Source organism: Drosophila navojoa, chromosome 5 (assembly GCF_054131105.1).
Source record: "Drosophila navojoa isolate 15081-1374.11 chromosome 5, UAZ_NAV_1.0, whole genome shotgun sequence".
In the NCBI taxonomy this organism is placed as follows: Eukaryota; Metazoa; Arthropoda; class Insecta; order Diptera; family Drosophilidae; genus Drosophila; species Drosophila navojoa.
This window is the reverse complement of record NC_142893.1, coordinates 24492727-24624515: the sequence shown is the minus strand read 5'-3', so window position 1 is coordinate 24624515 and position 131789 is coordinate 24492727. Positions and strand designations below refer to the sequence as shown.

At 40.0% G+C, this 131789-nt stretch overlaps 8 protein-coding genes and 1 long non-coding RNA gene across 9 annotated transcripts; 7 read left to right on the top strand and 2 right to left on the bottom strand.

Moving 5' to 3' along the window:
- The first annotated feature begins 18856 nt into the window (after positions 1-18856).
- On the top strand, positions 18857-20419 carry LOC149091226 (uncharacterized). Its single transcript, XR_016196984.1, has 2 exons — positions 18857-19290; positions 19346-20419. It is a non-coding gene; the product is annotated as an uncharacterized LOC149091226 (long non-coding RNA).
- Positions 20420-66554: 46135 nt separating this feature from the next.
- pyr (pyramus) lies at positions 66555-84808 on the bottom strand. Its single transcript, XM_089261977.1, has 6 exons — positions 84358-84808; positions 73286-73334; positions 70708-70840; positions 68761-68876; positions 67181-68519; positions 66555-67126 (listed from the first exon to the last, which is right to left on the bottom strand). Coding segments are annotated over exons 1-6 (2211 nt in total). The 5' UTR covers positions 84360-84808.
- Positions 84809-102672: 17864 nt separating this feature from the next.
- On the top strand, positions 102673-104580 carry LOC149091225 (uncharacterized). Its single transcript, XM_089262018.1, has one exon. It carries the CDS (start codon positions 102685-102687, stop codon positions 104416-104418), a length of 1734 nt encoding a protein of 577 aa, XP_089118144.1. The 5' UTR covers positions 102673-102684; the 3' UTR covers positions 104419-104580.
- Positions 104581-105012: 432 nt separating this feature from the next.
- LOC115564337 (Ionotropic receptor 48b) lies at positions 105013-106819 on the top strand. Its single transcript, XM_030388542.2, has one exon. The coding sequence runs from the start codon at positions 105027-105029 to the stop codon at positions 106806-106808; it is 1782 nt and encodes a 593-aa protein (XP_030244402.2). The 5' UTR covers positions 105013-105026; the 3' UTR covers positions 106809-106819.
- Positions 106820-112692: 5873 nt separating this feature from the next.
- LOC108652914 (endoplasmic reticulum metallopeptidase 1) lies at positions 112693-116062 on the top strand. The gene is made up of 10 exons (XM_018103110.3): positions 112693-112848; positions 112913-113592; positions 113653-113737; positions 113797-113917; positions 113975-114129; positions 114185-114568; positions 114625-114990; positions 115045-115191; positions 115248-115745; positions 115800-116062. The coding sequence occupies exons 1-10, from the start codon at positions 112828-112830 to the stop codon at positions 115959-115961; spliced, it is 2619 nt and encodes an 872-aa protein (XP_017958599.2). The 5' UTR covers positions 112693-112827; the 3' UTR covers positions 115962-116062.
- Positions 116063-116834: 772 nt separating this feature from the next.
- LOC108652912 (endoplasmic reticulum metallopeptidase 1) lies at positions 116835-120041 on the top strand (the record flags this gene model as incomplete). The annotated part of the gene is made up of 9 exons (XM_030388541.2): positions 116835-117541; positions 117602-117686; positions 117745-117865; positions 117931-118085; positions 118140-118523; positions 118581-118946; positions 119011-119157; positions 119215-119715; positions 119771-120041. Coding segments are annotated over 9 exons (2628 nt in total), but the record flags the coding sequence as incomplete, so codon positions are not given.
- Positions 120042-120763: 722 nt separating this feature from the next.
- On the bottom strand, positions 120764-124496 carry LOC108654813 (uncharacterized). The gene is made up of 7 exons (XM_018106363.3): positions 124329-124496; positions 124179-124254; positions 123663-123785; positions 123532-123611; positions 123431-123477; positions 121643-121750; positions 120764-121570 (listed from the first exon to the last, which is right to left on the bottom strand). Exons 1-7 carry the CDS (start codon positions 124349-124351, stop codon positions 120882-120884), a joined length of 1146 nt encoding a protein of 381 aa, XP_017961852.3. The 5' UTR covers positions 124352-124496; the 3' UTR covers positions 120764-120881.
- A 57-nt stretch (positions 124497-124553) lies between these two features.
- wal (electron transfer flavoprotein subunit alpha wal) lies at positions 124554-125909 on the top strand. Its single transcript, XM_018106364.3, has 4 exons — positions 124554-124632; positions 124690-124755; positions 124846-124986; positions 125058-125909. Exons 2-4 carry the CDS (start codon positions 124714-124716, stop codon positions 125865-125867), a joined length of 993 nt encoding a protein of 330 aa, XP_017961853.1. The 5' UTR covers positions 124554-124632; positions 124690-124713; the 3' UTR covers positions 125868-125909.
- Positions 125910-128250: 2341 nt separating this feature from the next.
- Fmo-2 (Flavin-containing monooxygenase 2) lies at positions 128251-131563 on the top strand. Its single transcript, XM_089261886.1, has 6 exons — positions 128251-128426; positions 128498-128660; positions 128728-128917; positions 129014-129185; positions 130714-131252; positions 131324-131563. The coding sequence occupies exons 1-6, from the start codon at positions 128378-128380 to the stop codon at positions 131492-131494; spliced, it is 1284 nt and encodes a 427-aa protein (XP_089118012.1). The 5' UTR covers positions 128251-128377; the 3' UTR covers positions 131495-131563.
- Positions 131564-131789: the final 226 nt, after the last annotated feature.

The following is a 131789-nucleotide window of genomic DNA, read 5'->3' as shown; positions in this document are numbered from 1 at the left end:
CATGAACAAAAGGCTAGCTAGCTGGCCCGCTCGGGAGGGCAATTTAGTTGCCTGTTAGGTGGATGGTAAAAGAAGGGGGCAGAAAGCACGTGAAAAAATGCCGGAAACAGAAATCGATTTGCACCAAATGAACATATGTATGTGTGTGTGTGTGTTTCAATAAAAGAAAAATGAGGCAGAGACAGCCACAGAGGACAGGCTATGGACAGACTCAACTAAACTAGTTTGTTTATAACGATTGACCAAGCTAGGCTCTGTTTAATATCTAGTGAACTTTACACACACACACACATACACATACACACACACACGTACACACACACACAAACACAAACACCGAAATTATGTCACACACATGCTGGACACGAAAGTAGGCAACGATTACGTTTTGTAGCTCGAAAAACATGCGACAAACTCTCCTCTTTTTTTGTATCCCTCACTTGAGCATCGACAATATTTTTATACGACTAAGTTACGGCAACAATAAAAAAATTGTAGAATTTATCAAGTTAATTTGTTGTTAAAATTCTTTTCAGTTGTTCAGCGTTTTTACCCGTCGCTGCTGCTGCTGCTGCACGACGCGCTGAAAATTCACGTAACAATTGATTTGTGTGTCAAAAATGTCACAAGTGTCAAAAATTGTATGGAAAGACTGCGTTGCTCTTAAGAGAGAAATAGAGAGAGAGAGAGGGAGAGAGAGTGAAAATAATAGAGACAGAGAGCAGCACATGTAATCGCACGTGTAATTGCACAGCCCAAAGAGAACGACTACGACAGAGAGTGGCTGTAAGAGTGAGAGTCAGAATGAGAGAGAGCATTGCTGCTGCGCGTCAGTTTGGGCCTCAAAAGAGATGCATATCCTTGTGTAAAGAGCACTGCATAGAGAGCTTTAAAGCTCTGCTTGCTTGTGCTTACATTTCAAATGTAACTGTTAGTTTCGGCCAGAGCCTAAGCTGATCTCAGCCATCAAATGGTTAAGCTTATTAAGAGAGATGGCTAATTATTAATTTGAGTTTTATATAATCTGAACTGAAACGAGTTCCAGAGCTGATGAATTTCTACCAAATGAAAGAGTATTTCCACATGTCTTTTGCGATAGTTCGACAAATTGATGCAGAAGTTCTAGTTATGTTTTTTAATTAATTTCATTAATAGCATTAACACATATATGACAGACTTTGCTTATTATTATGAGCTATGTGGCATAAAAGTGGTTTTTATAAATTCCATAAGCAAGTGGCTGTCAATAGTCAATCATTCCAGGAAATTCAGCTGGTGTCAATTTTTACTACCATCAGTATAATGTACATTTTATTATTGTACATTCCTATATCTCCCAATTAGAAACCTTAGAGTAAGGCGTATATACCCATAATGTCATTTATATGCGGTATCTGATACATCCACTGAAATGTTTCGAACAAAGCAAAGTAAACAACGCTGATTATAAAATAAATAAATTGTTCAATGCACTGATAGCATGTGATATTATTTCTGGAAACGTCGACACAAGTTTTCGAAGTAAATAATCGCCAATGATGCAGTAACTGCAAGTCCATCCATTTTTTAGCTTCATACAAAAAGCTAGAGTACTTCATTTTGACCACCATTTGCTTTAATCTACAGCAGATTACAGCCCTTCCTTGCTAGTCTTGACTGTGTTCACAAACACGGTATGATTCACTGCCTCAACGATCCGGCCAAATCACAGGCAACTAAAGACTCTAGTTGGCGAAAAGGTTTCGCTTTCAACTGTTCCTTGTGTAACCGCTTGTCTAAATGGCTTAAAGGGTTTAAGAGGCTCAAGTATGCTCCTGTGGGACATGAATGCCTCGCACGAGAAAGGGAAGTAGTTAGCAACGTCCCCATGCAGCAACCCCTTCCACCCTACCCCTAGCTACAGTACCTCAAAGTAATTGTTTACAGCTAGTCTATTCATTACCGAGAAGTCTGTTCAGCAAGGTGTTCACACATACACACTCTCACTCTCACACGTAGGTAAACACACACAATTCCAGAGGATTGTCTATTAGTTAGTCATAATTTTTGATTTGATTGCTTAAGTGAATTTGCATTGGACTTTGATGAGCCGTGACTAATTGAATTGGACTGACACTGCTCTCTTTGAATGCGCACAGAAAGTTATTAATTAGTTAAACTCGGGGTGACCGTGGAAATAGTTAGACTGTTAAGTGATACGAATATGCACGCGAGACGGCGAGGCATTCACATATTCGCATTCGATTCTCGACTCGACTTTGACTCGCGGCTGCGGTTTTTGTAGTGAACCCCACTAAATGCGATGCCAAACTGGCCGACCAGGCAGAGCCGGGCGCTGACGTTGGTTTCTTATAGGAAGAGACCCACACTAAGCGAGAGAGAGTGACAGAGCAAGAGAGAGACAGAGAGAGGGAGAGACACAGCGAGAGCGCGTACAGTGGGGCAGCAGGAGACCGCAGCAGAAGCACGCGCAGCAGGAGAGGGCGACGCAATCGGAGACGGACACAGAGACCGGCCAGCGTCAGCTGCGTCGCCTGCTCTGGCTATGGGCAGGACGGTCGGGGCAGGGATTGGGTGGCTACTGGAGCAACGATATTGCGCCGACATGTGTGTGTTTGCATACATGTGCATGTGTATGCGTGTGTGTGTGTATATATGCGTGTGTCTGGGTGTGTGCGTGTGCACGCCACTTGAGGCTAATAACAACAAGAAACGAAGAGCCGAAACCAGAGCAGCGGGCGAGCGAGTCGATTGCAATTCAGCTGCTGGCCAGGAGCCCGAGCCCCAGCCAAGAGAAATTGCCGCTATCAACGCCGCACAGTTGCAACAAAAAGAGCCAAAGAGCGGGAGAGAGAAGGAAAGAGTTGTTTTGCCTCTCTTAGGCATTATGCGGAAGTGTGCAAGAAGAGCGATTAAGTGAGGGTAAAACTGAGAGAGAGATGTAGAGAGCGGGCTGGTGGGTAAGAGTGACAGTAATAGAGGTAAGCAAGGGGGAGGAGGGACGACTGCGGCGCATAACGGTCAATCCGGCTTAGCATGAGAATCGCATGCAATAATATTGGGCTTACGCCATGCTCTTGCTCAGGCCCAACATAAGGGTGAGAGGGTGGGGGGGTCGACCGCTAGGGGTTGCTTTCCATTCGAAAAGCCATAGGAGTAGCACGTAATGTCGCAATACTAATGGGGTGACCGTTTGAATAATTACAGTGAACACACAAGAAGCGAAATAATTGAGCTTTGAAGCTTAGCGAAAATTATAGAACATGAATGCTCGAATACAATAGTAAAATGCCAATAAAAGTTAACAGTCGTTCCTCCTTTTCTTAAAGGAAATAAACGATTTATATTAAATTATAATAATTTTTTCAGATGCTAAATTAATATTATTAGTAAGCAAATAATATTTTGGAAATGATTAAAACCCTTTTAAATTTATGGATGTATTGTATTCGATAAGTTGGGAGTTGATAATTAGGTGTAATATTATTCCTTTTTTCTTTTATAGCCAATAACTATTGTAATTTTCAAAAGATTTTACACGTTAGGAATTCCGAGTGCCAGCTGGTCACCTTTGTGAAGCGGAGAGTAGTCCCATCTCTTTCAGACTATCTTTCTCTCTTACTGTTTCTCTTTTGCTTGGTGCTCTGTCTTTCCCTCTATCTCTCACTTTAATGCCTGGGGGTTGCTGCTTACCCTTTGAGCCGAATGTTCCATTGTCTGTCGAGCACGCTCTCGCATGCGATACAGCCGCCATGTGGGCTATGGACACAGTACAACAGGTTTGAGGTTGGCTGCAACAGCAACGCAGCAGCAACATGTTGTAGCACTATGTAAATAACATTGCCAGCAGCAGCGTGACAGTTGGCATTGGCATTGGACGGGGCAGGACCATCAATGCAGCCACAATGCGCTGATTGCTCACGCGATGCCCGCACAACGGCATTGGGAGGCGAGAGGAAAGTGGGATTCCGAGTACAATCGGTTATGCGCATTGGTGTTTTGTGATATATTGACAGCATTACGAGTGCGATAGCTGCGTGTCATTAATCATAGATCTTTAGCCCGAACATGCGCTATTAATTTGAGCAGCACAAACAAAAGTCGGCCGGCTTAATGGTGTGAACACGTAGCGGAGAGTAACAAATTGGCGAAACAAAACCACAAGTAAAGCCACTAGCCACCAGCCCAACCACTGTTGACCACTGGTCAAGGGGCAGGCACAGTGGGGCGCCGCACCACCCGCGCCACAACAAAAGGAGCGTATCCGCCGAAGGACACCGAGAGTCTTGCATCATAAAAACCCGAAGAATAAGAGGAAAACAAAATATCAGAAAAAAAAGTTACACGCATGCGCAGCGGGTGGTGTGCAGTCTTGTAATAAAAAAATGCGAGCCGCACAGAAAAGAGCGCGCGGGCTGTGGTGCGTGGAGCTCTCACATATCGAAGCTTTCGATCAAATTGCCTATCAGATAGGCCCAGCCGCAGTCGCAGCTGTTGGACAGTTGGAGAGGGCGGGTAGCAGCCGCTGTCTGGGAGGGGTGTTGAAAAATTCATTTTAATAAGCGCCCGTAAAATCCAGCACGCAGTATCTGAGCAATAAATAAATGACAATTATGAATTGCCCGCAGGGATCGAGAGCCGTAGCCCAGTCCCCGTCCCGGTTCCAGCCCCAGTTCCAGTCCCAGTCCTAGTCCTAGTCCTAGTCCTAGTCCCAGTCTCAGTCTCAGTCCCACTTCCAAATGCCACAGCCTTTTGGCTCCGGCGCCCACTGCTGGTGCTCTATGAGACAAAAGCCACCAACGATAGCGAGTGCAAGAGCGAGAGCTCATCCAGTGGTGGCTGTCGTCGTGCCAGGCCATTAATTTGTTGTTTATCGCACCTTGTTAAAATCGCATTGGCTATAAGCTTTGCAGGAGAGTGACTGAGTGTGTGTATGTGTGCAAGAGCTCTGACTAGATTGAAATTCCATAAATGCCTTCAGCGCATCTCAACTCACAATAACATCAAATATAGAAGCAAATATGAATATATTTGGATAATTAGCGGCAAGCAACATCTGTTAGAGAAAATCAATAATAATATTCATAATATACTAATAAGCTATGAAAATTTCTATTCAAAGTACAAGGGCCAAGATCTTAGTAGAAGTAGTAGTAGTAATAAATGTATAAATAGAGAAGTAAACGTAACGGTTGTAGTAGTATAAAAAGTATAAAAAGTATTCGTAATAAAATAATAGAAGCCTTAAGATAATAGTAGTAGTAGTTAAAGAAACTGTAGCAGTAGTAAAATTCATAGTAGCAATAGTTTAATAAATAGTAGTAGTAGTATTAAAACTAATAGTAGTAATAGTATAATTCATAGTAGTAGTAGTATTAAAAGTAATAGTAGTAATAGTATATAAGAAAATTTTAAAATAATTTTTTTTTTTTTTAAATTCATAATTGCAGTTGAAGTAGTATAATAATTAAAATTAGTAGTATTTAGTAGTAATAGTAGTAGTTAAAGTATCCAGTAGCAGTAAAGTTGTAGTAGTACCTGTCAAAATAACTGCTACAGAAATAAATAATATAGCAGTGTTATTTACAAATATCTTATAATAGTATTAGTTATTTACTACTATTATTCTTATCGGGATCTTTCATATTTCTATACAACGTTCGTAGCTTTCACTTGAGACGCCACAATTAAATCGCAGATTATCTCTAGCGACCACTTTAGGTGCAGGAAATATTGGAATATAAAAAATCAATAATACAACTTCCTGAGATTACTTATTGATTCATCAAATCTGATAGGTTTACTTCAGAAGTCGGTTCGCTTATCTTTTTTCTACAAATACACAAAAGTCGTGATTGAGATCGCTGGACTAGTATCTCACAATTCATTCATAGCTTTTACAGTAATCTCAAGGTAATGAAAAAAAAACAAGTTAGAAAGCTCTAATCGAGACTGCTCGACTACGAGATCCCCTGAACCCTACAAGCAACTGATATTTCAATAATAGTTAGCACATTCACACGCACACGCACACACACACACGCATACAAACAAATACACGCACACACATACACATACAAATAAACACACGCATACCCACACCCACACACGCATATACAGGCGATTGCGCTTTGGTTGCGCTGCAGTGTTTGCAATATTATGGGAACTTATTTGTTGAATAATTTAATTTCTAGACGTACGATCGTAATGAAACTTTCAGAATGTAATTATAATGTTTAAATGTATGTATGTATACTGAAGCACAAGTCTCTAGTAACTGATATACGACTTTTACAAAGATGAGGGTGAGGGGGTGGATTTAGGGGTGGGGGGTAAATTTTAACAAAAACCGAAATTGTATAAAATTCATTTTAATATACATTTCAAATTTGGAGACTCTAGCTTGAAAGATGTAGGAGATATAATTATTTAAGTGATCTTCGATAAGGTTTTTTATCGATAAAAAAGTATCGGAATGAGTTATCATTTTTTAGTGATAAATTCGATATGCGCGTGATATATACTGACATTTTAAAAAAAAGTTGAAGTCTCTAGCTCTTATATCTTCTGAAATCGACGCGTTCAAACATACGGACAGACGGACGGACGGACGGACGGACAGACAGACGGACAGGGCTAAAACGACTCAGCTCGTCGCCCTGATCAAGAATATATATACTTTGTGGGGTCTGCCACGCCTCCTTCTGCCTGTTACATACATTTCAACAAAACCATTATACCCTGATTTACCATTTTCAATGGGTTTAGGGTATAAAAAAAAGTTTATTTAACTTTTAAGGGCAACGAAACGGATTTTTATTTGATTTTTTTTACTTGCGCCTGGAATTCCCAAGCGAATGCCAAAAATAAATCCAACTCAATTTAGCACATTCGTTTGCTTTAGCAACTACGCATATCATAAATGTCACAGACTACAGACTACATATTACTTATACCCTAACACTGGATAGCTCCAATCCCAAACAGAGAATTTATGGAGGCCCAATCATTAGTAAATTCATGAATCCGGTGGATGGGATCTAAGACAGAAAGCTAGATTAATTTCTCTATCTATCCCTCTATCTATCTTTCTACTTCTCCCTCTCTCTCCGTAGCCCTCAATTTCCGTCTACTTTGTTATTTGTACACTCAAAAATGTACACTCCTTGAGTCTGATCATTTTTATCTGTTTCATATAAGTTTAATATCAGATTATATTGTTTATGAGTCTTTATGTCAATGCAAGTATTTTAATTGTTGTATGTATTTATGTTTGACTTACTTGTCGGAAAGCCTATCAACGGCCAACGAATACTAGATGACAGTTAATTTTAGCTTTTCAAATCTGTGTTGGATTTTGAACAATTTGTGTGTGTGTTTTTTTTTATTTAATTTTTTTGTATTGTTTGTTAAATTCCGCGCATATTATTTTGTACGGTCTCTCATGCTTACAGCATTGGCTGTTGATTTATGTAAATTAATAAACGTTTTCTAATAACTCATTATGCCGCGTCAACAACTAGCCGCTTGACTGTCGGTTAGAGATGAGATCCGAGAAACCCCAGACTCTATGCTCGAGACCCGAGACTCGAGATCCCGTGCCACTGGAGATGTTATGTGCCGCGCGTCTCGATATACGATACTCGACACTTGGATCCGGCACCTGAGCACGCAGTCTTCAGACATACGTTAGTACAGCCTCATTTTCATTACACGTTCAATTTACAGCAGCCCCTTAAGAGGCGGAGAGCCGGCAACTACTGTTGCCTCTTTCTGGCTAAAAGTCAACGTTTTGTTTTCTAACACTTAGTTTTGCCTATTTCCATAACTCTTTATTGTATTTGTTGTATTTCTATAGTTGCCTGTCAGTTTTCGCATCTGCTGCGTCTACTGCATCGGAGTTTCGTAGCGGCCAGCTATCTGTTAACGTTTGAGCGTGTCAATATTTTCGAATTGGTAATTGATCAAATATTTTGCCTCGACCATGATTTGCATTTTAGCTTGTTTTCTTGACCTGCGTCCAATGAGTTTTTCGTAGTGGTCCAGCGGCTGTTGTGCAAGCTTTTACTTTCAGTGTGTGTGTACTCAATTACTTAGAATAGGGTTTCCGGAATCGCTGTGCTTAAGCGCGAAACAATGATCAGCAGATCAGTTAAAGATGATCTCAACACTTCAATTAGGCCTATTGTTTACCCTAAATATCTTACAATTAGATGTTGACCCATTGAGACTCTGTCTAAAACGCAATTTAGTGAAGAATTTTCGCCGTCAGATGTAATACACTGTACAAATATAGGGCCATATACATATAGTATTGCAAATGTAGTTAAAGTAAATTTAGTGATGATATATTGCTAAAATACGCAAAGTCATTAATTACCGATTGTTTTTATTGCTTGTTTATCCATAAACTGGGATACTCTATTGTACTAAAAAATTTAAAATTTTAATATAAATTTAAATATACAATTACTCCTATTTTGCCCATGGCAACAAATAATATATAGTTATTTGAAACAATTTTCTGGGCTGATTGTATTTATATAGAAGAAAATAATAGTAGCTCAGATTCTTAAAAGTTGTATCAAATTTATTTCAAGCCCACTATTCTCGCAGTGCATCGAAAGGCAACTGCATTGACCAGGCTTGCAACAGTTGTTAATGCACTTGCAGAGTTGCAGTTGCATTTGCAGATGGTGTCCATGGCTGGACTTTGGCTATTTGCATTTGCATTTTAGCACCTCAACAACTGTGAAGAGGCTCGGAGAGGGGTACGGTGTAGCTGACGGCGGGGTCTGTTATGCGGCGGGGTGTGGCCGCTCGGAGCCGGCACTGTGCTGATTGCGCATGCAAAGTCACAGACGCAGTTTGCTGCACTCGCCGTTGCAAATGAAAGTGGGCAACTCTACGTTCTACGTTCTAGCATTCTTGGCGTTTGTGTATAACTTAATTCTGTGCGCCTATGACAGCCACGCCCACAAAAATAAAGCGAACAAGATTGCAAAGCAGCGTTTCACCTGCTCAGATGGTTGTTGTTGTGGGGGGATGTGTGGGTTGTCGCTGCGAAGCGCGTATCTAATTACAAAAAAAACGAGACAGACGCTGATTTCAAAGATAAATTGCCGACGCAGAGGCCCAAGATGTAGCTTAAGCTGGAGTTGGAGCTGATGCACTGCAGCATTTACTTCTGCCAGGGCTTGATGGATGTATTTATGCGCTGCTGCGACGCCGACGCCAACGAAAATAAACAACAGTTTATTGGCTTTGCCTGACGACTGCCTCGAACTGGGATTCGCCTCCACACAGGCACAGGCATAGGCATGGGCATAGGCACAGGCCCTTGGGTTGCCTTAACGTATGCCCGAGGTCTGTTCCAAAAGTACTGCCAATTTTAATTTTTCTTTCGTTAACTGTTTATTCATCCATTTCAATTTTATCCATTTCAATGAAATAGCCATTTAAAATTTTACACTTGTTTTAATCTTTCCTTTAATCGTCGAAACACTTCAAGCTCCTCGACCTGATTGTCCTTTCATGGGCCTTTCAAAGGCCAGATTCCAGTTTTAGAATGAAAATCTCTAACAAGTATCGCTCATTGGAATACATCAGGGAATCGAATATACCAAGCCTGAAAGAATCTAAAATGTCCGATACGGTATAAGCAGCCCTCTCACATACATACATAAGTCTATGAATATATATTTAAGGTATTTTAATTGTTTAACAACATTTGCGCGACTCTCGATGTATGGAAGGTGTCGCTTTAAGGTCCAGAACTTTGGCTAGCTCTACAATAATTCACTATAGCCATTTCTATATATTTTTATGGCTAAGCGTTTTTTATGGGTCTAGCCTTTGACTGACAGCGGCGCTTTTCCTCTGCACTTGATTTATGTTCGAGTTTGACTTACGTATTCGCAATTTCTATGAGTTTTTCGTGGTAAAATGTGACCTGAGAAGCAGGAACTTACAGCATAAATCTGTATGTTTAAGCTCTATAACTTTATTATAATACATTTTATTACATTTGTTCCAAGAGTCCCTTGTATGCTCTTTTCCACTGACCTGATTATTACTAGGATTAAACTATTTTTTTTTTCATACTCTGAACCCATTGAAAATAAGAAATGAGGGTATAATGGTTTTCTTGAAATGTATGTAACAGGCACAGAAGGGTGTGGTAGAGCCCACAGGGAGACAAGCTGAGTCGATTTAGCTCTGTCCGTTTATCTGTCTGTCTGTCGGTCCGTCCGTTTTAGCGCGCCGATTTCAGAAGACATAAGAGCTAGAGACTTGAATTTTTATACTCATTCACGAAAGTGAAATGAGTATATTGGTTTTGTGCCAGAAATCATGTTAGGTGAATAGCTAGAAAGCTGAAATTTGGTATGTAGATCCGAATCGACCACCCAAGATCACCAGCTATGGCGGATATATCTCCGCCCATTGGCGGCGTGGCAAATCGGGTAAAACTGTATCTCCGAAAGTTGTAAATCTAGAATGCTGAAATTCTGCACGTGAGCTAATGTTTCGATTTTTTAGAGGTGGGTGCAAAAATTATATATCTACGCCTACTAGGGGCGTGGCAAATCGGAGATATAGTGATTTTTCAAATTCTGCTATACTTTAGGCACTATTGATGCTAGAGACCTGAAATTTGGTATATATACGCAGGTTGACCTCCCAAGTCCAACGAGCTATGATGGATATATTGATTCCCCAATAATATTGTTACGTCTTTTTGTGGGCGTGGCATATCAAAAAATACCCTGTCATTTTTTCATTTTTGGAACGTAAGCATTCAAAGATTACGGTGAGCGGTAGGGACGTGGCAAATCGAGGAAAACTGAGCTTTTTACAATATTAGAGCTAAACCTGGCTACTGAATTGCTTATGGGGTGTCAATGAGTATTCCGCACTCGGTAACAACCGACTGCAACGTTCTTACTTGTTTTAAATGACCATATAATCAAGTGGCATTATAGATAATTTTGAATGATTTGTCATTTTTTAAATTTGTCAAATACCAATAGAATATGTAGATTATATGCTGAAAGTTAAATTGAATTCCGCTAAGTCAATCTACGTAAAAAAATAATAAAATGGTTGGCTTATTAACAATCACACGTGCAACATACATATACAACAAATATACATAGATTCAAGCATATTCCAGCATTTTGTATACCCTGAGCCCATTGAAAATGGGAAATCAGGGTATAATGGTTTTGTTAAAAGTATGTAACAGGCAGAAGGAGGCGTGGCAGACCCCACAAAGTATATATATTCTTGATCAGGGCGACGAGCTGAGTCGATTTGGCCCTGTCCGTCTGTCTGTCCGTCCGTCCGTCCGTCCGTATGTATGAACGCGTCGTTCTCAGAAGATATAAGAGCTAGAGACTTGAAATTTTTTTCCCTAGGTCCGTGTATATCACGCGCATATCAAGTTTATCACTAAAAACTACTCTCGATATTTTATTATCGATTAAAAACCTTATCGAAAGCTATTTATTTAAATTAAGCGCCTACACCTTTTGAGCTAGAGCTTCCAAATTTTATATGTAGATTTATGTGTATTTTATATAATTTCGGCTTTTGTTAAAATTTACCCCCCAACCCTAAATTCGACCCCTCACCCTCACCTTTGTAAAAGGCGTATTTCAAGTAGTAGAGACTTGTGCTTTGGAATATACATACATTTGAACAATATGATCATGTTCTGAAAGTTTCATTAAGATTGTTCGTCTAAAAAATAAATTATTCAACAAATAAATTCGTTTAATATTGCCCGCACTGCAGCGCAGCTCAGGCACATTCGCTGCTTGCTGCGCAGTTAGCAGAGCGCATTCTAATACGTGCGTGTGTATGTTTGTGTGCCTAAATAAGGTGCAGAGTGATTGGAATATCAGACTGGAGGGTACAGGGTATCTCCTAGTCGAGCAGTCTCGACTAGGTCTTCTTACTTGTTATTATTAGAATCACATTGCGAATGTTGTGCTAGAGTACTTAACAGTTAGTTTAGTTTTGTTAGATGCCGCTACAGCAGTGAATCTACATACATATGTATGTATTTCAGTTTTGCCATCAGACTTCTGGAGACTGAGATGGCGTTGTGACTAGCAACGCGGCGATTGATCGATTGACTCCAGAGCACGCAATTTATATTTATTGGATGAGTTATGAGTTATCGGATGAGTTATCGAAAAAATATTATTGTTAACTTCTACTGCGCATAATACACACGTGTATGCATGCCAAATTTCAGCTCTCTAGCTCTTATAACTTCTGAGATCTATACGTTCACAAAACCACAGACGACATACGTTCACAAAACCATTAAATCCTGATTTCCCAGTTTCAATGGGTTCAGGGTATAAAAATTAGAATACAAGAATAGCACTAAACTCTTAAATATTTATTGAAAATTGATAGAGAAATATAGTATATATATACTATACATATATGCATGCCTTTATTGATATTGATTTAACAATGTTAGCCATATTTTTGTGCCATTACGAACGATCCATAATTGTATTGAAAATATTTTGGGTTATGAATCTGTAAAAAAGGCTCGCCACAGTCATGAATGACAGATCTTGCATAAAAGCTGTTTAAATACATAGAGGTGTCGAGAGCCGAAGCTTTAGGCGAATTCTTCTGTTTGCAGCAGCACTTGGCGGTCGGGGATCACCCTCTATTGCGATGACAACAGCTTCCACTCACATAATTCAATATTCAAACACAACAGTCTGCGAGAGTGAAACAGAAGGTGGAAGCAGCAACTGAAAATATTAAAAAACTGCTCTTGACCTCCGTGGCAACCCCATCCACTGGTCAGTGCCGTGGCCAGCGTTCAAGTGGCTCATACGTGGCTTATACTAAAGAGAGAAGGAGAGAGAGAGAGGTGTGCAAGAGAAAGGAGCAGAGAGAGACGAGTGGCGGCAGTTGGCTCAGGGCGCATTCGTTAAGTAAACATGCTACGGTACGACGCCTTCCTAAAAACTTGGAAACCATTCCTAGTGGCAGTTCGCATTCTCATTCCGTGGCGTCAGTGAGCTCCGACCAGGCGAACAACAACAAACAAAGACAGAAACAACAAGAACAACAACATTATCGTCATCATCAGCCAAGTATGCAAACAGAGAGTCCACATACATATATATTTTAAAGTATATATGTCTATATATATCTATATCTGTACAATAATATATTGAGCAGTGACGATCGTGTCGGCTTCGCTTTACATCTTTTGTTCGTTTTAGTTTAAATATTGATTGCTCTTTCTATTTCTCTCTTTTCCCTATATTAATCTCAGTCTCTCTCTCTCTTTTATTTGCTCTATCTCTTTCTTTTCGATCTGTCCAGCTGCCAGTAGTGCAGAGTATTTCATCCACTTTTCATCTTTTTCAATCAATTGAACATTTGAATGTTCCCTTGGAAGCTGAAAGAGTTAAAGACATGAATGAAACCGAATGTAAGCATGACTAAAAAATACCCTGTTTTGAACTGAAACATAACAAGAGTTCACTTTAAGAAAACGTGTTTTTCTCTAAAATACATACATATTTATATATAGTATTTGATCTAGCCCTCCTTTATCTCCGGTCAGAACAAACAGTCAGCCTACCTTCTTTAATTATATATTGGAAATCTCATAGATTCAATCAGTTACAGGTTTATTGCCCTGCACAATGCTCTCTAAAAACAAGTAAGAAAGCTCTAGTAGGATTGCGCGACTACGAAATCCCCTGAACCCTTCGAGGTACCGAAATTTCAATAATAATTCGCACATATACAGGCGATTGCGCTTAGGCTGCGCTGCAGTGTTATCAATATTTTGAGAATTTATTTGTTGAATAATTTAATTTCTAGATGAAACTTTCAGAACGTAATCATATTGTTCAAATGTGTGTATATTCCGAAGTCTCTAGTATTTGTACATTTTAACAAAAATTCAAATTGTAGAAAATGCATTTTAATACACATTTTAAATTTGGAGGCTCTAGCTCTAACGATGTGGGAGATATAATTTTATAACAGATCATCGATAAGGTTTTTTATCGATAAGAACATATCGGAATGAATTATCGTTTTTTAGTGATAAAGTCGATATGCGCGCTCTTATATCTTCTGAGAATCATACATATGGACAGACGGACGGACAGACAGACCGACATGGCTAAATCGACTCAGCTCGTCACCCTGATCAAGCATATATATATACTTTGTGGGGTCTGCCACGCCTCCTTCTGCCTGTTACATACATTTCAACAAAACCATTATACCCTGATTTCCCATTTTCAATGGGTTCAGGGTATAAAAAGCAATATCTTTCGCCTTCTGAGGGCGCTAGTTTCAGATCTGTCTTGGGCACCCAGTTGACCAACTTCTGTCGTTTATTTGTGTTTTTTAATATTTCTGTTAAATGTTTCAAGAGCGCGTAAATTAATCTCGAGCTAAATTGCTTTCCGTTTTCCCTCTCTCTCTTTCTGTCTCTCTGTCTCTCTCTCTCTCTCTCTCTCTCTGCCTCTTTGATGGGCTTTATTCTTTGCATGCCGCTTCTTCATTTTAGCAGAGTGCTGCTGCTTGGCCTCGTGGACGTTCCTCGGACGCCCTTCGCTTCAGTCCCAAGTGGTTATAAATATGTTTTGTCTATTTTTAGAGCTACCTCTTTTGGCGCTACGTCCACTGTCATCGGTGATTGCTTCAACTGTGGCTCAGCCTTTGCTGACTGACTATTTAGATTATGGAATTGCCCATTTCATTTAGCTTTCATTTCAAGTTGGTCAACAGTCATCTCTAGAACACGCTAAAGCTTTAAATGAAGATTTCAGATTTATTGTCTTCTTTGTCAAATGCTAACTAAAAGTTTCTATGAAACATTCAATAAAATAACATTATATAAAAGAATCAGAGTTTCATATAATAAATAATTTTGAAATACTGGGCGAAAACATATTCTGAATTTTATAGGTACTATTGACACGAGACACATAACACAAAACTATCACTATACTTCAAAACTATCCAAATACTACATCAATAATTTAGCTTACATGCAGATCCTTGCTTATTAAGAAAACTAAAATTAACTCTACATTGCATGTTAACTCGTTTCATTGGTATTCAATTTGCAGCATCATGAAGGCCTTGAAACTAAAATATGTCATCAACGCAATTCTTGGACTTTGCTATTAAACTCTCACCTCATCTGATGAAACTTGCACTATCACTTGCTTTTGGGAATATTCATCCGTCAGAGGGGCCTAACTTGAACACTTGCCTGACCGCATTCTTGCGGAATTCCCACGCTAGTCCATAGTTCATTGTGCATAGTCTCATGTCATATTTAGTCCTCCATCATGCTCTTATCAGTCTACACTCACATCTTTTGTGACATAGTTCACACACCTTTTAATATTATTGTAAATATCTAGTTCTCTTAAAGTTTGAAAGTTTCATTAAACATAAAGTCGTTTGAAGAACAATAAAAATAAACATTAAAATGCTCAATAATATTTGTGAGGTCCAATGTTTAGTTTATAATTGATTTATTTATAAAATTATATTTTCTCTGCTCAGTATTGCTGTAATCTAGAAGCATGAGGGCTTTGCTCGATGGACCACTTGAGTTCAGTTGGAGCTCTAGCGCATTCTCACCCACCTGTGTCCAGTGGAGCTCTGAGGCCGCAGTTGCATTAAGCACAGTCGAAAATCCTGCTATAACATTTTCCAGCTCAGCTGTCCACTTATGCCAATTTATGCACTAGTTTCTTCCACTTGATCGCTTGCGGGCGGCTGCGGCGGAGGCGAACGAAAATACCATGGCCATAGCCAAAATGTGGACGCCTTCAGCTTCAGTTTTAGCTTCAGCTCTAGCTGCAGCTCAAGCTCCAGCTGGGCAGCCGACTTGGCACTGCTCAATGACCAACTGCGAAGCGGGCAAGCTAAGTAGAAAAGCGATACAAAGGCCGCCACGAGCCTCCGACTTGTACGTGGTGGTGGACCTGCACCGAAGGAGACTGGCAATTTGTGTTGGGGCGCATGCGCACGATAACAAGATTAGAAAATAAGATTTATCTTATAGATTGATAGATTCGATTACACGCAGTATAAAGCGGGGCCAGCGGCAGAGACTGAGACTCAGAAGGAGACTGAGAAACTGCGACTGGGGCGGGCATACGGCGGCGTGTAATTACAACAAAAGCAACAACGTCGAACAAGAACAAAACGAGCCAAACAACGAGCAGGAGATTCAAGAATGGGCGGTCTCTGACTAAAACGTTGTAGCACATCATAGGATTCGACTATCGAGACACCCTGTAAGTCAGAGAAGACAATCATATTAAAGGACAAGAGTTGAAGATATACGGAAATCGAATGTTCCTTGCATCTGCAGCCAATTCAACGTTTATCTGTGCAAATGAATCCTGATGAATCTCTTTGAATCTACTCCCTACAGGGTATCCATGGCCTCTCACTCGCGTTTACGTCACTCTAGAGCTAGCTCTCTCTGGCGTTTTAATGGACTTTTAACTGGTTTTTCTTTCTTTCTGTCTGTTATTCGTGGCTGCGTCTGCGCAGCAGCTGCACCTGCAACAACTGCACAGATCGCAGACAGAGTCCCGATTGAAGTTGGATCTAGCCGGGCGTTGCATATTTACTAATTTAATAATTCAAAAGCATTTAAATTCCTAATCATATCTGTGCAAAGCGGCCGACCGACTGGCTGTTAGTTCGCTGGATAAGCCTCGACTCTGGCCTAAGCGCAATTTGTGAAAATTTCTCACCATTTCATGCCGCTAGCTAAAGCCGAATGCCGAAAGCCCCCTCGACCACAGCGACTCTGCCTAGTCCCTCAGGCCATGGTCGACTGTGTGTTAGATTTCCACTTTACTGCCTATGCAATTTGTTGGCTAACTAGATGGCTATCTGAAGTCCGTTGTTGTTGTTGCCGTTGTTGCTGTTTTGCCTGATGCTGCTGCTGGTTGTTCCTCGTGGCTCGCTGCGCTTTCATGTTCTTTTCATCTTCTGAGGAGGCTGCCTTCGCATATTCTCCTGTCTTCTGTCTGCTGTCCTCCGTCTTCTGTCTGCTGCTCGGCATCTTTTTGGACGATTACTACTGCATTTTATGCATCGCCTGGCGTTAGTGTTTTACTTCTTATTAGACTCTAATTGTATTGCCAGTTATGGCCGCCTGGTCAACAGGGCATGCACCAATTGGAATAAACAGGCTGCATTTCGCTTAGATCTTTCGCATTGAGGCGCGTTTTCAAAAAGGGTTCGCAAATTGACTTTCAACTCGTATCAGCATATTTAACCGCTATTTGGCCTACTTGCATAGCAAATGAGCTATGTTGGGAGTTTATAAATACTAGATGGCCAGGCAAACGTTGCATTGCCCTATCCAGGCTATGTTGTTCAGGTTGGGATACACTCTGATTAATTTATTAATCGGATTTTCAATCAAGCAACTTGTGGTGAACGACATTCTTTGTTTTTTGGTCAGGTGCAAGAACAAATAATGCGGATGGTTTTCCAACACGTGAGCATGCCACGTACAATTGACCATGAGAAAAACACGCATTTTCTAGATTGAGGCCACAAATAGTCAAACATTGGCCCTGTGATTTGTTGATCGTCATTGCGAAGGCAAGACGAATCGGCAATTGTTGGGATCTGTTGGGATCATCGGAATCCTAGGAATAACAACTTCCTCATCTTTAAATTTTCCTTTGAGTATCGACGCGTGAATCACATTGCTCATTAGTTTTCTTGTCACCAAACACGTTCCATTGCACAGATTTGGTTGGTTTAAATTTCTAAGCAAGATAACTATCGAGCCAACCTTCAGTTGTAAATTGTGCGGTGGTAAACCAGGCACGTCCAAGGAGTTCAAAAATTCAGTTGGATAATTAGTGGCTTCTTCTACGCTTGTTATACAGTCGATCGATTTGAATGAATACAGAGTACCAACGATTTTATTTTGAATTATAAAATTAAGGTCATTCACATCTTTATTTTTAGCCGAAAAAATTGCTCGCTCACTTAACCATTTAGTATTTTTGTGGAAAACAATGATATTCGGAAATACTTTGTTGATAAGCTCATCTTTTAATGAGACGAAATTGCAAAAATTTTGAGGAAATGAAATCAAGCCACTCGATTCGTCAACAGGAATACGGCCCTTACCGATATTCAGAAATTGCTTCGAGATATCATCAGCAAATAGATCGTTCAACAATGCAACTCTCATATTTACAGACAGTTGAAGTTTGATTACATATCGCCACAGATTTGATGTTTTGAGGCAAGCGTTTATTTCGTCGGCAGCAGTAGATCTTGGAATTACTGGTAGTTATCGCCAGATAATAAAATCCTTTAACCATTTCTTATTGCATTTCACGGGCTGCCTCTCTTTGAGAAGCACGAACTAAGGCCCTTCTTTGCTGGGACTAACGCGGCGTCTTTCTCGGGCGATTTCTCATTCTTCGCCAGATAATTGACTCGCGATATTCCGTTGCCTAATTGCATCATGGGTCCGCCGGGAAAGATAAGATCTTCTAGGACGCTGCATTTTTATTAATAGTAATACTGAATATGCGCTCGCACAAAACCACATAAAGCCATCGAGAAATATAAATATAAATATAATTTAACAGTGGTTATCAAGCTTACTGAGTATTAATGGAAATTTGAATCTTTAGGGAAAAAATCGCGTTTTTCAAGTATTCGTCAAATTTTTCCAGTATTTTTAAGATCTACTATCCTACTCGTAGCGGATACAAATCCAACAAATCAAAAACCATGAAAATTGGTCCAGCAGATCTCGAGTTATAAGTGTAGAAACTCTTTTAACAACTCTCTTTTATATATATAGATATAAATTGAGGAATAATTCAATTATATAATTAATTTCACAATTTATACAGATTATTACAAGCTCCAAGGGATTTGGCCTTGAAATTAAGATATATATGTAAGCTTTGTGTACATTTACATTTCTCTAATCATATGTTTGTGAGTTTTACATGCATATGTGGGCCACATATCGATAAACACAAATAAATTATCGGGGAGATCAGCTGATAAATAAGAAGATGAAAAAGAGAGATTTGTGATACAAGTGAAGTTAATGAGCTTAATAATCAATTAATCAATATTAAACTACTTTAAAAATAATTAGATTAATCTTAAGTTAAAAAAAATAATTATAATAATTAATAATTGAAGTTCAATGGAATGCATAGGAGCATAAACATTTAATTGTTGATTCGCTTATTTTAGGTTAGTAACCATGTGCTATTATCTTTTCGTTGTAATAAAAGAACGCTTATTTTAGATGAATCAAATTGTGTCGTTGCTCCAAGGGAGTACCAACGTATTATAAATCAACAATTAGTACGTTTATGGGAGAATAATACAAACAAAAAAAGCACACTATGGCAAAGCTACAATTTGGGTTTGAATTGGCTGCTGACGAAGATCAAAAATCAAACACTATTCTAATAAAATCTATAACAGACGAAGATGGGAAGAAATACAGCATTCCACAAAATTACCAATCATGCAAAGTTCACCCTGAACTTATGAAGTTACCAGAATTCCGGAACGTTGCAAAATCATTGCAAAAACGGGGACAATTCAGGAATGTGTGGATGAAACTAAGTGACGAGATTTTACAGCTATACAGAGATGGAAGTGGTAATATGGTAATCAATAACTATCTGCTACAAGATATTTCGGGCATGGAACAAAGCAAAGCAAACACCTCTGCAGATCAAATAGATACAACTTTATTGAAGCTTCTTGAAAAATTATGTGAAAAAGAAAGTGACTCTATGAAAGATTGTAAAAGCACAAATTTGAATAGATTATGTGACAAATTTGTGCTTGATAGATTTGAAGGTAAAAAAATGAATTCAAACCAATGGTTACAGACATATGAAAGTGAGTGTAATAGGTTAGGTATTATCAAAGATGTAGAGAAAATTGAAGCTTTAAGACTATTCTTAGATGAGTCAGCGGAGGAGTGGTTTAACTCTATGTTAATTAAACATACAATAAGCTCTGAGTGGGCAACATGGAAAGAAAATTTTTTACAAACTTTTGCAGATAGAGGTTGGACTTCTGTCACCTATGCGCTGAATTACAAATATATCTCTGGCTCACTTCTGGATTATGCATTAAAAAAAGAACGTTTATTACTGGAAACTGATAAAAATATGAATAATATAACTTTAGTAAATCTAATTGTCCACGGACTTCCAAAATTGATAAGAAATAAAATTGACAGACAAGATGTCACAGTTCCAGTTGCTTTATTTAGTGAACTGAGAAAATTTGAGGACATTCTCGAAACAAAATATGTCAAAGCATATGAAGATAAATCTAAAATATTTAAGACAGAAGTGAAGCCCAAGTTTAAACAACCTTGTAAGATTTGTGAAAGCAGAGGGAATAAAAATAGATATCACCCTGTAGATTTGTGTTGGTTCAACATCAGAGAAAACAAAAGCACCGAATCAAATAAAAGAATAAACTCAGTATTGGAAATTGACACTACTGCAGATCCAAAAAACTAAATATTCCCCCACTAATTGAAGTTAAAGTAGTACTAAATGGGAAAACTGAATGCAGGGGTATTTATGATCCTGGCTCAAATGTCACACTTATAAACTCTAGTTTAGTGAAGATTAAACATTTGTCAAAAGATAACCATAAAAGTACAATAAAAACAATTAGTGGGAGGGGTAAGACTGACGGTTTGATAGCATTAAATGCAAGAATACTCGGTACGGAAGATAGAATCAATGCGTTTGTATACAACAATATCGATTTCAATTATGATATGATACTGGGATTAGACACTATAAAAAGATTTGGATTGACCCACGACTCAGATTTAAACATCTATTCACTTAAAGAAGAAAAATCGAATGTAGATAATAAAAATAAGTTGAAAGATATCAAAATGACTAAAAATAATAATAATAACAAGAGTCAAAATAAAAAAGAAAATAAGATTGAAAATGCATTTGCTAAAATTCAAGTAAATTTCAATGAAGGCATTAATGTAAATGATTTCAATATTAATATTAATCATTTAAATAGTGACCAAAGAAGTAAAATAAATTCCTTGTTAAATAATTATAAACATATTTTTGCCAAAGATAAGTATGATGTCGGCAAAGTAAGGAACTACGAAGCGTTTATAGACCTACAGGTGGAAAAATACTGTTACAAAAGACCTTACAGATGTTCGTTAGAAGATAAAGCTGAAATCGAAAAGCAAGTGGCTCAATTATTGAAACATAACCTAATTGAGGAATCCTATAGTCCATTTGCAGCACCAGTCACATTGGCTTATAAAAGAGATGAAGGGAAGAAGAGTAGACTATGTATTGATTTGAGAGATTTAAATAAACTGATAGTACCTCAATCACAACCATTCCCTTTAATTGAAGATTTAATGGTTAAGACAGTTGATTGTAAATTTTTCACAACACTGGACATAAACTCAGCCTTCTGGTCCATACCATTGAGAATTCAAGATAGGCCAAGGACTGGATTTGTGACACAAGAAGGTCATTATCAATGGACATGCCTCCCTTTTGGATTAAAAACATCTCCTGCAACATTTCAAAGAATTCTGGTGAATATAATTAGAAAGTACAACTTATCAAATTTTGTTGTAAACTATATAGATGATATTATGATATTCTCAAAGACGTTCGATGAACACCTAATTCACTTGAGACAACTGTTAGATGCTATAGTAAAGGAAGGATTCCGGTTAAAGTTAACAAAATGCAATTTTGCGGCAAGTTCAGTCAGATATTTGGGTCATTTTATCGCAGAGAATTTGGTGACTCCTCTAAAAGATAATTTAAAATCTATAATAGACTTTACGACAGTTCTTAGGTAAAGTGAATTTTTATAGGAAATACATCCCTAACGTCTCAATTATGCTCGATCCCCTACACAACTTGCTCAGAAAAGATGTAAGGTTTGTCTGGTCAACTGATTGTGAAATAGCCTTTAGTAAAGTAAAACAATACTTGTGCTCAAAACCAATTCTGGCCATCTACAATCCAAAAGCTCAAACTTTTATATACACAGACGCAAGCATAAAAGGTATTGGAGCGATCTTAAAACAAACACAAAACGATGGTACCCAAAAACCAATAGCTTATTTTTCAAAAAAATTGAATGATTCGCAAAAAAAGAAGAAGGCAATTTTTTTAGAATGCTTGGCAATTAAAGAATGCTTAAAATTCTGGCAACATTTGCTGATTGGAATCAAATTCATTGTTTACACAGACCACAAACCACTAGAGCACTTAAACATAAAAAACAGAACAGACGATGAGTTGGGTGATATGACACACTACCTTTCTCAATACAATTTCAAAATAATATATAATCCCGGAAAGGATAATAAGGAAGCTGACTGCCTTAGCAGAAATCCTGTCTACGAATGCGATGAAAATAATGATGATCAATTACAAACGGTAAATATTATAAGCATAAATGATATAAAAAATGATCAAAAACAAAACGCAGATTTAAAAGACAAGAAACATATTATTATCGAAAATGATATCTATTACAAGCAGAATGGAAATAATAAGAAAAAGATAATTCTGAGTGAAGAATATAGTAAAATACTTATAAAGAGAATACATAATGAGTTCTGCCACATTGGAGTAGGTCAAATAGAAGCGAAAATGAAACCGTTTTATACAGCACCACATTTATCAGACAATATAAAAATGATCTGCAAAATATGTGAAACTTGTATAAAAAACAAAACAAGACTAAACAAGAAGTTTGGATGTTTGTCATATTTAGGTCCTGCAGAGAGACCATTACAAATAATGTCTTTAGATACAATTGGAGGCTTTGGTGGACAACGATCGACAAAAAGATATTTACATTTATTAGTAGATCATTTTACTAGATTCGCATATATATCATGTTCGAAAACCCAACTCGCTTGCGACTTCGTAAAACTAATTGAAAAAGTACCGAAGCATCATAATTCGATTGAAATCTTGCTTGCAGATCAGTATCCGGCCATAAATTCAAATGAATTCAAAAGATACCTTAAGGAGAAAAATATAGAATTAATTCTAACCGCAGTAGATGCTCCCTTTTCTAACGGTCTGAACGAAAGATTAAACCAAACCTTGGTAAATAAGATAAGATGTATGCTCAATGATAATGGTGCAACAAAAAAGGCATGGTCGAAAATCGCAGAAGAATGCGTAAAAAAATATAATAGAACATTGCATACAGTAACAGGATTTTCTCCTATCTATCTGATGAACGGAGAGCTCACTGACTTACTACCTCCGGAACTAAAAAATATGAACAACTATTCAAGAAATTTGGAACAAGATCGGAATTTAGCACTGCTCAGATCAAAAAAATCCCATGAATATAATAAAACACTATTTGATAAAAATAGGAAAAAACATGATTTTCAAAAAGGCGATATGGTCTATATAACCAACGGCAATAAGCTAAACAGGAGAAAAATGGATGAAATAAGAATTGGTCCTTTTGAAATAGAAGAAAAAATCTCTGATTCGATTTGTAAAATAAACACGGGTCGTGGAAAAAAATCTATATCTCTTTACCATGTCACAAAGCTCATTCCGATGGCTGCTTAATTCATAAGTTCTAGGCTTAATTCATATTTCATAGAAATTAAGCGACTAGGGGGTGGAGATGTAAGCTTTGTGTACATTTACATTTCTCTAATCATATGTTTGTGAGTTTTACATGCATATGTGGGCCACATATCGATAAACACAAATAAATTATCGGGGAGATCAGCTGATAAATAAGAAGATGAAAAAGAGAGATTTGTGATACAAGTGAAGTTAATGAGCTTAATAATCAATTAATCAATATTAAACTACTTTAAAAATAATTAGATTAATCTTAAGTTAAAAAAAATAATTATAATAATTAATAATTGAAGTTCAATGGAATGCATAGGAGCATAAACATTTAATTGTTGATTCGCTTATTTTAGGTTAGTAACCATGTGCTATTATCTTTTCGTTGTAATAAAAGAACGCTTATTTTAGATGAATCAAATTGTGTCGTTGCTCCAAGGGAGTACCAACGTATTATATATACATATATGAGTTCATCTTGAGAACTTCAATAGCAATCCTTGTCCCTGGTAATCTAAGCTGACACACAGCCTCCACGATCGGCCCCACTGGATAGCGATTGGGCAGCCGACCTATCGTGAACTAATGTGTGCAGCGACCTTAGAAGAAATAGAAAGATGGAACTTACTAATGTGAAATCTTCGACCGACCCTTGACCCTTGGAAATGTTCACTCCTGGGCTGACAGGTGCTGCATTCTAGGACCTCAGTAAGCAGGAGTGACATCCTGCGGAAATGGCTCCTGGGTCAATGCTGCAGCTGCCCCCGTCCCGTTAAAGCCCTGGCAGGCCTCCAAGTACGTTCGAAGATCGTCACCAACTGAATTTTCATTGGTGGTACAGCTCTCAGTTGATATACATCCTTAATTTGTACAAGATCCTGGCTCTGAACATTAACACCCATAAGGACCAACGTCAACCCTCACATGGCCTCCCTGCTACGCACAGACAACCATGAGGATCGCTTGAGTGACTGTACATCCGATCTAAGATAGCGGCTTGGAGTCGGGACCCTTAAACATGGAATCTAGAAAGACCCCTATAACAAAAAAAAAATATCAGTGGAACTCCACAAGAAGACAGTGAGGCTCGTTTCACGGACCCAAGATTGGGCTTTGGCAAAAGCTCAAAAATGCAAAGGATCCCTAAGCACTACTGCAGAGTCGGTAATCTCTCCAAGGCACATTTTGAAGCTCCGGGCCGAGGAAGAAGATGCCATTTTAAAATGTCGCCAGGCGCTGCGGCGTATAAAAGCCGCTGTCGCTAAGCAAAAAAACATCAGTCTGGATGTTAAAAGCGGGGTATCTGACTTAGACGAACTGCTCGATATTCTAGGACACTGCATGAAGTCCTGGAAGAAGCTGGAAGCTGAAGCAACTAAGCAGAAGCAATTAGAACCAGCAGTAGAGAGAGAGGCACAGATCTTGGAAACGGTGGAAACACCTACCATTCAAAAGAGACAGGCCCCTAGCCCCTTGGAGTCTGAGTCCGGCAAAAAACTTTTCAAGGGACAACAGAATCTGTGGCAAAAAGTCACCAGAAAAGAGCCTTCGAAACAAAGAGCGGAAAAGACTACTTCGGCACCTGCAGTGAAGCCGAAAGCAGTAGCACAACCAACAAGAGAGAAGAAAAAACCTCCCGGCACAGAAGCAGTCCTCATAAAACCAGAAAGTGGACAAAGCTACGTAGATGCTTTAAACATACGCAGCACAATCCAACAGGACGAAAAGGCAAATATTAGAGGCATAAGGAAAGCCCGATCCGGGCACTCCTTGTAGAGCTGAGCAAAGGGGAAAAGTTACAACCGGAGCTGGTTGAAAAACTAATAACTACCGTTAAGAAAACACCTACGGTAGCCGAGTTAAAGCCTACAGCGACAGTGGAGATCCGAGATCTTGACTCACTAACTGTAGAGTCTAAGGCAGTGCGAAAAGTCCTTGATAATCCATCACCGGACTTGCGCATAAAAGTCACTGCACCAAACAGTCGAGAGCAAGTAAGGGCTTTTGTAACTTTAGAAAGCCAATTAGCGGAGACGTTGCTGAGCTCAGACATTAAAATTGGATTTGTCAGGGCTAGGCCCAGTATGTGTAAGCCCATCCGCAGATGCTACAGATGCTTCGGGGTCGGTCATCTGCAGACCAACTGTACAGGACCGGACCGAAGTGGTGGTGGCATCTGCATTAAATGTGGTGAATCAGGTCACAAGATGAAAGACTGCACAAAACCACCAAAATACTGCATTTGCACGGATGCAGGGCGCACTTCTGTTGATCACATGCCGGGATCGCAGAAATGCCCAAGCACTCGACAAACTACAGCAAAATGTTGAAAATTCTCCAAGGTAATCTACACCGGAGCAAAATGGCGGATGCACTTTTGACACAGATTGTAGCAGAACATGCTATTGATGTAGTGATCATCAGCGAGCAATACAAGCGAAAAGAAATCGGTGTCTGGTTAAAGGATGACACTAAGATTGCTGCCATATGGATTCCCAGTAGTAGTGGACAACGGCCACTAGAAAGCAGGATGGGAAACTGCTACGTCTACGCACGCTTCAGAGAAGTCGTAGTAGTCAGTTGTTACCTAACTCCTAGCGATGACATAAACAGCTTCCAGAAAAAACTGGATGCAGTCGAGGATCTGCTCGTGGATCGACGGCAGCCCTTCATTATGGCAGGCGATCTGAATGCACGAGCAGTAGACTGGGGAATGTCCTCTACTAACTCTAGAGGACGGAAAATCATGGATATGGCCGCTAGGTGCGGTTTAGTGGTAGCAAACCGCGGAAGCAGAGCTACCTTTCATAGGCCGGGATGTGAAGGCACAATACCGGACGTAACCTTTGGATCCGAACACATCGTAGATCGGATAAAGGACTGGAAGATACTCGATGACTTCACGGGCAGCGATCACTAGCTGAACTAGATATACGTGAACGACACTTCGACGGCACATTGACTCGAAGCAAGTGGTCGAAAGAAGCCTAACAGCTATGGAAAGAGCGTGTAACGTTTCGATGCCAAAAACGCACAGCAAACACGGAGGTAGACGACATGCTTACTGGTGGAACCACGATACTGCGGAAAAAAGGAAAGTATTCATACAATGTAGAAGAAGGCTAACACGGGCACGACGCTCTGGAAATTTTATGACGGAAGCGTTAGCAGCTAAGATTGCGAGTAAAGAACTGTCGATTGCTATCACACGCAGTAAGCATGATAAGTGGAAAGAGCTCTGCAAAGATATAAATAAAGATCCTTGGGGACTTGGCTACAAGATAGTCATGAAGAAGCTGAGAAGCTACGGAGCAGTGCCAAGCGTGGATGATGAAACGATGGATCACATAGTGGAAACACTATTTCCAACACACATCCACGAGACGCATGTGCGGACACCCGTAGAGTTCGATGGTTCAGTCCCTAATTTCACCGTGGAAGAACTCAAGATTGCGGCTCTCTCCCTAAAGAATAAGAAAGCGCCGGGACCAGATAATATACCGGCAGAGATAATGAAGGTGATAGCATCAGGACGGCCTGCTTTTCTCCTTAGGATGTATAACGCATGTCTAAAAGAAAGAATATTCCCAGAAGCGTGGAAAGAACAGAGACTGGTGCTCATTAGCAAAGGCAAAGGCGATCCCAACTCACCTTCTTCTTATCGCCCATTGTGTATGCTGAACACAGCGGGGAAGCTGTTAAAAAAGCTCATAAGACCCAGTCCACTCGCCGCAGTAGAGGCCGCTGGAGGACCCCAGGCAACACGGGTTCAGAGCTCGAAAATCCACAATGGGAGCTATCGATGAAGTGGTTCAGGCAGCCAGAGCTACGCAAAGAGGAAATGCATACTCGCGCTCAGTGGTCCTGCGAGCAATGCTGGACGTTAAAAACGCCTTTAATAGTGTAAGGTGGACCGATATGCTTACTTCCTTGGAGCATCGTTTCCATATACCGGAGTACCTGATGAATATGATCAGGAGCTATCTGCAGGATCGAATACTCCTGTACTCCACACAGACTGGTACGAAACGGTATAGAGTGACTGGAGGAGCTGCACAGGGGTCAATCCTGGGACCAGACCTGTGGAATATCAGCTACGACATCCTAAAACTGGATATGCCTGAAGACACTTTCTTAATTGGTTATGCCGACGATATCGCAGCTATTATTACTGCCAGAAACACCGTAGAGGCCCAAAAGAGACTTACCCAAGTCATGATCCGCACGCAGACATGGCTCAGCTCTCGAGGATTGGACCTTGCCACCCATAAAACAGAGTTACTTCTGTTCACGGGGAAGCAGATCCCAACCGAAATAGAGATGCGAGTAAGCGGAAACCTTATGAGGACTCAGAGAACAGTGAACTATCTAGGCGTTAGACTAGACAGTAAACTTACCTTCTGGGAACAGCTGAAGCATGCCACGCGGAAAACAGCGACAGCAACGGGGTCTTTGACTAGACTGATGGCAAACATCGACGGCGCGACGGCAGGAAAACGAAGACTCATGAAAGCGACAAATGCGATATTGCTATATGGAAGTGAAAGCCGATGTTATCAGTGCAACGAAGAGCAGCCTTAAGGATAACATCGGCGTACCGCACAGTCTCCGGGGCTGCCGTGACTGTGATAGCAGCAGTCATACCGGTTGACTTGCTTGCCCAAGAGCGCAAAAATATATGGAATCTTCGGCAAAGAGGAGAATTCTCAGAACAGGCAGCAAAGAGTATACGACAGCAAACCATAGTCTCGTGGAAGCCGAGATGGTCATGCGAAAGGTATGGAAGATGGACCTCTAGAACAATCCCCGATCTAGAGAAGTGGATAAATAGAAAACACGGTGAAACGTCGTTCTATTTGACACAACTACTCTCCGGACATGGATATTTTCGAAAGTATCTAAATAAGATGGGAAAAACTGCTGAATCCAGCTGTATAAATATATATATATATATATATATATATATATATATAATTTTAGGCCTGCCTAAATAATACCAGCAGATCAACCAAATGTTACAAGCCATTTCAACCAAGGATTAAATGAACTTGGATGATAAGCCAGAAATGACTAGGATAAGAGATAAATGGATAAAAGTCCTGCTAAGCTTTACGTATTGACATTAAAAGTTAAGATGAAAGAGATAGCTCCTAGTAATCTGGCATCCTTATCGATTAGTGATTACTAATTCTGCTAATTCAAAATTTGGCAAATACTTACCTTGACTCCTTCAGATGTATCGACGGGAAGGAGTGGAGGTCCTCTCTGCGCAGTCCTGTCACAGTTGCAGTTTTGTCCGTGTGCACTCTGTCGTTTTTATACCCTGAACCCATTGAAAATGGGAAATGGGCGTGGCAGACCCCACAAAGTATATATATTCTTGATCAGGGCGACGAGTTGAGTCGATTTGGCCCTGTCCGTCTATCTGTCTGTCTGTCCGTCCATCCATCCGTCCGTCTGTCCGTATGTATGAACGCGTCGATCTCAGAAGATATAAGAGCTGGAAGCTTTTTTTAAAAATGTCCGTATATATCGCGCGCATATCGAGTTTATCACTAAAAAACGATAACTCATTCCGATATTATTTTATCGATGAAAAACCTTATCGAATATCAGTTATTAAATTGTAACTCCTACATCTTTAAAGCTAGAGTGTCTAAATTAAATATACATATATTAAAACGCATTTAATACAATCTCGATTTTTGTTTAAATTTACCCCCCGCCCCTATATCCACCCCCTCATCCTTATCTTTGTAAAACTCGTATATCAAATACTAGAGACTTGTGCTTTGTGCTGATTACATTCTGAAAGTTTCATTACGATCGTACGTCTAGAAATTAAATTATTCAACAAATAAGTTGTCATTATATTGCCAACACTGCAGCGCAACCCAAGAGCAATCGCCTGTATATGTGCGTGTGTGTGTGTGTGTGTGTGCTTGCGTTTGTTTGTATGCGTATGTGTGCGGCGTGCTTATGTGCGAATTATTATTGAAATATCAATTGCTCGAAGGGTTCAGGGGATCTCGTAGTCGAGCAGTCTCGACTAGAGCTTTCTTACTTGTTAGTAAACGTCTTTCACAGAGATTTCTCTCGTAAGAGGCACTTCGGCTGCTGACGCTGCGGAGTCTGCAAACAAAGATAAATATGCCGACCAATTGAAAATTCCTTAGTAGGTGCAGCATTTTGTTTTGTTAGTTTGATTGGCGCAAACTTTTACGGTTTGCGTCATCGAAGTGCCGGAATTTATACACATGAAGTATATATAATCTTTTTTGACAGTGCCCGTCTCCTAATCGTTATTGAAGGTCACGCTGAACACGCGAACTCTGGCGTCATTAACGGTGCCTGGACGCACTTTTGTCGACGTCAGCGGTGCAAAGCACGGCCCAAACGACTCCAGCCTATTTGACTGTTACTATTTTTAGATGCATGAAAACCAAAATAATTTGGTTTGAGCTCGAAAGTGAGGCAACTGTTTGTGATAGGCGGCTTGGATATCAACTCATTTGAGACGGGCTGGAATGTATGAGTTATAGTTTAGCTGACTAAAATAGATTTTTGTAATTATTTCTACTCCAACTCACTGTGACAGTAATTACTCGAACTTCTCCTTTTTGAGTGTCGCAGCCTAAAAAGAAATATATCGAATAAAGAATTAAATCTGAAATATTGATTTGTACAATTAATTAAAAAAGAGTACGAATGAAATATTCTAGCTTAAAGTAAAATCTTTAAGGAATACTTTGCGTGTTATTTCAGTAATTTACCTAAGTTGTTTTGGATTGGCTATTTATGTGTATGACAAATAGGGTAATACTATATCTCTGGAGAGATAAAAGTAAATATTTAAGGCACTATGTTCTGGAATTATAATTTTGGAATCTAGTATATATACATATATATATATAGTAGACCATATAGTCGGCCCTAATTTCTGTAGATATTCAAGGGCTATTAATTAACGTCTTCCAATACGAATCAATACGAAAGCACATAAAATTCAATGCTATAAATACATAACGAAAAACAATAATCTGAGGGCAATCCGCACAGTGGCCCAGCCAAATACGTCCTCCCAATCCCAAATGTAGTTACGTATTCATTCATTCATGGAATCTCTTCCTTTTTTATGGGTGTTTGTGTGCGCTTGTGCGTGTATTTGTGCGGCGACTTTTGTTGCAGGAGACGCGGCGTCTGCCAGACGCAGACAGAAGCCCAGATTGAGGTCGTCCTGGCTAGCGGCATGTTGCCAAGTGGCTGACTTTTTGGATACAGGAAATCAGAGTGAGACTCGGAGTTCGTATTTGGGTCGAGCTCGCTGGAATGTATCAATGAAGTTTGATTGCTTGGCAATTATCTGCTGCTGCTGGTTGGCCGGATTGGCTGGGCAACCATGTCAATTCGTCCCTTATCCCTTGGCATTATTTATAAGCTCGCTGCAGGAGTTCAGCCAGGATTTTCCCCAACTGCAGCTTCTACTCAGATTATGACGACTACCCGCAGCAATTTGCCACAAAAGTTTCGCACATAAAGTAAAAGTTTTTCTTTCTTTGAGTGCTTGACGAAAGAGACTAATTGAAAGATTGAGATAAGAGATTCTTATATTTGTATTCGTCCATTCAAAGCGATTGCAAATTTATCGCCTGTTAAATGTTTGATGTTCTCTTGAATTGGTACTTAAGCTACTGGCCATTATGATCCATATCTGTATAAAGGGGTGCTGCGTATGAACTTCAGACTATATTAAAGGAGGATATATAAATAATTATTCGCAAATAACAATACCTAATGAAAACTTATTTTATAATGAGGGCAATGCTCTCAATTGCTTTAAATAATGCCCTTTTCAAGACAATCAAAATGTATTTCGCTATTCTACTTTATGCTAACAGCAACCTCTGCTTGATTGCGTCCTTCAAGTTTTCATTATGATCTGGGAGTTTGCAGTTATAATTACTAATCTACAATCCTCACACATAAGTAAATCTTATCGACAATGGCCAATGACAGGAAGAACCCTCGTCTGTAACATGTCATATGCAGCTAGTCAGGTCGAAGCACTCGATGTGTGGGAATACCCCAACCGCATGAAAATTAATTACAGAAAATGAAAAATTTAAATCAAAATGCCATCGAGTTTATGGCAATAAAAACCGAAGAGTATTTTATGGCTGAGTAAAATTTATGCAGGCTGCTTAAATTCACACACTTTAGTGGAAATTGAGAAAGTGGAAAATGAAAAAGCCGAAAAGTTAAATTCTCCGTTTGCATTGTAAGCCGAAAGTCCTGTGAATCCCTGCTGTTGTTAAATTCTTGAGAATGTAGGAATGTAAGAATAGAAAATGGCTTTTGGCGGCGGCAACAGCAACAGCAACAATGAATTGCAATTCCCTTTTCTTTCACTCAGCTCCTCTTTGCAGACGGTGCAGGACAATAGCGTGAAAATAGCATAAGCACTTCTCGCCGCCTGCAGACTCTACCCTCCTCCCCTGAGTGCAACATTTAACGTAGTTTGCACAACTACTGATGGTGCTGCTGTTGCCGCCCTGAGAGTTGTTGCCACACGAAATTGTTGCTGCATATTTATGGTCGAAATTGTTGGCACTTTTGGTTTCTTATTTATTTTTATTATGCTAAATGCGTCGCCATGAAATTTTAATCAAGTTTTTGCTTCCGTTGTTGTTGCTGCTGATCCTAGCTATTGCTCCTGCTGCTGCTGTTTATTCGGTTGCTGTTGTTGTTGTTGTTATACTCATTCACGAAGTGAATTAGTATATTGGTTTTGTGCAATGTCCGTCTTGCTGTCCGTCCGTCTGTCCGTATGAACGCAGTTCATTTCGCCGCTATTGAAGCTAGAGACTTGAAATTTGGAACACATACTCGTGTATAACTACGATTTATAAAGTGTTAAAATTTTCCCGATCCGCCCACTAGGGGCGTGGCAAATCGGAAAATGCATTTTCCGATATACCAGAAATCATGTTAGTTGAAGAGCTAGAAAGTTGAAATTTGGTATGTAGATCCGCGTTGACCCCCCAAGTCCAAAAAGCTATGGTGGATATATCTACGCCTATTGGGGGCGTGGCAAATCAGATAAATCTGTATCTCCTAAAGTTCTAAAGCTAGAACGTTGAAATTTCGCACGTGAGCTAATGCTATAATTCTATAATGACTGATGAAAAAATATGTCTACGCCTACTAGGGACGTGGCAAATCGGACCTGAAGATATAGTGATTTTTCAAATTTGGCTATATTTTAGGCACTATTTATGCTAGAGACTTGAAATTTGGTATATATACGCGAGTTGACCTCCCAAGTCGAACAAGCTATAGTGGATATGTGACCGCCCAAGGGGGGCGTGGCAAACCGCAAAACTTTATATCTCCTACAGTTTAAGAGCTAGAAGCGTCATATTTGGATAGTTGAGTTACTGGTAACCTCCTCTATCGATGCCCCAAAAATAATTGTCACGCCTCTTTGGGGGCGTGGCATATCGAAAAATACCCTGTAATTTTCACATTTTTAAGCGTAAGCATTCAAATTTTGCATTTACGTAACCGTTAGCTCTTTCTAAGAACTGGCCAAAAATGAGGTGTCTACGGCCACTAGGGGCGTGGCAATCGGCATTTGTAGTATCAAATTGCGACATTTATATGCTTGAGCTATCTATGTATTTACATGTATATACAAATAAGCTTAATAGGCATTGATAACACGGAAGGAAAAATTTTTATAAAATTTAAAAATGAAATTTAGATATTTAAAAAATATAAAAGAAGCTAAAATAACAAAATTTGCAATTTACAAACAAGAGTTTTCCGCGGGATTTGAACTCGCATCCAGCCATGTTTGTCAAAATACAAAACAAATTTGACCCGGCGCCTTTGCGAACAGCGCCACCACCTACTAATTAAAATGAAATCCTAAAATAAGATTCTTGTTATGAGAGTAGCGGATGGTAAATTCAAGAACAAAGCAAAAACAAATCAGTCTCATTTCAACGCTAGAGTATGCATTTATGTGTACATACATAAACACATACAAATGAGCGCGTGCATAAGAAAGGCTGGAATGCTTGATGCTACATATGCGTGCAGACTTATGTGCATACATATACATGCATATATGCGTACATACAATGTATATGAGGGCTAGAAACAAATTTAAACTTATAAAATTTTTCAATTAGAAAAAAAAAATACAAAAATATCTATTTTATAAAAAACGAAATATGTATGAAAAAAATACACAACATTGAAGGGGCTTTGAACCTCCGCCGCTGTAACATAATAGCTAAAATACAATAAGCTAATAACAGAGCGTCATCTGACAAAACTACTATAACAGCTAGAAAATCCAGAAATCAATCGCAATTCTTAGAATGCTAGCGCGCTTTTGTAATGTAAGCAAAGGCTTAAGAATCTGCAATAGGTGTGACCGAAAGCTATTAACAAAAATTACCATACATTTGTACTCAAAAAGTGCACGATCAATATAATAATTATCGATTACTCGATAAAAATTACCAAAAGCTACAATATAATCAAAAAGCATAATTGTTTTGTACTAAATTTTTTTAAAGCCAAATTAAATTTGAAATAAGAATAAATGCCCCTTTGTAAACATAGCATCATGTATACGGACTGTGAATGAGTATTCCGCAGTCGATAGCGCCCGACTGCAACGTTCTTACTTGTTGTTCTTATTGCTGTCGTATGCAAATGGCAGACATGTCTTCCGCCTGGCACTTCCGCAACGTCAACCTTTTTGGAGCCTTGGGAGATGGCCAGAGCAGTTGGGGTCTGGCTATGATTACATCCACGGGTTGGTATCTCACGTCGTGTCCGCAGGTGTTTATTGAGTTTAACGAACTTTGTTCGGAATAGGTTGGCGATGCGTACTGAAACAGCATTTTATAAAGGATAATAAATAAATAAACAAGAGTATAAACCCGGCAAATATACCAAAGGTAAAGTTTACTACAACGACAATGCTCTACATATTTATCTAAGCAGCAAAAATCAATATATCATATAAATATATTTGCTATTTAAAATTTAGTGATGCCATTTGCAAGTTCCGTTTTGTTTTGTCATGTCATGCCACGCCTCTGCATGGCCCTCCGTGTGACACCTTTTTAATTTGAGCCCAACTGACACAAATTTCATATGAATTATGACACTTGTGAATACACAAATCTCAACTATAATCCATTATGCTATTCAGAATACACACATACGGGGAGTACAATATTTGGAGAATATCTTTTGTGCGTCCTCTTTGTGACACATGTCCCTGATAAGCCAAAGCCAAATGCGGCACGTGATGCCGTAGCCCACATTGTGACTCTGACTGTCACTGTAAATGTGACTATGAGACATTATATTAACGTTGATTCTTCTTATGACAGCTCTATAAATATTGCTAATATTATTTTGTACGGCATTCCCGACGGGTTTCTTCGTGTGCGGGTGAGGGTGCTAGTACTGTCCGCTTGCCCTTCTCTGTGCTTCTCACGCCGCCTTTTTCGCCGCGCGAACTGCGCCAAAGTCACGTGCGGCTGACAGTCGAAATTGACAATGTCATTAGGTTCAGCACAACAGAAATTGCGAAGAGTTGTCAGGAATTGTCCTCTAATTGCCAGTCATTTCTTTTCTCAAATAAGACGCACACTTATCAGCGGCCAGAACGTGTCCATTAGCAAGTTCTACTTGAGCAAACGGCACTATGGAAGTTCTCGAATCAAAAGTGGAAAGCGTAGGTCAATTTTATGAAATGTACATATACATAAATACAGCTCCTTAGAAGAGAAGATACTTATACTCATTCACGAAAGTGAATTAGTATATTGGTTTTGTGCAATTTCCGTCTTGTCCGTCCGTCTGTCCGTCTGTCTGTATGAGTGCAATCTTTTTCGACGCTATTGAAGCTAGAGACTTAAAATTTGGAACAGATACTTCTGTATATCTCCGGCTTATAAAGTGTTCAACTTTTCTCTATCGGCCCACTAGGGGCGTGGAAAATCGGAAAATGCATTTTCCAATATACCAGAAATTATATTTGTTGAAGAGCTTAAATTTAGTATGTAGATCCGCATCGACCACTTAAGATCACGAGCTATGGCCGATATATGTATGTATCTGCACCCATTGGGAGCTACTGTTATGATTCTATAAAGATAAATAAAAACAAGCAAGAAAGCTCTAGTCGAGACTGCTTGACATGATTCTATAAAAATAAATGAAAACAAGCAAGAAAGCTCTAGTCGAGACTGCTTGATTACAAGATCCTTTGAACCCTTCAAGCAACTGATACTTCAATAATAATTCGCACACACACACACACACACACACAACCGCAAATACACAGGCGACTGCGCTTGGGCTGCGCTGCACGGTTGGCAATATTATGAGATATACATTCATTTGAACAAAAGCATTATACCCTGATTTCCCATTCTCAATGGGTCAGCAAAATCAGCTTTTCCTTTGAGCCATTAAATCAAATTTTTTCTGCTTGGCTAGGCTGCCTGAAAGTATACATCTGCAGTCGCTTTCGCCTGCCAAATGGCAAATGTTTGCGAAAAGTGAAAATAATTGCATATTTTACCGCAATAAACGCATACGCCCACACTCACATTCAGACACTCTCGTATAGTCGGATAATTTATAGCCTGACCGCAAAATGTAGCGCCTAATGCAACTTTAAATCAATTTAAACTAGCTGCAAAATGGGGCGTGCCGAATGCTCACATGGCCCATATGCCACATGCCACATGCCGCATGCCGCATGGCCAAATAGCTCGTAATTCAGCATTTAAAATGCATAAAATTTCATTTTTGCTCATAATTTATTGTCAACTGAGAGAAAGGTGTGTCCCAGCTCGAGCCCGAGTCCATGTCCTTGCCCAGCAGTCGCCTACCTGGCCAACACACTCATTGTGCAGGGTACGGAATGTGAAAGGTTTCGTTGCGCTTGGCTGGTTGCCGCTCCGAGCCACACTTTCACCTTTTCCCTGCAGCCGCCGCCTCGCATTTGCACTTTTTGGCCCATTGTGGGGCATCCTTTGTTGATTCGCGCAGCAGCAACGGCCGCAATGGCAGCAGCAGCTGACACAGCTTACACGTGGCCTTGGCACGGGTCCCCGGGCCAATTGATTTGCTAGTGGCGCGAGGCGTGTATGTGCCCCACTCTGATTTCAACAGCCAGTTGTAGTGAATCACCCCCAGCGGCCAGCGCATGAGTCACATGCAGCGACTCGAGCATCTGCGGGTCGACTTCAATATTAATTCACAACGAAACGAGAATCATCAATGAACCGAATTTACATATCGAATTGAGTCTAAAATACATCCGTATGTACATATGCACACGCACCTATATATGCATATGCATATGTATTTCTATACATATACGTTTATATCTGTCGGAACTGGCGGTGGCCTTATCTGGGCCGCCGTTTGAAGTTCATTTTAGACGCATTACCTGGCAATCGACTGAGAAAATTGAAAATTCTAAATTGAAAATGCGAGCATCATGACTGTTTCATGTGCTCCTGCTCTGGCTGTGCCTCCTGCCGCACGCTCATCGTGTTGCTGTTGCTGTTGCACTAACGGACGCCAAAAACATTTAGTGGCAAGTCTCGCAGTCTTATCAGGAAAATTGTGTAAGCCACTTGAGACGACTCGACTCGAGACGAACAGAGGGTAGAATTGGGTGTCTGTTTGTTCTCTTTTTGTTGCCTTTTTTTATACCCTGAATCCATTGAAAATGGGAAATCAGGGTATAATGGGTTTGTTGAAATGTATGCAACAGGTAGAAGGAGGCGTGGCAGACCCCACAAAGTATATATATTCTTGATCAGGGCGACGATCTGAGTCGATTTAGCCCTGTCCGTCCGTCCGTCCGTATGCTTGAACGCGTCGATTTCAGAAGATATAAGAGCTAGCGACTTCAACTTTTTTAAAAATGTACGTATATACGGCGCGCATATCGAGTTTATCACTAAAAGACGATCACTCAATCCGATATTTTTTATCGATAAAAAACCTCCAAATTTAAAATGTATATTAAGATGCAATTTATACAATTTCGGTTTTTGTTAAAATTTACCCCCCACCCCTAAATCCGTCCCTCACCCTTATCTTTGTAAAAGTCGTATATCAATTACTAGTGACTTGTGCTTCGGTATACACATACATTTAAACATTATGATTACGTTCTGAAAGTTTCATTACGACGGACGGACAGACAGACGGACAGGGCTAAATCGACTCAGTTTGTCGCCCTGATCAAGAATATTTATACTTTGTGGGGTCTGCCACGCCTCCTTCTGCCTGTTACATACTTTTAACAAAACCATTATACCCTGATTTCCCATTTTCAATGGGTTCAGGGTATAATAATAATAAAACAAATCTTTTTCTTTCGAGAATTTCTTCCCCCGATTGCTATTTGTCATTACTCTAGTACTAGTTAAGCGGTATATATTTATATTATAATTAATTTCTACATTTTTGAATAAATTTCATTAATCTTTTCCCTAGTCACTCATGTGACCTTTGTGTTTAGTTTGCTTTCACATTAAGCCTACCCACAACTTTTTGTTTTCACTCACTTTCGGTGGCCACAGGCACCTGGTGCACACACACTCACACACCGTCACCTGCAAGGTCTCATTAGTGTGCTCACACACAAAAGAGATGAAAGAAATACAGAAAACAATTTCGTATAATGGCTGGAATATGATTCTCTCTGGGTTTACCCACGCTCAACAATTGGAATTATGATTTACGTTTGTTTTGATAGAGGGCGAATTCAATGAGCCACAAATAAAAAATAAAGCATTGACCGATTTATGAGCTAATGCTTGATTAATGTATGTATTTCCATGCTCTAGTATATCTTTGCGTGTCCTTCACAAAGGCTGCGCTGGTCGAAAAGGACAAATGCCAAACGCTTCACGGGGACTATTCATTGATTAGACGCGGGACCCCACGCAATGTTTGGACACAATTTGATTTATCGCCAGCCTAGCGAGGAAATTAGCTAAGGAATTTTGGGAATTTCGATATTGGAATTTCGTCTATGTGGATATTAGAGCTGGCCACACAGCAAGTAGCTGCTGCTAATTGGCCAAAGACTGAGACATAATGAAAATAAAACACAAAGAGAAGAGAAATGAGAAAAGAGAAACCTGCTGCCAAATAAAGTGCTCAAAAGGATCTGTGCCTTGGGCAGCTACTTAATATATGCAGGCATTCCCTACTGCTGCTCTTCCTACTCCACCTCCTCCGTGGTCTTCTTCTGCCTTTTTTAATTAAGTACAACAACGCAGCAAAATTGATTTCACATGACTCGAACTGGGCACTGGCTCAGCTGCCTGCGCCGGCTGCTCTCCGCGATAGAGATCTCTGAGAGATGCGCTCGCCAGATAAGGCCAAACGCTAGAATTTAGCCCCTGCCTGGGATCATATTTAATATAGTTTGTAAAATATTTATAATCGCTTATCGCTGGTAAAATATCAGTCGCAGGATTGGTATCGTCGGCGTAGTCAGTAGTTGCCAAGTCATTAGGCCACGATGGAAACTTGTTGGCCGGTTTTATTTGGCGTGCGCGTTTCGCTAGCGTTTTTCGCGCGATTTCCACGCCATTCCTATTATTTCATATGGCCGACTCATAAAGCACACGTGGGCCGCGTGGAAAATGCGTATTTCAAACTAAAAGCCCATTTGAGACGCTATGCATAAATTATTTGGAAATTATTTCGAAACCTGGCTCCCAGATTCCTATCGCCATAAAAGCCAAAGCCAGCAAACGGAGAGCCACGAGAAATAGGGAACTGAAAGACATTGATCACAGCAACGATAATATAAATTCCAATTAAGTTATCGGCCATAGTTCGAGTGAGACATTCAACGGTAAACGGCAACTGGCAATTACAAAAGAATAAATTTCCCATATCCAGCTTTATCGGCGAGAAACTATCTAGTCTGATGTCGACTGCTTCTCAATGTCTCTATAAAGTGCATTCAAATTATGGCATATCTGCTGACCAGACTCCCATCTAGCAAGCCCCAGGCCAACAACTTGGCCATTGCCCAGCGGCTACTTCGCTGTGGCCTAATGAAATTATTAAAAATGCATTTTAGCCGAGTTCACAAAAACAACAGAAACTGAAAGAGAAAAAATGCATTACATGCATAAGAGGCAGATCCAACAAACATAAATAACCTGAACTTGGCTGAAGTCCCAATCTCAGGCCGAGCTCAGAGCGCTCGCTCCCCTCAGATCCTCCCTTCCAGCTGCTCAGTCTCTTAGCTTCTCAGCTTCTGGCATGCCTTTGACAAAACTAATTATGCATTCATTTTGTTTGCCAACAATTAAGTGGCCCAAGGGCGTGGCGCATTTTTCATTTTGCTTATTAGTAGTCGGTGCCCCAGGATCGAATGGAGATCCTACCCTTGATTTATGATGCCCAACTACTTGACTTAGCAACAATTAACAACGGAATCGAATGGCTGAATATGATGCAATCCTAGGAATTAACGAGAATTCTGTAACGTATATATATACATATATTGTTCCGGTCAAATTAAAAAAAATCAGGTAATAATATTAACACGATATACGTTATACTATTACATTTTCGTGCATATATTTACTCTAAATTGTATGAGCGCCATAATATATAATAGTTATTAACTATTGTTTCCATGTAACTTTCATATATGTGAATTACCCTGGAAACATATTACTATTTATAGAAATTAGTATATAAATAACTTATTCTCATTCTCAATGTCATTCCCTTTCTCCATATCAACATTATGATTACGTTCTGAGAGTTTCATTACGATCGTACGTCTAGAAATTAAATTGTTCAACAATTAAGTTCTCATAATATCGCCAACACTGCAGTGCAACCCAAGCGCAATCGCCTATATATGCGTGTGTGTGTGTGCTTGCGTTTCCTTGTATGTGTGCTTGTGTTTGTTTGTATGCGTGTGTGTGTGTGCGCTAATTATTATTGAAATATCAGTTGCTTGTAGGGTTCAGGGGATCTGGTAGTCGAGCAGTCTCGACTAGAGCTTTCATACTTGTTTTTTAATTGTTTCAAAATTTTTATATATTTAGTTTTCTATTTCATTTATATTTTTAAATACATCGAAATTGAGATTTTAACCATACTAAATGTGCGTTTTTATTAGTTTGGTTCAGGGTAGTATCTAGTCGAGCACTCTCGACTAGAGTTTTCTTATTTGTTACTTGTTAATTAGCTTGCCTTCCATAAAATTCTTTGCCTCACTTACTTATATTTGCGATTCACGGTCAACTTTTTCGGCAGTTGCAGTCAATTGCACGTGAATAAATTAAAGAAAGCTGTAAGAATCAAGTCGAAAAACTGTGACCGCTACTTCCAAATAACCAAATAACTCATTGCTGGTGTAGGGTGGCAGGTGGCAGGTGGCTGGTGGCAGGTGGCAGGTGGCAGGTGGCAAGAACTGGTTCGACAATCAAATGACCATTTATAACAGCAGCAACAACAACAACTACAAGTGGGAAATTGGCAAGCGGCAGATTCAAATCGAGGTCCACATCCAGAGCCACCCACACGCTGCTCTGCTCATTCATGCCACAAATGCCACAATTACTTTCTAAAAGCGAGGCCAGACTCTGTTGAGTCTTTGCACCAAATTAGGCGCCAATCTGAGAGATTTTCAAGAAGCAGCAGCCTAAGGAATTTTCATGGGCGTTTTTCCAATTTCTGGGCTAGATGCAGAAAATACCAGCCACTAGCAAAGTAATGTGAAAAACGCCTTATCCGGTGTGCTTCTCCAGAGCTCTATATGGAGGAACTGTCAACGCGGCTCCTGCTGCTGCTGCTGCTTCTGCTGTCGCCTGGTGGTGCTTGAGTGAGCAACGGCCAGTGGCCACCCATGTTGCAGCTGGTGGCTGCTGCCCTGACAAACATTGACAGCGGCGACAATGTCTCGGCCCCACAGTCCCTCAGATCACAGCCCGGTAGCGTTGCAACTAGCTATTGACGTTGCTGCATGCGGCCACGACTGGCGACAGGCAACAAACTTGATTTCTTATTTGAATATGTATTCATTTCTGCAATAGCACCACAGCACCACTAGCTCGCCATCGATCGTGACAATCGCCAGCGCAAGTGAAAAACTCTTCACTTCATGTGTCGCAAGCAGCGAGGGATCTATGAGTCGCCACTTGCCACTTGCCACTTGTTCCCAGTTGCCACTCGGCAGTTCCCAGTTTCCAGCGCCCAGTTGCCATTGCTTTTCAATGTGGCCTATCAAAGGTGATTAAAATTGACGTTTGGCAATGTGCTGACGCTTGCATCTCAGCCTGTCCAGCCTCTGTCTGCCGCAACACTTTCTTTGGTTAAACGTTTTCATCATTTTATGAATTGATCAATTTGTTGTTGTTGGTGCCCTGCCAGCATCAGCTGCATCGTTTGCTTTGTTTGTTGTGGCCATTAGCGTCACTTGATGGAAACAGCATCCCAGCATCGCCACATCCCGTCCCAGCATACCATCTGATGGGAGACCGCACAGCTATTGAGCATTGAGTCGTGTCGGGTCTGACTTAATTTATTTCAAATTGTTGCAACTGCCAATGAAGGCTGCTTCATATCAGCTTCATTGAAGCCAGCGATACACTGAAAATTATTTACACAACCGATTTATGCTCTTTTCAAAGTATTTCAAACTAGTTCAAGTTCCCAATAAAGCAGAAGCAGAGAAGCACGAATTCAGAAATTCAACTCTGGCTCCAACATTACGAATCAAGTCAAATATTAAACAAGTAAGAAAGCTCTAGTCGAGACTGCTCGACTACGAGATCCCCTGAACCCTACAAGCAACTGATATTTCAATAATAATTAGCACACACACACACGCACACAAACAAACACAAGCACACATACACGCATACAAGCAAACACAAGGACACACACACACGCATATACAGGCGATTGCGCTTGGGTTGCACTGCAGTGTTGGTGATATTATGAGAATTTATTTGTTAGATAATTTAATTTCTAGACGTACGATCGTAATGAAACTTTCAGAGCGTAATCATAATGTTAAAATGTATGTGTATACCAAAGGTCTCTAGTATTTGATACACGACTTTTACAAAGATAACGGTGAGGGGTGGATATAGGGGTGGGGGTAAATTTTAACGAAAACCGAAATTGTAAATGCATCTTAATATACATTTTAAATTTGGAGACTCTAGCTAGACGGACGGACAGGGCTAAATCGACTCGGATCGTCGCCCTGATCAAGAATATATATATACTTTGTGGGGTCTGCCACGCCTCCTTCTGCCTGTTACATACATTTTAACAAAACCATTTCCCATTTTCAATGGGTACAGGTTATATCAAGTAAGACGGCTCTAGTCGAGACTGCTCGACTAGGAGATACCCTGAACCCTCCAATCTGATATTCTACTACTCACTCTACACTTCTTTTAGGCACACACATACACACGCGCGTGTAAAAACGCGCTCTGCTACATGCGCAGTAAGCAGCGACTGCGCTTGGGTTGCGCTGCAGTGCTGGCAAAATTATGAGAATTTATTTGGTGAATAATTTAATTTCTAGACATACAATCTCAATGAAACTTTCAGGACGTTATAATAATGTTCAGTATATTTGTAGTGTTTGAAATACGACTATTACAACTACGAAGCTGAGGGGGTAGTCTTGGTCTTTTGGTCTTGGGTGGTTGGCCCGAGTATATATACCGAATTTGAAGTCTCTAGCATTAATAGTGTCCAAAATTAAGCAGAACTTGAAAAATCACTATATATTCAGGTTCGATTTGCCACGCCCCTGGTGGGCGTACACATAATTTTTTCATTAATCTTTATAGAGTCATATTATTATAGAGTCACATTAGCTCACGTGCAAAATTTTAACGGATGGTTGACGCGGATCTACATTCACCTTTCTAGCTCATCAACTAATAAGATTTCTGGTATATCGGAAAATGCATTTTCCGATTCGCCACGCCTCTAGTGGGCGGATCGGGAAAATTTTAACACGTTATGAATTGGAGATTATGTGTTCCGAATTTCGAGTATCTAGCTTCAATAGCGCCGAAATTAGCTGCGTTCATACGGACAGACGGGGAGACAGACGGACAACAAGACGGACATTGTACAAAGCCAATATACTCATTCCACTTACGTGAATGATGGAAGCTTAATAGAAATAATAATATATTAACAATTTCAAATTGGAAGGAAAAATAAGTTAGCTTTAAGCAACATATAATAATTTGGAAATAACAATTTGGAATTGCATTGAAAAATTAAAAGTGAAAGGAAGAGATCGATTAAAAAAAGAATAAAGCAATTCAATAAATAAACAATGAAAGTAAAACATGTGGCATGCTTTGTACCTGCTCACACCTACACACTTCTAGTGATTTCCGAAAAATGAGCTGAATGCAAAGATTTTGTTTTTGCTTGTGTATAACTTCGTAATTTGTCTTGAACAACCGCTGAAATACTCTACTTAGATATAAATTATAATATACGTTTTATAACAAAAACAAATAAGAAAACTCTAGTCGAGACTGCTCGAACTTGAACCCTTCGAGCAACTGATATTTCAATAATTCTCACAGACACACAACGCACATACGAATAAACATGCAAGGACTGCACTGTGGGTTGTGGATGTACGTTCTTCATGAAACTTCAAGATTTTGATTATAATATTAATATGCGTATACTTTCCAATGCACAAGTCTCTAGCATATTAAATACGCGTTTTAAAGATTTAATGGTGAGGGGATGAATATAGGGGTAGGAGGTCAATTATATCAAAAATCGAAATTTAAAACAAGTAAGAAAACTCTAGTCGAGAGTGCTCGACTAGATACTACCCTGAACCAAAATAATAGAAAAGCACATTTAGTATGGTTCAAATTTCAATTTCGATGTATTTAAAAATATAAATTAAATAGAAAACTCATTTAATTAAATAAATAAAAATTTTGAAACAATTAAAAGAGATAATTCCGACACGCTCCGGGTTTGAGCCCGAACCTTGTGATCAAGCGCCGCGCTTTCTACCTTGACGCCACCCTTCTGTTTTAATTTTCAATGTCAAAACTGAAATAGATTCACTGCTACAGCGCCATCTACCAAATCTAAGTCAAACTAACTGCTGATGTGACTTTAAGAATGTGCAAGAACAACCAAACTAATAAAAATGTTAAAATTTCAATTTCGATTTTTGAAAAAATATAAGAGAAATTTAATCACAAATATATAAAAGTTTTGAAGCAATTAAAAGAAAACTACAATACGCCCACCAGCAGGATTTGAACCGGGGACCTCGCGATCGAGCGCCGCGCCCTCTACCATGACGCCACTCCTCTGTTCTCATTTGCAATGTCAAAACTGAAATAGATTCACTGATGCAACGACATCTAGCAGAACTAAACGAAACTAACTGCTGATGTGATTCAAAGAATGTACTAGAAGATGTTTGAATGTATGTGTGCACACGTATTGGAAAACTGCTGTTGCTGCAGCACGTGCGTTTGTTAATTGGCCAAACATTTTGTTATTTTTATACCCTGAACCCATTGAAAATGGGAAATCAGGGTATAATGGTTTTGTTAAAAGTATGTAACAGGCAGAAGGAGGCGTGGCAGACCCCACAAAGTATATATATTCTTGATCAGGGCGACAAGCTGAGTCGATTTAGCCCTGTCCGTCTGTCTGTCCGTCCGCCCGTCCGTCCGTCCGACCGTCCGTCCGTCCGTCCGTCCGTCTGTCCGTATGTATGAACGCGTCGATCTCAGAAGATATAAGAGCTAGAGACTTAAACTTTTTTTTAAAATGTCCGTACATATCACGCGCATATCGAGATTATCACTAAAAAACGATAACTCATTCCGATACTTTTTTATCGATAAAAAACCTTATCGAAGATCACTTAAAAAATTATATCTCCTACATCTTTCAAGCTAGAGTCTCCAAATTTAAAATGTATATAAAGATGTATTTTATACAATTTCGGTTTTTGTTAAAATTTACCCCCCACCCCTAAATCCACCCCCTCACCGTTATCTTTGTAAAAGTCGTATATCAAATACTAGAGACTTGTGCTTCGGTATACACATACAATCATACAATCATACACATCATGATTACGTTCTAAAAGTTTCATTATGATCGTACGTCTAGAAATTAAATTATTCAACAAATAAGTTATCATTATATTGCCAACATTGCAATGCAACCCAAGCGCAATCGCCTGTATATGCGAGTGTGTGTGTGTGCGTGTGTGTTTTCTAATTATTATTGAAATATCAGTTGCTTGTAGGGTTCAGGGGATCTCGTAGTCGAGCAGTCTCGACTAGAGCTTTCGTTCTTGTTTAACGTCGATTGACTAAACCGAATTTAATGAAACTTTCAGCATATGATCTACATATTCTATTGAATATTTGGCATTTAAAAGAAAACATCAAATCAAATCATTCACAATTAGCTATACTAGAATCTGACCTTCACTGGGGATTCTGGTGAATTTGGAGCCGGTATCCAAAATATAACAAAAACCGAAATTGTATAAAATGCATTGCAATATACTTTTAAAATTTGGAGACTATAGCTCTAAAAATGTAGGAGTTATAAATTTATAACCTATTGCTCTTGGGTTGCGCTGCAGTGTTGGCAATATTATGAGAACTTATTTGTTGAATAATTTAATTTCTAGACGTACGATCGTAATGAAACTTACAGAACGTAATCATGATGTTTAAATGTATGTGCATACCGAAGCACAAGTCTCTAGTATTTGATATACGACTTTTACAAAGATGAGGGTGAGGGGGTGGATTTAGGGGTGGGGGGTTAATTTTAACAAAAACCGAAATTGTCTAAAATACATCTTAATATACATTTTAAATTTGGAGACTCTAGCTTGAAAGATGTAAGAGATATAATTACTTAAGTGATCTTCGATAAGGTTTTTTATCGATAAAAAACTATCGGAATGAGTTATCGTTTTTTAGTGAAAAACTCGATATGCGCGCTGTTTTTACGGACATTTTAAAAAAAGGTTGAAGTCTCTAGCTCTTATATCTTCTGAAATCGACGCGTTCAAACATACGGACGGACGGACGGACGGACGGACGGACGGACAGACAGACGGACAGGGCTAAATCGACTCAGCTCGTCGCCCTGATCAAGAATATATATACTTTGTGGGGACTGCCACGCCTCCTTCTGCCTGTTACATACATTTTAACAAAACCATTATACCCTGATTTCCCATTTTCAATGGGTTCAGGGTATAAAAAATTCATCTGATATATATCTAACATTTGATATATATCTAACATTTGAAGACTCTAGCTTTAAAGATGTAGTAGATAAACATTTTTTTCTGATTTTCGATAAGTTTTTTAATCTATAAACTTGATAACTTAATAAACTTGATTTCCGCGATATTTATACGGACATTCTAAAAAAAAGTTAAAGTCTCCAGCTCTAATATTTTCTGAGATCGACGCTTTCAAACATACGGACAAACGGACGGACAGACAGATAGACAGACAGGGCTATATCGACTCAACTCGTCTTCCTGATCAAGAAATAAATACTTTATAGGGTCTGCGATGATTGCTTCTGTCCATTGCATACTTTTAACAAACTTATTATACCCTGATTTCCCATTTTCAATGGGTTCACGGAATAATGATATGTGGGACTTACGAAGAGAATACGTATAATATGAAAGTTCCCAAAAAATGAATAGAGGGCGCTTTGCGTTGTAGCTCGTTAAAGAATATCAATATTTAGCAACAAATATTACTTCACAATTCAACACATCCACCCCAATAGACAATTAGAATATATATTGCACGAATGCATTAAAAAAGCCAAAGTGCTTTCTACACTTATGAATGTTTAGTCGCGCTTAGTCAAGGTTGCCTTGATGCAGAGTGTGGGTAGGAGCAGGTGTAGGGGCTGGTGCCTTTAGCAGTTTCATTGACACACATTTGTCAACAAGCACGCGATGCACTGCGTCAGCCATTAATCAAAGACCAGCCCTTGGCAAACGAGCTCTTTGAATCCCAGAACAAAGTTGAGCTGAGCAGAGCATGGAGCAGAGGAGGCGGGAGCTGTGGCAGAAGTAGCTAGAGCTAGAGAACTTGACCAACTGGCCCAACTGTTTTAACTGACCTGGACGGCGCGCTGCTGCTAATAAGTAGCGCAAACAATTTGAACGGCAATTAGTGGGCAGCTGCTAATTTAGGACAGAGCCCACTTGGATCGACTGAGGCGCCTGAGGGGACTGAGGCGACTGTCTGTGCTGTTGGCTGTGGAATGTGCGGACTACGGATGGACAGCGGAGGCGGCGACCTCCAGGTGTTGCCTCGACTTTAAGCTGTGAGCATACAAAGACACGTGAGAGGCTCCCAAATCCACAGATCCAAATGGAGCTAGGAAGGCGGCTAGACTTCCCTCTACCCAGGGCTCCGCCCCTTGTGCCAAACGGTTATTCTATATTAATTTTCAACCACGTTGACCGCAGGAGAGAAGCGTCTGGGTTCGCCTGGCCTGAGCCACCCAGTTTTCAATTGAAAAACCGCAAGGCTGCAGGCGGCTCGTCGTGCGCCTTTGTCCTGCCAACTGCACCGGAAGCCACGGCCACGGCCGTGTCCATGTCCATGTCCATATCCATGTCCTGTGCTTTGGCTTTTATTTAACATGACGCAACAAAAAGCGAACAACATACAAATGTCCGGTCAACAATCTTTTGATCGTCTGCCACCTCAGGCAACTTGTCTTTGGCATTGTTGTTGTTCTCGTTCTCATTGTTGTTGTTTTTTTTTTTTTATTTTGAATGCCCTTTTAGCCGCCGGCTAACCGACAACTGTGACGGGATTTGCAATGACTTGCAACATTTTATTGTCGGCATTTTGCGTGTACCAGCTACCCTCTCTCTCTCTCCCCCCTGCCCCCTCTGGCCAAGGGCTTGCCGGCTGTGACGTAACAGACAAATTGTTTGACCAAAGTAATAAAAACTCAGGCCACAAATGCCAAGATTACAAATTTTGACTAACAGAATTTCGATTTAGTAAAGGAGCAACCGACTACAAAATACCAGTCCGTGGTCCACAAACAAACTAATTTCCTACACATGCAGATTTATAGAAATTATATCCGAGCAGGAGTTTAGCAGGAATCCAGTTGTGAAATTTGTGAGCATGCAGCAGATCTTGAGACTGATCTTGGAACTGTTGCTCCTAAGCCTCTGGCAAGTAATAATAAATCAGTTCGATTTTCACAATCTTGAATATTATGAATCGATTTTGTAATAAAATCTCTTTTATTTTATTTTTAAGTGCTCAAATTTTTTGTTTTCTTTTATTTCTTGAGTTAACTTAAGTATTTATTATTTCGGAAATGCGATTTCAAGTAAACTAAGCACTATCGGAAATATTGATAAGGTTTCTGGCCAAAAATTCGGAACTGTTCAGATTAGATAAAAATGTTATATACAATGAATTACTTTAGTAATCGATTTTGTTTAATAGCTTTCACTAATAGCTTTCTCTCGTCATATCCGTTATGCAAACCCTAAAATTGCACTGGGCTATCTGGCATTCCTGTCACTCAGCTCAAATTGATAGGATCAATAAAAATGTCGTAAAGTCGTACGTTTTCTCTTGGCAAACGTCAATTACTTTCCTGGAACAATCAATGAAATCACAGTTCGAAAATATTCCCAGTCACTTCTGATATCAGTCAAATATCGTCGAGATATAGTCAAGATGGCATTTCCTTAATTGATTCGCTCAACAACGAGACGTGTCGCTCAAAACAAGAGTCCCACTCGCAAATATTTAAGCATTTGCATAATCGGCTATCGCCTTCGCATTCCATTGCGGTCCGCGTTACTTATCTGGGCTCGCTGCTTTAACTCTGATCTCTTCGAGGGTCTCTTCGAATAGTCCACGCGCACTCGCAATACTCTTAGCCGAAAATGGAAAGTGTAGAATATCTGATTGCCCGCAATAGGCAGAGGCAATCGGCCCAACCGTGACCTACTACAAACCCGCAAGCCGCGAAGCCAGAAAAGCCTCTACTAATCGCAAATATCATATTTTTGTTGTGCCGAGCAGACCGATAGTACTCGGAAATGTTGCGTACATCGTCGTATGGCGCAATTGGTCGAATGCGGTTCGTTTGTGACGGATTACTGAGTGAAATCTTCGGGGCTTAATCAGCAAAGTGCCCGCCTGCCAACTTTGCAACCTGCCCAAACGGCCGAATCTTGATCTAAGCCAGGCGGCGTACACAAACAACCTATGCCTCAACGTGGTCTTGGCTTATTACAAATACGTGCTCGCGCACCTCATGATTCCTTAAATGTAGCCCATGCTTAATTAGGAACATCTGAAATCTGAAAAGTGCATTCTGTATCATACACACCTACATGAAAAAGATCAGGCTGGCGATGCTAATAACCGAAAGTTTAGTTCCCATTAGGAAAGATTGATTACCTTATTAAAATATTATATTATTATATTATTCCCGTTAGTTTAGACTAGCCGAGAATATTCTAGACTATTTAGGCAAATAATAATTATACTGGTACGTAAAACGTAGCTATATGATATAGTAATGATATACTATTTAATGAGACGATTTTTTATATATTCTATATATAAAATATATTCAAGTCATATATATACATACGTATATAGTCTGTTCCAGATACAGTAGAATCCGCTTATAGCGACGCTCAAGGTAACGTCGTTATAGCCGCAACACTGTAATCATAGAAGCTGGCTCATGTAAATTTATCTGGGGACCAAAGCTCGCATCGGGGTAACCGGATCTTGTAGCCGACGAGCATTCTCGTTTCTTATAAGTATATATAAACTAGCAAGCAAAACTTTCTCTATGTATCTAGCGATACGACAGACAGTTGAAAAAATTTAAAAGCTTTCCAGAGTTAGAGACATAATATAAATCAAATCATAGCTAGTTCTAGATACTTTAGGAATCTTAAAAATAGTTTTATATCTCAACTAAATTTTAGCATTTAGTTCATTGCATCCGTATGGTCGGATAACACAAATTGCTCCGGTAGAACCCTAAATAGCACAGCCTTGATTCACTTCACCTTGCAATCGGACACAGAGTTCAGTTAATAAACTCGCAAAAGCATTTATTGCACTTCAATTGGGCACGTTTCGTACGCCTGACACGTTGGCTATACTATTTGGGTCATAAATATCCCTCTGGTATCTTGGCCGATATAAGACTAAGCATGACTCTATTCTATTTTTGAATAGTTTCTAGCTTTAGGTGGGTGTGCCATTTCGTCAGTTGGTGCCAGCATTTTATTTGTAAATGACCAATGCGAGGGCTAAGTCCCTAAGCCTTGCCAGTTGATAATTCATAAGTGGCAGGCAAAGGTCCAAAACTTTTCCATTGCTTGCTCCAAAATTCCTTGGCGATTAGTCATATCGTCATGGACTGACCATAGCTAGGTTAAAAGAGTCTCTTATCGGCGACGATTTGTTCTCGGGCCCAGCTAGTGGCCAAGTCCATGACATCACTTTCTATGACCTGCGGTATCGTCTATCGATAAGGCTTAATTTGCCTATCGTAAATACCAGAGACTGACTATCAGAGAGCTCACTTGGTAGTATGTATACGTATATGATAAGCGTGGGGATTGAGGACTGGCTTATTATGACCTGACATAAGCAGTTGGGGGCCTGCTTCGCTGATTAGCTGATCGCTGAAAGTGCGCAATTTCACAGCTGCGAATTGTTTAATTATCGCCTTGGACGTTTTGAAGGAATCTAGCCCTCTCTCAATTATCATTACTTCATGATAAACGTACTGTAAATATTTTCGAAATTTGCAAGTCTTATCTGCTGGCCAGAATTATAGCTGCTTGCTTGTGTAGTACTAGGTCAAGGCTATATCGTGGCAGATTCCTTATCGATATTCAATACTTTTTTGGAATCGATATCCTATGGAGTTTTTTCATACTTATAGACCAGGAATTCTAATTCTAGAAATGATCATTAATGCCTTTGGAATCGATAAGTGTGTTGCTCAGACCATTCGCAATACTTCCGCAACTGCGCATTGGAATCTATTTAATCGAGAACTCCGATTAGGCGATACATTTCCTAGAATTTTGATATTATTGGCTAAGCTATCGCATGTTACAAATTTAAAATTCAGGAAATATTTGGGATTCTTTGGCCGAAAGGGTTCAAAACACATTTGTTGCGTTCTTAATACTTATAAAAAAAAATAATAATAATAATAAAAAACAATTTTATTATCACATAATTTTCTTAAAAAAAGATTTCCAAGAAATTGGTTTTAACTATTATAATGGGTAATATAACGCGAGTGCAAACCAGTGCGAACCTGTTTCAGCTCTAATCAATTCTAGTAGTCTTTGTAGTCTTTGCGTCGTATAAATTAGATAGGAAAATAAATGGTATGGGTAATTGGGAAGGAATGTGAGCTATAGATTAGGATGATATCAAATAGATTGATATGCGAGCGGGCGAAATGGAATCTAGTTACATAATAAAATGGATCATAAATGCTAACAGAATTAAACAGAATAATGAAGCAAGAAGCAAGAATAGATCTCAGCATATGAGTGGAATTGTATACATATATTATTACACACACATATGTGGAATGGAATGAAACAGGACGAAGTAGAACGGTATGGTAAGGATAGTGATAGAGAAATGTAATCGTATGAAAATGATTATAGTGGAATAGAATGTTATGATATGAAAAAGTATAAAGTGGACTGAAATGAAAAGTATCATAAATAATATGGAATATAGTGACACGGAATAAAATGGACTATTAATTAATTGGAATGAAATAGAATGAGTGGGATGAAATGGATTGAAACGACGAGGTATTTAGTGGAATGCTATTGCAATAGTGAAATTGAATGGTACTTCACGGAATAGAATGGGATGACGCGGTATCAAGTGGAATGAAATAGGATACGAATATGGCATTGCTTAGCAAATATAATGAGATTATGTGGATCAAATTGATCAAAGTTATATAATTAAGAACGTAGTCGCAAAACGACACGCTTCTGCGTTCGAGAGCCACTTGTTATTTTTATGAATGTCACTCAAAACGTTGCGACTGACTTTATCGCATTTCCTTAATACGGCGCCATATAACCATAATGAATTTCTTCTTGCATCGCTCGCTGTTATCATCAATGCGGCACGCCGATCGCTTCATCGAACCTGATATTAATCAAACAAATGCCTTTTACATGCTCATCAAATCATTGAGACTCCAATTTCGGGCCGTTTCGCAGCAACCTTGCCTCAGGCTCCCGGCGCTAACTAATTGCCCACAATTAGAGCAATTACAGTGACTGTGAGTGTGAGCGTGAGTGTGAGTGTGAGCGAGAGAGAGAAAGAATGAGAGGGAGGAAGATACTCGTAGATCATGCTGTCAACGGAGCTACGAATTGGAGGGGGCGACTGACGATTGACAAAGCAAATCGGAACTGACAGGCAGCTGTTAATTGGCCCAGTCTATAAAAATTCTGGTAGTCAATGAATTGCTTTTGCGACCCGCCACCATATAAATCACTCTCGCAGGACTTTGATATTGACCGCACCAGCAATAACATATCTACCTACGAGTCTCTCTCTCTCACTCTCTCTCTATGTGTGTTTTTGTGTATCTCTCATATAGAGCGGTATCTGTTTCGGGTATTGGCACACGACGCAGTTTATTTGTAATGGCCAAAAAATTACATAGCTATTATGCCGCCGGTCCGATGCATGCTCCTGCCTCTGGCCCTGGCCCTGGCCCTGCCACTACCCTTTTGCCCCGCATAGAGTTACCTGGAAAATGATTATGTTGCAGCAGCCGAGATCGCTGCAAATGCAGCCGCAATTATGCACGCACCGGGCACATAAATTGTCAATTTGCTCAAGATCTGCTGCAGCTCGTGTATCCTGATCACCTATCGTGCTACCTGCGCCATCTTGCACGTTGGCTCTCTACGCCGCTGCCCGCCGCACGCTGCGTCCTGCGCCCGATTTTCGCAACAGTTTTGTGTAGCCTACGACTACTGGGTCCTTCCCATTGATAAGCTCGTCCCTTCTGCTCGTTTTTTACCTCCTTTTTTGCCGAAGTGTTTTATCTGTCACTTTTTTCTTTCCTGCAATTGGCCACGCTGATAACCGTAGCTCGACTTGTCCCTGCCCTGGTTGGGTGGGCGTTCACTGATAGACCTCCACGTACTGATTCAGCAGAGTTCATTAGAGAACTAAGAATGTTTGTAGTGCCTTAGTAATTGAGTCTCGGTCATGTACTTTTAGAAGAGAGGGATTCCTTATACTACATCCGATCTAAATAATATTTCGAAATTTAGCCATATTATAAACTTTTATTAGAAGCTGTCTCTGTATAATATATATGGGCTTTGTATACCTCCCTGCTTTGCAGGCTTTCGACTCATTAGCTTCCCTACAGATATTCTTTACACCACAAATAACTATTAGCCAAACTTTCTTCGAAGAAAACTTTTCCTCAGCAAATACATTAAGTTAATGCAGGCTGGTTCACTAAAAAGTTTTTTTATTTACCTTAAAGAAAAAACAAATAAAGTTTGTTTTGTTTTTGGGGAACGATTAAATGCTCTGTAGAAGTTTTACTGCGCGTATTGGCTGACGACTTCCTCTTGGCATCATACAATAGAACACCCTCCATGAACTCCGACAGCTCGGTGTGTAATATCTTAACGCCAATAAACGCTCATTAGAAAGATGACCGAAGCTCGTGTTAGGCGAGAGTCATTAAAATCATGTCAAGACACGAGCAACAACTAGCTGCTACAGCAATAGCAACAGTAACAGCAACACGTGCAACATGACAAACAACAACAGAAGTGCATTTGGTAAATTTACATATTTAAGTAGCAGACGAGGCGAATTCCTACTTTATGGTGGTTGTCACAGAACCTTAAATACTTTCTAACTGGACCAAAAACTCGAACCGAAGCTGAAACTGGAACTGATCCGACGCCCAGCAGTGGGTCGTGGTCGTGGGTGTGCGGTCAACTGGCTGAGTGACTGACTGACCAACTATTTAAAGATCATAATGAAAATGCAGCTATGTTAATTTTATTTTTATTTTCCGGAGGCCCGTTCAGCATTATTTATGGCCACATATCTTTAAAAGTTTATGGCAGAAAATATTCACATGACGTAGACAGAGTGACGGCACACGAAAATACCCACTTTTTCCGAATGACTCTCTGACTCTCTGACTGACAGGCGATGCCACGCAAAGAGCTACTCTTTCAGCAAGTAAAATGAGCATTTTGGCTTTGGGGATTAATCCCGAGATAGTGGGTTGGAATTAAACGATATCAATCTTTTTATAAATATTTGGGAAGGGGATTGAGAGGGGGGTGGATAAAATAAATTAAAGTTAATCAAAATACATATGCATTTAAATTTTTAGCTTTAAAAATGTAGCTTTAACAAGTAAGAAAGCTGTAGTCGAGACTGCTCGACTACAAGATCCCCTGAACCCTACAAGCAACTGATATTTTAATAATAATTAGCACACGCACACACACACACACACGAATACAAACAAACAAACGCACACACATACACATACAAACAAACACACGCATACACACACACTCACATATACAGGCGATTGCGCTTGGGTTGCGCTGCAGTGTTGGCAATATTAGGAGAACCTATTTGTGGAATAATTTAATTTCTAGACGTACGACCGTACTGAAACTTTCAGAAAGTAATCATAATGTTGAAATGTATGTGTATACCGAAGCACAAGTTTCTAGTATTTGATATACGATGAGGGTGAGGGGGTGGATTTAGGGGTGGGGGGTAAATTTTAACAAAAATCGAAATTGTCTAAATAATATACATTTTAAATTTGGAGACTCTAGCTTGAAAGATGTAGGAGATATAATTTTTAAAGTGATCTTCGATAAGGTTATTTATCGATAAAAAAGTATCGGAATGAGTTATCGTTTTTTAGTGATAAACTCGATATGCGCGTGATATATACGGACTTTTAAAAAAAAATTTTCAAGTCTCTAGCTCTTATATCTTCTGAAATCGACGCGTTCAAACATACGGACGGCGGACGGGCGGACGGACGGACGGACGGACAGACAGACGGACAGGGAAAAATCGACTCAGCTCGTCGCCCTGATCAAGAATATATATACTTTGTGGGGTCTGCCACGCCTCCTTCTGCCTGTTACATACATTTCAACAAAACCATTATACCCTGATTTCTCATTTTCAATGGGTTCAGGGTATAAAAGCAGGGTCTTAAATTAACTAAAATATGTATACATACATACATTGACACTAAACATTGACTAAATATATCATAAGAATTTTTGAAAAAAAAAAATAAAAGACCGAATTTTGACCATGAATGAGAACTATGCAGTTAACGGTCTTCCTGCCTTTATCCCGTTGGCCAGACTAGGAGAGATTCGAATGTCATCTATTTATTTATTAATCAATAAAAGTTAGTAAAAATTTGAGAATATTATTAGGCAGCATTGTTCGTCTTAAAAGCTGTTTCGAACACATATATATATATTATTATTATTATTTTTTTTTTTTTTTTTCAATTCTTTACTTTATTCAAATGCGCCCGTGTCATTATACATGACATTCCGATTGACTGCCATGAAGTCATCAGCGTCAACAACGGCGTCAGCCCCATCAATTTGATATGCCCAAAGAGAGGCTCCAATCTCGAATCTGAAATCTCGATTCTCGATTCATTTAACTTGATCCGTCAACTTGGGACTTGGCTTTCGGCCAGACTCTTGAATTGTCGCCTACTCGCAGGAGGGGTGGCAAACAACAAAACAGGCCGACCTCTGAGTCGATGTGGCAGACGCATGATCTCAGTACTGCGCTCAGCTCTGAGATCGGCCTTTGACTAGAAGCGTCAATAGAATAGAAGCTTGACACCTGTGGCGCCTCAAATGTGGAAGCATTTGGCTTGGTGCCGGATCTCGGCTATGGGAACCAACCAATCCAATGGCACACCAGCTTAAGGTCGCACACATGATCGAAATCATTTTCATACAAATGGGTATTTGATTTAAATTTGAATTTGAAGACGACATTTTCAGTTCAGGTAGACAACTATTTGCATAATATATATAATATACAGTACTAATACTTAGAGAAAACTATTGTGATACCTCAAATATTATATATTGGATATTCGGGAATTTAGATTATATGTAAATAATTATAGTTATACATTCAGGATGACTTCCTTACTGTCTATACTATATGTGCTTTAGAACGAACGGGTTAGCTATAATATTTTCCATTTCCATCAAGACACATATGTCTTCACACACTATTTGATTAATATTATTTAGATTATTAAAAGCAATTCTTACTTAATCTCGGAATGTTTCCTCTATATACAATATAATCATTAATTAAATAAATATATTAGTTTTATTATTGAGAACTTTTTTGCTAATTAATTTGGTCTTAGCTAGTTGAGGTATTAAGCTAGCTTCATGTAAGGAAATTCATTTGTTTTCTTTTCCTTCCTATAAAGTTAAGCTACTAAATAGTTACCTTAGTTGCCACATTTGGAGCGAGCAAACTCTGTCTCACCCAAGAGAACTTTTTAGGAGGGGGCATAAATCTCAGAAGGTAACTCATTGTATTAGTTCCATTTGTGTTAATTTGCTATCAGTTCCATCCAGTTGAATTCGTACGAATCATGTTTTCAACTTCCCATGACGTTGCCGAGCTGGTAGCATTTTATTGGCACATGCTAAGCAAACTGGATTTTCGCTTGGGCCTGGGCCAGACGCTCATAATTCAAATGATTTTTGTTTTGTTTTGTTTCTGAGTGTTTTGTGTGGTCTGAACTTGTATGTTAATCTTCGACACGTTGGAGGGATCCATGGGTACTAAATGCGATGTAGGACGGAGGGGGGAGAGAATATGTCTAACGGTTAACCATGTAAGGTATAATTCAAACGGAAAGCCTTTTGCCTTATCTCGGTTTTGGGGGGAAATTAATCAGAAATGCTCGAGCCCAACCCAAAAGCGGATCCAATCAAAAACGCATCAAAATCAAAAGGCCGCCAAATACCAATACCAAATAAACAAAAACAATTTGTCAATGTGGCAACAACAATCAACGCCATTTAATTAGATGCCATTGATTAGAAGATGCTCCCCAGCCACACACTTTGTCCAACTGTATGGGTCAGACGCCCCTGCCTTCCCCTCTGGGCTTAGTCTTAGCCTTCACTCTTGCTCTCCCTTTTGCTGGAAACCACTTGAAAACTTGTCGAGCTTGACAAATTTGACAGACTTGATTGAAAATGAAAAGCGTCCAGCTTTGAATAATGTTCGACAGTAGAAAGGCCAAGCCGACTCGTATCCAAGAAGAATCTTTACACAGCTCTCGCAGCTCTGCTCGACTCTTATAGTGAGGAAGAGCCAAGCATCACCTCTTCAGCTTCAGCTTGGAGTTTTATTTATATATTTTTCTTTTAGTTTTGAAAGTCCCAACTGACGACAAAGGCAACTGTCAAGTGCCTTGGCACTTTCCAAACCGAATTTCTCAGAGAGCGCTTTGCTCTGCAGAGGTGAGAATTTATTTAAATTTTTAAAATTTTTGTGTTTTCTTTCTTTTTCTCTTTGTACTTTGTATTTTGTATTCCACTTCGCTGCGGCCCCCTCCCTGCGACTATTTGTCAAAATTGTTTAGTCTTTAGTCGGTTACCGATTGACAGGCCGACTAACTAGCCAACAAGCCAACTGGCTGCCGTATTGGCCGTGTTGGTCATTCGTCCCCCAACTTCCAACTTGGCTCTTTGCTTTTTATTTTTTTATACAATTTTCCAAGAGGCTGGGCGCAAGTGAAGAGGGGCAGCGGGCCTGGTATCTGACACCGATACAGGCCGTGGCTGTTGCTCTCTGGAGCGCCTAATGATATTGTATGCATATTTTTTATCTTTTTTTTTTTTTTTTTTTTTTTTTTTTTTTTTGCTGCATTTTTGAGTGTGATGTCGCTGCCACGTAAACAACCCGCTTAGCTGAGCTTGCTCTCGGCTATTGGCTATTCACTATTCACTTGGCCATTGCAACACAGTAATATTTTTGTTTTTTGCCAGGTGTTAACAGATACTTGAAATATTTTCAGACAGGATCGGCCTATGGCCGAAAGGTGTTAGCCGCTGCAAATGTTATTCAGCGGCTCGCTTTACACCTAGTTTGTTCAGTTGTAGCAGATTCCAGAGGGACTTGTTATCGGACCCTGAATTGTATTTCTAATTATAACATATTACAATATTATATGAATGAAATATAAATATTACAACTGTTCCTTTCTTTTGAATGGCGCATCATGACGTGTGAACAACGTTGTTCCTCGGGCTCACAACAATATATGTAAGCTTTGTGTACATTTACATTTCTCTAATCATATGTTTGTGAGTTTTACATGCATATGTGGGCCACATATCGATAAACACAAATAAATTATAGGGGAGATCAGCTGATAAATAAGAAGATGAAAAAGAGAGATTTGTGATACAAGTGAAGTTAATGAGCTTAATAATCAATTAATCAATATTAAACTACTTTAAAAATAATTAGATTAATCTTAAGTTAAAAAAAATAATTATAATAATTAATAATTGAAGTTCAATGGAATGCATAGGAGCATAAACATTTAATTGTTGATTCGCTTATTTTAGGTTAGTAACCATGTGCTATTATCTTTTCGTTGTAATAAAAGAACGCTTATTTTAGATGAATCAAATTGTGTCGTTGCTCCAAGGGAGTACCAACGTATTATATATATATTTATTGTTACTCAAGATTAGTATATGCATATGAGGGATTCGTATATGCAGTACATTCTACACCACAAAAACTTAAGCTTTTGACAGAAGGCAAATCAACTGATGTCATGCCGGTCCACAGCGATTGCTCAGAAATGATCTTATCCCAAGATAGCTTGATTTCAGTTTTGTAAAGTGGAACGAATCTTCAATAAAATTTGTACTCGTGTCCCCGAGCTATCTTAGCATATGCAATAAGCTGTTTTTTAGACGGAGACTAATATACTTCCATTCATTTAATAAGGAGTACTGATTCATCTATAAACAACATTATTCCGAAATATTTAGTCCTTATCATCATCGCCCATAAAGACACTTTAAAGAAATTTATAGACTATTCCTTTTTAAATATTCGTAAACTCCAAACTTATTCGTACACCCTTAAGGTTTCGCCAAGTGTTCTTGGACTTGTACTTCTTTAGGTCTTAACTGTTAATAGTTTGTGACCCATTGGGAAAAGCCGCTAAAAACCTTGAACGACAGCTGAAAAAGCGGCTGTCAAGGCGAACATTGAACATTGCAAGAACTCAGCCGCTGACGGCCGTTTGTAGGTGGCTGGGTTGCTAAACCGCTGGAACGGATCTGTGGAGCGAAGTGAAATGAAACGGGCAACGTAAAGGTCGGCCAGCCGTTTACGATTGATGAGCGAGCGATGCAGTGGGGCAGGGGCACACTTGACCCTGGCAAGCACCCGCGCGATTGGCGTTGTTGTTGATGCTGTTATTCTGGGTTTTTTTGTTGGTGTCATTAACAGCCGGCGAGCTGGCCTGGCAGCTGGCATTCCATCATTTTTAATGTGCTTGCTCATAAAAAATCAAGTGCAACAGGTTGCCGAAGATACGAAAAACGAAAAGCGAAACAAAACAAAGCGTCGAACTTACAGATGCATTCTAACTGTTTGCAATTGATGGGGCATGGGGCATGCCGCAAATTGACAAATCATCTTGACACCTAGCACGCCACACTATTTGGCATTGGATGTCATAAAAATGGGCTACGGACATGATTTGCAATGCAATAAACTTAATTGAGTGCGCGTCAGTTTTTAATTTTAAACCGTCAGGCTGTGTTCCGTGGGGTGAACCGGTTCTCCACACACACACACATACACATACAGAAATAGAAGAAATATTGAAAAAAAAGAATATTTTTATATATATAAGTAAATGTTTATAAATAATTTGGTACAAAGCGTCGATATGAAGGCGAGAAGTATCTTTGATGCCGTCATGGGTTAACATACGCTGTTTTCGGTCATTTTTAATGTTGCCATTAAAATCGCTGGCTTATCACATATATACATTTATATACAATGTATGTATACTGTTTCTTTTGGCTGTTGCTCAGATTTGAGTTGAGGTTTAATTATTGCATTATAAAATTCCACTTTTATTATATTCCGTTTAAACGGCGCCAAAACACACTTCGTATAATCGACTCGGTTCGGTCATCATTAATTTCGAATTTGCGGTCAGCGATAAATATTCCTTATAGCAGCCATAAATCGGCCTTACGAGACTCTGATGTGACGCACTTCATTCGCAAATTTTTAGCTACTTTTGTGCTTTGTAGGTTCTTCGAACCGCCCCACTTGTTTTGCCTGCTCTCTATCTCGCTCTCTCTCGCTCTCTCTCTCTCTCTCGCTCTTTCTCTCTCTCTCGCTCTTTCTCTCTCTCTCTCTCGCTCTCTCGCTCTCTCTCTCTCTTTCTCTCTCTCTCTCTCTCTCTCTGTCTTTCTCCTCGTCGCAACTTTTTGTCTTTCTTTCCCTAATCAATGTGAAATTCTTAGGCGTGTGTGTGTACTCTAACTTTAAGATATGAGATAACACTATTCGGGACTACTGGACTACGAGATCACCCAAAATTTTCTAGTTTGTGATATTTCAATAATTCGTCGTTTCTATTCCGAAAAACAATGCGCGCAAACACGCTATTACTTTAAGAACTTTTCCTAAAAAAGAATATCTTCATTCATACCAAAGAATTATTTATTTATATTACTAACAATGGTACTTTTATATTTAGCTTTTTAGTCCCCATATATAAGTTGATCGATTCCAGCATTGTTCTAGTATATGTATGTATATATCTATACTGCAAAGAAATAAATAGCTCCGATTTGGAATTGGAATATTATTTATTTACCACTAACATAAAAATGACTATTTGTAATGTTGTTCGTAATTTTCCGTTTTAAGTACTTAGCTTAGTTTTAAGTTCATCCGGCTATGTAAAACTAATAACGAATATGTATTTTCATTTTGTTAACATTGTGACAGATTGCAAACAAATTAAAATTATAAAAATGTTTATAATATTTGATTTTAAATAATTTTTCTATCTTTCGTAATTATACCCTGAACCCATTGAAAATGGGAAATCAGGGTATAATAGTTTTGTTAAAAGTATGTAACAGGCAGAAGGAGGCGTGGCAGACCCCACAAAGTATATATATTCTTGATCAGGGCGACAAGCTGAGTCGATTTGGCCCTGTCCGTCTGTCTGTCCGTCCGTCCGTCCGTATGTATGAACGCGTCGATTTCAGAAGATATAAGAGCTAGAGACTTCAACTTTTTTTTTAAAATGTCCGTATATATCACGCGCATATCGAGTTTATCACTAAAAAACGATAACTCATTCCAATACTTTTTTATCGATAAAAAACCTTATCGACGATCACTTAAAGAATTATATCTCCTACATCTTTCAAGCTAGAGTCTCCAAATTTAAAATGTATATAAAGATGTATTTTATACAATTTCGGTTTTTGTTAAAATTTACCCCCCACCCCTAAATCCACCCCCTCACCCTCATCTTTGTAAAAGTCGTATATCAAATACTAGAGACTTGAGCTTCGGTATACACATACATTTTAACATTATGATTACGTTCTGAAAGTTTCATTACGATCGTACGTCTAGAAATTAAATTATTCAACAAATAAGTTATCATTATATTGCCAACACTGCAGCGCAACCCAAGCGCAATCGCCTGTATATGTGTGTGTGTGTGTGTGCATGTGTTTGTATGCGTGTGTGTGTGTGCGTGTGTGTGTGCTAACTATTATTGAAATATCAGTTGATTGTAGGGTTCAGGGGATCTCGTAGTCGAGCAGTCTCGACTAGAGCTTTCTTTCTTGTTAATTAATGTTTTTTTCTAATTATTCCAATTAATCTTCATTTATCGTGTCTGTAAAGCGAATAATCTAAGAAATTAGTTCCACATATATTTTTTTGCAGATTCGGATTTTTCCATTATTGCAATTTCTAAAATTCTCAATATCATAATATACTTCCTTTAATTCTGCCTGTCTGTCTGCCCACCTTATAATATTTGTAAGTTAGGAATAGCAAATATTCAACTTAACATGTTTATAACATGTTTTTCTTGTAAATATTCAATAACTAATTTTCATATCCAGGAAGCTCTTAATATTATATTCGCATTTAGTTAGTTAATATACATTATCTTGAAGTTGTGTGAGTGTCTGCTGGCTAGTTGCCTTGAAATATAAGCAAAAATAGTTCTTCTTAGCAATGAATGGAACGAATATAATTTTTCCATTGAGTATATATTTTTAAAATAGAAAAGAGAAATGTTTGAGAATCTTTTAGTCGATACTATTGTTATTGTAACAACAAAAACGACGTGAATTATGCATATTTTATTTTAATTTTGAACAATTAAAATAAGCCCCATTTAATGCGCCGTAATGTCCGCCGTGGACAGCATGCGAACAGCAAATCTCGTCGTAAGCTGCACTTGGAAAATGACTGAAAAGTCAACATGATACGATCTGCGATACGGGCTTAGAGATACACAGATACAAAGCGATGCAGATACAAAGATACACCTGACTACAAAATCAGTCAGAATGGAGGAGTGTGCGAGTATGTGTGAGTGTGTGTGAATCTGTGGTATTTCCGTCATTTAAGCAGCGGCTTAAAGTGTTTCTTCATTAGAATAACTGTCATAAAAATAAACGCATAAAATTTCAAAAATACTCACCGTAAGCGGATCTAATCATTTTCCCATAAAGAGACGCAGCTGCTCAAGCAAAATCTGCTTAAATTTCACCTGAAGCGCTAATTTGGCCAATAAACACAGCAAAAATGCTCAAAAATAATAATAATAAACCCAATACAAATAACAATAAGCAACAAAGATTCGATGGAAGCCATCAAACGTGCGAAGCGAAGGCGCCATTGAGCCCCCGTGTTGGATTAGTGTGACAAAAGCAGTGCCAAAGTCAACAAACGATAAAAAATGGAATACCGAAGAAAAAGTTAACTATAACAACAAATTTAAATAAACAGACAGTAATAAAAGAACACCTATTCCGATCGAACTATAACCAATGCGAATACAGTGAGCCGAGATCTTCGTCATGTCGAATTCTTTATTCCCTTTCTAATGGAAGAGATATGAAAAGCATATACATAGCAGAAGACCTGCCTGTTTTCGATCTTGTGTTAAAATATCCTTTAAAAGATGGATACAATGAGATATTTTATGAAGTGAAATTCTATAGTGAGTATAAAATTGATCATATCATCATATCAGAACTAAATGTAAAGGAGGCGAATGCTCTGACACCTTGCAGATTGTTTTGATTAATTCATGATCGAATAGTAATATCTAGTACAAGCGGATGCAATCGTGACATTAAACAAACATGAAACTATATTCCACATTAATAACGAAGGTCGTAAAACATCATTTCTATAAGAATAAAATTGTTGTTAGGGTATCTCATATTTAGACACTGAGCCACCTTCTAAAGAGCTCTCTATTTTCACGTTTCGTGCACGATTCATATATTATAAAAATCTGATTAACAGTGATATATGTGGATACCGTCAAGTCGCGTTATGCAAAGCGATTGTATTTGGGTTATTCTGGAACTGCTGGGCATATATTATGGCTAATTGGAGGAGGGGCTTGAGGTTGGCTGCAAGTTCGTAAATGTTTGAAATAGAACCGAGCTCTTAGTGTGAGCGAAAATTGGGAAATCTTCTGGACTGATCAATCGATCAGGTTGCGCAATCTGCCTCTGGACAGCATCGGCGACAATTGATTTGTGTATTTCAATTGATTGCTTAACGTATTTATTTATTTATATATTTTGTTAAGCAAATTCATAAATTATTACTCTTGGCGCATAATAAAATTTCATTAGCGAACGTCGCCGACGGCGCGTTGGCGTTGTGTTTGAGACGCGAGCAGACGGCGCCAGGTTCGTAACGTTGTTGTTGCTGTGGGGACTTTGCGCCTCCGCCTCGCTTTTTGGCCTTTGTTTTGGATAGATCTGTCAACTGTTGCTTGGTGGTGTGTGCAGACAGGGGTGGGGAGCGGGGCTGGATAAATCTGAACAACAACGGCAACGGCATCTATTTTGATGGTTTGGATTTGATTCGATTGGATTTGATCGGCCTGGCCACTCGTCGCACTTGCGCTCGATTTGCATATCGTTGACTGAAAAAAAAAGCTTAAGCATTCACACACACACACATGTACACGCACACGCACAATTTTGTTTCTCTCGTTGGGTAATTAATTTTGGACAAGCCATAAATCTTGTATACTTTGCATATATTATTATTAATATTACATATTTCTCTATGAGTTATCCGGCGTGTCAACATTCCAGCAAATCGTACGTATCAAGAGTTTTCCCTCGCTCCACAACTCGAACGCCTACGCGATCCGAGCTCGTGGCCTCTTCGCTTTTTTTGCTTCTTTGTTTTCTTTATGACAGCCGCTCGGATTGAGGTCATAGATGGAGATAAACTCATTGTCACATTGTTGGAGATTCTTATCAATTGTTACACGATTTTCGTATTATGCTCATGGGCTGCCCATTTGTGAAACGAAATTCTATGGGACGCTCTTTACTTTTGCCAGATGACCCCGCACCTCGGATGTGATCTAATGTCAGCTTAAAAGTAGCAAAATAAATCAACGAAATTTTTGTTTAAAACGGACAAGTTTTCTTCTTTACGGCAGTTTCTGGTAAAGTAATTTACGGATCGCAGATATATGCAGATCTCGAGTATTTAAGCTCAAGTAGAATAAATAGAACGATGTGTCTGCATTGAAGTCATCGAATTAGGAAAGCGATATACTAATATCTAATAGAATATACTACTTATCTAATAGAATAAATAAAAATCAATATAAATTACTTAATTTAAAGTAAAAGAAGATGGATACTATAAAAGAGATATATAAAGATTTTTGAATCAAATCGAATGGAACATGCTCTGTCGTCTGCCTAATGGCTTTCGAAGTTTAATATTGCTTCAAATTGTGTATGTTTTAAATATTTAGTCAATTGAATTCGGCTGTTATATCATCGTCTAGAGCCACCAACTATGGTATGTTAATTCTTTTTAATTATAAATAATATATAGAATATCTTAAACTTTGGAATGTAAATTGTCTTCGAGTATCATAGTATACACGGCTATTTTAAATTTGGGCATGTGAATTCTCCTGGAGTTTTAATTATATTTACAGAAATATTTTGATCTATCGTATGTGAACTCTCTTCAAGTATAAAAAAAGATATAGAACTTTCTTTAACTTTTGTTTGGGATATCTTGCTTTGGAGTTCGAACTCTCATTTGTAAATAAGATATAGTATTATATTGTAGAGTATAGGAATATCTTGAGCTTAGCTATGTGAATTCTCCTTGAGTGTAAGTAAGGTATAGAGTAATGGACTAACGCAATATATCGAAGGAGGTACATATACTCACTTTTTACTCTTTGGAAGTCGCATTCTCCTCTACGAATTCCAATTTTCAAATCTTCGCTTGTGCCAATTAGATTTGATTTCCTGTCAAGGAAAACTGCCTAGCCCGTGTAAATGAATACTGCAGGTTTGTATTGTACTACATGTGTTTCATATTTATTTTGAATTCGTATCGTTTCATCGTCATTCGCAAATTGCTCATTATAATTACTATTATGGTTATCATTGGGCTGCAGCGCCGCATTGTTATCATTGCGACTATCGTCAACAACATTAATATTAGCATCATCATAATTAATATTAGGTTGTTGCTGTTGCTGCTGCTGCTGTGCCTCTTCCTGTTGCTGCTGCTGCAATTCTAGAGCCATAAAGTAGTTCTCTGCTTTCGGGCTGCCATTGCTGTTGCTGTTGCTGTTGCTGTTGCTGTCGTTGTTGCTATGGCTATCGGCGCATATAGTATGCTCAACAATATGATTGCGATTGGGCGCAACAACATTTGTTGCTGCAACAGTTGGTGCAGCTGCGCTGCTGCCTCTGCTGCCGTTGCTATCAATTCGATCATTTATCAACTGCTTAAGATTATTGTCAATGGTATCATTGAATTTGAATTGAAGAACGCCTCCCTCACTACGGCTATGGCTATGGCTATGGCTATGGCTATGGCTATGGCTATGTCTATGGCTATGGCTATGGCTACGGCTACGGCTATGGCTATTGCTATGGCTATTTGGACTATAGAACTTAGTGCTAATTTCTAAACTACTAGAATCAGTCGTGCTACTTTTAGTATTCATATTATAATGCTCGTTACTGTACAAGTAGTTGTAGTTTTTTGGCAAGGCAGGTATTGCATTATTAACATTAGGGCTATTACTATTTAAATTTAGTTCTACGTTTAGTTTATGTTTCAGTATTAAGTTTAAATTACTATTAATATAGGCTTTTGAGTATTCATTTTGTTGTTGTTGCTGTTGCTCCTGCACACCCTGTGTCTGCTGCAGCTTTATTTCCTGCTGCTGCTGCTGCTGCTGCTGTTGGGAAGACGTCTCCACCAGCTGCATGTCCATGTCTGCCGCATTGTTGCCAGCGCTAGCCGCTGCTGCTGCTGCTGCGCGTTTTCGGCGTCCGCGCTTACGCCGACTCGCCGCCAGCATGGCGAACAGGTTGAGCGCCGAGGGCGCCAGCGAAGCCGTCGCTGTCAGCGCTGTTGAGGCCGCAGTCGCTGTGTAGGAGGAGGATGAGGAGGACGAGGCCGTGGGCGAGGGCAACTGTTGCTTACGTTGCTCACGCTGCTCACGTTGTTCACGCTGCTGCTGCTGCACGAGCTGCTGCTGCTGCTGCCGTCGCTGCATGCGCCGGCGTCGTCGACGCTCCAGCAACGTCGCATTGTTGTGATGATGACGCACCATCAGGTTCTTCGGCTGTGGCTTGACCATGGCACCGACGGCTTTGTGTTGCTGTCGCTGCCGCTGTCGTTGCCTGTGCATCTGCTGCTGGTGCTGGCGATGCTGCAGACGTCGCTGGTGTTGCTGGTTGCGTTTGATGATCTTCTGCTCGCGCAGCGCATCCTCGTTTGCTTTCTTGTTGTTATGGGACTTACGACTATGGTTGTTGTTGTAATTACTATTGGTGTTGTTGTTGTTGTTGTTGTGGTTAAAAGAACTACCGCTATTAATACTTGTGTTTGCTGTTGTTGTTGTTGCTGGCTGCATGCGATGCAGTGGCTTGCCACGTGCGCGTTTTGTTGCAGCCACTGGTCTCGGCGTTGTTGTTGTTGTTGTAGTTGTAGTTGTTGTTGTCGTCGTCGTTGTTGTTGTGGACGTTGTTGATATTGCTGTCGTTGACACCTTGCTTCGCCAATTGGCCAGCTTACTGTGGAAATCTTCCGCCTTCACGCGATTAAAGAGGAAACGGGCACGTCGATTGTAACTCTGCATCCCCTTAGGCCCAATCGGACGAAAGTTCGATTTGATGCCCACGCGCAGCACCGGGTTGTAGGCATTCGTGTACTGATAATATCCTCGTTCCATTGACTCTCTGAAGTGGCAATCGTTTGTGGCGTTTCTCTAAGGGGAGGCAATTAAAGAATGAAGAAGAAGAAAGTTACAAATGAAGCCAAGAAAGTGGGCAGCATAAAAGAACAAATTTTCTGCTAGATCAATAAATATATCATAAAGTACTCTCCATTTTTTTTTGCAGAATATGTATCATGATTTTATATCTAAAATTATTTTTATAATATATCTTTTAATCCATAAAATACTTTAACAAATGAATACATTAACAAATGAAAATCCCTTTGCTTACCTTTCCAACAAGTTTGCCTTGGGCAAAGCATAAATAGTAGTCCACATCCTTGGCATATATTGTGATTTTGAAATCCTCGCTGAGTACATCGCCAACACTGTTCATTGTTAGGGATTCTGCAATGGATATTATCGAGAGAAGGAAATCAAATTTAATTAATTATAAACAAAGTTTTTCTTTTCATACTGCTGCTTAAGTAAATATTTAATGCTAGTTGAGCCAACTTATTTGACTGGAAAGAGCGTGTGGGGGTTGGGGACTGCACACACACACACACACACACACACACACACTTCACTGGCCAGATAACCCCATTAATTGAAAGGTTTTCGATAAAGTTATGAAAGGTTTGATTAGGCTGGCAGGGGGCAGAGGGCAGCGGCGCTACTAACGATAGAAACAAGAATCAAGCATTTAATGAAATTAAGGGAGCGTAGTTTTACAGCAGCTCTCTGCCTGCACAGCAAAGAGTCGAAGCTCTGCGCCCCGACTTCACTCCATTCTCAATCGTATCAGCAAGGTGCGTGTCAGTCAATTACCTTACTGAACTGAGCTCTTATCAAGCTGCGCCAATCATGAGGCCCACGATAATTTGTGAGAGCCTCGTTGAGTGGGCCAGAAGTGTTCTCCCTATGGCCGTGGATTTGGGTTTGGTTTTGGCAGATGGATAACCCTGAAAGCCATTCAGCATCTATCTTCAGACATCGATTGAGTCGTACCTTCTCTCTAGCAATGCATCAGAGTAGTAAGCATAAAGCGATCAATTTAGCTAGGCTCTGCCCGTTTAAGTCCAAGCATTCCCTTCGAATCAACCGAAGAACCAGAACAACAACAGCAATGCGCAGCACTTGCTCCTACAATTCCATATGAGATAAGATAAAATACCAAACTGACATTTTTCGTTTAATTTATAAGGAGACTGACGCCCAAGCAGCTCTAGAGTGTATGTATCTCACTCTCACTTGCTCACTCTCCCCCTCCCTCTCGCTCTATTGTTTGACCAGCTACTCTGGCGAATTTCACGTGCGAAGAATTCTAGACTATTATTTATGCGATTTGAACTTTGTACTGCTCAAGTGGCCAGCGATTGCTGAGGTGCGTGACGCAATCTAAAGAAATTTCACAATGCTCGTCGAAAGCGGTCAAAATCGATATGATTTGTACGAATTGTTCGGTTACTACATCTGCATATGTATACATATATGTTCATATAACCCACACCAGATCATGAAATGAGTTTTTGGTTTGTATAGATCTAAATCTATGTCTGAGTAGACTCCTCCTCTCTTCCTTGATCTGCGTGTTGCTATAAACATGTCTGGACTACATATATGTATGCCGATTATATATTAGATATTTTCATTCTGATACATCTCAATGTTTCATCAGGAATAGTTGAATCTGCTATACTATATAAGTCGTTAACTTCTCACGCTTATTGCTTGGGGCTGTCGCTATAGCGTATATATCAACCCATTTGTGAATGCGGAGCGCTGCTCACTCTGAACTTCACCCACTGAGGCGGCCTGATCGACGGGCAAATAAAAAACCAACTAGAAGAAAATTAGTGGGTGGAAGGGCGGTGGCTCGAGAGGTAGAAGAACCGCATGAATTCAAATAAATTGTAAGAAGAAGAGCAGACAATGGAGAAGAAAGAGCAGAAGGCGGCGGCTGTCTTGAAACCGCAATCGTAGCGCCCATGGCGGACCACATAACATCAATCAAATATTAAATTACCAATAATTTAATTAAGCCCGCAATATGCACAGACAGCGCCAGAGTTCAAAATAAATGCCAATTCAATTTAAACGCCAGTCGAGCAGCTCTCGCTATACAAAGGGAATTGATGGGCGCCGAAACATACCATAAATCATAGATATATATATCATATATATGTTTATCACATGCAGAGAGTGCGAAAATGATATCAGCTATAGCTGTACTTACGTGCTAGCGATATATCCTCGGCCGTTACCCAGCCGTGCGAATTGATATGCAGCGCCCGATTGTTGTCGGTCTTCAGGGTTAGAATGTATTCCGTTTTCTTTGCACATGTTGTAGATACAAGAGCCAGCATTACCTGCAAAGGAAGAGAGTTGCGAATAGAGTATCTGGTATATGGAATATGGTACATGGGCATATGGCAAATATAACAACATAAGCCCCAAAACTGCAACCTTAATCCCGCCCATAAATTTCAATTAAATACGCTCAACTTTTTAATGTGGGGCCCGGCAAGAGCAACTGCACCTGAGTCGGAGCCAGCGACTGTGCACACCTGTGCCACAAAATGCCATTGCCATTAAAGCAGCTCTCGGCAAATTGCCTTTTTTCGCATGGGACATCAGCTAATCCTGCACATTGTAGCCCCAACTCTGCTGAGGGTCGCGACAGAGTGTGTTCGACTCGAAGTTGGAGTGTGGGAGCGACAGCCTCATGGAGTGAAGCCTTTACCCATTCAACAGCTGCTCAACTGCCAATACTCGATATCAATTTGTTATCATTTTATTGCCTTTCATTCTGTCTATTCCTAATTCAGATATATATATAATTACATTACAGTTATACGTAAAACTATATTCTGATATAATTGATGTGCAATCTAATGAGTCATTAGCAAAGCATCTATTGGGATCCTCAAATATGAAGAACTCTGTATACTCATCATGTTCTTCATCTTCATTAAGCTCGTCTGAGATATATATGTAATCATCTGCAGGCTAGCCCAAAGACCAAATTAAATGGCTTATCAGCGGATAGTCGAAAGCAAAAAACAAAGTTACGCATGCGACGCGACGCCCCAATCGAGCATTTAGCTGCTGTTGCCAACTGCCTTGCCTTGGCCGACACGTGTCTGGGCCATGTCTGCCTGGTAGTAACATGCTTCATAAATGTATTTATTTATTTCTTGCACATTGCCCAACTCTCAAAGCATTTGCATAAGCGACTCCTGTGCGAGGGAGGGAGCACGTTGCGAAAAGCTGTTGAGATCGCGATTTGCCGTGGAACCCAAAAAATATGCGTGGTCAGCAAAACAAGCTGACTACAAAATGTATATGTAAAATTGATATGTTCTGGTATCACAAGCCAAAGGGACGGAGGTTGCCACACGGCACTATAGCTCCGGTTGCAAGCAAGTGATGACAGTTATTTTGGTCGAATGGCTAAAAATATGTGCGTGTATCTAAATCGGGGGCTTATTGAAAGACTTAAGCACATAAGTGATTGCTAACAATTAGCGGAAAACAGAAAACAATATGTGAATGCGCAATGCGAAACAAATTGACCCAACTCTAAGAGGCCCCTTTTAAGTCAACGCCCCTGGCAAATGCCACTTGGCACTTGACGGAATTCGTGAACTTTACTTCTCAACTGCTCGTTAGACGTTTCATCATACTTCAAGTTGACACCAAATCAAACACTGTCAGTTTATTTCTTCTGGCCCCTACCCCTTGCTCCACCCTTCTTGGAGGCCTTCTGTTTGTACTACTCGTAAAAAACCAAATTGTTTGGCTGTAGTTTTCGGAGTTTTCAAACTTTTTTGTGCTGGCTGCTTTAATGATGTGCGACCTTTTCCATAGTTCAATGACGTTTCGGCGTGCGTGTGCGAGTGCGTGTGCGAGTGCGTGTGTAATAATAATTATTATTATTATTTTTGTATTTTATTACTATGTTGCTTGGCTCAAGTGGCTATGCAACAGCGCCCTGCCAGACCCTGAGCAGATCCGAGCAGACGTAGCCACTCCAATGTACACACCACGAGCTGACCAGTTCAGATATCAGAGACCCCCACTCCTCTACTGCGCTGACGCTCCTCCATTGACGCCGCCCCCTAGCTCCACACTCCACTTCACTTGATTACACACTCGATCTTGTTATAATAATCAAACGGACGGAAATACTACACACATATTGATATATATATATATATATATATATATATATATATATATATATATATATATATATATATATATATATGAGTTTTTTACGATAATTATTTCGAGTGCTGAAAAATAATTGTCACAACAAATTTTATTATCTTCTTCGTTTTTTCGATTTCGTTTTCATTTTTTGCTTTTAAAAACTCGATAGATCCAACAGATATATACACATACTTAACAGCCTGTTAACAGAATGTCAATACACTGTCTAAAAAACGCTAATGCTATTTTCTTATTTTTTCCAATTGAATATTCATAATAATTAGAAACACCGTATCGTATCGTAAATCACACGTCGCAATCTGATCTTTAATAAAATAATACGTACACGCCCATTTTCAAGTGAGTCGGAGATAAAGTGCGAATGTGCGAAGTCATCTTGAGGTACTTGGTATTTAATTAAGTACAAGCACAATGGGAAACTATTTGAGATATTAGTCACGACTGTGAAATACCCTTTCAACTAAGTTGAGCCATTTAGCATTGACCTCAGTTGAACAGAGAATGCTGATGTGATGTTAATCGGGCAATACTGTTATATAAACTGTTATACTTAATACTATTTCAGCAGCCTAACTTACCATCAGTATAAAAATAATTCTGACATTGAGCAGCATGAACTGTAGTAACCTGTAATGACAGAGAAAGAGATGATGAATATCATTTAGAGAGGATAACATGCGACTTACGATATCTACTAAAAATAAAGTGTTATATGCCAAAAAGAATTAGCATAAATCATACAGATTATTAATGATTATTATTTGTTTTATTGATTTGTTTTGTTTTCTGTTGTTTTTATCATCTCGTCGAGTACAACTTCCGTCTCGGGGCTGGGATGGGATGGGATGGGGAAGCTGAAAACAGCAATTAAGTCATTTCATTTGATTGCCTGATCGTGAGCTCTTTAAACAAAAGCGTCAATATTATTGAAAGCTCAAAAAATGAACTACTAGCTTTGTGTAGAGTACACCAGTAACATTCATTTGAGTAGTACTCACGAGTAATATTCATGAATACAAGTATTCCTCTGGCTCAATGTCAATGGTTATGGAAAAAGCCAAGAAAACGTTTCAGATTTTGTTTTCTTTTTATTTTTATTTTTTTTAAATTTTATTTTTGTTTTCTCATTTCTGTTTTTGTTTTTGTCGCGTCTATCGATTGGATCATACACATATATATTTGCATGTATATGATATGGTATATATACTATATTTATATTTTTAGTGCATATATTTTGTTTCAGGCGTCGCTGACTAATCCCCTTTAGCAGCAGCAGCGGTAGAAGCAGACACAAAAGGTCATTGATTTCAGCTTAGAGAGCTGCCCAGAGCCCAAGAGGCATAGCTCGAGAGGGTAGTTTCTTTAGACGAAGGTCCCTTGTTCTCGGCTCTTGGGCTTGTTCTTATTCTTGTTCATTTTTGTATTTCTTGCCTCTTCTACTTTTTGCTGCCGCAGCCGCTGCCGCTGCTGCTTTTGAAAAGTGAAAATCGCGCACAAGCCACAATGGAAACAAAATCGACTTGAAAGTGCACGAGAAATCAATAGAAGGGACCATCGAATAACCTGAGTAAGCGACAAGCCACAGAGCAAAGCCAAGTCCCGGCCAGAGGCAAGAGGCCAATGCCATGTGCAAATTACTGGGCCCAATTCCCAAGGCGTTTCGCGTTCACAGTAGGCAGTCCCCAAATAAACTATATAGAATATACCACATGTTCGTATGTACATATATATATATGCATACATACATATATATTTGAATGTATGTATATTTTAATGTATGTGTGGATTGTACGCGTGAGTCTTGCGATTTTGATCATCATTTTTCAATTTCACAGCAGACAATAAAAAAGTTCAATTCAAATAAACCAAACAAACGCCATCACAATCGCCAATATCTCCTCAAACATTCTCGTATCGATGAGGCTGTTCTGAGGTTCTGGTTCCGAGTCTTGAATCCCAAAGCCAAGGAGCAATTAAATTATATATATATATATATATATATATATATATATATATATATATATATTTTTTTTTTTTTTTTTTTTTTTTTTTTGCATTTTTATTGTATTCTTGTATTTTTGCATGTGTTTAGTTTATGTTTAGCTTGCATTCGACACAATTTTGATTTGGCCAGTTCACATTTCAATGAACTGCTGCTGACGATGGAAATTCGATAATGGGTTATATGATATACAAAACGAACTTGGGTTTGATTCAAAACTTTGTTAGTCTAACATGAAGTTTATGGCCTTAAATTAGTGATAATAATTATAATAAAAATAATTAGTGAAAGCTGAAATATATTTTAGTTCGAATCTTGATTCATGTTTAAATGGTATAAGAAGATTTACTCGAGTCTTTCAAGTGAAGATTGTAAGCCCAGTTGTTTTTTATTTTTCTATCGGGCCATCAAGACGTCGAGCCAACATCAGCTCATGTTCAGCTAATTGTTTAGCTTATCAACCCTAGCGCCGCAATTCCTGGCGAATTGAGACCGAAATGGAACCGCGTAGGCTAGTTTCTAATATTCAAAAGCTCACATAATGCCGACATGTGACCCGTAGCTGAGGCACAATTGTTGTTGTTGTTCCTGTTGCTGTTGTACTCTACGCATACTCTATTCTTCTTCTTCTGCCTCTTCTTCTTCTTCTCTGTTGACTGTCTCTACTATGCCACATTTCTCATGTATGTAACTTGATATTGGCTCCTTCTATGACCGTCTGTGCTTTACTTTTGTTTCCCCTTACAATGCGGCTCATAATTACCTTTTTGGTATGCAGACAGAAGCGCACTGCAGACGCCCAAATGAACTCGAGTAAAGTTTTTCGTACGTTTCGGATCTTCGGAGCCTTTTTCAGCTACCATCAGCCCAACTCGCAGATTGTGTCTGACGCAATAGACGACACGATATGCGCTATGCATATTAAAGAGCTTTTTTTCCAGTCCGTATTTTCCTTTTTATTTGTCTGCCCATGAGAGATGGAGGAGTATTTCACTTGCTGCACGAGCATATTTCAGTCATTTTATTAAAGCCGTTGCAGCAATTGAGGAATTTGGTTTTGGGCCAAGACGTGCCATGCACAGGACCACACAAAAGGTGCTGCACGGCAACTTCGACTTGAAGCGAAGCAAAGAGCTTTCACACGTGCAGCACAGCAAGCTTGCGGCTTGAGAGCAAGCCAAGCAAAGCTTTTAAAAGCTCACCAATACAGATGCACTGCATTGGAAATCTACATTCGAGTGAGTTAGTGTGGCACGTTCCTTAGAGTTGGGCGTACTTGAGCGACGTACGTCACAGGCTATCTAATCGTGGCAGCAACTTATTGCCAGCCGTAATTAGTTTGCAAAATGTAAATCAAATATGACAGCGCCTGAAATGCCAGACGTCAATTGTCCAGGCAGGCAAAGCCAAAGAGAACTCTCAACAGATTGCCAGATTAAATACTAAACGCAACTTGTCAACTCGAGCCACTTATTTCAAATCAGATTTAAATAGTTTCTTTTTGTCTTGTTTTTTTTTTTTTTTTTTTGATTTTAGCTAAGCTCGTCAAACGTCAAAATGCTGTTTGCTTTTCGAAATTGAAATTGATTTGCCTTTTGGCCATCACGTGCCGCACGTTTTGCTCGTTCGGGGTGAACTTGTTGCTTTTGGCTAATCGGCCCAGCCACGACAACTCAGAGAACCAGTTACTGTGGCATGCAAAGAATTCGTGCTCGATTAGATTAGGCCACGAGTAGAAGTCCGACTGTGTCGCGGGTCAAGATCCGTGATAAGCGTGCTGGCTATCAACTGTAATAAAGTCTGTGAGGACTATTTGCCAGGACTGCTCTGCATGTGTCACAGTAGACTATATGACTGTCTGATTGCTGCCACGTGCCACGTCTCTCTCTCTCTCTCTTTCTGTCTCTCTGTTCAGCTGTCGCATCAATCATGTAATAGCTTAATAACAATTACAGGAGCAACATCGTTTTCCTCTGTTCCCTCTGACACGTGGGTTTTATTTTTATTTAATTTTTTTGTTTTTTTTTTGCGGCCAAGTGTGAAATTTCCTGCTGTCAATTGTGCGTATAACGATGACGATGATGGTCACCCTAATGCAATGATACCCCTGCTGCAGCAGAGCCTCCTACCCCCTGCTATATGCTTTTCCCCATACTGCACTTAATGCAATTTTCGTTTACTTTTGCTTTAGGGGTTGCTGCTGCCACGTAACTTTATGTTATTTAATGCCCTTGCAACATCCACCTTGCGCTTTTTTAGTCCTCCTCAGTCAACCCCAACCCAGATCCTGTTACCTATGTCCTGCTTCACCCTCGGCCCCTGCCCTTACCCCTTGTGCTGAGTCTGTCCTGCTGCCATTGCAACTCTTGCCTTGTTCCTGGTTGTTGCTTGTTCCCTTCCATGTTGCTGTTGCTGCTGTTGTTGCTGCTGCTGCTGCTGTGTATGTTAGGGGCGTGCGCTCTAATGAAGTTCCAGAGGGAAACATTTTGCTGAGTTTACTGACTTTGGCAGTTGGCAGCTTGCTCTTTGTTCTTGACGGACGGGCGGCGGGAAAGGCGTGTGTGTTATATGAAAATATTTATATAATTTCCATGAAACTGGGAAGACTCTATTAAAAACGTTGGAAAACTAAACCATAAACATAACATAGTCGCAAATCACAAAATATGTATAAAAAAACATATTGTGCTTTAGCTGTAATTTGATTACCAGAACAGTGCTTTAATTTTATATTCATAATCTCTAATAAATACAGAAATAATATACGCCAATTTATAAATTTTGCTTGTCTTACGGCTTACAAATTTGTTTTACATTTAGCTACTAGACTAGCTTATATATAAAGAATATATTTCACGTATCTCAATTTAATCTTTCGTCTCTAGAAAAATCCCTGAACGTTAGCATACTTATAGCATAAGATCTAGAACACAGTCGAAATCTACTTTGTTCGATGATTCACATACATCGAACTTGAACTTACAGGAACAACAACGCCCCACATATGGAATCGCAACTCGAGTTGGCTACAAAACAACAATTACAGCAACAACAACAACATCAACAGTCGATTCAGAAGTTCAGCGTACCGCAGAGATAAGCTAATGATGCCGCTCGTTGCAGAAGCGCATCTATGTATCTATCCATCAAGATACGATAAGTACGATGCTGATAGAGAAGGTGCTATAGGGAGTGTGGCTGATGGAGGATGGAAATTGGCTGTGCTTAAGCTGGTGTCGTGCCGGTACACAAATCTGGGCTCATTAGCGGTACCCCTTCTGGAATGTAGCTCGGTCTGTTGCTGCATAATTCTCAAATAGGCGTGAAAATAACACAGCGACAATTGCCGCTGGAGTGAGAGTGAGAGGGATGAGCTAGAGCGAGAACGAGAAAGAGAGAGGGAGAGGGCTTGTGCAGTGCTTATATCTAATGCGATTTTCGTACAGGCTCGGGGTGTTGTGGAACAGCTGCTGGGCTGATAAGCCGCTTTTACTGTCGCACTATTTTGTTATTTTCCTGTGTTGCGCTCTCTCTCTCTCTCTCTCTCTCTCTCTCTCTGTCTCTCTTCATCATCTTCTTCATCTTTTCAAGGAATGGGAATGGGGTGCGGGCTGTGGTGGCGAGCTGATAAGCCAAACAGCCAGAGGCCACTTAAGTGGCAGCAGCGTCCAAAATCAAACACATTTTGTTGTGCTAGGCAAGCGCAACTTTCCCAATCTGTCAATATTGGCCAGACAGCCAGTGCATGGGCGGCGGGAGGGGCTCGGCTAGGTCGCAGACGATCGCAGATGCTGACAAGTCCACGGTAAACACACATAACGCAGCTGCTGCATTGAATGGGCCCACAAAATGGGTCGACTCTAAAGCGAATATGGCCCAACTAAAGACCCCGCGCGAAAGCGTGCGTACTACCAAAAGCAACTGATAGTGCAGGGGCAAATCAAGTGCTGCAGGCACTACTATTATATATATTGATATGGCATATTAAGGAACTTAGCAATTAGGTAATCTTCAGATAGAAAGTCGCAAGTAGCTGGAGTAAAATCAAATACATGTGTAGACCTGGAAATTCCATATATTTCCACCATATGTAGTATAATTTTATTTATAGTGCAACCAGTTGGCAGTTGGAGTAGGTCTTATGTAATTAGACTAAGGCGTAAGCTATGCATGTTTTATTTAATTTTGTGCTGCTTAAATTGTAAAGAACTACCGCTTGCTGTAAAAGCTCGAAACTTTCCAATTTTCACTCGACAATTTTACCACGGATTTGGTTAGCGCTGATTTTGCAATGCAGCTTGATCTTTTGATCGCTGTGCATGTGCGTGAGTGTGCGTGTGTATTAAGAGGGCGTGTTTGTTGTGTTTTACAGAAGAGAAGAGACAACAAGAGTGCGCTGCGCATTGTAGGTCAGGTGCAGCGGCGATCATGGCTTGGCCCTATGCAGCTGTCTAGCTCTAAGGGGAGGCAGGGGAGTCAGTGAGTGCTTGAGTGAGTGGGATGGGATGGGAGGAGGGGTACGGGTGCGGGTACGGCTGCGGCTGCGGGTTCAGTTTTAGCCCTCGACTTGGTAATTTGTAATGCAAATATTTGCATAAATTGAAAAATTTTACAACCACGTATTCGACTTTGCTATGATTTATCTGCCGCTGCATGCGCTTGCCGTCTCCCTCCCTCTCCCTCTCGCTATTTCGTTCTCACTCTTACGTTGCATTTCGGCAGCTGTCTTTGTCGCACAGCTGAAATATGTCGATTGTTTTATAATAGCCGCGCATAAAAGAATAAAAGAAAAAGAAAGCACAAGCAAGAAAACAAATAAAACACAAAAACAAAAAAAAAAACACACACACACACACACAAAAATAAACAAAACGTAGTAAATCGTAAAACCCAAGCAGGCGATACTTGCTCTATAGCGAATCTGCCATAGACATACACTTATACTTACACTTACACACATAGGTACACACACAAACATGTTTAAACATGTATTTAATAACGCCCAGTCTAAAGTTTCAGTTGGCAGTCGCCAAAGCAACAACAAAACTACAGACACTCGAGGGCCGTGACTTTATTTCTTAACCAAAAATAAATACAAAAGTTAATAACAATATACTATTTTTCGCTCAAAGCATTTTTGGCGCTTTTGCTATTGTTATTATTATTTATTTATTTATTATTTATTTTGTTTTTTTTTTTTATTTTTGTTTTTGTTTTTTAATTTTATAGTTGTAGCTTGTAGTAAGCATTGTATACTACAATAGCGTAAATATTGAACGTGTTTTCGATAAGATAAAAAATATTTTAAAAAAACAAAACAAAACAGTGCGTCGCACTTGTCGTACGGGCTATCTGGCCTCACAGCTAGCCGCTAGACTTACTTGTCTATAAGTAGACAACAATTCAATACCAATTCAAATCCAATTGAAACCGAAATGAATACCAACGCTGCATAAATTCGATTGTCTCCGAATTCGAAAATGTTTCATCCACGCATCCAATCGACGTCTCAGCGTGTTCAATATTTATGACATATGCATAAAAATGTATTTATGATCACATTACAGAGCAATTGCAATTCCAGCCTAGTCGTGGGCGCGTTCAAAAACGCTCGAAATGTATCTGAGTCACATCTCGAATACGAGTCATCTAGTTCTATATACTATATGCTATATATGCTATATCCGATATGCTGCATCGTGAAACGTGACTTGTTGGGTACGCTTCGACTGCGTCACGGCTTTAGCTGATCCCTTCCTGCCCACGCCTCTGCCTCAGCCTTAACGCGCGCCTTCCAGCATCCCATATCAGCAGCAGCATATATCCAAAAATAATTTACGTATCGTATAGTATACTAATGTTGTATATATGCTTTCTCTGATTCCCACTCGAGGCCCCTCCAAGTCGTTGCAGCTTTTCGCCACCCGCGCGTAACCTAATTATAAAAACTTGAAGTGACATTTTTTTCTGATTTTTATTGTTTTCTATTTTTCATTATTTTTTGTTTTGTTTTGCTTATTAAAGTGCGCCCGCCCGCCATAGCCGAGTAGAGTGTGAATGCGCTGTTTTTTTTTTTTTTTTTTTTTTTTTTTTTTTAAGTGGATCGTCGAGTCGTGTGTGGAAAGTTGTCGACAGGTAGTTTTGCTCTGCGTTTAAGTTACGCTTGAGCCCGTCAAATTTGATGCACGACACGTCCCAGAGTCAAAGGCGAAGGGGCACACAAACCCCCACAACCCTCAACCCAGCCGATCAATGGGTAGTTGAACCAGCCCTGGATCAACGGCGAGCACCTGTGCTACATCACAACACTGGACGGTAGATCTTGCGTAATTGTTAGCAAACGGCGAGCGAGACAGAGCGAGTGAGAAAGAGGGCGACGATAGAGCTGAGCTATAAATAGCCAGAAATACGATTACATTGCCTAAACTTCGAGTTACGTATGGCTGACTATGCGATGTTTAGCTCAAATATGACATACATAATTTAAACTCGGTTTGCATCTCCAGCTAACTGAGCCGAGCTTAACAAGAACTTTAGTAAGTTCTTCATCCTCATTTTGTAATTTTTAATCAATAGTATAAAAATTAATTAAATAAATAAAGTTTTAAATTTAAAAAAAAAAACATAAATGTAATTATATTATATAATGTTTTTTATTAATAATATTTATACAAGTTTAATAAATTCAATTTAATATTTTTGTGCTATTTGTCTTTATAGTTTGGCATCTCTATATAACAAGTTTGCCAATATTACATATATGTATGTATTTATGTGGCTTTCTTTGGAAAATAATTGTTTAACTACTTAGGTTTTATGGTTTTTTAATGCATTTCCGACTTGTTTTCTCAAGTTACACGCTCTTATATATAGTATATACATATAGAATATATAATGCATATGTATGTTCCTCTTCTCTACACTTTAAATAATTAGCGCATTGGCATTCATCATTTGACATTATGGGATGTTAATGATCACACAACTGCAGTTGTCGTTCTTGTTATTGTTGTTGTTGCTTAGCAAACCCTCGACTTAGTTGCTAATGCGTTAAGGTCGAACACAAAATGCTGCACCCTTTAGAGCTTTTAGCTGATCGGCACATCATCAACTGACTAATCGACAAGCTGACAAGAGTTAAAAAATTGACCAATTTGCCAGAGCGGGCGTTGGCTCTGGCTCGTCTGTCTAGTCACAGTTACTATGGTTATTCCGTTGTTTATTGGCTGCATTAATCAAAGCTGCAGAAATATGTGCCAAGTCATAAAAATATTTACGCTCTTCAGCTACCGTTCTATTCCGTATCTAACATATCGTAAATTTCAATAAATCCAAGTCCAACTGTTCAATTTCCCATGTGACTGGATGATGGAACGAAAGTTAGAATGTCTGGATTGTTGTTGTTTTATAAATATTCTAAGGAAAGAGTGACTCCTCTGAGAATTGTCTATAAATGAAATCTGTTAGTTTTATAGGCTTCTTTATACGAAGTACTGAGAGCTCATTAAATTCTAAGCTCTTAACCACAAGTATATACACTCGTGCCAAAGATTAGAGTTTCTTCAGATTACCAAAGGTACTCCAAGAACCCGCAGATATCACCCAATATTTGCTGTGTGGGAAATTCGTGGTAGATAATACCGTTATCGAGCTTCCTTGAAGAATATTTACTTAACAGATATGTATATCTGGCGACGCAAGTCAAAGTTAAAAGAACTAGAGTAAAATCTTCTCATTTGAAGAGCTTCGATTTATTTTGCCTCTTTGCATGAGCGATCTATCATCGAGTATCCGAGTTTCGATATCGATTTGCTTTAATTTACAAGTTAGTCATTTAGTGGCCTCGCTTATATATCTTGAATATATCTTGCTCATGAGTTTGCCACCTCAGTTGAGTGTTGATCCACATGAGATTAAAGGGCCGTAAAGCCAGGCGGCGCTTATCAGAAAGAGTAAAAATAAATGAAACTGAAATACTTTGGTTTATTGTCTATCAGTTTACAGCACTTCTCTGTGGGCGTGTGCGTATAGGTGTGTTTATGTTTTATCTCTGTGCTTTTCCGTTTAATTAATAAACGAATTAGACTCGCGTTTCCAAACTTAAATGCCGAAAATCCCTGATGTGCCCATCATATACATGCTATAAAAAGGGGCGTGGCTCTATGAAACAATTGGAATTTGAGCCTAGAAGATGTGGGGGATTTATATATATGTACGGGCAATTCAAAAAATTCTCAAAATTCTTGAAATTTGTTTGATTAATTGACACGGTTTCGGTGCGTTTTTTATCGCTGGCGACTGGCTGGCGATTGCCGTTGGCTGATGCTGTTGTTGTGGCTGTTGCTGCTGCTGTTGCTGCAATTGATTTATGGCTCAGGTAAATGTCCTGAGATCAGGACACGCCACAGCCAAAGCTGGCGACCCTTTGCAGCAAAGTTCTTTTTACTTTTTATTATTTTTCAAAAGGGGTTGTGCTCGCACTCACACACACGCACACACACTCACTCATGGAGAGTGCGTTTGTGCGCGAGAAAGAGGGAGAAAGGGAGAGCGGGAGAGGAGAGGCAAGGTTTTTATCCTGGCATTTCGCATGTGTTGGTGCAATAACAAGTTATGAATCGCAATTATTGCCACGTTTGTTGGTTTCGTTTTTTTTTTTTTTTTTTTTTTTTTCATTTCTCACATTTTGCTTGAAACATATAATTGTGCTTTTTATATGTGTTATGTTTGAAAACTGTTTTTAAAATGAAATGTGTGTGTGAAACGGATATATTACTTGCCAAAGGGACTAAACGCACGCACACACAGGCACACACACACAGGTATGACCTGGTGTCCACGTGCTTTTTAACTGTCTTCAATTGAGAGTTTTGAGCCTCTGCTGCTTCTGATTATGATTCTGGGTTTAGTTTTGAGTCGGTAGTATGGCGTGTTTAGTTACCTTGTCATACGTTGCTTTGAAACGTGGTTTGTCTGGCATCTTACAAATGTATCCTTCATTCAAATATGGTTCAGTCGAAGCTAAGCAAATTAATGCTGCGAATCTGATTATGAATCAAATAATTGATGGTCTTCTCCTTTACAATTCAATGAAAATTACATTTTCACAATCTAACAAGCTAACTGAATATTTAATACAAATTTGTATCGTTAAACTTTTTTTCTTTTTCAAAATGTAAATTTCAAACCTTTTTATATTTTAGATTTCTCAATTCAAAACGTTTACTCTGCTTCTCCCTCTTTGACCACTTGAAATGGCGTATTCATAAATATATTTATAGTTAATTAGACTTATAAACGAATTTGTTTTTAATTTTAGACCAGAGCCCAGGTGTTTCTTGGCATTAAAAACTTCCGAAAATTATGCATTATATTGTATCATAAATGGGCGCTGGAATTAATTCGTTAGCCCCAAAATCGAATTTCGATTTTACCGGGCTGACATAATTTTGATTCCAAAGCTATCAGTGCGCCCATATATTATAAAGAAAATCCTATAAATATATATTTATATATATGACTTAATTATATTTAAGTGCAATCTTAATCGATTCTATTGTGCGAGTGTAGGAGGCGTGGCATGATTACCATGAGTGTAGGTGTATGAGTGTTTATATGTGTATGTATGTGTTTACATTGTATACTTACATTGTATATTTCTGGCCGCATTGTAGCCCCCAAATTTAAGGGTATAAATTATAATCCAACATGGGTTTGTGCGTATTGCCTTCTGTAAGCGAATGAGCGACGAGTTGAAGTTGCGGCGTATCACAAATCCAAGCGGAAATCAAAAGTGCAAATGCATGTGATGTAGGTGTGTAGGGAGCACACATTTATATAAGTATATATATACATATGTATATATGAGCATATATAAATATATAGTACATCTGTGTGTATGCTTAATTACATTGCATGCAAATTGTGCCGCGTTAACATAAAAAATTACACAGCGAAAAAATTGCAACAAAAGCCTAAATCAATTTTGTTTTGCTTTTCTTTCCCTTAATTTGTACAGCACTTTTGATATTGTTATTCTTTTTGTTGTTGTTGTTGTTGTTGTTGTCGTTGTCGTTGTTGTGTATTATTAAACAAAAAAATGTTATCTTTTATATGTTTTATATTCAATATATTATAATATAATATATATATATATATATATATATAAATCAATTTATATATATATGTAGGTATGTATTTATATTTAATTATGTGTGTATTGCACTTTGTTTGAACTTGTATTCGATTTGTATTTTGCACAATCAATCATGAAATTTTGTATGAAATTAATTTCTTTTCAATTTCATTTTGACACTGGGACTATTTTGTTTAGGGTAGTAGAACTGGTTAGGCTTTATAATAATATAATATTAATTATTTTAATTTATTGTGTAAGTCGATTTTTAAAACAAAATCAGTTAATGGGCTTTTCTCAGGCACTGTTCACTTTCATTTTCATGCACGATTTTTAAATAAAACTTGCATTTTCTTTACGGTATTTCAAAATATTTCCTATAAATTTTGTTTTTATTTCAAATTTCGAATTTTTCTTGCGTACGGCGTTTATTTCGAATTCAATGTAACGCATTTGTTGTGTTTCGGTTTGGTTCTCTCTGCTCATTTGTTATTTTTGTGTGTTTTTTTTTTTCTTTTTCTGTTAGCTTATTATCCGCTGTGTTCGCGTCAGCGATCTTGAACCGACGAAAGGCACACACAAACTCAGATACAGCTACAAATGTGCGGCCGTTGGGGCTGTTAGGTCGGCAGAGCCCTGTTAACTAATCGCAGCTTCTGTTAATGTTAACTCAAAATGGCAGCGCACATGTCGCACTGTTAACAGACTCAGTCAGACGACTATCACCCAGTCGCGCACATGTCGCAGCGGTTCGATGTTGCAACTGATAGCAGATGCTGTTAATGAAAGCCAGTTCGAGAATGGCTTGAGGCCAGTCGAAAAGCAACGCAAAACTTAAAACACATGCCAATTTATACTATTAACAATTAGTCAAAGAAACAGCTACGTTTTAACTAGTTTTTAGTTCAAAACAAGCCATGCACAATCACAATGATCGCATTGAGCAAGGTCCACTGGTCCACTCTCTATTCTCACACTCTCTTTTTTCGGCAGATCAGTGCGAGTCAGCAGTCTAATCTATAAGGCGTCTTTCCACGAGCTATTTGTCTGCTGAGATCTTGAAAGCCTCTACAGATCATTGCAATTTGTCAAGGCAGATAAGCGAAGCTCGTGCCATGCTGCTCAGCAGCATCCGAGCAGTCTGCCAATTCCCTAATATCGTGGAGGTAAAGTACTCACGGAAATACCAAATTTTTTGCTTTGGACTTTGAACGCATATCTCAATTTTCAATTAGGTCTAAGCAGATATCGCATGCGTTCGACGTGTATGTCCGTCCGTGAACGTGATGCGTCGATAGGCAGGCAAGCAAATCAGTTCAATTAAAAAAAGCATCTGACATCAATGAAATATTTTCGATAATGGTTAGTTAGGTGCTGTCAATTCGGTAGCTACGCTTATCAAAAACACTAAAATATTTTCTGTTTTCAGTTCTCTATTTCCCTTTTAAGGTCTTTTGTTTACACAAAACTGTGTCAAATATCGCTGACTCATAATCGGGCATCATATCGAATGCGAATTCCGTGAATACATTTACCAAGATGTTTGATTACAAAATATTGCGCATATTTCCAACTCCGACATTGATAAAAACAATTTGAATGTGATGTTAATTAACAGTTCATTGGGCGCCTTAACAATGCGCTGTTAACGTACAGCACATCGAACATGTCGCGGCTCGTCTCGGCTGCTCCGTTCAAACAGCTCGCAACCAGCAAGCAGTGCACGAGGCCATTTCAAATAGATGATGTTAAGATATGAATCTTCAAAATAATATAAGACATTTTTAAAATAAATCTTTAATTTATGTTAAAATGTGAGTAAACAGCGAAAAGAACCTAAGAGTTTTGAAATATTCCTTAAAAATTTTACTTATTATCGTCTCCACTTTTTGACCTTTCAACTGCACAATGTATTGTATTTGGCAAAAATCAGTCGGAGCCTTCGCAAAAGCAACTCGAAGATAGATTAGAGGCCCGCTGATTGAGATTTATGCGTGGCAAAGGCGTCCGAAATGCCAGAAATGACAATGATATATTAAATGTCAGAGCACTTAAGAACATAAAACATTAAACAGATTGTGTGATTAAACTAATTATTCAAAATAAAAATGATGAAGTGAAAAAACAATAATAAAAACAGTGATAAAAAATGCTTGTCAAATTTTTAGCTGGCGCCCATAACTTATATTATTGTATTACCTGTATAAATAAATAAATTATGTATATATCTCCTTTATTTGTATATATTTTATTCATACTTACGTACATATAATCTGTTTCTATTCTTTTCAGATCGGTTCACTGGCAATTACACGGTAAACGTTTTCATCGTGGATCAACCTCATATTGTGACACAACACGTCCATCCGTTAACATATCAATTTCACTCTAACCCAAAATTATCCTTAAAACGAAAAGCAAGATTAACCAAAGCCAACCAGAATCCCGAATATTCCAACCGCAATTTTGGCCAATCAAAATTTTGTCTCACGCCTCAAAGAATTCCAACAACTACCAACTGAGTCCACCAATTCCTACGTGTGTGTGTGTGTGTTTTGTCCTTTTTGGCAAGCGCAGCAGGACATGCAACGAGCTGCTGGCGCCATGTAGCTTCCTCACCTAAGAAATATAGATGTTTCGCAAGAGAAACAAAAACGTGTCAAATGTTAACTGCAATTGAATGTGAGATATTCAGATATGCGTGAAGAACAATGGAATGGACAACTACAACCACTAAAACAGCACAGAGAATAAGAAAAACAAGTATAAACTATTTACGAGCTGTGATGCCACCATGTTGGCTGTGATGCCAGCATATGACTATGGTGCGACAAGTTCATTTTCTCTTCTCTTTCATTACTTTTTTCCATGTACCACTCGGTGGGTCTTTAAGTGATTTATTAGCCACTATATATGTATGTATACATGTGTGTGTTTTGTGTTGTTGTCCTTTGACACGTCATATCTGATGCAAATGTGTCACACTCACGACAGTCAAAGCAGACCGAAACCCAAAAGCTCTCAAAGTCCTATAAAACTAAGCTAAAGCATAAAAGTGAAAAAGACCCTGAGAAATATTTTAATTAAAATTCAGTGCCCCAAAAGCCGAAACAAAAAAAAAAAAAAAATAACAAAGCACATAACAAAATTACCAAAAACCTGCCATGCAACTAGGCTGCCAGCCAGGCAGGATAAGCCCCTGCCTCAGCCTCAATCTCAGTCCCAGTCCCAGTCCCACTTCGCGAGGTATCCGTGCTGATCTTAACTGATAAACGCAAAACCAACAAAGCAAAACTCAGCAAATGAGCAAGCCAACACGACTATTGAATATCCTACAGACATTAAAACTCCAAAGACTTTAACTACAGAGAGCTAAATAAAATTGAAAGCTGAAAAGCAGTTCTTCACAGTTCTCACCTTTTAATACATACAGTTCTTTTGAGCTTACCACATAAAGCAGTATTAGTACTAGCCGGAGTGCATCGGCACTCGTATAGGACTACCCGATAAAGTACAGCGAAGCCAGGCTCTTAAGGCGAACCGCAACGGAGGTGGGCGTTGGCGAAAAGGGAATATCGAAAGACATAAGTGTGGAGCCGAGAGTTGTTCCGAGGAACTGCTGCTCGTTCGCAGCGATGCTCCCAATGGAGCAATGGCTTTTCAACGCGGATGGTGCCGCTGATCAAGTCCAGGCGAAGTCCCTTGGCCATGATCAATCGATGGGCACAGCTATGGCCGAAAATTTACCGCTGCGGTGGCAATCGCACGCATCTTTCTCCATTTGGCCTTTCGTTTGCTTTGCTCTGTACCCTTTGTCGTGAGCTGCAAATTCAATTAAACAAACAAAGCGCAATGAACACTTACATTTGGTGTGGTAACCCTTCGCCTGATCGGAGACGGGTCTCGTTCCCACTTGCAGATCGCCTTAATTGCTCAGCCGCCCCTATATAGAGGGAAAGTCGTTCGACAACTGTCTGCTCGGCTTTTTCCCCTCAACTTAATGAAAACGTTCATCCGTTCGAGCCGTTGACAGACGACAAGCCTGGCCAGTCCCTCATCGAAAAGTCTCACTAATTTATGCTGCGATCATTTCCTTGATAGCGATCGCAATCGTTTGAATAATAATATAAAATGAGTATAAAAATAAATACCTTTTGTTAAAATAAATGTCATAACGCGCAGGGAGGGAATGTGTAGAGGGCAACAAGAGAGCTGTGAGTGTAAGTAAATAAATAAATAATCAACAAAAACTAAGAGGATCTAATAAGGTTTAATAACTAGAGAAGCCTTTTCTGAATGGTTTCTAAATTGTACTATAGATCAAAATTGTATGCAGATATTGTTCAACTATTATGTAACATTACTAGATCTTTGTTTTTATCTGTATTATAAAATTGGTAATTTATTTATTAGATATCATGCAAAAGAGTTCCAATTTCCACATATTCCTAATTTTTTTAATAACGAAGTTCGTGTTTTACATCAACAGAATTCTTATTTACTTAAGTCTTTTTATACCCTGAACCCATTGAAAATGGGAAATCAGGGTATAATGTTTTTGTGATCAGCACGACGAGCTGAGTCGATATAGCCCTGTCCGTCTGTCCGTCCGTCCGTCTGTCCGTATGAACGCCGAGATCTCAGAAGATATAAGAGCTAGAGTTTGTGTGTTTACTCGTGTATACCATACGCAGTACGAGTTTGCTTTAATTTTTCGATAACTCATCCGATAACTTTTTTATCGACAATAATCGAAAAATTGATTTTGTTTTTTGAGCCTCATTGGAATACTATTAGATGTGGAGACTTCAGATTTACTGTGTATATACATATGATGAATACAAAAATTTTGTAATCAACAGATTTCGGATACCACGCCCCCTTCGCCCCCAATTCGTAAAAAACGTATTTCAAGTACTAGAGACTTGTGCTTTAGAATGTACACACATTTGGACTATATGACTACGCCCCTCATTAAGATTGTATGTTTACAAAAGAAGTTATTCACCAAGTAAATTCTCATACTATTGCCCACCCTGCAGCGCAGCCCAAGCCCCGTCGCTGCTGACTGCGCAGTTAGCAGAGCGTGGGCGCGTGAGGGTGGATGCATATATATGTATGTGTGTGTGCATAAAAAAAGTGCAGAATGATAAGAATATCAGCTTGGAGGGTTCAGGGTATCTCCTAGTCGAGCAGTCTCGACTAGAGTCTTCTTACTTGTTTATATCTGCTTGTTTCAATATTATTATTATTAGTTGAGAAACCTTTTTCTGCTTTATTTATTTATATGAAACTATATTATACAACTGTTGTTTAAGTAATATATGAATATTACTTAAATATAATATTTATAATATTTTATTGTTGATTATCTCTATGTTTTTTTTTTTGTTTTGTTTTTTTTTTTTTTAAATTTATTTAATTTAAAAAGCCTTTTTTACTACAAAATTGGCAGCTTAACAAGTTGAATATAAAGGCACGAATATTAACAGTAGAACACTACAGAATCTTCAATAACAATTTACATAAGCATCAATCACAATTTGGTAATTATTCACATTCAATTTTACTGATGATACAGCCATACTATTAAGTAGTAGCTGCATTAACAAGGCTACAGACTCATTACAGCAATATGTGAGCAGTTTTGAAGCCTGGGCCCGCAGATGGAACATTGGGATTAACGGGAGCAAATGCGTAAATGTTACGTTTGCAACAAGGCGTGAAAACTGTGGTCCCATTAGAATGCTGGGTTCAACACTACAAACACTACACAAAAGAAGCCACAAATATCTGGGCGTAATGTTAGACAGAAGGCTTACGTTTAATATGCACACCACGATGGTTAAAAAGTCTGTAATGACCAAAAGCGCTAAGATGGCATGGCTTCTAAAGCCGTCCAATAAATTGTCACTTTACAGTAAAGTGACAATTTATAAAGCAATTCTCAGTCCCATATGGAAATATGCGCTTCAAGTTTATGGAATTGCGGCAAAAGCAAACTTAAACAAAATAAGAGTTGTGCAAGCGAAAATCCTCCGGCAAATTTGCAATGCTCCCTAGTACATGCGCACCAGGGACATTGAAAAAGATCTCAAGATCCCCAAAGTTGGAGTCGTATTGCAAAAGGTAGCTGCTAGCTACCTTGCAAGACTTGAAGGCCACCCAAACCCTTTGGCGAGAAGGCTCAACAAAGAAGCCAGGAAAAGAAGACTGAGGAAGTGCCATCCTCAGGACCTCCCTGCGAGGTTCCTATAGAATAATGTTTTAAAAAAAAAATGGAATGTGATTTAATTACCTAATTGTTACTGTTATTTATGTTAATTGTTATTGTTGTTGATGTTTATTCTGTAGTGTCCTACTGTAAATAATCCTGCCTTTATGTCCAACTGGTTAAGCTGCCAACTAGGTAGTAAAAAGCCTGTTTAACTAAAATAATACATATTTTTACAAAAAAAAAAAAAAATATTCACACCTCTTTATCAGCATATATCAACTAATGAAGATGATGAAGATGATGATTCTGTTGCATACTTTTAGAGTGTTTGATATATGAATAGAAACACAATCAATAGTAAAACTATGGACTGATTATATAAAGTCTGCAATAATATTTAATAATAATATTTTCGATCTAATTTTTATATAAAAATTGATAATATTTAATTAATAGCTCTTATTTGCGGTCCCTGGTAGGAAAATCCAGATCTTTACATTATTTAATGCGTTTATAAGTTTATTAACATCACTGAGAGAGTTCTCAGTGAGAGTGTACGGTCGTTTTCGTTTTCTGCTCCGCAAATTTGACTGATTTTTTAATTAATCATTTTTATTAAATTGTTCACACAACTGCGGTCGGTTTGTTTAAATATTCCTGTGCAAAGTTTGATCCGTGGTTTGCTGTGTTTTCTTTTAAAATTGCTGTTTTAATCTTGTTGAAGTTTGGTGCAGCGTCGTATTTACATTTAGTTTGCACTTTGCTATAGTCATCTATTTTCTGGCGCTATCCCTGACTTTACTCTTTACACGTTAGTTAGTGTGAGTGTGAGCTTACTTGCTCTCTCGATTTCGGTCGTCGTGCTGTACAAATAACTTTCTGTGTTTCTTTCGTTACGCTCTGTAAAGGCTGTTTTTGTTGTTGACTATCTCTCTCAACATAATCATTAGTTCTGCTCTTCAACGGCTGGTTGTTGTTGGACTCGCTCTGTCAGCATATTTTACTCTCTTTGTTTTTTATTTCTGTTGCTTTTCTTTAATTTCTACTGTAATCCCAATTGCCAATATGAGCTGTTGCAAAAAATCTTGTACGTTCAGGCAGGCAGTGGACTCTGCACAAGCGCAATTTGTCAATTGCTGGTTGTGCGATAATATGATGCATATTAAATGTGCAGGTCTCACTGGTCGTGATTACGACAAGATTATGTCCACGGTAAAAATTGGTAGTGGGGGTGTACGCTGGTCTTGTCCGATTTGTTTAGAAAGACAGATCAACTTTTCTAAAATGTACAGCGCTGTAAGGGCTCAGTTTTTAAAACTGAAAAAGATTTCTAAGCAGTTATCCAGTGATATGGCTGCTGCTGAAGAAATACTAACCCAGTATAATTTCGAGAGTCCCCCACCTCATTTGGAGTCTTTATCGTTGTACGACCTGTGAGGCAGTATCTGCTTTTATAGCAAGCAAGACTTCGGCTAAGGTTTTTATATCGAAGTTTAGCTTCGCAGCTCCGCGTCAAATTGCCTCTTTTAAGATAAATGTGCCGATAGAACATTTTAAAACTTTATGTGATCCAAACTTCTGGCCACCTCATGTGGTTGTTCATGAATTTAGACCTAAAAATCGTTACAGATCTACTCCTATTTCTGTAGATCTACCTTCGGTACAATCGTCATCTAACACTGTACCAAAAAACTAAATTCTTTCCTATCTTCTTCTCAGCTGTCTCTGCTTTATCAAAATGTACGCGGCTTGAATTCTAAACTTAAAAGTCTATTCTTACACAGTTTTAGTGTACAATATGATATTATTGCAATTACTGAAACGTGGCTAAGTAATAATATTCATAATAGTGAAATCCTTTCAAATAATTTCACTATTTTTAGACTCGATCGTTCAATGCGCAGAGGGGGTGGAGTGCTAATTGCGGTTAAATCCAGTATCCTCTCTGATGTGTTTACCTTTTCGTCCCTTTATGATGCGGAGATTTTAGGTTTTTCTAAAAAAATGCAAAAGGATGTTATTTATACTGACTTCAGTAAAGCATTTGACTCAGTACATCATCACATACTAATTCTTAAGCTTGAACGTTTAGGATTTTCGCCTAGACTTGTATCTTGGATTTCATCCTATTTAATTGGTAGAACCCAAAGAGTCCAGCTCAGAACAGCTATGTCTAAAGTTATCTTTGTTTCGTCTGGTGTACCTCAGGGTAGCCATTTGGGTCCATTACTCTTTTCCCTTTTTATAAATGACCTTCCTAGTTGTATCTCGTATTCTACTATGTTTATGTATGCTGACGATGTTAAACTTTGCCTTCCATACTCCAGTGCAACTGGACATCATCACCTTCAAGATGACCTAAATGCATTTCAACATTGGTGTGTGGCAAACCAGCTGGACTTAAATTGCTCAAAGTGTATGACAATGACCTTCAGTCGTACCGTTCCTCTAATTGTTGATTATAAAATTAGCAATATTTCCTTACGACGCATTCACACAATCAAAGATCTTGGTGTTTCTTTCGATTGTAAACTAAATTTTAATCTGCATATTTCTACCATCATTAATGAAGCCAAAAGTGTGCTTGGCTTTATTAAACGTTGGTCCAAGGAATTTAAAGATCCTTTTATCACCAAGCGCTTATTTACGTCGATTGTGCGTCCCATCTTAGAGTATTGCTCTGTTGTTTGGTCTCCGCAGCATAAACTGCATCAGGATCGCATCGAATCGGTCCAAAAACAGTTTCTTCTCTTCGATCTTCGATGGGACAGTAATTTACGATTACCGTCTTATCATAGTAGGCTCCAGCTTATTGATCTTCCATCGCTAACCAATCGCAGAACAATTTTAGGAATTGATTTTCTGCATAAATTGATTAGTGGTGATATTGATTCGTCCTCTTTGTTGGGTCGTCTAAACTTTTCGGTTCCGTCCCGAACAACTAGACACTATCGTCCGCTTCATTTACCGGTGTGCACTAGGGATTATTCTTTGCACAGTGCGTTTCATGTTCTCAGTGGTAATTTTAATAAATACTATCACACTTTTTCCTTAGAGCTCTATCTTCCTAAAATAAAAAGTTTGCTATTAGCTTATCTTAGGGAAATCACTCACAATGTCCATGCATAAGCATTGGTATCCATTTTCGTTGTCAATGTTGTGCAGTGATTTCTCAATTCTATCCTATATTCTATTCTGTGCTCTTCCTTTAATCTTTTCTTTTAACTATTTCTTATTTATTTATTTATTTATTTGTTTTTTTTTTATTATTAACTTTTCTTGCAATTTCTTTTAATACCTTACTTTTTCTTTTTCTGTACTAATTCTTATTTATTACATATTTTCTTTTTTTTTAATATTTTTGTTTTTATTTTTTTATTTTAAGAATTATTTTTTATTTTATATGTAGTTAATAAATCTACACTTAATATTTTTTTCTAAGTTTTCTTACTAACACTTCTTTTTATAGCATCATTAGTTTCACTGACCATATTTGGCTGTGAGACGTGGGCATAGCTGGCCGGACTGGCAAATAAAATACCCCCTTCGGGTTGGTGTTACTATTGATATTATATCCTGTACTTTGTTTAGGCTTTTTTTTTTTAATTTAATTTGACTCTCGTTTTTGTCAATAGCTTTAAGAAATAAATTAATAAATAAACGAAGCCTCGTTCAGATTTCGAATTCGAATGCCGAAATCAGTTAACAATACAAATATGTGTTCATGAATTACTCCCTATTTAGTCATTTCTGATTATTACAGGGCATATAAGATTTATTAGAGAACTATTGGCAAACACCTTGACTGAAGTCAGCTTTGCTTGGACTTCTCTATTGAGTGCAGAGTGAAGCAGTTGGCCCTTGGAGTGCCGCTCATCAATTAGCAGAGTATTTAAAACCACATTAACCCCATCGACCCTGGCCTTAACCCTTTGTTCAGACCCGCTAATTTGCAGCTCAAACAACAACAAGGCAGTTTCTGTAGCTATTGCTATCTGTGTCTGTTGGAATTCGCACATATTGAATACTCCCTCAACTTTCCATATTCGACAGGAAAATGATTCACGGCCGACGCATAAATTGGCGATAACGAAAAAAAAAAAAACAAAAAAACAAATTTGAATCTCCTAAAATGTATTAAGATTTATTATTAGGATTCTTTTTTCAGTTTCATTTAGCAAAATTTTTTGACGAATTTAGCCAAATGTTTTCTATTTCCAATTCTGTTTTTGTTTGTTTTCGCTTTTTGCGCAAATGCCAACTCGAATTTTACACATTGACACGCATAAATTTTGTACTGTATTTTTTGATATATACATATATATATATATATTTCACTTTCGTTCTTCTTCTTTTGTGTGCTGCTAATTGTTAGCGTAAACACAAGACATACATACGTGTGTTTCAGCTACAGACAAAAGCGAAGGTATTGCTATCATAATCTTGTGAATATTTTTGCATTTGGAATCGATTTGCAAATAGATTCGATGAGCCCCTCGATGAGAGGCTCGAACACTAAGTCAACTTAATTACATTAGTCGTTAAAGCTACGAAAATTAAAGGGAATAATGAATGGATTCTATTTTCTATAAGTAACAAATTTAGCTAAGGTCTGAAATTACCTTAGATTATTTTTAAAATTTGTTTAGCTAGTCCTTAGTTCACAGATTATAAAATTGGCAAAGTTATTAATTTTTTGCCTTAAGATATTTTAAAGTCAATTAATCACAATTTCTTATACTGTGCAGGTTTAAAAAAATTAAAATTATTTGTGGCATAGTTAAGCCTATTTTTATATAAAACATTATATCTATCACAATATCAATATATCTTTAGCTTTTTGTTGAGATGGTAGAATATAATGCCCAATGCCTACGTCTAAATGCTTCTAATGATGTCTCCATTGTGCACAGACGTGCCTAATATGCGATTAGCTTTCAAAGTTGCGCGAGAGTTGGCCATTTGGCCAAGACGTGTTGGTCGCTTCATTACCAGCCATTAGATGCACAATCGTTCATCATAGGAAGTGGATGTCTGTGTTTATCTTATTTCTTTCGTAATTTAATGCGCAATAAATTTGCGCTTCCCACCAACTCTCGAGCAGCATTCCTAACGAAATTTAAAATCAAAATAAAAAACCAAATAGCACTCGGCCAAAAGGCGGGCGAAGACAAACATTTTCATTAGGCCAAGACGCATGACGCCCACTATCGAGTGTGACGAGTGTATGTGTATGTTTGTGTGTTTGCACTCTTATAAGAAGCGGGCTCATAATTTATTGAGGCAACAAGCTCAGCCTCGAGATCATCTCAACATCTGCAGCAGCAGCAGCAGCAGCAGCATCTGGCCCCACAGAGATAACTTCAACTCGTAACTGTTGAATGAATCGCTTTTTTCGAATTTGCACTACAAATTTGCGGGCCCATGTGAAATGCGACAAGCGGCGGCAGCGGCGGCAGCTAAGTTACGGTAATAACAGCAACATATAATTATAAAGCATATATAAATATAAGTATAAATATAAACACAACACTCGTCCAGCTGCCGAATTTCGCGCTGTGCGACGTCGAATCTGTGAGCGAATTTTATTTTTGGCTGGCGAACTACCCAAGCTTGAATGCATGTGCAAAGCACAGTGGATCTTTAAAGAATTCTGATCCTTCGTTTTAATCATTTAATTTAAAATGTAAATTAACTGTTCTCATTGTGCAGCAATTCGATAACGATGAACAGCAGGCTATGAAAACAATACATAAAAATAAATGTTTCAAATTTAATTGAAATGTTCATGAACAAGTTTTAAGAAGAATCTTTAATCTCAAATATTTGAAGGTATCAAAATATATGAAATTTATAAAAATGTATCTTTTTGCCCATTCTGCTGCCATTCGATAACTATAGACTGCCGAAAACGTTATAATCTGAATCGTTTGAAGTCATCACTATATGAAATTTAATTTAGAATGTGTCGCCCCACTGTGCAGTCATTTTACTAATGGTTCGTGAAAATATTTATACGTTCAAAGTATTCGTTAAACATGCAATAATTACTTATTTCCATACGCCCATTGTATCATGTCTTTCCTGAAACGGCACAGATCACAGAGCTTCATCCATTTTGCGTTCCCGGCCTAATTAGGCGAATTTGCCAATTTGCACGCCGAATTCTCATGACTATTTGAGGATCGCTACTCGATGATATTTGCATACAATTTGCAAATATTGCAATTAACTGGATAGTGTTAGACGTTAAGAAGAAGAGAAGACAGTCTGTTTGCTTCCTAAATAATTTAATTTGTAGTAGAAATATGTTTACCTTCTTTTATTATCATTACCTTTATAATCCTTTATAATCTTGATTATCATTTATTTCATAGCACTATCAGCAATAAGAATGAACGCAATGACGAATATATCATGGCTTCAGTTCATAGTTCACAGGATGCCCAGTTGCTTAAGAGTTTGAACCATCGCTATGTAGCTACCTCAATATGCGAGCTCCTTCCGTTGGTTCGCCTGATATTTTCAGCAGGTCTTTGCTTGGCTCTTACTCACTGATTAATTCAGACCGTCAAGGGCCGAATGAATCATATGAATGGTTCCCAGCCCGCCCTCGCACCGCCTGCACACCCATCTCCGCCACAGCCACAGCCACAGCCACAGCCACAGCCACAGCCTGAGCCGCAATTGCAGTCCCAGTCGTATGAATGAGTGCACAGTCGAGCTACAGGGCAATCAAGTGCGAAAATTAAAATTACATGCCGTGGCCTGGAATGCCATGGATGCTGCCAAGACAGTGGTGCTGCGCCTGTGCTGGTGTGCTGCTGCAGTGGCCACATTTAAAGGTTCATAACTTCCAAGTCAATTACGCAGCGCATACGCAAAATCCCATCTACGTTTGCCCTGTTGGTCTGCCGCTCAGCTGCTCAGTTGCTCAGTTGCTCAGTTGCTCAGTTGCTAGCTGACTGAACTGAATTAGAAGCATTGAATTGATCGCATTTCGCATGCGAGACTGTAAAATACCCTGTTCAATTGAAAGGCAGAAACAGCTGCACAACATTGATTATTTGTTAATAATATTTTAGTAATTTACCGCCAAATCAAAGCGACGTTCAATATTAAAAATACCCTGTAACTATAAAATGCACCATTCCATTTTATACGCTATGGATTATTCCATAATGTTCTTTCAGAAACTTAATCAAGACTTTGATTCATATCTAAAATTAAAATGTTTATTTAAACTTATGCACTGCATATATTTACAATTTAGATTTATAGATCGTTAACTAGATATTCAAGCTCGAATTATATAAAGAGTAGACGGATTGTAAGAGCTCTTTCTCTCTCTCTCTCTCTCTCTCTCTCTCTCTCTCTCTCTCTCTCTCTCTCTCTCTCTCTCTCTCTCTCTCTCTCTCTCTCTCTCTCTCTCTCTCTCTCTATCTCTACTGTATTAACCATATACCTAACGCATTCACATTTGATAGCGGGGTATAAAAATTACATGACCAGGCGTAGAGGCTCGCGGTATCTAGATTCCGAGTCCTGCTTCAGCCTCCACACAGTCAGGCTGTCTGTCATAACTCACGAGTGCGCTGCCTCCGCATCGCGAAGAACCGCTGCGCAGGCGCAGGTGAACTAGTAGACAAGAAGCTGCATCTGAAATGCAGAAGCAACAGCAGCAGGAGCTGCAACAACTACTGTGGGAACCATACCGATCTGCAGCTCCAGCGAATTAATTTGTGACGCGCGCTGCCTCGCTGCAGTCCGCTTCTGAGTGCTCGTTCCACACTGTGGCAGCCGCCAGGCAATTTACTCGCACGCAGGGCCCGGCCACTGCCAAGCAGCGTGAAGCAGCTTCCACCTGGGTCTCCTCTTGGCTGCAGCTCGTGACTGCAACGTCGCGACGTTTGGCAAGTGGCGGCTGCTGTAGCTGTTCCTGTTGCTGTTGCTTTTGCCGTTGCTGTGGTGGAGGCAGCTCTTGGCGGCTTTGGCGCTGGTGTCAAACGCTTTGTAATCTGTCACGTCGCATCGTTTTAATATTTTCTGCACTCATGGGCCCTGCTATACGAGGAAATGCAGACGCTTGCCTGTAAAAATAGGCGTTGCCCTTTGGTATTTATGATCGTTTGCCAGGCACTGCCCCCATCTCTGTCCCCGCGACCAACCGGCCCGCTGCACCATCTGGGATGCATCTTAGCCGCGTTTTGTTTGGTTTATCATCAGCCGCAAGGCAGAGTCTGCTCTGCTGAAGCACGTCCAGCTTCGTGGCGCTGTCCCGCTGCACTGACTGCGACTTGGTTTTTGGGTAGCCTCGTTTTATTATCTAAATCATTATTAGTTTGACCTTCAGCCCGAGGTATTCGGGGCGGTTTGTGTACATGCTCGAAGTGGTTTCCTTATCTTATTAATTATGCGCCTCCCGCAATATCCGACTACTGTGCGTGCGTGAGTCACTCGGGAGAGCAAAGAAATCATTGTGAATGCATTTCACTAGGTGAAAAGGATGATGGGCAGCTCAAAGAAGTTGAGATAGGGCCTAGGATGACAGCAATAGCTAGGAATCACTACAATCAAGACAATGAGGAACATTTATATCTATTTATTTTTAATAAAACAAGGATGAAAGCATAAACACTCTTCTGTGATACTCAATCGGATCGGATCGAATCGGATCGAACCTGAATCCAATATCAACTTCATTCAAATATCAACTTCTTATCCCCAGATCCCATTGAAAGTGGGAAATCAAGGTGTAATGTACGTAACAGGCAGTGGGGGCGCGGCAGAGATGACTTAGACATGTTTCTCTGCCTAAAATCATAACTACATATATTGATTTAGCGATTGATTGATATCCGATCGGGCAGATCCTTTAATGATTTTTCATTAGAAACACTAAGCTTATATTTCCTATGTATAACAACATACATACATACATATGTATGTGCTGCTATTACTGATCCTGCAACATTAATTATATATTATTAAAGTACCTATTAAGTGCTTAGCCTGTCCAGTACACGTTGCGATTACGCTGACACACTGTTCACGCTGCCGTTTAGCATTTACCGTTGCAGTAATAAGCGCTAATTGCTACGGTTAACATTCTGTTAACCCATGTCAATGCTCCAATTACTGGCAGTTTAAGCAATACATTTGCAAGATCTGCGGTGCACTGACCCACTAACTGACTGCCGCTGTACATTGCAGCTGACACATAGCGGGTACAGTGACTCATCGCAGAAAAGATCGTTCTCACAAGGCGAAAATCAAAGAAGTATAAACGAAATGAAAATAAAATTCTGCATGCCCATTAGTGGGCGATTCGCCAACCCTACTCAAGTACACATAAGCGGGCAGTCAGCAGGCAGTTAACATGCGTGTAACATAACAGCAACAGCAGCAGCACAAGCAACAACAATATTAGCTGGAGACGGAACCGGTACAGCGGCAGCTAAGTACCACCAGTACTGACAACCGTTAATCAGGCGCCACAAATCAGACAGTGACTGCACCTCCTCCTAGCACCCCACAGCTGTCTGTTGTTGTGTGGCATTCTGATTGGCTGCACTGCGCGGCCGTACTGAGTGCTGGGTGTTAGACAAAGGCAGAGATAGAGTGCGAGGCTACATTTGCCGCTGATGGCATCTATTTTTAGCAGCGATCGTCGTTGCTCAGCTGAAAATGGCGCCACAGTGCCGAATGGCTGGGTGCTATCAAAAAAAGTCTGGTAACTCTTTCTAAGTGTCGCGACGCAACGCGAAGCGCTAAAATTTTGATATCATTGAAACGCCTCAGACCCTAACGTCAGCAAAGGGAAGAACCGTAGCTAGGGGACAACTGTTGTTGTTGTTCTTGTCGTTGGCATCGTAGTACTTTGGCATGAGCATGAAAATTATAAATCAAAATACAAATTTGAGAGAGATCGATAAATAAATACGACACATCAACGGGGCCCAATAAGAGAATAGTACACATGGAACAGGATGTGATGATGCGTGGGCGGGTTGTTAATTGCCAAGTGTACCAGAAAGCTAATCAGCTGGCATGGAATATTAATGAGGGTTGAGCAACAAATAAATATCGTATTGCAAACACCTAAAACGTTCTAATTAAAGCAATTGGCGACAATCACTGAGCCAACCTCAATCACAACTGCAATTGAAACAATCTAGAGGTCTAGACCAAGTCAAATAACAGTAATTGGTAATTAGTTAAGTCGAATATTGCTTGGTGTACTCAAGAATTAATATCTCTCAAGAAATTTGGAACAGTTGACAACAATTGATAGTTCTTGATTCGGAGCTGTCCAAATTGTATTATATTTGGAATTTATGATATTCAGAAGTATAATAATAATAATATTGATCAAGCAAAGTCTTAAATCCATTGATAAACCTTTCATCTTGTTTATAAATATTTTTCTAAAAACTAAATTCAGGTGGGTATATTTTTATATCGCATGAAATGAACTATAAGTACCCCTCAAACTTTTATTAATTACCTCCTAGCTTACTTTATATTTATTTTTATACTTTTAATCCAGCTGCTTGTAATATGGGGCACATGTTTGATTTAAATTATCAAATTTTGCGTTTGGAATTCTTGGAAATGAAGTCCGTAACGTGCAGAGTAGCAGAGTTTGCCGCATTATTGTCAACGGTCGAAAAGTTTGCCAAGTTTATGGATACACGATATTGCAGTAAATCTTAGAAATAGTTCTACACATTTTCTAGACTCAAAAAATTCCTTTTGGATCTACACAAATGTAAATAAGTGTTTGAATTGTAACTCTGTCACCTTAAATTATTGATCATTTACCATTGTAAATACCCCTACAATCACTGATAAAGCTACCTTTTCTTATGTATGACAATTCATTCATTGGAATAAAAGAAGTATGAAAGCTATAGTCGAGACTGCTCGACTACGAGATCCCCTGAACCCTTCAAGCAACTGATATTTCGATAATAATTCGCACACACACAGTCTAATACACAGGCGACTGCGCTTGGGCTGCTCTGCAGTGTTGCCAATATTATGGGAATTTATTTGTTGAATAATTTAGTTTTTAGACATATGTATGTACAATGAAACTTTCAGAACGTTATCACAATGTTCATATGTATGTATATTCCGAAGCACAAGTCTTTAGTATTTTAAATACGCCATTTACAAATATATATATTTTATATATATAAATATGGGTAGGGGTGGTTAGGGGTGGGCGGTAAGTTTTAACAAAAATCGAAATTGTATAAAATGCATTTTAATATCTATTTAAGGTTTGGGACTCTAGCTTTAAAGATGTTGGCGATATAATTTTATAACTGCTTTTCGACAAAGATTTTTATGGATAAAAATAACAGGATGGGTTATCGTTTTTTAGTGATAAGTTTAAAATTAAAAAAAAAAATTGATATCTGATATCTTTTGAGACCGACGCGTTCAAACATACGGACGGACGGACAGACGGACGGACAGGGCCAAATCGACTCCATTATACCCTGCTTTCGCGTTTTCAATGGATTCAGGGTATAATAAGGAAAACCTTGCAGTAAAACGTTCAAGTAGTTTATAGAGCACACTTTGAATAAACCTAGACAAATATCTCTTGCAGATGGCGGGCTTAGTGCGTTTGTTTCTATTTCTGTTATTGACAATTAGAGAAATCAGCTCTACAGACTCCGCAGAGGGACTACCTGCTGTAATAGATGAGCTGAGCACACAGATTGGCATCGAAACAACCATTGTCTACAATCCCCAGCGAAAAGGACTAAGTTATTTACCCAAACTGAAGCCAATCACGCAGATACTAGTGAATTCCATAAACGATTCTGTTTTCAATGCCACAGAACTAGTTCGATTTTTGGGTGAACGAATGCTCTTTGTGCTGCTTGTTAAGACGCCTCCAATCGATCTATTCGAGAAGCTCCATTTACAGTTCCAGACAGCGGACTTTTTGCTGGTGCTTAACGAAAGCCCAGTAACAGATGTGTGGCTAGAGTTTGCCCATCGAGCATGGCAGCTGGGCTACAATGGCCTGCTATTCCTACATATATCGCAAGATCCGGTGCTCTACAGAATGCGCTTGTTTCCACAAATCAAGATCCTACCCACCAATGTGAACGAATACGTACAAAGACGGGGTCGCATTGGCAATATGCAGGGCTTTGAGATTCGCGTTGCGGTCTACTCCAACCCGCCCCGCTGCCTCCTCTACAAGGACAGACACGGCAGGCAGAAGTATGGCGGCTATTACCTGCGCTTCCTACAACACTTTGTGGAGGTCCACAATGCGACCTTTGTGCCCGTTTACACGCCCAACGACTCGCCCGGGCACTGCATTAGGGCGCTGCTCGCGAGGCGAGTGGACCTGTGCGGCGACTCGCTGGCTCAGGGGTCGGACAAGGCTTTCGTTGTGACAAGGGCTATTCGCATGGCTTATGCCAATATCATGGTGCGCAATGCCAAGCCGTTGAGTTCGTATCGCTATCTGTTGGCTCCATTCCACCCGACTGTCTGGATCTGCCTGTTCGTCTACATAGCCTTCATTGTTTTCTTCATGAGCTGCATCCACTGGCAGCAGCAGAGGCGCTGGATCTTCAGCACCTTTCTGCTAGACGCCATCAGGTCGCTACTATTCACGGGCTTCTCTCTAAAGCACCTCCATGGACGCGAGCGGTACATACTCTTTGCTGTGCTCTTCATAGCCGGCTTCATCTACTCCACGTTCTACCTGGGATACCTGAAGAGCATATTGACCACGGAGGTATTCGAGAAGCCGATCAACAGCTTTGCAGAGCTGCTGGAGTCCAACATCAGCATCATGATAGACGAATATAATCGCAACTTGTCGAGCAGATACAATCTGCCGGATATGCTGTGGCCAATCATAAAGGTGGTTCCCGACGAGACGCTGAAGAGGCATCGCAGCGGCTTTGACCAGGAGTACGCCTACATACTCTTCAGCGATCGCATGGACCTGTATGACTCTGCTCAGAAGTACCTAAGGCATCCGCGCCTGCGTCGCATACCCATCAACATATTCTTTCTGTTCTCCGGCTTTCCGATGCGCGAGAGCTACTTCTTGAGGCACTCGCTGAGTGACGCCTGGGCTTATGTCTTTGAGAGCGGATTCCTGAAGAAGCTGGAATCGGACGCCGACCACGACACGATGACAGCGAACGTGGGCTTCGAGTTCCTCGTCACTGACTACTACGAGGCGCAATCGCTGAAACTCGATTATTTCGTCATGCCGGCCATGTCGCTGGCCTTCGGCTACGGCCTGGCTTTGCTCGTCTTTGTCATTGAGTTGACGGCCTGGCGCAGGCACAGGCACAACCAGCGCTAAGCGCTGATGATGAGGATGAGGATGAGGATGCAGTGCCCACCACTTGGCGTTGATGGATTGATGTAGTGTAGTAGCTGCTTGTTCCTGAACACTTTCTAGCATCCGCATGTGTGTCTGTAGTTGTAGTTTTTTCTTCCACAAATAAAGCAGCAATCTAGTTACACTGAGAAATGCTATTGTGGAATTGATATGCAAGTCCTTAACGTTGCTGTAGATATTATCTATAACTAAAATATGAGACTCAGCATCCTGAGCATCCTACCCAATCCGCCACAAATTACCGCTTCCATGCTCTACTATACACTAAAAAAAACTCACATTTTTCCTGTGACTTCTCTATTTGCTTAACACCTAGATCTAAACTATATGTGCACAAGCAACGGCGTCCCTGCACTAAAATGTACAAAAATAGTTAAGTCCTATCCTTTCCTTCTTTTTTCCTTCAACGCTCATCCTTTGCCATCCTAGGCTATCCTATTACTCTCCATACACTGCTTCCTCGCACTTTATTCAAATTATGCTTATGCTCACAAAACTAAAACGCTTTTTGCTTCCACAGCTTGCTTCACAGCGCTACAACTCGTATCAAGTAGTCGCCAATTTGAAGAATGCCTAAGCTTATATTTATGCTCTGTCTCCTCACTAACGTAGACTCAAGCACCTATGATCTAAGCTCAAGTATAGCTGCACTCAATCGGGGACTGCAGAGCAAAACCAACATTATCTACACGGAGCCCGCACAGCCCTCAGATATCTATGAACGGATTTGTGAGGCCCTCAGCCATGTTCCTAGTGTACTGTTTGATAGAACCGATCAGCGCAGCCTGAGCAGTATTAATGACCTTCATCTGCCCAAGCCCCTTTTGATGATACTGCCAGAGCCCAGCCCAGACCAAGCCGAAGCTCTGTTCGAGCAGCTGCCCACGGAAATGCAGCAATCGGATTTTCTGATCGTAGGCTGCGACACTGCAGCAAACTGGCATCAGTTGCTTGCAGCTCTCTGGCAGCAGGGCTTCCCGAATGTGCTGATATTCAACAGCACCGGCAGAGGAGGGCTCCGGGGTGAGTTTTATACCAGCGGCTTTTATCCGCAGAGAGAGCTGCAGCAGTGCAGCATCGAGGATTATTTGTGGAGTCGCCAGCATTGGTTCGACAATCTAGGAGGCCTGGAGGTGCGGGTGGCGCTCTATAACGATCCGCCACGCAGCTTGGTTTACCCCGAAAATGACATGTACGCTGGATATGCTCTACTGCTGCTGCGTGAGTTTCTGGCCCACCGCGGGGCCAAGTTTGTGCCCGTGCTGACGCCCAACTACAGCGTCTTCTCCCCCCACGACTGTCTCAAATACATACACAACAATCTGTCCGACGTCTGTGGGGAGCTGTTGGCTTACTACAACGAAGTTAGCTTTACCGCCAGTTATACGTACCTGTACGTTAATATCTTGATTCCCAATGCGCAGCCCAAGTCCAAGAACTACTATATTATAGCTCCCATGCAGCTGAACACTTGGCTGTCCATGCTTCTCTATATAGCCATTACCTGTAGTTTCGTCAGCTGCGTTTGCCGGCTGCAGCAGGGGCGATGGGAATGCGGCCGATTTCTACTAGATATAATTTCCAGTCTGCTCTGCGTGGGCTTTCAGCTGCGTCTCATTACGGGCTGGCAGTACTACACCTTGTATTCTAGCATTTTCCTAGTGGGCTTCATGATCGCCAACTATTACCTGGCGTACCTGGCAACCATTCTCTCGACGGGTGTCTACGAGCCCGAAATACGCAGCTTCGAGGACATGGTTGACCGAAATATTAGCATCCTAATCGGGGACTACGACAAGAAGGTGTTTGAGATCTACGACTTTCCAGATATCCTATGGAATATAACCCGTCTGGTGTCCTATCCCTTCATACAGGCGCATCGGCGCATCTTTGATCCCAAATATGCCTACTTGGCGCATAGCGATCGCCTGGTACTGTTCGCTTTCCAGCAACAATATATGAAAAAGCCCCGCATGCGTCCCCTGCCTATAGACCTGCAGCACTCGCTGCCGGGTTTCCCAATGCGTCGCCACTGGCTGCTGAAGCACAAGCTCAGCGAGGCGGTGCTCAACAGCTTTGGCAGTGGACTACTGGACAAGCTGGCCGACGACACCAATCAACAGACGATACACATTGGCTACTTGAACCTGATACCCTCGGAGCCATACGAGGCGAAGCCCTTGACATTGGACTACTTCAAAGTCCCGCTAATTATGCTCGTCTTCGGTCTAATCATTGCATTTGTCTGCCTCATCGTCGAGTTACTCTGGCGACGTATACACGATCCGTATACACGCGAACGGTGCGAAAGAACTCGAGAAGCTGAAAAGGAAACACCTGGGGAATCTTAAAGTAAGTATTACAGCCTATTGATGTCATTACTCACACTTTTATGAGATTATAAGAGACTTTATTTATAGATGAAAAATTATATCATTACAAAATTGTAATAATTTATAATATGTATTTCCCAATTTAGCAAATCGATTTGGAGTCATTAAGACTCTGCAGGATTCGGGAAATGCATTAAATTGAATTGTCTATTAAGACGAAGTAAGACGAAGTTCGGTCAAAACTTAAACATATATCTCTCAAGAATTCATCGATAATTGCTTTTCAGCTAATAAATTAATCGGCATGACTCACTATTATTAGCTTATGAGAGACTTGATTCGTTATTCAAGAATTAAATTTTCATTTGGAGCTATCTATCGTCAGGTGGTTTAGTTCATTTTTGAAGCGCGATAGTTTTAATCAAATCTAGACAGGCGTTGCTCAAGAAATTCAACTCAATACAGCATTTCGGTTTTACGAAACCTCTGCAAAAATATTTATTGATCAATAAGCATAAAATGGAATTGTGTTCCAGTCGTTCGAGGCCAACCCTTGAAAGGTGCTCTAGAAGCTTCCTAAACGGAATTCAAAATAAAAACCGCATCAAATCTATGCGAAGCACCCTCTAAAAGATGAGAGAAGCTGGCCATGGCTCAGCTCGAGCTCTTTGACAAGCGAGCAAAATAAATAGCACTTGAGATATGTTTCCAAAACATTTGTCAGCTGCGAACTTTGGGTCCGCTTACCCCTCCTGCTGGCCGCCTGCAAGTATGCAACGCAAACGATAACACAAAACATGCCAAGGAAGTGGTACAGCCACCCATCGTCAGCTTCGGTCGCAGATGCTGACTTGCACAAATATTTGGCGAAAAGAAAGAGCAAAAGCCGAAGATGGAACAACATCAAAAATTACTTTAGACAGAACAGAATAGAGGGTTGTGTGGGCGTTGTCCGCTACATTTTGCCAAGGGGCGTGGCTCGACACATTTTGAAGTTCATTGACTTGTGCCACGGTTCTTGGCGCCGCAAAGTATGCAACCCAAATGTGGCGACAATAAAGTTTATGTGCGTCGCCAGCCGCAAAAGAAATAACACTCTACAATTGCAGCTGTGTGTGTGTGGGTGGGTGTGTGTGTGTGTGGGTGTAGATAATCACCAATTGCCGGGCGGTTGATGAAAATAAAAATGATACACATTGCCTTGTGCGGGAGCGTTAACTTTTTGACAGCACTGTTCGAGGCGGGAGACACAAATTTCAAGCAGGCCTGGGTAACGCCCACCTGAAATCCAGGCGAAGGCTCGGGGTTCGAGTCACGTGCGTGCCTGGACCCAATATCGCTGCTGTCGCCGCAACGAGAGATAAATAAAAATTCGAAAAAAAAAAACACATACATGTATACATACAAATATGTATGCCCTTCAGTCGCTTAATTGCTGATTTCGTGTTTTCATCGCGACTTTAATCGATTTCGTGCGCAATTTAACTGCCCACGATTGTCACATGTGGCATGCCCCCCTAGGGGTATCGGGCCGGCCAGTCAGTCGCAGTCCGATTACAATCGACTTTAAAGTAAACATTTGTTTTTATTTTTCCAGCAGGGCGGCTTTTAATTAAGATTGCGTAGGGCGATAAGTGGCAAGTGTTGTGGCGAATCGATTCCGCAGAATGGGGCGGATCAAGACTCAATATAAATTCCGGATTCTCTGCGCTCTTGATGCACATATTTATTGTGGCTTTAGCTGTGGCTGGGGCCGTATCTGTGGCTGTGCCATTGTGCACGTTTATTCAAGAGAATTCGGCTTTCCCTTGCCCGGTAGGGCTGCCATGGACATGAAAGCCTCAAATGAAACATTTCTATAGACTTTTATTTTCTTACACCATGTCCTGCCACATTTATTTTTATAGAACTGGGATATTATGAACACAACTCAAAAATCATTTAAGCTTAGAGATAGCTGCATGATTTTACTACCAGATATTTCATATCGTATTTCATTTTCCTTCTTTCTTTCCCACTGAGCACCCAAGTGAATGCCAAATATGCGCAACTGTAGATGTTTAAACAAGATTCAGTTTGGTTACCTCAAAATAGTAGGCCTTACCATCTCTAGCTAAGCAATGTGCTATCCAGCAAGCACAGCGTCTTTAGAATAGCTTGAACTATTTTAACAAAGTCCGTATCCTTATTTCTATGATATATATTGGCATACTTTAGTCTCTATTGAATTTAGATTAATACTAAAATGAGTTTTGGAACATTCGTATTCATACTTTTACCTCTGTTTACACTGCTTAATAGTCCAGTTATCCTGGGAGCTAACCCTCAATTCAAATTTCACATTATAAATCTAAAATTTCGTCAATTGTGTAGCTTCAAAGCCTTTAAGTCAACCGAGTGTGTAAGCGAAATGACAAATTTAAACGTGGACCCCGGCGAGCCCTGGGCTCTGACGACAATAGGGGGATTATCTGGTGCGCTCAGCTGTATGCGACGTCTGACCCTTTTATCAGGCGGACATTTGAGCAGCAAATCACAGCCCATGATGCACATATCACAGCCCCGGCTGGACACACACACAGTGGGAAGAAGAACAATTGAAAGGCATGCCCTAAGGGCAATTGCCTGATTCGAATGCCACATAATTGACTGCATGCTTTGTGGGTTTGCTTTGCCTTGATTTGGCCTGACTCGGCTTGGTCCGGCTCAGCTCTGCTCCTCTTCTGGGGTCCAATCAAAACTCCCAGGCTAATTGCAGTTTGGCTCTAAGGTCTCATTGTGTGCTTAGGGATTGTGTGGCATGTGGCATGGGGCATGGGGCATGGGGCATGTGGCGAGAGGTTAGGCGCTAGCTCCGGCGACCCGGTCCCGATATGCGAATGCTCTTTAAATGCTATTATTTAAATCAATGCTGTGGCATCGCCTTAAGGCCGGCTCAGCACATATATGAGGTGGATATTTATGTGCCATGTCTAATTGTCGGCACCGGGCTTCAAAGTGGCCTCGTTACCTCTAATTCGCCCCTCCACTGCTCCGCGAAATGCATTTATCGCACTCCAACTTATGCTAAGATAAACGACCATCGCGCAGCCAGGGAAAATTGGCCACACTTTCCAGACGCTCAGACGCTCAGTCTCTCAGTTTCTCAGTACCTGGGCTTGAGCTTGGGTCATAAAGAAATATACCTGACAATTGGCAATTTTTGGTTGATTTTGCAATTTATGGCCACAGCGAGCAGCGGGAGCTGGCCAAGAGGCAGCGGCATGTGTCATTGGCGGCATGACCAAAAGACCCAAATATATATGTATGTATGTAGTATATAACGACGTCTTGTGCTCGGGATGAGGTAGATTGCATCTCATGAAATAGTTCGAGCAATTCAACTGAATTTATGAAACGCTTAAAAAACGTCTTTGAAAATTTTATAAAAACCGCATAAAATCTCTCTGCTCTTTCAGCATGGAACTGCATCGGATTTCTATTTTGAAAATCATCCAGTCTGAATGTCTGAAGCGATACTATAAAAACCACTCGAATAATTTATGTATTTATATGGCTGCACTTCAGTTGATTATACAAAAAGAAAAAACAATTTTTTAATTTATTTGCACACAATACGTCTGCAAGTTATTCGATTAATCAGCACACAATAAATAATATTTTCATTGTTTTTAAATTGGATTTACGCTGAAGTTTTTGAATTGATAATAGTATTAATGTCTGCTCTGACATTTGAGAATTTTCTCAAAACATTTATTTAAATTGCTTTATGAACAACCTTCAAGAGATCGTCGACGAACGATATCAAGGTAATCGATGAGCTATACGAAAAAAATATATATATATTTATAGTTATTGTAAGCAAATATGTATTTCTACATATTCAAAGACTATTTATATACAGGTAAGTTATGCTGATAAGTTGTTTAACTCATCCGTAAGATCAAATCGTGAATGTATGAATCATTTCTCAACTCTCTCACTCAGAACACTATTGTTGTTATGGAGGTAAGTTAGCATTGTCTGCTCGTAGGCATAGCTTCCAAGTCCAGCTGCCTCGAGTTGCTAAATATAGCTGGGCACAGAAACCCAAACGGAACCCAATTAAGCGCAACAAACAACTTCACGCCACATGCCACAGCCACTTATCAGTCCCATCCGATCAGATCCAACATCAACATCAAGTCGATTGCATTGCCGCCGGTGTGCGACGCTGTGCCTGCTGCTGTTCCCTACTCTATCTCGCGCGCTCCTTCTCCTTCTCCTTCTCCTTCTCCTTCTCCTTCTCTTTCTCTTTCTCTTTCGCTCTTGATCTTGCCAATTGTAATGGCCAACGATTTGTCGCTGTCGCAGGACCTGCGGCCACAACAACAGCAATTGACGATCGTCGCGAGATAAGATCGCACTGCGATAAGCGAGCCGAGAAACGGCGACAGCAGCCACATTTATGATAATAAGTTGACATTTGACCACCATGACGAAATAATGAAACGATCAGGAGGCCGTCCGCTTGACAGGTAGGACAGACTACCAATCGCACATGCCAGGTGAGACACTTTATATAACGATTCAAAGAAATATATAATTTGGCATATTCCTGTTTTTGTTTGTGATTCTGTTTTCATACCCAGAACCAGAAATCAGGGTATGTTTTTTCGTGGCAGACCCAAACTATATATATTCTTGATCAGGAAGACGAACTGAGTTGAGTTAACCCTGTTCGCCCATCCGTTCATCCGTCCGTATGTCTGTCAGTCCGTCTGTCCGTACCATATTAAAATAACAGTTGGTCGAAGGACTCAGGGGATCTTATGTCAATATGTTTCGAATAGAGTTTTCTTACTTGTTTCTGGATGGATTTTCAATCTCATGGTAGTTTTCTGTTATAGTTAAAGATCTCGAAGATCTATTAAATCGATACTGAGCATTCTTCTAATCTCTTCTGATTATAGCTGTACAGGTCGAGCGATCTTATAGGTAAATTTAACAATTCAGTCTTATGTGCCCAACTAAAAGCTAAAAGCCAACCAATTCAGAATCTGTTAAGTACTTTATTGAAAGTATTAGAAAATCAGAGCAATGAACTCACTGTATTAATCCAAATCAAATTCTCAATTCAATTCACATAATGCCCTAGAAGCTTAAATTACACTTAACTGATTTTATTTTAATGGGTAAACATTTCAAAGCGATTATCTGCCAATCTAATCATAGGGCACAACAAAAACTCAACACAAAAATTTGATAAGATTTGGCTTTGAAAACCCCCTCATTGGATACGAAAAACGTTCATGAATGCCTTTTTAGAAACAACGTAGAAATAATGAAGCAAATTTTAGCAAATGTTTGCTCTATAGATTTCAAATTCTTAATTTCGTACAACAACCAAATTCATAAGTAACGTAGTGGAGCCTAGGCGGCTGATGAATACCCTATGATATATATCTACTTAGCAGAAGGCTCCAAATATGTGTTATGTAGTCTCGAATTTTATACGTTTAAAAGAAATAAAAATACAAAAACTTTATTTTCGATAGTGTATGATATCAAAATACATAATTATAGAGGAAGCTAAAGCAAAGTGAACTAACCATTGAATTTTAACTTTATAGCTCTAAATTTATAAGATATCTATCTATTACTCCAATTTGTTGGATAATAAACTGTGTAGATCTATCTAGAATATTCTTTTGATACTTCCTCTATACGAATATATATTCTAATTTTCGAACTACAAACATGCTGGGCACAAAACCAATATACTCTTTTCACAACACGGACGACTATGCTATATTTTGGATAGTCACCGAATCTAGCACAATATAACTGTTTGCAATGAGGCATCCGATAGAAGACGGCAATAACTACACAAATGGGCCTAATAAATTAATGTATTCTAAATTGGTTATTTATTGCACCAGCGATTTTATGATACCATTCTAGACTTCTATAAAATGTTCAAACGATTCCTCCGAAACAGCCAGTTTCACTTGGTTGCCCATGGAACACACAACTGCAGAAAATCAGGCGATCAAATATGAGCGATAAGGATAGACTTGTAAAGACATTCAGAAATAATATGGATTTGGAACTCTCTATAAATTTACGGACATAATTCGCAGATATTGCAGGAGGCTGGCGAAGGCTCAGCGAGCGAGAGGATCGAGTGCAATTCGAAATTAAAGCTACCGTGGTATTTCGCAAGCGGATTCCTTCTGCTGTGGGTCCTATTGTATTTTGCAGTGGTTATTCCTTTGTTTTATCGCCTGCCAACATCCCTGACCATCGAGGATGATAATAAAGGAGAGTTCATTGGGGATCGAGCCTACGACGTCCTCAACAATCTGGTCAACATTGGAACTAGGGTAGCTGGCAGCGATGCCAATGAGCTCGAAGCAGTAGAATTTCTGCTAAATGAAATATCAAAGATCCAAAAGGATTTACTTGAGGATTATTTTACCTTAGAGGTGGACGTACATAAAACCTCTGGCTCACACATCTATCACAACCTACTTGAGATGTACCAAGGAGTCCAGAACGTGGTAGTCAAACTGAGCCCCAGGAACTCATCAAGTGTGTCGTACCTCCTGGTGAACAGTCACTACGACACAGTCGCAACTTCTCCGGGAGCGGGTGACGATGGCTTCATGGTCGCCACTATGTTGGAGGTGCTGCGAGTGATGGCCACAACGCCACAATCCTTAGAGCATCCCGTCGTCTTCCTGTTCAATGGAGACGAGGAGATGGGCATGCAAGCCTCACATGGCTTCATTACCCAGCACAAATGGGCACCCAACTGCAAGTATGAATCCGAGTTGTTTCGATTTTAAAGGAAAATCCTATTTAGAAATTGTATTTACAGGGCTGTTGTCAATTTGGATAGCGCTGGAAGTGGCGGACGCGAAATTTTATTTCAAACTGGCCCCTCTCATGCGTGGTTAGCCAATGTAAGTTCTGCAAGAGAAAATAGTTCCAAGTACGATTTCAACTTGGTCATAATCCGCAGTATTACAAGAAGAGTGCGAAGCATCCCTTTGCTACAACCTTGGCTGAGGAATTTTTTCAAATGGGACTTATACCTTCCGATACAGACTATCGCATTATTACGCAATACGGACAGATTCCAGGTAAAACTAGATATAGATATAAATCTATTGCTATTCTATGGACTTTTCACTGTGCAGGCGTTGATCTTGGCCAAGCTATCAACGGTTACATATATCATACAAAGTACGATCGCATTGATGTAATTCCTCGAGGCTCTATTCAGAACACGGGAGACAATGTTTTGAGTCTGGTGCGCGCCTTGGCTAATGCACCTGAATTGCGCAATGTACAGGTGGGTTATGAGCACGTGTTATCCTGAAAACAGATTCTTAGCAATCCAACTATAGGCGTATCAAGGAGGAAATTCTGTGTACTACGACTTTTTGGGCCTCGCTTTCATCACCTACTCGGAGGAAACGGGCCAAATTCTGAACTACGGCGCAGCAGGAGTCACGCTTATTTTAGTTTTCATATCTGCGTGGCGCATGTCCGCTGTGTCCCAGCTGCCCAGCAATCAGATTTGGCGGCGTTTAATCATTCTCTTGATTCTTCAAATCATTGCTTTTGTACTAGCCTTGGCTCTGCCCCTAGTTGTGGCATACATCCTCGACAACTTTGGACTGTCGCTCACCTTCTTCAGCTCTCTTTCACTTGTGATTGGCTTGTATGTCTGCCCGGCACTAATTGGGCTATGTGTTCCGATCACTGTGTACTATCACACACAGGGGAATGTGAGTATACGAGATTACATTAGATCGAGCAATCGACTCAATGTTATCTGCTCTAGAGCAAATTGCCTTTCAGCTATCACGTTCAACTGGCCCTGCATAGCTGGGCCATCCTACTGTCTCTTCTGGCCATTGCCGCTACTGCTTATGGACTGCGCTCCATCTATATCGTCACGATTTTGATCATCTTTTATGCTGTATCGTTGGCCATCAGTCTATTGAGTACCTCCCACGATCGCGGCTACTCCTGGAGTGGACTGGTCATTGTTAGTCAGGTGATCCCTTTCCTTTATAGCAGTTACCTCTTCTACACATTCATCGTGGTGCTGACGCCAATGAATGGTCGTTCTGGCAGTGCGTCCAATCCGGATACGATCGTTGCTGCTCTAGCAGCGGCGGGTGCGATTTTCTCCTTTGGCTTTCTGGTAAGTTCTCTATCCAGCCCTAGTTCCTCAAAAGCTTATAACATGTCTCTTCAGCTGCCCTTGACCAATGCGTTCCGACGATCGGGGTCGGTGTTGCTCACCCTACTTGTGATTACAGGCGTTACGATTTACCTAGCCTGCGGCACAGAAATGGGCTTCCCTTATCGCCCAAGGACCCATAGTGCTCGCGCTCTTTATCAGGTACTTCTTAACATATTGATTGATATGAGTTGATAATTATTATATTCCTAATATAGCATGTGCGCAGAACCTTCTACGATTACGATGGATCCGTGATCAGCGACGAGTCCGGCTATTTATTCAACTTACAGGATAGACGTGAAACGTCAGCATTTTCCGGCGTGAATTTCACGGGTGCAATAAGCCAGGCAGAAAATTGCAAAAATCATATGATGTGCGCTGCGCCTTTATTTGATGAGCGTTGGGTTGAGAACCGATTGCAAGGAATTTGGCTGCCCCGCAAGGAGCCCGTCATACCCAAAATACCAACAAGTCTGGAGCTGCTCAGCAAAACAGTCTTGGCTGACAAGAGGACGATGCGGTTCAGCTTTCGACTAACTGGACCGCCCTATTTGAGTTTGTTTATTCAAACCTACGAAGATGACTTTGTCACCGTGAGCGACTGGTCCTTCTCCAAGACCTACCTGGAGCAAAAGCCAGCTTCTCCGCTCGCCTATCACATATATATTACCTACGGCAGAAGTGAACCCCTTGAGTTTTATTTGGATATTACAGTAAGTACTCAATGCTTAGAAAGTCGACTTCATTCCAATATTCTTCAATTTCAGAAGCCTAACGGAAACTTTGACGTGCCTCTGTTCCAACTGGGCATATCTGCATCTAACATTGGCGATAAGGGGGATGAGCACAGCAACAAGTTCGCCTCAACGTTTCCCTCGTATGCCATAGTAGTCGATTGGCCCTCGCAATACACAAGATATATATTCTAAATCGCGCACAACAAAGCATAGCAGCCGTGTTTGTCCTTCGGTTTAGTATAGATAATGTATAAAGAATCTAAGATAGTAATAAAGTTCTATTGGATAAAAAATTCGTAGTGATAGGACTCACGCGCGACCAAGTAGGCAAAAAGATAAGCTCGCTGGGGTAACCTGTTTTCGTGGAATGGTGACTGATTGGGCTACACCAGACAGACATGGCCTAATCGAAATCGGGAAGAATGGCAATCTGAAAGCTCTGATTAAATCTGATTATGGCCTATACTTTATGGCAGTAGATTATGGCTTATCTACATGATCTTATGGAGTGCGAACAACAATTCACAATGACTCTGCCTGCCTTAAAAAGCGTGCTTCCTTCAATGGCGATTGTAAATCTTTTTAGCGAGGGCAGCTCAAAAAGTTTTTGTCACCTAGGGGGTGTTCCACTATTCTCTGGATATGCACAGTAGAAATAAATCACAATAAAAGTTAACTATGCGAAATATGTACTTTACATAAAATTGTCCGTTTTAATCACATTCTGTTGATCCTTTAATAGCTTATATTGCTTATTCATTTGTAGCCCCTATTGATAGATACGAAACTGCCCGCGCTTTTATTGTTATCAAACATATTTTGAATCATTAGCGTTATAAAATTATATATTTCTGAAAAATATGGATTTCTATTTCCATTTTTTATGACTTTCTATCTACCCCTATATAAGGAGGTTCGATTTTTTGGCGAAATATTAGTCGACCAACGAAAACCAACTAGAGTCACTACGAAAAAAACAAAACAAAAAAAAAACTGTTTTCGAAAATGAGCGATGAGATTACACTGGTATGCGAGTGCGCAAATTAAATGTTTTGGATTTGCTAAGTTTACATAACAAATTCGCAGATTCCGGAGGAGGATAACCTAGATGTATCCAATAAAATACAGGAAAGAGATATCAAAGATGATGCAAAACCACCATGGTACCTCGGCACCGGTTTCTTGCTCTTCTGGGTGCTATTATTTTTCGCAGTGGTCTTGCCACTCTTCTATCGCATGTCCACGTCGCTGACCATCGAAGATGATCTCAAGGGCGAATTCATTGGCGATCGTGCATACAACACTTTGAACAATCTGGTTAACATAGGACCCAGGACGGTGGGCAGCAATGCAAATGAGGAAGAAGCTGTGCTTTTCCTTATGAATGAACTGGCAGCGATAAGAAAAGTTCTCCTGCACGACTACTTCACCATGGAAGTGGACATTCAGCGTGCCTCGGGCGCTCTCAGATACACCCATATGCTCAACATGTACCAGGGCGTTAAGAATATTATTGTTAAGTTGACCCCAAAGAGTTCGACAAGTGACTCGTACCTATTAGTGAACAGTCACTACGACACAGTCGCAACTTCTCCGGGAGCGGGCGACGATGGCTTCATGGTGGCCACCATGCTGGAGGTGTTGCGCGTGTTGGCCACAACTCCACAATCCTTCGAGCATCCCGTCGTCTTCCTCTTCAACGGTGCCGAAGAAACAGCATTCCAGGCCTCCCATGGCTTCATTACCCAACACAAATGGGCACCGCACTGCAAGTATGCATAGGAAATGTTTTTATTATGAGCGAAAACTGTGTTAACGAACCGCCTTTGCAGAGCTGTTGTCAATTTGGACGCCGCAGGCAGCGGAGGACGCGATATTCTATTTCAAAGTGGTCCCTCCAATCCCTGGCTTGTCGAAGTAAGTTTCTGAGAATGAGTCGCGAGATAAATTAATAGAATCAATTTCGATCTTCAAGTACTACAAGAAGCATGCCAAGCATCCGTTTGCCACATCTTTGGGCGAGGAGATATTTCAATCGGGTGTGATACCGTCGGACACCGACTTTACCGCCTTTGTTGAGCACGGAAATATTCCAGGTAGATAATTGGATAATTCGTTGATTGCTTACAGAAAAAGATTAATCAGTTTGTTGGGTGTCTAGGCTTGGATATAGCTCAGATCATCAATGGCTATATATACCATACTAAATATGACCGAATCGATGTGATTCCCCGAAGCTCTATGCAAAGCACGGGCGACAACGTATTGAGTCTAGTGCGAGGCTTGGCGAATGCAACTGAACTACATAATCCGCAGGTAAATCTCTGCCACTTGACATTAAAAAATTCATTATCATTTTCTGAATATTAGGCCTACGAACAAGGACACGCAGTTTTCTTTGACTTTCTGGGACTCTTTCTCATCAGCTACTCCGGGGATACTGGCATAATATTAAACAATTGCGTTGCTGTAGTTGGCATAGTCCTGGTTTTTGTCTCCCTTTGGCGAATGTCCTCTATTTCTTCCCTCTCTGCCAGTCAAGTGTTGCAGCGAGTGCTAAACCAACTGATTCTTCAGATCATAGCTTTAGCATTAGGCCTAACTCTGCCTCTTCTGATTGCTTATATGTTCGACAGTTTCGGGTTGTCTCTGACATACTTCAGCTCTCTTTCCCTTCTGATCGGTCTTTATGTGTGTCCAGCGCTCATCGGACTGAGTCTTCCCATCACAATTTACTATCAATGGAAAAAGGATGTAAGTATTTCAAAAATATTTTCATTTAAAAGCCCACTTAACATTCGAATTCCCTAGGACAAGCTACCATTCCCGTATCGCCTACAACTGGCTCTGCACACTTGGGCCATTCTGCTGTCTATGCTGACTATAGCACTCACCGCCTATGGGCTTCGGTCCGCCTATATTTTCACAATCTTGAATAGCTTCTATGCCATATCCTTGGCGCTAAATCTCCTGACCACACTCCACGATCGCGACTATAACTGGACGGGTCTCGTAATATTTAGCCAGGTAATACCTTTCTTGTACTGCACCTACCGCACCTATCTCCTGCTGGTGGTGTTGATACCGATGAGTGGACGTTTGGGCAGCGCGATGAATCCGGATCTTGCCATCGCTGGCGTGACTGCTTTGGGTACTATTTTCGCTTGGGGGTTCTTGGTAAGCGAGCGTACACGATCGTTTGTAGTACTTTATATAAAAAGCAAAGGATATACTTACGTAGATCCCGCTGATCAACATGTTCCGGCGTCCCTATCTGATAGTCCTCAGCATCCTTACAGTCACTGTGATCACAGTGATCCTCGCAAGCAGCACTCACATCGGATTCCCCTATCGCCCTAGAGCGAGTAGTGAACGAGTATCATTTCAGGTATTTTAAAAGATCTATCCCTCAGAACAGTGTCCTTTAATATGTGCCGACTTTCAGCATGTGCGCAGAGTGTTCTACGAGTACGACGGCTCCATCAGCAAAGACGAGTCGGGCTATCTGATTAGTTTCCAGGACCGACGGGAAGCAAAGCCAATGAAAATGAAATCAATAACAAATGCGAGAAGCATTAGATCCGACTGCGAAAAGCACATGATGTGTGGAGTACCACTATACGACGAGCGCTGGGTCGACAATCGGTTAGGGAGTGTATGGCTGCCACGAGAACAGCCGGTTGAACTTCCAGCCAAGGCAAAGCTGACCCTCTTAAGTAAAAAAGTACTGAAGAACAATGCAACGGCACGATTCGAGTTCAAGTTAGAGGGCCCCGATCACATGAGTTTGTTCATTCAGACCTACGAGGATGACTTCGCAACACTCAGCAACTGGTCCTTCGATCGCACTTACCTGGAGAACCCGCCCGCTTATCCGCTGTCCTATCACATCTATTTCACCTACGGCACAGATCGGTCGCCACTAAACTTCAGTCTTGATATTTCGGTAAGCTTCAATAATTGCATTACTCCCAGAGTATTTGATGACATCCTTTCGGCAGAAACCCAATGGGGATTTTGAGGTACCGCTCTTCCAGTTGGGCATATCGGGCCATTATGTGGAGACTAAACGAGATGCACTCACCGAGCAGTTCGCAGCTTCATTTCCTTCGTACGCAGCACTTGTCGATTGGCCCTCATCGTATGACAGATACATATTTTAGTGATCTAAATGAAGCACTCGAAATGAATTACATTCAAATGTAGTTAAATCTAATATACATAGACAGCTACCGCTAAAGGAAGCTGAGCTCTAGAGCACACGCAAGAAGAGGACGAGGTCCCAGTCGGGTTTTCTTTGGCTTTGAATGTGGTGTCTAGAGCGGGCTTCCAAATTCAACTGCTACACAGTTTTATTAACAGATATTTATGTAACTGAAGGTAATGAAATTACTACACACAATATTCAAGCGAGGCATCAAGCCAAAAGCTGCTGCCCAAGAAATTATTCAAGAAATTATCAACCAGCTGGTTTACTAGAGCAACTCATCAGGCATTTAGTCCGAGCTGTGTGAGGCTGGAATGAATGTATTTAGCCGAACTAGTTTGACGACTTGTTAGCTGCCTGTCAGCTGTGTGGGGCTTTATTCAAATTTTGAGCACACACATACAATGTGTTACCCACTGTGCAACCTACAGTGTGCGCGTGTGTGTGTTGCTACTCACGCATCTCGCATAACTTTTGACATTTGTTTGACACAGGAGCCGCTTGCCGCCGGCGACGCACTAACTTCCAGGAATTGCACGCCACTCTTCGCTCTGTGCTTATCTTCCCGGACCAGGTCTGGCCTGCCTTGGCGACTCTGCTCGGCTGGCCGTCATAAAAGCGTATGCAAATTTGGAGCATATCTTCACACGATCTGCCGTGTGCGATCTGCAGCTTGTTAACTGCCTACAGATTGAACTGGCGGCACCCGCGGCTTCTGGTCATGTCGAAAATGAATTTTAATTGTCGTCGCTGCCCGCTGCCTAATGGACAATAATTTACAAACAAATTAGCCAACAGACGACTGCAATTTATTACGAAACGAAACTTTTGCAAAAAGCACAGAATCAAATTGCACTAATTACATGAACGTTGCAAGGTAGCGTCGCCAGGAGGCGGGCAACCGGTCAGTCCGTTTCAAAGCACCGAAAGCGAGTTGAGTTACTGCGACGTTCGTCTCGCCCATAGTTCTGCTCATTGTAGTGGCTGGTGTGGTTGTTGCTCCTGCGGCTCCTGCTGTGGGTGCCCCTTCTGTAGTTGTCATCGTTGTTGCCTCTGCTGTTGTAGTTGTTCCAGCGATAGTTGCTGCTGTTGTTGCTTTTGTTGTAACTGCTGCTGCTTCGGCTGCTGCTGTTGTAGGCGAGCCTATATTCCTCTCTGGGACAATGGCCGGCAGTCTGCCTTGACCGCCAATGGTTTTGCTGCTGATAACGGGCATTATCCGAGTGGTAGTCATTGTAGCGTCTAGTCTCTGGAGCTGATTCCTCGCTGTGCGCCGCCTGGCGCCAGCACGGCATTTTCCGTTTCAGCGGCCTACGTTGCGGGCCATGCTCTTGACTATGATAAGTATTGGTATTCCGCCATTGACGGCTCGGCAGCGACGGCGGCTGCTGCTGCCAAGCGTTGTGCTCCTGCTGACGGACTCGCCAATTGACTGTCGCTTCCTCTTGTCTCTCGTCCCGCACCTGCCATTGGCTGAAGCGGCGTTCGCCCTCAGCGTGGCTGGGCTTGCAGGGTCCCTGTTCAGACGTCAAGTGCTGCAGCGACTCGGTATAGTTTTCACGTTCAATTTTGTGGCCACGTGCATCGGCAAAAGCTGCGGATCGAAAGGGATTATTATAGAGGCTGATGCTTAGCTCTCCTCTTTTTTGGCTGCTAATTTACGCACTCTGTATAGCCAGCTTGGGCGACATGTTCATCTTGGTGATCATAAAGTAGCAGATCAAATAACCGGTACGATTTACGCCGTGTGTGCAATGCACGCCAATGAGTTTGTCTGTAAAATGGATTTGAGAGATCACGTTTTTTCTTTTGGAGTTACATTAATGCTTCTATGACAATAATAACAATGACAAATCAAATACAATACATGTTAGCCTCCTGCCTAGAAGGGCTTGCTAGATGGTCGGGTTCGGTTCAGTAGTGGAGAAAGCATTTACCTGCCGCACAATGCTGTAGATCTCATTTGAGAGGCAGCCACAGGAATGCGCCTCGCATCGCCCACGCCGAGCTCTGGCAAACCGGCTTGCTGCAACTGCAACTCGGCTGTGTTTGCTGGGGCAATTGGCATAAAAGCAGATTCATTCGGCTGCAGCGGCGACCTGAGGTACATCTAGAAAACAGCGCGCTTTGCCAATATGCACAACATTGGCAATAAATTTAATGCGAGCAAAAGAGAAAAACATGTCAGGTCAGTCGATCCGTCGCTCTGTTAGGCGGTCGGGCCGGCAGGGGCATCAAAAAAGTCGTTTTGCGGTGGTGCGCTATGCGGGTGCTCAACTCAGCTCAGCTTTACTCTGCTCTGGCAGCAACTACAACCGCAGCCGGTCGAAACTGCCACTTGTACGTCATGTATTTAGGCTGAGCTTACAAACAATATCCTTGTCGCAATATGGGGCACAATGGTATTTAAGTGTACCTTGGCCAAGGCAATATACACATATGTATGTATATATGCGCTAACTCTTGTGGGCAATTCTGTCTGGCTGAGTCATAATAAAGTTAACATTCACGTTTTAATGAGAGGGATAGCATAAGGAACGATTCGTGCTGCCAAATCTAGTATGATCAAACTGGGTATTTATGTCAGTACACATCCGCAGTTATTTGTCCCACTGTCCGCTAACAGCAACCGGCTACTTCGAGTTTAGGCATTGGTTTTTGACCGCAGCTTTAACATGGTCAATGGGATATTTATTATTGGGATGGTTTTTAGTGCTTGTCTTATCTTTTAACATAAAGCAGACACGATAATTGGCAATCAAATTATTGACAATTGCATGAATCGCAATAGCCAGCAGCCAAATACATATATGTAAACCTATTATATATATGATATATCATAGAAAAGTAAATACTAAAGGTCTTACTGAATTTGGTAATATGCCTGAGTAGAAAGTCTCTTTTTTTCTGCTCTGTTTTCAAATGAACAATTATATTCCCTACTTTCACACGACACAGATTACGATTCAGAGTCGCTGACATCTCCTACGCTGACAGCAGGGTATTGCAGGGTCAGTCACATGGGAGATGCATAAGCAACGTTTTCTTAGCTTAAGTGAATTGTTTGCCTGGCACTTGGAACTTGCAACTGAGACTGAGAACTAACTCTAACAGTTGGAGTGGGCGCGTCCACCGTCTCGCATGTGCAAGTTAAAGGTTAACAAGAAATTCCATGCGATTCTTTTGTTCATCGCCATTTTCTACTACATATTGCTATTTAAGTAAAGGGTATGTTTATTGTGCGCTTGCCAACTGATAGGCATCGGCCGCCGCCACAAGGTAATTGCATGGTACACATGGACGGCAACTGGATTTTGATATGATTTCTTTGTATATCTCAGGCTCTAATTGTGTTGACAGATCTGTATGCTGCATGGCTGAGATGATTGGGGAAAGCGTTCCCACGGCACTAGCGACAGCGAGCTATGCGTGGGTGAGCGATTCGAGCACTTACCATTATCCGGGTTGGCATCCAGAAAGTCAGTCACATACTCGCAGAATCTGAAAGAGAAACAAGTTGAAGAGATGTTTGAAATAATAGTAGACTTGGCATACCTTTGTGCCAGCTGCTTGGTGGGAGTCTGATGGCCAGGTATCATGAGTTTTTGGTGCGCCACATTCAGGTCCAGGAAAGTCTGCAAGAGGTTCCATTGACATTATCTGTGCAGTTAAAGTAGTAGACTTGCCTGTGGATTGTAGTAACGATTCGTGTTGGTCAGGTCAACGATCAGTCCTAAATTTGGCACCGACTCCAGCAACGAGTGTGGCGCCAGACGAAGTTGCTCGTCGTCCACACTCTCATTAATATTCTGCGAAGAAATACAACAGAGAAAATACAAGGCATACGAAAAACATGCAGAAATTGCTCAATTTATGCAGTGCCCGTCGGCAGTACAATTTATAAGGAGAAGCAAGGGCAAGTGCAAGGAGCAAGGATCAGCGCCTGTACAGTGTTATTTAATTAAGCAAAAAACAATTTAATTTAATATTCATGCTGCTTGCGTGGGGTCCAGCTGCTCCTTGCACTGCTTGTACCTGGCTTGTACGAGTTGCCACTTTTATGCATAATTGCATCGAGCACAAAAGGCAGATCCCTTTTGTTATTTATTTATAGAGCTGGCCCGGTGGTCGACATTTCAGCATCAATCAAATGGCTGGGACTACAACGGTAAACCGGTTTGCGGGGTCAGCCACACACTCACCTTACGCAACGGCACTTTGAATGCAATGAACCGCGTTCCTGCGATACGTTCCCCAATGGGCCGATAATTAAGCCAGCTGCAAGAACAAAACAAAAACAATGCCAATATTTCCGTTTACACATAAATTACTATCAAATTATATATACATACCGATCTGGTATCGCTTTACCCATTTTTGCAATTACTTTTGATTAATATACAACGTTCATATCCAAAAAAAATAATACAATTTCTCTACAAATTTTACCGCGTGCTATATACAAAATAATACTTGTATACGCAATTAGACATACATACTTACGTTCACAGCAGACGCTATGGCGTTGCCACTGCGATCGAATTTTGTGCCAGCTATGCTGTTAATAGTTAACAGCAGGAGAATATACTAAATAATGCCAAACGCAAACAGCTGGCAAAACGACTTTTGGACTTTCTGTGTTTAATACTGCGGCAGGTAGTTTCTAATCAATTAACATTAATTGTTTATAATTAAACTAAATACTTCTTACAGTTTTTATTCTTCGCAATACGCAACATGTTTGTTAACAACACCCGCAATCTAGTACGCAGCAGCTTTGTAAGTGTAGATAAGAATCGGCAAAATAAAATGGCGCACGATCACTTAAGAATTTTATATGTAATTAAATAATCAATTTTTCTATTGAAGTTGCAGCGTTGCAAGAGCACCTTGGTCGTGGCGGAGCATAACAATGAAGCACTCAACCCTCTTACACTGAACACCATCACGGCAGCCAAGAAGATCGGCGGTGACGTCACAGTTCTGGTAGCAGGCACGAAATGTGGACCTGTAAGCTGATGTGATTCTTGTTGTTGTTGCTGATGGTTTGCATAATCATCCGATTTCGACATTGATTTCAGGCCTCTGAAGCTGTAGCCAAGGTGGAGGGCGTTACTAAAGTTTTGGTCGCTGAAAATGCCGCATTCAAGGGTTTCACTCCTGAGTCCTTGACTCCCCTAGTCCTGGCCGCCCAATCGCAATTCAAGTTCACCCACATTTTAGCCGGCGCCTCAGCCTTTGGCAAGAATGTTCTGCCACGTATTGCCGCCAAACTGGACGTGTCGCCTATTTCAGAGATTATAGACGTCAAGTCTGAGGACACCTTTGTGCGCACCATTTATGCAGGCAACGCCATCCTCACGCTCAAGTCTAAGGATCCAGTGAAGGTTATCACAGTGCGTGGCACGAACTTCCCCCCAGCTGCCACTAGTGGCGGAAACGGAGCTGTGGAGCAGGCGCCAGCTGGCGACTACGCCAGCAGCCTGTCCGAATTCGTTTCGCAGGAACTGACCAAGTCAGATCGGCCTGAGCTGACGGGCGCCAAAGTCATCATCTCTGGAGGACGTGGCCTGAAGTCTGGGGACAACTTCAAGCTGCTGTATGACCTGGCCGACAAGTTTGGCGCTGCCGTTGGCGCCTCTCGTGCGGCTGTCGACGCTGGCTATGTGCCCAACGATTTACAGATTGGACAGACTGGCAAGATTGTGGCACCTGAGCTGTACGTAGCTGTGGGCATCTCTGGAGCCATTCAGCACTTGGCTGGCATGAAGGACTCTAAGACAATTGTGGCAATCAACAAAGACCCCGAGGCGCCCATTTTCCAGGTGGCCGACATTGGTCTGGTGGCCGATTTGTTCAAGGCTGTGCCCGAGCTTACTGGCAAATTGTAAAAAAGTGCCCTATAGTCTATAAAGCTAATTGATTCTATCAAATGTAGATTTTGATGTGTTGCATTTATTTGAAACTAGTTTCTTAGAGTCCGCTGTCCGTCGGCTGTGCACTATCATAATTGTTTTCTGTTGCCTTTTTTATTGTGTAATAAAAACTAAACCGAATGTCTGACTAAATATTTAGGTTTTTTGATTTTTGTTTGCGGTTGTGTCTGCGGTCAAGAACTGGAAGCTCTTATCTTGGGAAATTGTGACATTGTTTAGGTCGAATCAACAGTGTGCGTGCTTCTTCTGTATCCTCATGTTATGATAACAGCAGGAATGCTTGTTGCCATGTTAATGTGCAGAAATATACTGTGCGATTAGGCAACAGGTGTTTATAAAATTTTTTTTTTTTTTTTTTTTGATTTGATATAAAAGTAGTAATATATTGTATGTATAATGTATTTATTTTTATACATTCACACTATTTATAGTAGATAATGACCGAAACATTCATTTTTGGCATTTACTGTGTGTTCATTTCGACAGATTTTACTATGAAACAGAAACTGAAGAAGATAACCTTTTCTTAATCTCTATAAATTGAGTTAACAATAACTGTTAATGTATAAGAAAATTAAAGTTGGTCAATCTTTGATTGTTTTTTAACTAACCAACAAATCAAAATGCGAAAAAAAAGATTGCGCCCGCAGCTTATCTTAGTCTACGTTTTTCATCATGCCGAATTCAAATACCGCCAAAATAGATCCCTATTTGCAGTATATAGAATCTAATTACCTAATCTAAGACATTATTGTAATACGGTACCTAGATTTACAACTAATGCTGCTTATATCATTTCCTTAAGTTTGAGTGTCCTTCAACAAATTTATAACGTTTTATTAGTGCAAAATTGTATATTGAGTTTTACTTCACTTTTTGCATTCCCAACATACTTTGAATTGTTTATAAATGTATAGCATATGAGTGTGTGTATACACATAAAACTACGATTTAATAGATCTGTCTTTATTTTACGCGTTTGTCAACTCAACTGATAATCAAGTTAACTGTGTTAATAAACTGATATGACATAATCTTTGTGCAAGCTATTCAGTAAAATATATGTATTTTGTCCCATATATTTATAAATGTATATAATATTTATTTTGTGTGTTTCTATATATGAATGTACATATACTCCTCTTTGTCGTTTAATTGTGACAAATGGAGAAAATCATGCTGCAAAAAAGAATCGAACGGAAACTTTGGTAACGAGTGAAAGGGAAAGATTAAAGCATTTGCTAGAAAACGAGCCGAGACGAGCCTAGCGTCCCGTCTTATCAAGCCGCACAGGGCACAAGCATAGAAACACAAAAGTTCCTACTGCATTCATTACCTTGTTGTCTGCCAGCGCTTTTATTCACGCCGACGCCGACGCTGACGACAACGTTAACGCCAAAGCCGACGCCGACGCCGACGCACATGCCTTTGTGTACGCCACTGTTATGTGACTGAGTTTATATATACAGAAATGCTTAATCAAGTCGACTCTTCAATACACTACAAATAAGCATGTGCATGCATCTGTTACATATGAAACCGTAGAACAATTGCCTTTTGCAATTTTGCATTTTCAATGCGAATACTTTTTATACCCTGACGAGCTGAGTCGATTTGGTCCTGTCCGTCTGTCTGTCCGTCCGTCCGTATGTATGAACGCGTCGATTTTAGAAGATATAAGAGCTAGAGACGTAAAATTTGTTTTCTTAGGTTCGTGTATATCACGCGCATATGGAGTTTATCACACAAAATCGATAACAACTCCCGATATTTTCTTATCGATTATAAACCTTATCGAAAGCTAGTTATTTAATTATATCCTCTACACCTTTAGAGCTAGAGTTTTCTTACTTGTTGAGTATATATTTATACAAAATAAATAGTATTATCAGGAAATCAAATATTGCTCTAGTAGGCGACACTCTAGATTGGTGCCAAGCTAATTATGGAAACAGATGTCTACAATGTGTTCCCATATTATATCTCTCAACCATTAGAGAAATTTATATTTTAGGGTTTTATTTTTAAAATATCAATAAAACTATAATAATGTCAAAAACATTTACGTATCAACATATCTAATGAGGTTCAAACTCAGAATCTGCGATAATATACGACACTCGATTCATTTACATATAAGAGCTGCGATGTATTTTAAGATATTTTTTTATTCAAGATACAAATACTGATTTCAATTAGATGTTAGCATAGTGACCTTTCGGCTGTATCCAAATGCATGGCTTAACAAGAATGCCCACAAAATCCGTTTCGCATAGGGTATTCGTCTAGCGCGAGCTGTGAACGTTGGGGCACATGCTGGAAACGCTGATCGAATGAGCTAGTTGTCGTAGTCACTTATCAGTCAGCGAGCTGGAGAGACGCGTCGACGGAGGCTGCCGAAATAGGAAATACGAAAAAAGATTTGCAGACAACGACGGAGAGGTTGAATACTACAACTCATAAAGATGAACAAGACGCCAATGCAGGAGATGCGTCGCGTGTGCGTGATTGGAGGTAAATTATAGCTATAGAGACGTATTTAAAACAAGTTGAATTTATCGGGGAATATTTATGAACATGTCTAGCTGGCACCGCTGGATTAAGCGCCTTGAAGAACTCACTGCAAGCGGGTCTGGAGGCTGTCGCGTACGAGCGAGGTGCAGAAATCGGAGGCACCTGGATATTCTCGGACGAGTTGCCCAAGGACGAGCACGAAGAGGTTCACAGCAGCATGTACGAGGGCTTGCGGTAGGTTAACAATCAACTAGAAAGCAATGGCGATTGGTCTAAAGTAAGGTCTATAATCTATCTTCAGAACAAATCTGCCCAAGGAAGTCATGGGCTATCCGGACTACCCGTATCCCACAGAGATTGAAGACTCGTTCATCACATCGCAGCAGGTCCTGGAATTCCTGCACTCCTATGCTGATCACTTCAACCTACGACCGCACATCAAGCTGCAGCACGAGGTGATTAGGGTGCGTCCAAGATTAAACGATTGGGAGGTGAGTGCTGACGCCATGATTCATTGCGTCACTTTTATTCACATAACATTGTTAAACGATCAATCGATCGATCTCATATGCTGACACTTCTTAAAGGTCTATGTTTGGGATCACAATAACAACACTTGCGATCCGGTTTACTACGATTTCATTTATGTCTGCAATGGCCACTACACGGAACCGGACATGCCCACAATCGAGGGCATGGATCTGTTTGAGGGTCCGCAGATCCACAGTCATGTCTATCGCAAGGCGGAGAAATTTAAAGGTGAGTCCATGTGAAGATCAGACAGGGCAGCGCATAGTTTGTATAGACTGAATTTTGATAAGATATAGATAGATAAGCGTATGAACTGTCACTCCCGTCAACGTTTAGCCTAGTTACAGTTCGTCTTTGCCATTTGTATATTATAGTATAAAGAGTGAACGCTTATCAAGCACTCAGCATGTTTGGCTGATGGGGTTTTAATCGTGGAATAGTTTTATAACGCCCCATGGAAATACACTAACTGATAAAAGGGAAGCACTTCAGCTAGGCTTTTCTAGAGATTTATGAATGTACATATAAATATAACGGGAATTACTTCAACTATTTTATAACCGAATAACAAGCAAGAAAGAATCATTTTGTGAATAATCATCATGATACTCTAACTTCTGACATGTTTGTCATCATTCAAACATTATTTCTGTGCGTGTTGTGATAACAGCAGAAATGTTTATCTGTGAAGTGACCAACTTTCAATCTGTAATGTCGAGGTAACATATATGTGTGTTAATATGTATAAATATTTCGTTTATTATAATTATTTTTTCATTTTTATACCCTGAACTTATTGGAAATTAGAAAATCAGGGTATAATGGTTTTGTGTAAAAGTATGTGACGGGCAGAAAGAATCATCGCAGACCCCATATTCTTGATCAGGACGACGAGCTGAGTCGATATAGCCCTGTCCGCCTGTCCATCTGTCCGTCCGTCCGTCTGTATGAGTGCGTCGATCTCAGAAGATACAAAAGCTAGAGAGCTGAAATTTTGTGTGCATACTCGTGTATCGAGAATCATCAAAAAATTAATTTCGTTTTTTCAGCCTCATTGGAATACTATTAGACCTGGAGACAACAGATTTACTGTGTATATACATATGATGAATACAAACATTTTTTATTTATAGATTTTGGATACCACGCCCCCTTCGCCCCCAATTTGTATAAAATGCATTTCAAATACTAGAGTCTTGTGCTTTGCAATGTACATACATACATTTGAACATTATGATTACGTTCAGAAAGTTTCATTAAGATCGTACTTCTAGAAATTAAATTATTCAAGCGCAGTCGCTACCTACTGCCAGTGCTACTGCGCAGTTAGCAGAGCGCGGCTTATGCGTGCGTGCGGACGCATGTGTATGTATGTATATATGCATAAAAGAAGTACAGAATTATTAGAATATCAGATTGGAGGGTTCAGGGTATATCCTAGTCGAGCAGTCTAGAGCTTTCTTACTTGTTTTCATTCATTTTCACTCATGGAAGTAGATAATATCTGTAAAGCAGTTATTTTATATCTATGTGGTCTAAAAATATTGTATTTAATTATTATTAACTTGCCATATTTATAGTAAATAGCGGCTACGGATTAACCTATTGCTCATCGAGAGATTTTAAGTTTTGACACTTTCATAGCACATTCAAATTTATAAAATTTTCTGAAAAAGTGCATAGTAAAGCTTAAACCCACTATTATCGAGATATATTATGTAATTATATTCCTTAATTTATTTATTTATGTCTATAGATCAGAGTGTGCTGATTATTGGTGCCGGTCCCAGTGGCATGGACATTACAAATCACATTCGCAAGGAGGCCAGGCATGTGTACCTGAGTCATCATCTCCCAACCGCGCCCAACACCGGCTTTATGGGCAATGTAACGCAAAAGCCGGACGTAGAACGTCTAACGAAAAATGGGGCCATTTTTAAGGATGGCAGCGAGGAGAGCTTCGATCACGTGGTCTACTGCACCGGGTATAAGTATAGTTTTCCCTGTCTCAGCACCGATGTTGGCATTCAGGTGATCGATAACTTTGTGCAGCCACTGTGGAAGCACTGCATCAACATCAACAACCCCACAATGTCGTTCATTGGGCTACCCTTTAATGTGATACCCACGCACATATTCGATATGCAGGTGCGCTTCACACTCAAGTTTTACACGGGACAGCGCCAGCTGCCCACAAAAGAGCAGATGATCGCCGACCTGGAGAAGGAGCAGGGCGAGCGCTGGGACTGCGGCTTTGTCAATCGTAAAAAGGCCCATCAAATGGGCGAACGACAGGTAGGAATTAATATTGATACTTCTCAAAACATACTCATATAAAATGTAATAATATCTCACATCTCCAATAGTTCGATTACTATAACGAGTTGGCCAATATGACGGGCATTGAGAATATAAAACCCGTTATTTTAAAGCTAATGAAGGATTGTGGCAAGAAATATATATTTGAGCTGGACACGTACCGCAACAATCGGTATACGGTTATAGACGATGAGCACTTTACCAAGCGCGCTCTATGACGAACTTGTATTGTATTTTGTATGTTTGTAATTTAGTTTATTTTGCATTTAATTATAAAATAATAAATAAATACATAAACAAGTAAGAAAGCTCTAGTCGAGACTACACGACCCCCTGAACCCTTCTAGCAACTGATATTGCAATAATTCATTATGCCTTTCAGCTTACCCAAGAAATACACACACACTCACAGACATACATACATAGGCGAAAGCCTACGTAGAAATACGGGAATTTAATTGTTTACTAACTTTTCTTTCAGATTCTGATTATAACATGCATATGCCAAAACAA

What these genes read in the sequence shown, in the direction of transcription:
- LOC108652914 (XM_018103110.3), top strand. Translation starts at nt 112,828, where the DNA reads ATGAGCGATAAGGATAGACTT. An exon ending in AAATGGGCACCCAACTGCAA is followed by an intron (nt 113,593 to 113,652) that starts GTATGAATCCGA and finishes TTGTATTTACAG; the next exon opens with GGCTGTTGTCAATTTGGATA. An exon ending in ACTATCACACACAGGGGAAT is followed by an intron (nt 114,569 to 114,624) that starts GTGAGTATACGA and finishes TATCTGCTCTAG; the next exon opens with AGCAAATTGCCTTTCAGCTA.
- wal (XM_018106364.3), top strand. Translation starts at nt 124,714, where the DNA reads ATGTTTGTTAACAACACCCGCAATCTAGTACGCAGCAGCTTT. An exon ending in ATCTAGTACGCAGCAGCTTT is followed by an intron (nt 124,756 to 124,845) that starts GTAAGTGTAGAT and finishes TTTCTATTGAAG; the next exon opens with TTGCAGCGTTGCAAGAGCAC. An exon ending in CAGGCACGAAATGTGGACCT is followed by an intron (nt 124,987 to 125,057) that starts GTAAGCTGATGT and finishes CATTGATTTCAG; the next exon opens with GCCTCTGAAGCTGTAGCCAA.
- pyr (XM_089261977.1), bottom strand. An exon ending in GAATTATTTTTATACTGATG is followed by an intron (nt 70,841 to 73,285) that starts GTAAGTTAGGCT and finishes CTTCCTTTGCAG; the next exon opens with GTAATGCTGGCTCTTGTATC. An exon ending in CGAGGATATATCGCTAGCAC is followed by an intron (nt 68,877 to 70,707) that starts GTAAGTACAGCT and finishes TATCCATTGCAG; the next exon opens with AATCCCTAACAATGAACAGT.
- Fmo-2 (XM_089261886.1), top strand. Translation starts at nt 128,378, where the DNA reads ATGAACAAGACGCCAATGCAGGAGATGCGTCGCGTGTGCGTGATTGGA. An exon ending in AGCATGTACGAGGGCTTGCG is followed by an intron (nt 128,661 to 128,727) that starts GTAGGTTAACAA and finishes ATCTATCTTCAG; the next exon opens with AACAAATCTGCCCAAGGAAG. An exon ending in ATCAAATGGGCGAACGACAG is followed by an intron (nt 131,253 to 131,323) that starts GTAGGAATTAAT and finishes CATCTCCAATAG; the next exon opens with TTCGATTACTATAACGAGTT.
- LOC115564337 (XM_030388542.2), top strand. Translation starts at nt 105,027, where the DNA reads ATGCCTAAGCTTATATTTATGCTCTGTCTCCTCACTAACGTAGACTCA.
- LOC108654813 (XM_018106363.3), bottom strand. Translation starts at nt 124,351, where the DNA reads ATGGGTAAAGCGATACCAGATCG. An exon ending in TCAAAGTGCCGTTGCGTAAG is followed by an intron (nt 123,786 to 124,178) that starts GTGAGTGTGTGG and finishes ATTTCTTCGCAG; the next exon opens with AATATTAATGAGAGTGTGGA. An exon ending in ATCGTTACTACAATCCACAG is followed by an intron (nt 123,612 to 123,662) that starts GCAAGTCTACTA and finishes AACCTCTTGCAG; the next exon opens with ACTTTCCTGGACCTGAATGT.
- LOC149091225 (XM_089262018.1), top strand. Translation starts at nt 102,685, where the DNA reads ATGGCGGGCTTAGTGCGTTTGTTTCTATTTCTGTTATTGACAATTAGA.